Source organism: Nyctereutes procyonoides, unplaced genomic scaffold, assembly GCF_905146905.1.
Source record: "Nyctereutes procyonoides isolate TBG_1078 unplaced genomic scaffold, NYPRO_anot_genome, whole genome shotgun sequence".
NCBI lineage: Eukaryota > Metazoa > Chordata > Mammalia > Carnivora > Canidae > Nyctereutes > Nyctereutes procyonoides.
This window is the reverse complement of record NW_026575133.1, coordinates 31217998-31361494: the sequence shown is the minus strand read 5'-3', so window position 1 is coordinate 31361494 and position 143497 is coordinate 31217998. Positions and strand designations below refer to the sequence as shown.

The following is a 143497-nucleotide window of genomic DNA, read 5'->3' as shown; positions in this document are numbered from 1 at the left end:
ATTTATTTTCAGGACTGTTTACAACCTCCCTTCTTGAGGGGGACGATCTCCTAGACCTAGATGAAGTGACCAATAAGCCCACTGACCTGGCCCATGTAAACACGACATCCCCAGCCTCCAGGGAGCAAACTCAGCAGAGGGTCCCCCCGCCCCGCTCTCCACGTCGGGGCGCTCCCACCTTGGAAGCAGCAGTGAAGCATCATTGCCCGACCTAGAGACCGGGGCGGGGGGTCTATCTCGATCCCGGTTGGTAAATATTAATCCACTGTCTTACTTTAAACTGAAAATAATGATAACGCTTTGCCGATCTAAGATGCAGTAATCTGCGTTTTCTTTCTTCCCGGGCCCTGCCCTGCAGACCTCAGCCTTGGAGGGTGGACAGACTCAGAGGCAGAGGAGCAAAGAGGGTGAAAATGAGGCACCCCCGGTGGCAGGAGGAAGCCTGGCAGCTCAGCTGTTGCATTAACATTAAGGCGACTTTGTCTGGAGATATTCACGATACGCTCCTGGGACCACGGTGATGCACTGGGGTGTCGCCAGTCTGGCTCCTGATGACGAGCGTCAGGGAACCTCAGCTCCGGGTACCTTTGCAATTCTGCGCAGGACGTGCAGCCGTCCAAGCACTTTCACCTGCATTGTTTTATGCAACTCACCTTCCCGCAGCCATGGGAGGAAGGAGAATAAATATGACTTATTTGCAGATGAGCCTCCGGAGCAAGGAAGGAGCCAGGAGGAGGACCCGCCTCTTCGGCAGAGCTGCAGGACCTGCCAGGTGCTTGCTCAGTCTCCTCTCTTCTGCTGTCCACACGCACGTGCACACACACAGGCACACGCATGTGTGCACACACGCCATAGTCCCACCACTGCCAGGTCTCCAGCCTAGACGAGGGTAGCCCGGACTTCTCCATGAGAGCTCGGCAGCCCCCAGCTCCTGTCCTGTCCCCTCGTGGCTTCACACCTGACTCCCCTCCTGGCAGCAGCCGGCTGGAGGAAGCCAGGGAACCTTCGACCTCTATATGGTCCTTTACGCACCCACAGGCAGAGGTTTGCCTCTTGGAAAGGGCACACGCACCTCTTTGTTTTGTGCAACCTTCTATTTCGACAGAACCCCATTCTTGAAGCTAGAGGGGTGCCGAGTGCAGAGAAGGGAATCCTGCGGAGAACAAGCAGCCCTCAAGCAGAAAGCCCACGTTTTTCTGAGTACACCGCGTCACCCACCCTCATCAGAGGCCTGCCATCCGTCGTCACCGCCCCCAGCAACCTGGAGAGCATTTTAGAGAGAAAGCGCCAGCAAATGGCTGCATTTGGCTTCACCGTGAGCTCCATGAGCTCCACTTTGTGGCTGCCTGACAAGGGCACGCTCTGAACGGGAATCCTCTGGCTCCCGGGCTTCCATTGTGTGCCCAAGAGAACCAGAAAGATCCCTGGGAGACGCTGTGCTCTTAAGCTGTATTCATACTTAATTCCCTGGAACCTTCAGGGCCGATGTTAACAAAGCCAGAGGGCCTCCTAGCGGACGGAGCGGCCGCTGCTGCTGGCAGGAGCGAGGGATCCTGGGGCAGACACCGGGCCGCCTCCCGCAGCCTCACCCCAGGTGGAGCTGACCCCCGGCTTCAGAAAGGGGTGCAGCAGCCCCACCTCCTGCAGGCTGGGGTTTAACGTTCTTATTTTTGCTGATGTCACATCTAGAATAACTGGCTCTGTTCAGCTGTTCCCTGTGTGTCCTTCCTGGAAAACTGTCCCCAGGCCAGCAGCCTGGACCTGGGCGCCGCAGGCGGGGCTCAGAGGGCAGGGAGGCTCAGCCGGCCTCAACAGGACGAGGACGCCTCTTGGTGGTGGGAAGGCACCTCCGTGGGCTCCCTGGGGCAGCCCTGAGAAGCTAGCACAGGTGCACCCGGGGACCATCTGGAAAGTGAAGCGAGAGCTGGACCTTGCCTCCGGAAGGGGTTCCCGGAGGTGCTGACAGTCACGGACACACGGGGCCGTCCTTGGGCAGGGGAGTCACATGCTCCCTGGGCTTGCTCTCGGAGCTGCCACTTCATTTCTAGAAAGCTCAAGGAGACCTTGGGATGTTGGCAACGCCCTGTGCACAGGGACGCCACCGCACTGCGTGTGTAGGCTCAGAAGGACGCGCGGCCTCCCCGCATCTCAGCCCTGCGGTGGACCCTCCCCACGGAGCCCCTGCAGGCGTGGCGCCAGTTCTGGGGCCTGCAGGGAGGTGACTCGGGTGCGGTCCCAGTGGGCTCGTGGGGGCAGGACCTGTCCCAGCCCGCATCCCACTCTGCCCTGGAGAACCCGGCCGGAGCCGCTCATCCAGTCCCATCCAGGTTTGCTTCCGTCCCAGCGGTTTTTATTTCGAGTAGAAGTCGTATTATTAGGGGCTGCGTCGAGGTGAGTCCACACAGGCGTGGGGATCCCACCGCTACCCCCGGCGTGTGCCACAGCCGTGACCCCTGGTTTGGGAGGTGCAGGGGTGCTGGTGGGGAAGAGCCTGCTGGTCCACGCGTGGGGTCACGGGAAGGCCGGGCCTACGCCACACCTCAGTACAACAAGAGCGTTAACATAACCTCCGTGCGTGAGGATTTTTCCCCAAGTTTTCCAGGGTGATTAAAATCATAACATCTACAGGAAGGAGATAATTCCAGGGGCCGACGTTATCGAACTATGAACAGTAAGGCACACATCTGAAAAAAAAATCTCAGACAGTTGTTGACAAACTAAAGAGAACACCACTTTTTTTTTTTTTTCCGAAGAAAAACCAGTGGCGTTCAGTTAACCCACGGGGAAGGCCACGGGCCTGAAGGAATAATCCATCATTAAGATGCAAGGTGACTCCCGCCGCCGTCAGCAGAGAGGAAGGCGCCGTGGCAGGGCGGCCGCTGGGCTCCGCAGGCAGGCTCGAGGCCAGCAGATGCAGAGGGGCGCGGGGAGCGGCCGGGGCCACGGTCCCCCCCCCCAGCACCCCCTTCCCTCCCAGCACGCAGCCCCTCCCCAGCAGGTGGCTCGACCCCAGGTGGGGGGCCGCGGCGAGCCCTCCCCGCGTGGACACCCTCAGGCCGGGAGGAGACAGGTTAGCATATCTGCTGCCCCAAGAGAGAATCTTCCAAGTGTCTCTAGCGTCCACCCCCCAACACCCAGCCTTACTCCACCGCACCCCAGGCTGCTTCCCATGCCGTCTGCCAGTAACCCCATAGGGCTCGGGGGCTGCTGGGTTGTGGGTTCAGGGGCCGATCCTTGACCTAGTTCCAGCCCTGGGTTCCGGGACGCCCTCCTCTGGCCAGACCAGGACTGTTGGTCCTCCTACGTCTGGGTGGTCCCAGGGACCTCATGCCCCCCACCCCTGCTAAGGCACTGCATGTTCTCAGAGTCTTGAGTTCCTCTTCTTCCAGGACTGTGGGCAGGTTTCTTGGGTGGGGTCAGAATCTGGACACACCTGGGCCACGAGGAAATCGAGGAGCCTCCAAACCCACCCGGCTCCACCCTAGTTCGGGGAGGGTGGGCAGGGTTTCACTTAGCAACCGGATCAAGGGGAGAACGAGGCTCCCCTCAGTCGAACACAAAGCCTACAGCAGACGCCTGCCCCCGACACACACCTGCACACGTCCACAGTCACCTCACACCCCGGTACTCACACGCCCAGGACCGGCGCTAGGGCTGTGTCTGGCACAGGGAATGACTCCCAGACGGACCCTCGCCCAGGCATCCTGCGCTGGGGCTGGGCCGTGAGTCAGGCTTGAGCTCAGGTCCTTCCAGTCCCTGCCTCGTCAGGCTGGACACAACGACAGGCCCAGGGGAGCAGCCCTCAGGCTGGACTCTGCCTCCCTGGGAGGCTGGGAGCCTCACACTTACTGGATCCATCGAGCCCCAGCGGCCTGTGAGCAGCACCTGCAGGATCGTGCGAGGACGGCCTAAGAAGGGCTGCACGCTCTGGGCTTTGTGGCAGCCTGACCCGCTTCTTGACCTTGATTAGATCCAGCGGCCGCGCTGGGCCAGGACCAGGAGAGAGCCAATACGCCAAGCAGAGAGGTCAGCCGCCGAGCCCCTCGGCTCCCGAAGCTAACGAGAGGAAAACACCCGCACCGCGGCCAGGTCGGTGGGTCAGGTGCCGGCGCTGCAGCCAGGCGCCCCGACGACCACCGCTGACCCAGCAGTGTGACCTCTGTGACTCTTACCTGGGGAGCGGGGCTGCAAAGGGACGTGTGCACGCGCCAGGACATAGCACAGCGTGTCATTTTAGATGTCTTACGCCGGAAACAAGTATCCAAAAGCCAAAAGGAACTTCTGGGCTCTCTCACGGTACATCTGTAAGGTAAGACATCCTGCGCCCGCTAAAAACGACATCGGGGAGAGTTGATAAATTTGTGTGAAACGCCGCTGAGAGAATATTAAGAGAAAATACGTTCCAGTACAGAGTCCTCTGGCCACTATGGTAAAAAGCCGCGATCCCTGCCCACGCGGACACCGGGCTATCGGGAGGGCTGAAAACAATCACGAAATGGGTGACCGTTGCCGGGGGTGGGGGCAGCCACCGGCCGACCTCGAAGCCTGCTCCGGTCTCCCAGGGTGGTGAACGGTCGCATGTTGCAGGGAGCAAGTTAAGCGTGAATTAAAGTCATGCACACATCGCATCCCCTGTGCTCTTAGCTCAGCAACCCACGCAGAAAGTAGAAACGGAGCAGAAACACATGCAAGAAGTTCCGCCCAGGGTAGTCTGGAAGGTGGGACGAGACGAACCAGAGGCTGGTCCTGCCTCAAGCCTTGGAGAGCAGATAAGCGTCCATCAGAGCCTCAGAAAGCCTGGGTGTGATGATCTGGGAGGGCAGCGTGGGGGAGGTGGCCTTTGAGACAAGCCTCGAGGGAGGGGCATGAGAAGGCAAGGGATGGGGGGGGACGGGGGGGGGGGGCGGGACAGACAGGGCAATGGCTGAAGAAACCCCAGGAGGACAGGAGGAGGCTCTTTGCAGGGCGCAGAGCCGGGCTTAATTCTGTACAAACACAGAGCGCCCTCCGAGAACCACGACTCTGCTAGGGGTGATCTCATGAGCGTGGTCAGGGTCACAGTGGAAACACAACAGGCTGGATCCGCCTGAGATAAAATGCTGAAATCTGCATCAGTCGATTGGGTTAAAGCAATAGTGGCCGCTCAGGTCACCTTTGGCTTTGCTTATTTAAATCCGCATCCAGAGCCGCCTCCACCTCCATGGGAGACGCAGCAAAACAGCATCTTCCACTCCTGGAAATTCTGCACTGCATTGCCCAGGCTCACCGCTGTCATCACCAACCCCAGGGACAGAGAGAGAGAGAGGGAGAGGGAAAAGGAGAGGGAGGGGGAGGTGGGAGAGGAGGTGGGGGAGGAGGAAGAGGTGGGGGGAGGGGAGATGGGGGAGGAAGGGGAGGTGGGAAAGGAGGGGGAGGCAGGGGAAGGAGGTGGGGGAGGGGAGTGAGGTGGGGAAGGGAAATGAGTGGAAGGAGGGAAGGGGAGGGGGGCAGAGGGGGGAGGTGGGGAGAGGTGGGAGGAGGGGGAGGTGGGGGAAGGGAAGGGGAGGTGGGGAGGAGGAGGAGATGGGGGTAAGAGGAGGCAGGGGAGGGCAGGTGGGGGAGGGAAGGGGGAGGGAAGGGGGGAGGGAAGGAAGAGGAGGGAAGGAGGGGGAGGTGGGGGAGGAAGTGACATGGGGTAGGGAGGTGGGGGGAGGGGAGGGAGTGACATGGGGTAGGGAGGTGGGGGGAGGGGAGGTGGGGAAAGGGAAGGGGAGGTGGGGGAGGAGGAGGAGATGGGGGTAAGAGGAGGCAGGGGAGGGCAGGTGAGGGAGGGAAGGGGGGAGGGAAGGAGGAGGAGGGAAGGAGGGGGAGGTGGGGGAGGGAAGTGACATGGGGTAGGGAGGTGGGGGGAGGGGGTTGGGACGATGGCTACATTTCCTAAGTCACCAAGTTAATTCGACATTTCCTGAGCTCCTACTATGTGCCAGGGTACTCACAAAATTATTCCAGTTAAAGCTTGTATTAGTTCTCTCGGGCTGCCCTACAAGGCGCCGTAAACTGGATGGCTTAAAACAACAAAAAGCTATGGTCTCATGGTCCTCGAGTCAAGAAGTCTGACACCCAGGTGTCACCGCAGTTGGTTCAAAGGTGGTGGGGGAAGGATCTGTCCCAGGTGTCTCCCTAGCTCACGGACGGCCCCCTCACCTGCACACAGCTTTCCCCGTGTGGTCGCCGGTGTCCAAATCTCCCCTTTTATGAACACACAGTCACATGGGATGAGAGCCCACCCCAATGACCTCATTGTCACTTGACTCCCTCTGGGAAGATGCTAGGTCCTTATAAGGTGCTTGCGGAGAGCCGCAGCCCTATGAGCCAGGCCCCGATCTCCCGGGCTGCGAGCCATCAGTAGGTGAGGCCCACTGTGCACTGTTGTTCAAACGACCAATGGCCCAGCGGCAGGGGATCCTGAGCCGCGTGTGAAGGTACGAGGGAAGGCCTTTGACAGCTCCCCGGCCTGGGCACCTGCCAGGCCTTTTCCACTGACGTGCACCCTGCTGACACCTCCCCCTCATCTGCTCTGCTGCCGCCAAGCAGAAGACGGCTCAGTTCCCCAGGGGTCACGCATGAGAAGGGAGAGGGCAGAGGGTCCCCTGGATTTGCCTCGGGGGTGCCAAGGACTAGGGGGCCAGGCCTGTTCCAGGGGTGTCCTGGTGGGGTTCATCCTTCAGAATCTCCAGGGGGGTTAAAATCTTGGTTGTAGGGAGACTGCTGTCCATCTGCTGACTTCTTGAGAGGACAGAGTGGAGCCCCAACCCCCTTGAGTCCCGCCCATGCACCTCCCCTGGAAATCTAGAACACGGTGGCACCTTCCGTTGTACCCAGCACCCACCAGGGCTCAGGTGCTTGCTCGTGTGTGGTCTGAATGGGGACCCCGTGCAGATCCCCTCAGAGGGAGAGCGCGCTCGGCAAACTCTTGAGGGCCAGTCTCCAGCAGGACAGACCTCTGCTTGCCCGGACCTACGGCAGGACACAGCTGGCCAGAGAAGAGACAAACAGCAGAGAGGCAACGGGAGCGAGCAGGCCTTGGGGTTGTGCAGGTCCCTCTGCACCCATCAGGGCTGCAGCTGTGCCAGTGTGACCCACGTCCCCACGTGTGGTTGGCAGCCCTGGCCAGACACCCACCCTCCCGGGGGGTGTCCAGGCCCGCCTGTGGCCCTCTGCAGAGTCCCTCCATCTCCACTGATGTTAGGACACTTGGAAGAAGAGGATCCAAAGGAAGCAAACCCACCACCCAAGACTGAGGCTGGCACAGGAGCTGTCAGTCTGTGGGACCAGGGACTTCTCAGCACACAGGGAACTCACTACCGGCAAGGAAAGTTCTTTTTAAATTAAATGCCCTTCATTCTCTTATTCATGGCCTCCTTGCTCTCCTCGGGACTGAGAGATCATAAATCTTTTCCGCCCATTTATCATCACGATCCACTGCTGGCCATTCTTCATATTTCTTTGCACCATATTGCAGACACGCTCTTGACTGAAGAGGGACTGTTAATCACCCCATTTTCATTTCTGCAATGATTCCCAACATCTTGGTGTTGACAATTAAAGATCTCATCATTGTGGTTCTCTCTACACCTTCCCGCTGGGTGCCTGAGTCACCATCGGCGAGGCCTACGTTTCTGAATGGAGAGCCGTGAGTTTGCAATGAATGCCTTTCCTTTCTTCTGATAAAGGAATATCCTCTGTTCTACCTGTGACAGCCAGCAGGACAGAGGAGATAGGTTTAAAATCATGCAGAGAATAACATATGTTTCAAGGACTCAAGTGTAAAAACGAGTGAGATCGCTTCTCACCTATGAGTTGGGCAAATATTTAAGAGCGTGCGACTAGCAGGACTAGGAGTTTGACAAGTGCACCACAGGCCAGGGGAATAATAGGAATCCGAATCTAACTGTGTTCCCTTCAGCGCGGACATTCCTGTCCTGGGAATCTGTCCCAAGCAGATCATTATACAACAGTGCAAAATGTATGTATATTCGAATCACAGTGAACAACCCAGCACCCACGATCATGCTGCTGGTTACATAGTCTTGACATTGATTCAAGGGAAACTAATGCAACAGTTAACGGGAATGACCTACACCCACATTCCTTCATGGAGGTTCATGGTGCTGCTGAGTGAAGACAGGAGCTTATAATGTGTGCAACAGCGTCTTGTTTCTATAAAGCTGTGCATGTGTATCCACGTATGTGCACGTATGCATGTGCATGTGCATATGTGTGCATGTGTGTGCATTGCTGTGCATGTGTGTGCACCGTGCATGTATGTATATGTGAGCATGTGGGTATGTGTTTGCACGTGTGTGCACATGTGAGTGTGTGCACATGTGTGCTTGTGGGCACATGTTGCATGCATTTGCACGTGTATGCACCTGTGAGTGTGTGACTGTGTACATGTGTGCGTGTGGACACGTGTGCATATGTGAACGTGTGGGTGGGCATGCACGCAGTTGCTTAGGACAGATGTGAATAGCTGCTCCCCTGGAGGCAAAAATACAGGCGTGGCTTCTTGCTTCTCTGCCCTCTATTCTTTACTGTACTTCACGGTTCAAGACATGAGGGTCCATTATCTTGATGATCATAAAAAAAGAAGTTTTTGTTGAAATAATCACAAAGGTAACTTCCTCACTTTTTGGAACTCAAGCCGTAACTTGGAGATGACAGCACATTTGTAACCTGCTGTAATGGTTCACTTTCTGTGTCAACCTGGCGAGGCCACGGTACCCAGACATTTGGACGAATGCCAGTCGAGGTCGCTGTGAAGGTATTTTCTAGATGAGAGTCACATTTTAAATCAGTGGCCTTCAAATAAAGCAAATCGCCATCCACACCCGGCCTCATCCAACCGGGCCTTAAGAGAAGACGAGGAGGTGCCTGGAGCAGAGGGAGTCGGCCCGCAGACGCCGCGGACCCGAGCCGCAGCACCAGCCCCTCCGGGGTCTCAGCCCGCGGCCAGTCCCGTCCCCACGGTCGTGTGACACAGGTCCCGAAAATAAATCTCTCTCTCTTCCTTCATGTTTTCACCCTCTTGGTTCTGTGTCTCGCAGGAGTCTCCCTCATGCAACCGCTTTGAATTCTTTCCTGAAAGAGACTTTTTTAGGGCAGTTTTAGCGTCACAGCAAAGCCGAATGGAAGGTCCAGAGAGGCCCCCGGCCCCCACACCGCACAGCCTCCCCGGCCAGGCACATCCCCACCACAGTGTGCGCCTGTCACACCGACGAACCCACACGAACACACCACTGTCAGCCAAAGCACAGAGCTTACGGGAGGCTCACTCCCGGCGCTGGGCGATCTGTGGGTTTGGACAGATGTGCCCCAACAGCCCGTGTGCTCCCTCTCCTTCCCCCTCAATCCTTGGCAACTGCTGGTCTTTTTACTGTCTCCATGGTTTTGCCTTTTCCAGAACGCCACGTAGTTGGAATCGTACCATCGTGCAGCCTCTCAGATTGGCTCCTTTCACTTTACAATAATGCATTTAAGCCTCCCTACTCGTCTCTTCATAGCTCAAGAGCTCATTTCTTTTCAGAATGAGTCATATTCCATTGTCTGGATGGATCATGCTATATTTATCCTTTTACCCACTGAAGGACATCTTGGATGCATCTAAGTTTTGACAATTATGAGTAAAACTGCTACAAACATCCATGTTTTTACCATCTGGGTTGTGGGAGGCGCCTGGGTGGCTCAGTCGGTTAAGCATCCGACTCTCAGTTTCGGTTCAGGTCGTGAGCTCAGGGTCAGGAGATCGAGACTCACATTGGGCTCCATGCTTAGCAGGGGAGTCTGCTTGGGATTCTCTCTCCCTCTCCACCCCCCCACCCCTGCTCATGCTCTGTCACTGAATCAATCAATCAATCAATCAATCAAATCTTTAAAAAGAATAAAAACACATCCGGATTGTGTATGGATGCAAGTTTTCAATTCCTTTGGGTAAATACCAAAGAGTGTGGATCATATGCTAAGAGTAAGTCCATTTTTCCAAGTAAATGTGCCCTGGATGCTCAATTCCACAGTGTGTGGGGCCACAGCGGGTTCCCACAGCACCAGCAATTCTCTGACACCAGCTGGGTGTCCTACAATTTAACTCTGTTGTGACACTATCTACCTGGAGGAGCCATCAGACCCCGAGACTGCCCCTCCTCCACTTTAGATGCCGAGGGCAAGCCCGGGCTGTCCCCTGGGCTTCTGTCCCACCAGCTACAGATCAGAGGTTCTCGCGACCTCCCCCTTCCTCTGGTTTGATTACTTTGCTAACGCAGCTCACAGAACCCTGGACAACATTGCATTTACTAGATCACTGGTTTGTAATAAAAGGATATAACTCAGGAACACCAGACAGGAGAGACGCAGGGCGTGAGGCGTGGGGACTGGGTGAGGAGCTTCCACACCCTCTCCCGGGGGCCCCTTTCCACCAGGGTCCCTGTTCACCAACCCAGAGGCTCTCCGAATCCCATCCTCCTGGGGCTTAGGGAGGCTTCATTCCATAGAGGAGGTTGATACAATCATTAGCATTCACTGAACCCACTTCCAGCCGTCTCCGTCCCCACAGGTCCCGGGGTGGGAATGACAGTCCCAAGGCTGATTCTCTTGGCCATCTGCCCCAGCCTTCCAAAAGTCACCTTATTAACATAACAAAAGACACTTCTGTGGTGCTCAGCATTTGGAAGCTGTGCTCCAGAAGTGGGGCCAAGACCAAGCATTTATCCGTCATACACCACAACATCACAAGTCACCACCCAACTGTCTTCCCAAGCGGCTGCGCCATTTTGCGTCCCCACCAGCAGTGGACCAGCACCCCTTCTGCTCCACATCCCCGCCAGCATTCGGTGTTGCCAGTGTTCTAGATTTTGGCCGTTCTCAGAGGTGCGCAGTGGTATCTCTTTACTGTTTGCTTTTTATCTTTGTGGGCAAATGAAAGGCAGAGTAAGTCTGTGATTGCCGTTTCACAGACGGGCACACTGGGGCCCATAAGGTCAACGTGACCTGCTTAGAGGTGCAGCCAATTGGAAGGACCTGGCTCCCCTGGCTCTCAGGGTGGTGACTTTTCTCTAGAGAGTTCACCCAGGTCCCAGAAGCCCCCGAGAACAGGGGATGAGGCATGAACAAGTGGGGTCAGAGCAATCGCCTGACCCGGCCACGGCTCAATGCAAGATGCTGGGTGGGAGCGTGTGTGGGGGTGGGACTTGCGGGGGCTCCTCCCACCCCAACGCCTTCTCATGGGGCCTGGCCTCCTGCCTCCTGCGTGGTCCTGCTCGTGCCCCACTGCCACCCTCTTCCTGGGTCTTCTGATGGGGCCTGCGGATCCCACAAACAGGGGAGCCCCAGCACCTGCAGGGAAGGGCTGTCGGCCCCCAGTCCTCTCCAGCCACGTCCCTCCAGGTTACAACAGAGGGGATTCCCATCCCCAGCTCCCCAGCTTGGGCCTTCACGTCTTCATCACTCACAGCGTCCTCAGCCTCTTCCCTGAGCTTCTGCGCAGACCGAGGTGTCCCAGGCTGACCCGTAGGCGGGGCTCCGCGTAGGGTCACCAGATAAAATGCAGGACACCCACCTGAATCTGAATTTTAGATAAGCAACAAATAATTTTTAGTATAAGTGTGCCCCTTGCAAAAATGGACTCTTCAATTTTTATCCACTGAATCTGTCCCTCGAGCACGGAAACCACGTGACCCAGGGTGTCTGCCTGGGGTCCCCAGCTCCTGAACAAAAGAACAGGGCCTGCCTACGTGACCCTTTCAGGTGTGTGGAAAGCCCACGGCAGTCCTGTGGGCACAGACACCCCCAAACTCCTCTGACTAAATGCCAGTGACCGGCGTGCTGGTTGTTGCCGATGGCAATGGGGGCTGCGGCGGGAAGTCGGAGGGGTCCCCCGAGGGGTAGAGGGACGGGGCCACTACCACCTGCAGGCGGTGTGCGTGTGCACGTGCGGGCAGGGGAGGTGGCCAGAAAAGCCGCCCGGAACGTGAACCATGTGGAATGGGTAACAAGCAGGGCGCTTCCTCATGGAAAGGTCAGACACCCCGCATCTGGCAGTCGGGGGCCTGAAGTCCACACGGCAATTCTCCGTGAAAAGGTCTTCGTATCAGGGCCTCTTCATCCACTTCACTGGAATCCAGAGTTGCTCTCTGCAGCCCCTCGAGCGGCCTCCACCCGCCCCGCTGTCTCAGGACAGAATGTTTAATGCCCGGGGTCAGACCCGCTTTCCCTGCACGTCGTGTGCCTCAGTGGGAACCAATCTCTCATTCCCTCCCCCCCACCCGTCAGACGGCCAGCCCGGAGCACTGCTGCCTTGGAGGGTAATAAAGGTTATGGCAGCAAATTCTAGAACCAAAGGTCAAATCACCTGATTGCAAGTTTTTTAAAAGCCTCCATTTAAAGATCCTTTTGTTCCAAGTGCAGCAAACCTGGGGGGCAGGGGCGCCTGCCCACCACCTGCCCTGCTCAGGACCGGCCTCCCCCATTGGTCCCCTGGGACCTGGGTCAGCAGGGAGCAGCGTGGGAAGAAGTGGGCCTCACCCCCGGGGCCCTCGCAGGCAGGGGGCCGTGGTCTGCTGATGGGAGGAGCATGGAAGGCCCTGGGACCGAGGGAGCAGTGGCCACCCCGGTGCCCCCGTGCCTGAAGGACTGTGCCCAGGAGTCATCTTGGGGACAGTCACTGCCCCAAGGGCTCAGGCCCTGGAATCCTGAGCTGGGAGGGAGAGCGGGCTCAGGACCTGGCCCTGATGTGCCGGTGAAGACCACACCCTCTAATCTGCACAGCTCTGCCTCTTGCATACACTCCCTAAGTCAGTACTGAGCTCTTACTGTAGCAAACCCAGATGGGAGACAGCTTGGTCTCCACGCTCCCCGGAAGGAAGATTCAATCTGCGTCTCCACTGCCCAGAGTGCAGAGGAGCCGGGCACCACGGGGGGACGTGGTCTGCTCCCGAGCCTTGCCCAGCCTCGCAGCCCAGCCAGCAGTGGCGTCTCAGCCCGGGACGGTCACCCACCATTACCAGGCCTGCTGCCTGTGAAAGGACTTGCTCACACGCTATCAACCGTGCAAAGGACCTGTGGCAGGCAAATCATTTTTGGCCTTTTAGCCTAAAAAGACAATTTAGGTGAATTATTATTATTATTGTTCGATGATATTAAAAACAGGATGGCAGGTCCAAAGCTGAGCCGCAAACGCTAAGCCCCACACCTCCAAACCAAGACTTAACTTGGCTCCGGTTTCCGCTCTCCCAGAAACAGAACCATAATCACGTGATGGGGTCTCACGTGATCCTCCGTCCAGCCCCTGAAGGAAAGAGACCTTGCAGGAGCCGACCCACCTTCTGACCACTCCCTCCGGCCCCGGAAGGCCGTTCATTTTGTCCAGCTCCCCAGCTCCTCTCTATCTGCTAGACGGGATGCTGCTCGAACTGAACCGATCTTTGTTCAAATAGACTCAAAATGTTTAATACGCCTCAGTTTCTCTTTCCACAGAGGGTACAGCGTTTCTGTCTGGAAAGATGAGAAGCTTTGAAGATGAGCACAACACTGGGAGTATATTTAATGCCTGAATAGACAGTTAAAAATGATTAAAATGGTAAAATTTTGTGTTCCATATACGTTGCCAAGAAAAACATGTGCACCCACACACACACAAATAAAAAGATGACTCCCTTGAATCTTGGATCCCAGGACTAGTGAAGTGAGACCAACTCCAGACTCAAGTGTCTCTAAAATGCCAGCAGGACACACCAGCTGGGGAGCCAAAAAATTCTGGGTACCCAGGATGGCTTAGGAAGAAAAAATACATCTGGTTTTGAAACATGTAACAAACCATGTGATGTAAGATTTACTTTTTTTTCTTTTTTTTTTTTTTTTTAAGATTTTACCCATCCATTCATGAGAGACACACAGAAAGAGAGGCAGAGACACAGCAGGCTCCCTGCAGGGAGCCCTATGCAATAGCCCTATGCAATATGGGATCCCAGGACCCTGGGATCATGATCTGAGCCGGAGGCAGATGCTCAAGCACTAAGCCACCCAGGTGCCCAAGACTTACTCTTAAATCCAGAGGAGGCTCAAGGAGAAAGTGCGCATTCCTATAAGATATACTAGATTCATTTTTACTGATGATAAAAATGCTAATCAAGCACCTATTTACAAGCCAAATCTTTTTTTTTAATTTTTATTTATTTATGATAGTCACAGAGAGAGAGAGAGAGAGAGAGAGAGAGAGGCAGAGACACAGGCAGAGGGAGAAGCAGGCTCCATGCACCGGGAGCCCGACGTGGGACTCGATCCCGGGTCTCCAGGATCGCGCCCTGGGCCAAAGGCAGGCGCCAAACCGCTGCGCCACCCAGGGATCCCTACAAGCCAAATCTTGAACTCGGCGTGTGGATTCCATAATGCTAACAAAACTCAAAGAAGCACCACGTTGTGTTTTGTTGAACGTCACGGCGGCGATCGAGAAGCCAGGGTGTGTGTATGACATCATCGGTTCCCACGTTTTCCCCCGTTCTCTGTCCCACCTGCAGAACCCTACGGGGCAGGAGAGAGACACACCTGGAGCATCACACACACGAGACCCACGTGCTCGGTGGCTCTGCGGGGTGGCTCCAGACAACAGAGCCCTGAGACCCGCAGCGGGAACCAGAACAGGGAGGCAGTTTCGATGGGGAATATGACAGGCCAATTGGAAAATAAGACAAAAGACTCCGTGATGAGCTGTGGTTTAAGAGAAGCCTAACAAAAACAAGTATCATGTGATAGAAATGAAAAAGTTGTAGGGTTTTTTTAAAAGTAAATATATGAATATAAATATATTTAGCTATAAAATCCTACAATCTTGGCATGAGACTTGGCCAGCGGGGACTGGTGGATATGACCCAGCCAGCCTGGCACAGTCTGGGCTCCCACCACGACAGGAGGAAAGAATTGGTGGCCACTGATCCCGAAGTGATGACATACATGGGGCAGACCGGAGCCAGACCTCCGATGTGGCTGTACTTAGGGCACTCAGGTGATTACGGTACAGTGAGGCTATTAGGGTGGGCCCCGATGCAACGGGACCCGTGTCCCTACAAGAGGGAACAAGGACACGGCAAGAAGGTGCCGTCAGTAAGCCAAGGGGGGAGGCCTCAGGAGAAACACACACACACACACACACACACACACACACACGCATGCACAGACGCGCACATGCACACGCACGGTGCATGGATGGTGTATGGCGGGCTCCGGGCCTCTGGGCCCTGAGAGCACAGATGCTGGGGGTGAAGGCCCAGCCGGCGGTGATCTGCACGGAGGCTCCTATCCCCTTCCCTCTTTGTCACCTCCGCGGCCCCAGGCATCTGTGAGGCAGCTCGCAGCTGCAGCCCCCACACGGGAAGGCATGGGGCAGAGGCTCCTGCACTCGGGCTGGGGATGCACACACCCCAGGAGCTAGGGGACAGGTGGCACCCTGTGCTGTCGGCCTACACCCCCAAGGCTCCTGGACGTCTGGGCCCAGCTGCAGCCCATGGGCTGTGACGGGCCTCACCGCCCTGCTGCCCCAGCGGCACGGGGCCCCGATCGCCGGGGTCATGAGTCTCAGCGTCACAGAGAGGAACATGCGCCCAGCGTCAGAGATCATAGGGAGCCTGGGCCCAGGGGCGCCCCCAGGGCAGGAGGGAAGGACGCGGCGCCCCGAGGGAGGCGGTCTGCGGGGCTGTGTGCACTGGGATGGGCAACACCCTTGGGTCCCTCGGTCTCATCTCGGGGGCATCACTGGTCAGTGGCCATGAGACAGTCACAGGATGCCCTTGTCCACGGCCCACGGCCTTGAGGGCTCCGGGGAAACAGGGAGTGTGCAGGCCGGCTTTGCACCGTTACCTCCGGCTGTGCCCACACAGCCGCGGCCCCCTTCCAGCTGTTTCCTCCCACGGGTTTGTTTCCGCAGAAGGAGGTATCTGTCTCTCGGCAAACGGAAGCACTGACCGCCGCCTGGGACCAGCGGCTTTACAGGGGGACGTCCCTCTTGCTTTCCCTGTGCCATCGCATGAGTGCTCCTCCAAGGGCAGGGTCCCGAGACCCTCGGCTGCCCCCAGCCAAGGGCAACCCCATCAGCCTGCACGTGGCACAAGGTGGAGCCCCTGGCTTGTTCAGCTGCTGGAAGGATCTGGAAGGGCAGGCCGCGGAGTCCAGTCACGCTAGGGAGTGCAAGTCCAGGCCTCCGTTGCCGCTCTGGAAACCTCACGGGGTGAACAGACAAGTGCCAGGTGTTTTGTCGAGGCCACATGGCAGGTGCCCGCGGACGGGAGCTCACCCCCCACCTGGCCACAGTGGACCTCGAGCCGAGGCCTCTGGGAGGGGCCCGCCGCCCTCTCGGGAGCTCAGCCTGGCCGCCAAGCCGCTGTCCGCTGCCGGGGAGCCCCCCTTGGCCTGTGGGACACTCCTCACCCCTGGGTCAGGGCAGGAGGCCAGGGGTGCCGGGAGGGCGGCCGGGGGTGCCGCCGGCCTCGCACGGGGTGACGGGTCCCTCCCAGCAGCAGACGGGGGTCACCCCGAAGCGGCGGCCGGCGGCCGGGTTGTCTGAGCGCGGTCATTTTCTCATAAGCTCTGCTGCTGGCCTTCCTATTACTGCTTTTCAGAGGAGAGATTCAGGACGGCAGCAAACGCCGTGAACGAGGGTGTTAGGCTTACGTTGACCATCACAAAATTATCGTAAGAGCCGAGCTGCCCCTTTACACTGTATCATTAAGTGCGCGATCAGCCCACGCGCGGCTCAGAGCCCGGCGCGGCGAGGCCTCGCTGCACATCTCAACCTCCCTGAGCAATAAGCTCAGGGCTCTGCATGAAGAGATTGCACAAGACCTGGTCATGGTGATTCCCGCGCCTGTGGGACGGCAGCGAGCGGCAGCCGTGGGTTCCTCCTTGGGAGCCTCGAGCAAGGGGTCAGTCCTGCCGGTTCGAGTCTGCGCGGCGGACGCGGGCGCAGGGGGCGGCCAAGTGGAAATTTAGGCTCTGGAGGCGCCGACGCTGCCCCCCGCGTTTCCAACCGCTGTCACTTGGAATGGGCCTCGGAGGTCTTCTGCGTCTCGAATGTGACACCCTAACCAGCGGCCTCCCGAAGCATCAGAGGCCGCTGCGTCCGATGAGGGAGCGCCGGTGGGCGCCTCAAACCCAGATCCGGAGCCAGGAGGGGCCTCGAGCCTTTCTCCCTCCGAACCCCGTAGCTCCTCCGCCGGGGTCCCGGCCCCCCTCCCGGAGGCCCCCCAGTGCCCCCTGCACGTCCAGCCTCCGTATTCTCCAGGCCCGGCAGACACATGAGCCTCCCACGGCTGTGGTCACGAAATACCTCAAACCTGGCGGCTCAAAGCAACACACGTTTATTCTCCTACGGCTCCGGGGGTCAGAAGTCGTCCACGCGAGCCCAACGACTCGCAAGGCTGTGCTCCCCCTGGAGCGTTCAGGGACAAATCCATTTCCTGGCCGCCTGCCCCCGTGGCTGCTGGGCCGGTCCTGATAGCACCCTAACCTCCGCGTGTCACCAGCTCTGACCCTCCTGCCTCCCTCCTACAAGGACCCTTGCGATGGCACCGGATCCCACAGGCAACCCAGGGCCCTCCCCCATCTCCAGGTCCTTAATTTAATTGCATCTGCAAAGTTCCCTTTGCCGTCCCAGGTCACACATTTACAGCTTTGGGGACCGAGACTCGGGCATCTTCAGGGGCCATTATCAGGTCTAACACAAAACTCCGGTTTTCTCTATAATTCCACAATACAGGATGGTTTATGAACGCTCTTGCGTGTTTATCAAGTCACAACCTTTTATTTTAAATGTTTCGGCTGTGAGCACAAAGTAATCTTTCTTGGCTCAAGAGGGGATAGGGAAAGGGCGACCTACGGACAGTGTCCTCCACTGAGGCCACTCCAGGCTCGGTGTCACCTGGTAGCAGGGGGCCTGAGGTGAGGAGGCTCACAGCTGGACAGGCGGCGACGCCGGGCAGAGAGCATGGCCCCAGGCCCTGATAGCCACATCCAGAGATCCCACTAATATTTATGAGGCTGGGCCCCCAAGAGCCACCTCAGCTCTCTTAAAACTTAATTTCCTTTTACAGCCATGGACCTTCCACCCATCCAAGGCTTGAGACCATGAGACCCATTTTCCTAAAAACCACCTGTCATCATTCACTGCGTCATGTTTCTCTGAAATTAAAACCACACTCACTCCTCGGGGCGCCTGGGTGGCTCAGATGGTTAAGCATCTGCCTTCAGCTCAGGTCATGATCTCAGGGTCCTGGGATCAAGTCCTGCATCGGGCTCCCTGCTTGGCGGGGAATTTGCTTCTCCCTTGACTTCTGCACCTCCTTGAAGCTTGTGTTCTCTCCCTCACTCGCTATCTCAAATAAATAAAATCTTTTAAAACACATTTTATTTATTTATTTATTCATGAGAGACACACAGAGAGAGAGGCAGAGACACAGGCAGAGGGAGAAACAGGCTCCCTGCAGGGTGCCCTATGCAGGACTTGATCCCAGGACCCCTGACCCGAAGGCAGATGCTCAACTGCTGAGCCAGGCATGTGTCCCAATAAAATCTTTTAAAACAAAAGCAAGGGACGCCTGGGTGGCTCAGCAGTTGAGTGTCTGCCTTTGGCTCAGGACATGATCCTGGAGTCCCGGGATCGAGTCCTGCATTGGGCTCCCTGCATGGAGCCTGCTTCTCCCTCTGCCTGTGTCTCTGCCTCTCTCTCTGTCTCTCATGAATAAATAAATAAAATCTTTTTAAAAAAAAAGGCAAAAAGCAGCACTCCCCAACATGATGCGTCTTTTGTAAGATCTTCCAGTTCTTTCTGCTGGCTGTTCATGGAGGATGAGGGTCCGGGGGACAAGCCTGGCTCATAGGACAATCCAGCACCTGTCGGGGTGGGACTCTCTCAAACAAGAGTGAAAGAAGGTCTGTTTGCACAGAGATGTAATAAGCCTCTTGGAAGAACCAGAGCGAGAGCATGGAGCTGTGTGGTCTGGTGCTGGAGCATCCATAGTGGATTCCCAGGCAAAGCCGGGGCAATGATCCAGAGTCCCCTTGCAGCTCTATGTTTCTGGGGAGAAACACAGGGAGAAAGTACATTATAAGGACTTGGTTGCTAGAGATAGGAAATGTAGCTCCAAATGGCTTGAGCAAAAGAAAACATTCAGTCTTCACACCCTGAATAACTCAGGGGTCAGTGGCTTCAGGCACAGCTGGATCCAGGAGTCCCGACGGTGTCACGGGGAATTCTTGAAATCTCTGTCTCAGCTCCACTCTCAATGGTGTGTCCAGGGCCAATCTGTGCTTCACCACCCGGAGTGACAGCTCCTTAAATTCTGCACGCCTGGCTCAGTCGGTTGAGCATCTGGCTCTTGATTTCAGCTGCAGCGATGATTTCATGAGTCTCATGGGCCGTGGGATCAAGCCCTGGCCAGCCTCCCCGCCAAGACGCTCTCCCTCTGCCCGTCCCCGCCTCAAATAAGTAAATAAAATCTTTAAAAAAAGAATTCTGTGTCCCCTCTGCCCCACCGGTCTCTCCGTGCCCCAGTGTTGCCTCCATTCTCAGGCAGGCTTTCCCCTCATGGTGACAGATCGGCTGCACTGCTGCGGCCTCCGTACTCCCGGACTCGGTCCTTCGGGAACAGCCCTCACAGAAACGTCAGAACGTGTGCTCGTCGGCTGACTGCCACAACCTCACCCAGGGGCTGGGGACCTGCTAAGTGGCCTGGGGGCTGGGAAAGGCCCCTCCTCCCACAGAAAAACCGTGCACGGGATGCAGGGCAGCAAAAGCGACAAGTGTCCGCCCCAGCCAGGAACTCAGCAAAGGTGGAGAAAAGAGCCCGGGACTGACCCCACTCTGACATTCGCGAACCTGCAGGGGACAGCCAGACCTTTCACCGTGGACGCCCACCTCTTTCTGGCCCAAACCGCAGAGAAAGATCTGTCCCCAGCTCCTTAGGAGCAAAGGCTGCACAAAAAGCGACCGACGGCCGGACGCCTGGCAAAGCCTCAAAGCCCTGGCAGCAGCAACGTCCTCCCCATTTGTGGATATAAAGGAAACAGCAAAATAACTGGGCTACAGCCAAAAGGACCAGCCAGGGGGACACGACTGGTCCAGGTGACCAGGGGAGGGAAGCTGGCAGGAGGAGGGCTCACCGCCAAGGGCAGGCGGCTGCCGGGACCCGGCTGGCTGCTGGTGTCTGGAGAAGGGAGGGGTGCCCTGGAGCTGCGGAAACCACTGACCACAAACTGGGTGACTCTAAACAATGGGGACTCATTCTCTCATGGTCCCGGAGGCCAGAAGTCAGGACTCAAGGTGTCGCGGGGCCCAGCTCCCTCCAGGGCCCGCAGGAGAATCCTTCTTTGCCTCCTCCTGCTTCTGATGGCCCCAGGCATCCCCTGGCTTGAGACCACATCACCCCGATCTCTGTGTCTGTCCTCATGTGGCCTCTTCCTGTGTCCCCGTGTGTCCCCTCCGCTCCTGTCCCTCTGACATCTGTCATTGGGCATCGGCCACCCTAATCCAGGACGATCTCATCTCAAGATCTTTACCTTAATTTCATCTACAGATGAAAGACCCTGTTTCCAAATAAGGTCACATTCACGGGTAGCAGGCCTCAGGACCTGGACATATCTTTTGGGGATGCTCGTCGTCGTCATCCCACTGTGGTAAGCCTCGTCATCACCTTCAGAATCCTGTTTGTCTTTCCACGTGCCCGGGAAGAAGCTTCTGCTGCAGCCCCAGCACCCAAGCCTCACCTGGTTTAAAAATAAAAAAAGCCCGTGCCCCAACCGGATCATCCTAGTCCAGGCTCTGGCAGGAAAAGGTGGTCAAACACAGGGGAGGCCCCTAAAAAACCAGCTCGGGGTGCGGCCCTCCTGGAGGCCAGCCTGGGCTGAAAGGTCTCTGAAGATTGTCAAGAGCTTCTAACTGCACCTAAGCACTCCGCTGTCTCCCGACTTCCCCAGAAAGGAGCCGAGTCTTTATCACACCAGCATACAAGTCAGGAGAATTACGAGGGCCTCGGAGGTTCTCGGCTCCAATCTGATCACAAACTCTCACGTCGTAGGCTGTCAGCACCGGTATCTCCAGCCTGGAGAGGCAGGCCCGCAGGGCATCCCACCCCATCTGCTCCACGACACGGGCAATGATGCCCGGAGAGGGCAGGCCCATCCTGCAAGTCCATGTCGTCAGACTATTCTTGGTGAGATCAAAATGAAACTCAGAAGGGGATTCTAAAAACACTTCCTAATGCAGCATAGATGATTTGCAAAAATGCTTTATCTGAGCAAGGAATTCCTTCCCCCTCCCGTGAAGAAAAGTAATGCCAGCAAATGTGGGGTTCGCTCGTGAAGCTCAGATTCATCTACCTCCTGATTATTCCTAGCCGTGGTGCAGGCAGGAGGGCCTCCACGGGACGCAGACCCCGGACATGGGAGGGGTGCGCTGCTGGGTGTCCATGCCGGACAGTCTGCCAAGGTTGGTGAACAGGGGCTTACAGGTGGGCTTTAAATTAACTTAAATTAACCTAGAAAAATCAAGTAGTCTGGGACACCTGGGTGGCTCAGAGTGTGATCCCAGGTCCAGGGATCGAGTCCCACTTCAGGCTCCCTGAGTGGAGCCTGCTTCTCCCTCTGTGTCTCTGCCTCTCTCCCTCTCTCGTGAATAAATAAATAAATCTTTAAAAAAAATAATAAAAAGAAAAGTAAAGAAAATTCAAGTAGTGTGATGTTAGTGCTCCCCAATGTTATGAAGTAAATGCAGAGCCGTTCCAAGTGCAAGTTTTCTGGCTGGGAAAAGCTCTTCATCTTTGCTTCACCAGGTCGGCCTCTACCTTGGAGTGTTCCTTTCGGAAAGCCTGAGAGCATTTCTCAGGTGAGCGTCTTTGCATATAATGTGCCTTCCGAGATCAGGAGCTCCCTCGATGAAATCATTGGGGGTGGGGACCTTGTTAAAATGCAGCTCTGTAGCTCTGGGGTGGGACCAGCAAGTTGCCAGGTGATCCTGATGCTCCTGGGCCACGGATCACACTTTGGGTAGGTATTTCCCCACCCGCTGCCTCCCTTCCCTCCCCTCCCCCCGCCAAAACCACAAAGCAAAGCCCAGGTGCATTCCAGCAATAACAGTTCACCTAGGACTTTCTGAACCATCAGCCAGCCAGGGGAGCCCTCCTGAAACCAGGGCTGACATCGACATTCTCTCTCCACGGCTCCTCTGTCCTGTCTCTGGCAGTTCGATAGTTCGGAGCAGAACTGAGACTCCCTGTGTCCAGGGAGCGTCATAAAGCGGCCGAAGAGAAGATAAGACAAGGCAGCCGCGGTTGAGCCCCTGAGATTCCGACCCCGCGGTTACAGAAGAGGCGACCCGGGGTGCTGGGACGGGGCCAGGTCGATAGCATCATCAAGCTGCCGGCTTCTCCCCTGGTCAACCATGAAGCTGCTGGTTTATGTCTGCCTCTAAGAACCGACCTAACTACTACAGAGTCCCCAGGGTCGAGTCAAACACCACCTCACATAAGACCTTCTAACAGTTTCCTCTATGGCTCGCTGCTACCCTGATTCTCTAATTGGCTGGGAGTAATTTCATGATAAACCAGCAATCCTAACTTGGGGCAAGATGATTAGATGAGCAGAAGTAGAGATGGTAAAAATGTAAACCCAACCCCAGTGAGAATTTAACTATTCCCAAGGGTTTAGAGCTTTAGATCAGTCAAGAAAGTTAGGGATTTGTTTCTTGGGTTGGAAAAAGCCTTCCCTCTGGGTGTTCCCTCCAGTGACCCCCTGGTCCTGGCTGCAGCTCTGGGAGTAGCCCTGGGTCTCTCCCACCCTCAGAAAGAACAAAGAGAAGTAGGGGGGGTCCCTGCGGACCAGGTCCATTCCTGCTGGATGAGAAGCAAATGGATAAAAGCCACAACTTAAGACATGTCAACTTATCATAAGCTTTGAAAGCATTTATGCCCCTCAACCCAGAATTTTTTGGAAATAATTCAAAATAGAGAAAACACTCTGGATTTGGATTAAACATGGTAGCTTGAATCCTCGTGCGTACCTGCAAAAGGTACCTCATGCATACCTGCCGCTACCCACAAAAGCCCCAATGGAATAAAAGCAAAAGGATAAAATAACATAGGTTCAGAAGGACAGAATCACAGTATATATGTCAACAGCAACGACATCTTGGAAAACAAAAAGCAGATGGACCATTTCAGTTCTGGTGGTAGACAAATAGCTGCTGTTGGGCCAACCCTCCTACAGGTAACAACTACAATCTTCAAGCTGTCTTTTGTTGTTATTGTTGTTGTTGTTTTGTTTTTTGTTTTTGTTTTTGTTTTTAAGGCTAAAAGTGCTGGAGAGTGATCCACAGCAGACAGGTGCTGGAGGGGGGTGGACATTCGGAAAAAGGGAAGAGCGTGGGGTGGTTCTCCCATTGTCCCATCTTCAAGTTTAAGAGCAGACTCACACCTGAGACACCCAGATCAGCTAAGCTTCAGAAGCAAACCCTCAGCCCCTCTGGCTTCCAAAACCAGAGGAGAGAGCTCGGGGAAAGTACAACCACTGGAGAGTAGCCGGGGGACACTGGAGAGGAGACAGCCAGCACAGGAGGAGGGATTCTGCGTGCGAATTCAAACCAAGTATCTGGCCAGCCACTGAACAACATGTATGCAGGGCAGGCTCCACGCAGTCCGGAGGCTGAAAGAACTGAATTAGACATAAAATATTCACTGCAAGAGAGGGGATCTCAAGTTTGAATTCAAACCCACATATACTGCCCTGCTTAAAAAGAAAATAAGTAGTCTTTGGAGACATGGAACAGAATCCAGAGTCTCTACAACATGTCACTCATACAGTACAGAACACATGAAGAAATTAGAGTTGACCCAGAACAAGGCAGGGGCTGGGGCACCGGCTTCCAGTGCAGTCAAAATTCCACGTATAATGTGACTTCCCAAAAACACTAACTACAAAAAGCCTACTGTTGACCAGAAGCCCTACTGATAATATAAATAGTCGATTAATGCATATTTTGTATATGTATTACATATTGTATTCTTAAAGTAAGCTAGAGAAAAGAAAATGCTAGTAAGGACATCGTAAAGAAAATACTAGGAAGGAAATCGTAAAGAAAATACATTTACAGCACTGTGCTGTATTTTTCTAAAAATATAATCCTCATAAGCCGACCATGCAATTCAACCCACGTTGTTCGAGGGGCACCTGTGCATGACAGATGAACAAACAGCAAAACTAAACAATCCTATATGTGCATACACTTAATAGAACCTCAACCTCTATAAAGCAAAATTGAATTAAAAGGATAGACAAGGGCACCTGGGTGACTCAGCCAGTGAAGTACCTGCCTTTGGCTCAGGTCAGGATCCCAGTGGAGCCCCGATTCGGGCTCCCTGCTCAGCGAGGAGCCTGCTTCTCCCTCTCCCTCAGCCGCCTGCTGCTCCCCCTGTTTGTGCGCTCTCTCTCTCTCAAATAAATACAATTTTTAAAGAAATAAGTAAATAAAAATAAAAGGATAGCCCATCCTACAAGCACTGTTAAAGATTTCAATTTCCATCCCTCAAAAATTAACAGAACAAACAGATTTAAAGTGAGAAGCTATAGATTTGCTTTTACTCCACCCTAAAGCTGCATAATACATATTCCTGTCAAGTCCACAACGCATGTTCACCAAGATATGCCATATACAGGCCAATAAAATAAGACTTATTAAATATAAAACATTAAAACCATACAAAGTATATTCTCCAACCAAAGTGGAATTAAATTAGAAATTAGCAATACAATATATCGAAACACTGTTAATGTGTGAAAATTAAACCACCTACTTGTAAATAATCCATGTCTCATAAAAGAAAACACAAGGGAAATTTAGAAAATATTCTAATTGAATGATAATGAAAATACAACTAATATCACTTTGGGATTTGCTTCGAGTGAAATTTACGACTTTAAATATTTATATTAGAAAAAAAGCAGTTCAAAAATTAATGAGCTAGTGTGTAACTCAAAAACCCAGTAAAAGAGCAAAGTAAACCTAAATTAAACAAAGGAAGGAAATGATGAAGATCAGACCTAAATTAATGAAATGGGGGAAAAAATAGGCACAAAATATATAAGCCCCTAGTTGTATTGGTAAAGAAAAAAAAAAAGAGAAAGAAGATAATTATCAGTATCAGAAATGAAGGAGGGAGATCACTACAGGACCTACAGACTATTTAAAAGGAAAATAAAGGAGTATTTAAATAACTACTCACCAACAAATACAGCAACTTATGTGAAATGAACAAATTTTGGGGCACCTGGGGGGCTCAGTCGGTGAAGTGTCTACCTTCGGCTCAGGTCATGATCTCAGGGTCCAGGGATGGAGCCCGTGTCCGGCTCCCTGCTTAGTGGGGAGCTTGCTTCTCCCTCTCCCTCTGCACCTCCCCCCTGTTTGTGCTCTCTCTCTCTCCGTGTGCCAAATAAATAAATAAATAAATAAATAAATAAATGATAAATAAAACCTTAAAAAAAGAGAGAAATGGACATATTTCATGAAAAACACACAGCCTACCAAAATTGACACAAAATGAAACAGAAACTCTGAAGAGCCCTGCAATCCCTTAAAGAAGAAAACAGCACCCCTCTTATATAAACTCTTTCGGAAAATAATGGAGGAGGGAACCCTTGCCCGTCCAGCATGAGTCCAGCATAATTCTTACACAATAACCTGAAAATTACAGACAAATACACCTCATGGACACAGATGCAAGTTTCCTTAGCCAACCTGAGCAAATATCCGGTCACACTGAAAGAGAATAATAAAAAAATAAAAAATAAAAAATAAAATGAAAGAGGATAATATAACATGAGCATGTGAGAATTATCCCAGGAACACCAGGAGGGCTTAACATTCAAAACGCAGCAAATATAAGTTGTGCTGTTAACAGAATACAAGAAAACCAATACAGTAACAATATGATTGTGTCGACAGTCACCAAAAAAGCACTCGACCATTTGACACGATTTCAACAATCATTCATGACGTTTAAGATTTTGGCAAACCAGGATTAGGAAGAAACGTCTTCAATCTGCTAAAGGAATCCACGCAAAAGCCTACGCTAAAGTTGCGTATCCTGAACGTGGAAAAAGATTGCCGTCTCCCCTTTCCTGTTAAGCCTGACGTGCTGATGTCTGTTCTCCTCACTTGTACTTCGTGTCGTACTGGAAGCCCTCACCATTGTAATACGGCAAGAAAGCAACAACAGAACAGAGATTGGAAAAGGAGCAGTAATATTATCCTGTGCAGATAATCCCACTGTTTACATAGAAAATCCTAAGGAATTTATGAAACAGCTATTAGAACTAGTAAGGTCACAGGACACATGTTTGGAATACAACCGCGGATTGAAATTTTATATCCCAGCAACAGACAACGGGAAAATGAAATTTTTAGAATTCCTCTCGCGGTAGAATCAAAAAAAAAAATACTTAGTCAAAATGCAATAAACACATGCAATACCTGTTCACTGGAAGCCATAACATATTACTGAGAGACGCTAAATCAGCCCTAAATATATGAAGAGACATCCCTCGCTCCTGGCTTTGAAGACTCGATATTGTTAAGATGTCAATTCCCCCAAAATTTCTCTATAAATTTAACATAATCCCAATCAAAAGCACAGCTGGCTTTTATGTGGAAATTCACAAGCTGGTTCTAAAATTTGTATGGAAATGCAAACTACCTAAAACTGCCAAAACAATTTTAGAAAAGAAGAATAACGCGGAAGACTACAGTAGCTGACTGCAAGCCGTACTACGAAGCTGCGGTAATCACGGCGGCGTGACGCCGGCATGAAGTGCCAGCAGGTATGTCAGGGCAGCAGAACACACAGAGCAAAACAGATTCAACAGAGGCACAGAGGCAAGCCCCCACGAGAAGGGGTCTCGACGAGAAACTGTGTTGGGGACAGCCCGGGGGGCTCAGCGGTTTAGCACCGCCGGCCCAGGGCGTGACCCCGGGGTCCTGGGTTTGAGTCTCACATCGGGCTCCCTGCATGGGGCCTGCTTCTCCCTGTGCCTGTCTCTGCCTCTCTCTGTGTGTGTCTCTCATTCATGAATAAATAAAATCTTAAAAAAAAAAAAAGGAAAGAAACTGTGTTGGCACAACTGGATGTCCGCACGGCAATGAAGCCCAGGGCCCTGCATGCAAGACGCAGCCAAGTCAGGCGCTGGACTTGGCCACGGAAAGACGGTCACCGGAATGAAGGGTCACGTCCGGAAAGTGTCAGCACGGTTGTCGGCACTAACGGCATCTTTAAAAGAAAACGATGCCATAAAAATTGCGGTTTCCACACAGAACCCTCAAGTCTAAACCAGACGTGGGCTTCGGCGCCCGCCCCCCCCCTTCCGGTACCCTCAGACCCAGAGCCTTCCAGGCTCCCGGAGCAGCGGCCGCCCTGTCCTCAGCTCGGGGACCGGCCAGGAGCCCACAGGCCCCCTCGGCCCCCGCCGCCCGGCTGTCCCAGGGCCCAAGGCCAGGGCTGCACCGCACTCGACGGCAGACGTGTCCCCCGGGCCTCCCCACAGCCCCCGTGGACACGGTCACGCAGGAATCTCTGCCGAGGCGCCCAGGCCTCCCTTCCGAGCAGGCGGAGTGGCCCAGGAAGGGACCCCAGGGCTCCTGCCTCCCATCACTAATCTGTGGTCACTGCGGGCGTCCCCGCCAGGTGGCCCTGCCAGGGCCTCGCTCCAGCAGCTGTCCGTCCCCCGTGGACGGGCAATGGGGCCACCGGTGGCCTGGCCTGTCACCAGGAGAGAGCCCCAGGCCTCAGGCGGGCCCCAGAGGCGCGGCCTTCGGAAGAGCCAGCCAGGTTCCCTCTGTCTCTGTCGCCTTTCCTTTCAACTCCGGCCAGCCCTCCCCGCTGGCAGCGCCGCAGGAAATCTGGGGACAGTTTGGGAAGGCGGCCAGCCTTTGCGGCGCGGGCATCCGAGCCACCCCGAGTCCCAGGGAACCGAGCTCCGAGGGGTGCACAGCCCCCAAGGGGTGCACAGCCCGGCCGAGCAGGCGCCCCCCTCCCGGCCCCCAGGTACAGCCTGTGCTAAATGAGCCAGGCAGTGCATCCCGCTGGATATTTATTTGCTTTTAAAAGGTTTTAATCCAGGCGGCTTGTGTTCCCAGCAATTCACGTGTTAATTTACCAAGCTCTCCTGCCGTGGAATTGCATTCCTTTTTAATGAGGTTAAACTGGGAGATTCTCTGAATTTAAATTAGATTGTCTTTCAAGGCGATCAATCCAACCCCGCATCCAGAGCCCCCATCCTGGCCACCCTCTCCTCTCCCGGGATGTCTCCAGGCAGGGGGTGCAACAGCCCACTCGCCACTGGGCAGCTGGGGGTGGGGGGTAAGCCCTGCCTCCAAGCACACCGCCCCACTGCCTAAGCCCGAATCCGAATCCCACTGGTTGCTCCCTACATGGCTCTCTGCTTCCATAAAGGATTTCCCGGCCACCGGCTCCCCTCCCAGCTCCCAGCTCCCACGCCTTCCTATCTGCTGCCCCTCGGCCAGAATAACCCCCTTTCCTCTGGGAATCCCTGCTCGTCCTTCAGAAATCAGCCCCAACGGGACATCTTCCGGGGGTCCTCCAGGCCCGACGCCAGGCCAGGCCCCACGGGGCGGCCGTACCACCCTCTCTGGCTCTCACCACACTTGTGACCAAGTGATTAAATTATGTGCCTTGTGCGATTCCAGCTCCTTCTTCCAGGAGGCACCATGTCTGTGACTTCACTGACCGGCTTGCTCCCCGCTGCCACGGCCTGCCCAGTGGATATTTGTTCAATCAGCGAAGGAGTGAAAGGATGCGAAGTGGAACAGTAAAATCAAGCCCTTGATTGAACAAATGATTCATAAGACCACCTGAAATCCCAAGCTCTTCCAACAAATGTGTTAACACCGGCACACATCGCAGCGGGCCCAAATCGAAAAATTAGGATCCTCGTCTGCACACTGTTCCACGCCACGTCTGAGTCACTTCAGGGCACGTCCTACATGATGGCTGATCCTCAAGAGTTCTTCCCTGCCCAAGCTCCCTGTTCTGAGCACCCTGCCTTCGTGAACTCATGGAATCCTCACGTAACCCTAGGAGGCAAGCTCTGTCATCGTCCCACTTCACAGAGGAGAAAGCAGAGCCCAGAGCACTTGGCGATTCACCCAAGGCCACAGGCCGTAAGTGACAGAGCTCAGCTGGGAGTGATAGAGACAGTCTTTCAAAATCCAGCTCCACCCTCCCAAGGGCTGTGCACCTCTTCTCCGTACGCATGCGCGCCGACTTACATAACCACCGTCCTGCTGAGGGACATCCAGATTCCTGCAAATGAATAACTTTGTACATACGTCTATATGCTTTCTCTAAATATAAATATTCCTTAGGATGAATTCCTGGGAGTAGGATTATTGCCTTAAAAATCCCCCTTAAACGCAGTAAAATACGAGAGCGTCCCAGACGCTCAAATACGTGCGGGTTGTTCTAAAGGGAAGCTCCGGGGAGGAGTGAGTCACTGCTCCCAGCTGATTCAGGGAGGCAGAGCTGACCACGGCGTGTGCAAGACCAGGGAGCACAGACACAGCCTCACACCCTTCATCTCTGCCCAGAGCTCTCCACCTTGGAGGACGCCGCTCACCAGAAGGTGGAGGGCATGGTGACTGGAAATGGGTGCATCTCTTAGACACTGGCTGGAGGTCTGCAAGGACTGGCCCGACCGGGTCAGGGGGTGGCCTCTCAAGCAGCGGTGAGTTACTGCAGAAGAAAGCAGCCTCTGTTAGGATCACGAAATTAGTGCCGTTGAATAAACATGCCCCAAAAGGAGAAGGCTGATCCCCAACCTCTCTTCAAGCATGAGCAAACATATTACATGGTTATCCCATCCTTATAATTTAAGGTAAATATTAGCCTAATATCTGTGAAAGGAGCTTTAGCTCAATATCCAAACCCATGTTTCCAGTTCTCATCCAGATGCTTTCTAGCTGTTTTTGTTTCTCTGCTCCAATATTGGCAAGGTCAGCTAGCACCTGTCAGGGAGACGCAGCGTGCTCACTAGCAGCCATGCATTCATGTGGCTGTTACTTTCTAGTTTGGAGAAGGTCTATTTTAGAAAGGAAATAGGCCCATTAAACGACGGGAGATTTAAAGTCTCTTGATGAAATGGAAGCAAGAACTTGAGCAGAGGGCATGGTAGCCCTGGAAACCCGGGCAACGTGAGGACCTGGAAAGGCAGGAACAGCAGCTACAGACAAAGGAAGCTCCAGGGTCGTACCTTCTGATGACAAAACACAATGGACATCTACCAGGCTGAATGGTGGCCCCAAGAAGACGTGCCCATGTCCTAACCCCAGAACCCGTGAATGTGACCTTATTTAGAAAAAGGATCTTTGCGGATATAAACAATTAAAGATCTCAAGATGAGATCATCCTGGATTTAGAGGCCCTGAGGCCAATGACAAATGTCCCTACAAGAGACAGAAGAGGAGAAGACACAGACACGGAGAGGAAGGTCACGTAAAGACAGAGGCCAAGGTTGGAGTGACATGTCTACAAGCCAAGAGAAGCCGAGGATTGCCTGGAACTACCAGAAGTAGAAGAGGCAATGAAGCGTCTCCCATTAGAGCCTCTGGAAGGGGTACAGCCATACAGACACCTTGATTTTGGACTCTGGCCTCCAGAATTGTAAGAGAACATATTCCTGTGGCTTCAGCCACCCAGTACGTAGTTATTTGTTACAGCAGCCCTTGGAAACCAATACAGGTAATATAGCCCCAACATTCAATTTCTGGGAAAATGCTGCAAAGGAATGCCTTTAAATAATTATTCCAATAATGATTCCCTTTGGGACTCTGGAAAACCCGATATATATGGATTTTGTTATTGACTAAAAGATGGAGTTGCATGGCTCAGTGATTGACCTCTTTCTTCAGGAGCTGACAAAGTTATAAACAAGGAGCTATTAAATTGAAAGCCCCAGGATTTAAAGAAAAAAAAAAAAAAGCATGTTTGGCAAAATCCTTTCCCTATCAGCTAAAGACCTTGAAGGCTCGAGGGGCAGAGTTTTGATTTCAGAAAACAGCTGGGCCCAGGGATCCCGTGGCAGTGGGAATCAATCTTTGAGACGCCTCTAACCCAACTCCTAGCATGGAGATCATTTGAAAATGTGAAGCCTCCCTCTTGAAGAGCAAGAAGGCGTGAGGGATGTGTTCTTCTGTGCAAAGGAATATATTTTTGTTCCAGGGAAAGAGGACATGGTGATGGCACATGGAACCCACAAGTGGACCAACAGGCACGGCAAGTAAGGATGGCAGGCACACAACAGAGTCACAACCAGTCCCATGATCGTGAAGCCAGGGACAGCATGGCCCATCTGGAGGCCGGGGCTCCTATGGGTACCAGATGCCACACTGGGAAAACCATTCTTAAGAGTCCAAACTTTGGTCCCTGCTGGCCAGCGCATCTACAAAGACCAAGGACTTCCTTGAACCCTTCAAGGGAATGGAAAACAGATAAATAAAGCACTTTGAACATGAGTTCCCAAAGGCTCAAGTTCACCAGCATCTCTTCATAAAAGTCATGTTTTGCTGAATTTGATCTAAAAATAACACTATATCCCCCCATGAACACATGTATCTTTCAGATGATAGTCCAAATTATCCATAAAATGAAATAATCACAAAGAAATATACTTGAGCCCAAACCACTCTTTCCGAGTAAAAATCAAAGTGAAAATAATTAAACTCGATGTGCTTCTTGGGGGTTGGCACGTGGTCACACTCTCTGTGGCTGGAAGGGAGAACATGTCTGGGACTTTTGGTTAAAGGGTCACAGACATCACAAAAAGCCAGGCAAGGATGTGCAAGGATGTGCAAGTGTTCCTCCTTGGCGTGTTCACAGGCAGGCTCCCTTTCATTCAGGCCAAGTCAGTTCTCATCAAAGGATTTCTGCTCCCACAGGACACGGGTAATTATGCTGCATTGACAGCACTCACTTGCCATATTATACATTTTCAGAAAACTATTGATTTCACCACATTTGCATTTAAAAGTTCAACGCACTCTTGCAGATCCATGTGTGGAGAATGTTTTTCCTGGAATTCTGATTTCATGAGTTCAGCGCTTTCTCCAGAGGTTCTGTGGCTTTTTCTTTCCTCCATGAAGACAGGTGGATTTTTTTTTTCCACATACAAAAGACAAGCTCTTGTGACGAAAAAAAATCCTATTTCTTATGAAAACTCAATGTGATTCCCAGAAGTTGCCTTTGGAAGACAAAGGTCACATATGACGCATAATTTTAGACCTTGTGACTGGTATTTCACCAAATGGGTCAAATCTGCACATCCTAAAAAGAACCTGTTTTTATTTCATTATTGGAAAAAAATCTCTTTGCCAGCTGCTTTCGAGATGGCAAATCATTCTAAACTGATGGAAAACTCTTCAAATCCGCAGGATGACCTGGAAGTTGGAGAACAGGTATCATCATTCGTGGCAGGAGGTGATGAGCCAGGACGGCGAAGGAACGGAACGAACAGTGTTGTTGCCAACGGTAGAACTGGTTTGGGTCTAGCAGGTTGTGGGGAAAGAGCAGTGACATCACAGCTTTAGGACATGGGGGGGGGGTCTTGACACCGAATGTCACCACTGATAAGTTCAACATGTGTCCCCTCGTGCTGACCCCTGGAGGACACTCAGCACTTGCCATCTCTACCATGACGGAGAAGGACTGTCCCAGTAAATGGACAAATGCAGCTCCCGTGTCCCCAGGAGGGCATGGTGACCAGGGTGCAGACCCTGGGGACTGAGGTCTGGCCGTGCACCACGCAGGCCTGGAAGCAAGCACACATGCCAGCTGAGGGCCGGGACACTCCAGAATGGGTGCTCAACAAGAGAGACGATAGCTTGTCATGGCCCTGAGACCAAGGGCAATGTGGACACTGTTGCTTATCCCACCCACCTCCCTCTTCCAAGTTTCCTCTCAAGAAAAAAGGCTCCCTGGAGTGCCTAGGTAGCCGCTCCCCGAGACCTGTGGAGAAGCGCCCCGGACGCACTCAAGGGGTAGAACCTGCTTCCCCTGCGTGCACGTTCCACTGTCTTGGCACCTGTGTCAGGAGCACACGACCCTCCACATGGCCCCTCACGGATCGCGCGCCCCACTCGAAGTGCACCCTCACACAGGGTTCGTTCCCATCACTGAAGGATTCGATTCACAGCTTCTTCTTGAGCTGGCCAGCAACACATATTCAGCAATTTCTAGGTGACAGACACTGGGCCAGACACAGCATCCAAGACTGGGCCCCACCGACACGTAGCAGGTAACCTTGAGGACTCAAGCAGGGCTGGGGAGGTGGCAGTCCTCCATCAAACTGTGCAGTGGGCTCCTATTAAATTTGCTTTAAATTAACACAGCCATCACCTTTCTAATTAATATAAAAGTATAAAATGTGTAACGGCGTCAAATAGGTTCAGAACACCACATCTATTATAAAATGAGATTTAGTGTATTCAGCGTTTAGGAAAACAGACATCTTCTGCTTTTGCCTAAAGTGGAGTTAATGTTAAATGAAAGTCCGAATTTGCGTGTTTTGTTAATGAACACAGACTATCAAGCAATTGGCTTTAAAAACAGAACCCGTTCCAAGCATTTCCTAAGCGCTTACCTGGCCAGGCACTGTCGGACGAGGTGTCGGGATGATACGAGGCAAGTACAGAGAAGAACCCCTGTGCCGTGGTCCTGCTTCCCCCTCAGAGTGCCCTCAGACCTCTCTGCAGCCGCCCGGACACACCTATGGAGCCGGCACGATGCTCCCCACCACCTTACAGCCGAGGAGACCAAGGCTCAGAGGTTGAGGAGCCAGCCCAGCAGAATCAGAGGAAGCTACACTGTTCGATGTCACTTCTATGCAGAATCTTAAAAAGCTGGGATCATAGAAAGAGCGAGTAGAGTGGTGCTTATCAGGGGTTGGCGGTGGGGGGATGTTGGTACAACTTCCAGCTATAAGATGCAAAAGCGCTGGGGATCTCATGTACAGTATCGTGATTATAATTTAAAATATTATATGATACGCTTGAAGTTGCTAAGAGAGTAGATGTGAAGTGTTCTCACAACGAAAGAAAATGGTACCTACGTGATCTGACACGGGCGTCAGCTACAGCTAAGCAGCGATTGTTTTGTGATATGTGTGTGTCAATGAATACACTCGTTGCACACCTTAAATTTACAGTGTTGCATGTCAATTATATCCCAATAAAGCTGGGACATGAACAGGTGCCATGTTCAATATCAAGTGGCAGTCGCTCACCCTTCCAGACTCAAACGATCAAACAAACTGCATTAAAAATAGCCAACACTGGTCTTTTCTAAAAATAAACCATCTTGACATTAGGATTCCTATTTTTCCAGGGATGACCCCGAGGGTCAAGCACCCTGATATCTGAGGCCACGAGCACAAGTGCATTGCCTGTCACTCTTTGTAAAGACATGGCAAAACCACGGATTTGGGGGATTTGGGGAAAGCATTTGTATTTCCAAGTATTTCTCTTGGAAACCATTGAGCCCAGATGTCACAGAAATAAAAGTGATTTAAGGTTGTCAAGAAGTACTTTCAGCCTTTCTCGAGGAAGCCCTTGAGGGTCAGGGGAGAGACGTCAAGAGAAGGGAGATGTTTCTGCTCAGCAATACATCGGGGTCTGGAGCAAACTGAATCCATGGGCAATTCCAAAATATGGGGTGTTTCTGCAACAGCAGCTTTACCAGCTACAAAACCATTAAATTAAAATCAGCTTCAGAAATACTATTTTGAAAACACTTAGTGGTTGGGAAATTAAAGTCGTACTGTTGCTCTCACATCAGTTTCATGTGTTTTCATCTACTTTTCCCTGAGTTTCAAGACAATAGGATTCCACCTCCTACCCCCACCCCCCCACCCCAAAAAAAGCTCTCTTTATTTTGGATATTTCATCTGAGTAACTTAATGCTAAATTAAAGTTCATAAACCTTCATGATTCACAAGGATTTTATTCTCATTTAAACTCTGGGCAGCTTCCAACTTTGTAACACCCCCCCCTCCTGTTTTTACCTGGCAGCTGCTTACACAAGAATAAAAAGTCAAGTCTTCTAACTCTTTAACTAAGCCTGACTCTATGCATTTCCATTTTACATGTCAACATGAAAAGTAATCACTTTTAATAAATAATGGTTAAAGCCACTTTCAAATTTGCTGTTAAAATCACTCTAATTCTACTCTGAAGCACAAAGGACACAATTAGATTTCATTTTAAAGACAAAGTACGCTCACACCTTTATAGAGCTGCACAAACTCACTTAAACTGCTCTGTGCACGAATCTCCCTTCGCTTCTGCTTGCGGCTGGATTGCAGGAAGATTTCAGGTTGAAGGCTGCCTGAGTTCAGAGTCTGGTGTGCCCTCGCCCATCACAAGGAGATGGGACAGAGAGCTGTGGCACCATCTGACAAAAAACAGCCCCCATGGTGACCACAGATAAAATATTAACTGCTAATCTTATCACAACAATTACCTAGGAGATAACAGCCAACCATGCTCCTAGAATCTGGCTGTGCATCCTGAACACACCATCTCACACAATCCTCACAACACCTCTACTGTACACGTCGAATACCCTGTTTAATGATGACATGGAGCCTCAGAGAGGACAGGTAACCTGCCCGCAGTCACACACCAAGGAACTGGAAGCTACACCCTCTAGTCCCAATATCCAAAGTAGCAGGTTGATTGAATTAATGGTTCTAATTAAGGGACTCCCTGTACCCTCCCCTCTGCCCCATAACTTTGTAGTCTCGTCCATTCTGATTCTGGGCCAAGTGACTTGCTCGAACCACTGAGACGGTAACAAACTTGACATCAGGAAGGAGGTCACAGATAGCGCATGGGACTCTGCTCCATCTCTTGCTTCCCTACAATCACCATGAGACCCAAGGCCACGTCAGCCTGAGGATATGTGGGCCAGCGATCTGGAGGGATGCAAGCTATAATCACAGGGGTGGGCCGTCCCAGTCAAGGCTGTGCTCGTCCCACCAACCCTTCAGCTGACCACAGACACACAAGCAAGCCCAGCCAAGACCAGCTAAACCTGGCCCCGCACAAGCAAAACCACCTGGCTGACCTAGAGACCCATGAGAAAGAAAAAAAATGGTTTTTTTCAGCTGCCACGTTTGGGGTGGTTTGTTAGACAGCAATAGAGCTCCTACCCACCACTCTGAACTGCCCACTAGGGAGCTCTTTTGTAGACCTGTGGTCAGCTGAATAATTGTCCCTGAAGATGTTCAGGTCTTATTCTCCAGAGCCCATGAATGTTTCTTCATCCAGCAAAAGAGACTCCGCAGACATGATTAAGTTACAGACCTTGACAGAGAGTGATCACCCAGGTGGGCCATAAATACAATCACAACGGTCCTTACAAGCAGGTAGCTGAGGAGACCTGACACGTGTCACGTGAAGCCAAACAGTATGCTGCTGGTTTGGAAGAGGAAGGAAGGGCCATGCTCCAAGGCCTTGTAAGGAGCACAGTTCTATGAGCTGGAAAGCCTCCTCCCCTAGAGTCTCTGGGGACAGTGAGGCCCTGCCAATACCTTGTTTCCATCCAGTAAAGCCGATTTCAGACTTCTGGCCCCCAGAACGACAAGACAATAAATACGTGCTGCTTTGAGCCACCAAGTCCGTGGTCATGTTACAGCAGCAGCCAGAGGAAACTCACACACACATCCATTTTAGGAAAACGGAAATACTAACTCCACTTTTATTGGTGTTGGACTCCATTTCATGAAAACAAAGTTTAATCACTCTCTAGTCTACAAGGGAATGACCCAAGGCCTGGAGGCTAAGGTGAGCACGGGGGTAAACAGACGGTATGCAGCTGGTGCCCATCGACCCATGGGAAGGACATGGGGTAAAAGTCACGGCCAGCACAGGGCAGAGGCCTCAGGAAGCTTCGGGCACTGAGAGTTGACCCAGTCCATGCCGCTCAGACATCCCCGGCCAACTTCTTTTTAAAAACCGCCCTCTCTAAGAATGAAAGAGTCTTTAGAAACCCACAGACTCATTTAAGATAATGGCATCAGTTAGTCTAGTGCCTCCTGGTACAACTTTCTGCACCGTCCCAAATGGCAGCTGCTGGCCATATGTGGTTTTAATCACATGAGAAGTGGCTACCATGACTAAGGCACTGGATTTTTATATTTTACTCAATTTTATTCATTTACATTTGAACGGTGTGATGGTTAATCTTGCGTCAACTCAACTGGGCTCTGGGACACCCCGACTGCTGGTCAAACATCCCTTCTGGTTGTGTCTGCAAGGGCATCTCTGCCTGAGATTAGCATTGAATTCAGTCACCTAGCAGAGCGACCGGACCTCATCAATGTGGACTGCATCGTCCCATCTGGCGAGGGCCCCCACAGAACAGGAAGGCAGAGGAAGGATGAATTCGCACTCTCTTCTTGAGCTGGACATCCATCTTCTGCCCTCGGACGTCGGTGCTCCTGGTTTCCGACCTTCCAACTCCGAGTCCCACCACCAGCTTTCCTAGGGCTCCGTCCTGCAGATGGCAGAGAGAGACAGTGAGACTGGGACTGTTTCTGGAGAACTCTTGCAGAAAGACGTGGTCGCATGGGCCTGGCAGCCTCCACAATGGGCAGGACGGGTTAGTCGGTAGAAGAAGTTCAGGCTCACAGAACCGGGGGACGTCTGTCTGTCCGGTGCGGTCCCCGGTGAGCTGTCGAGGTGGAGCAGATGAGTGGTGTACGGCGGCTCTGCCCTTTACTGCAGGTGGAGCCATCACGAATGAGGGCTCTCGGTCTCCTCATCCACTGGGACCAACATGATCTTCCTCAAGCCGTGAGGATTACAGATAATCTCCATAAGATTCTAAGCACGGCGCTTAAAAATCCAATACAACCAAACATGGAAGCTACCCTGAGTAGAACCAACTTTCCTTTCCATGATTCAAAAGTCACTACCTCAGTTCAGGCAACTACAACAAACTACCCCAGACTGGGGGGCTTTGTAAGCAACAGACATTCATGTCTCACGTTTCTGGAGGTTGGAAATCCAAGATCCAGGAGCCAGCACGGTCAGGCTCTGAGGAGCCTTTCTGGGTTGCTGATGACCGTCGTCTCCCTACTGTAGCCTCGAATGGCAGAGGGAAGCTGAGGGAGCTCTCTCTCACAAGGGCAGGGACCCCACTCACGAGGGCTGCACCCTCAGGACCTAATCGCCTCCCAAAGGCCCCACCTCCTAACAGTGTCACGTCGTGAGTTAGGATTTCCACACAGGAAGGTGAGGGGAGCACTGTCGGACTTGCAAGGCCCCCAAGTAACAGTATCCAGTCAAATGCACCTATCAGCACCGTGCTAGGCTGCAAATGCCCAGAGACTCAAGAATCTGTCTTGAAAACCTGGGCAAGGGTGCATGGGCGGCTCAAAGATTGAGCGTCTGCCTTCAGCTCAGGGCGTGATCCTGGGGTTCTAGGATCAAGTCCCGCATCGGGCTCCCCGCATGGAGCCTGCTTCTCCCTCTGCCTGTGTCTCTGCCTCTCTCTGTGTGTCTCATGAATAAATAAAAAAATATTCTAAAAAAAAGAAGAGAAAGAAAAGGAAAGGAAAGAGAAAAGAAAGAAAAGAAAAAAAGAAAGGAAAAGAAAAGAAAAGAAAAGAAAAAAGAAAGGAGAAAAGAAAAGAAAAGAAAAGAAAAGAAAAGAAAAAAAAGAAAAGAAAAGAAAAGAAAGAAAAGAAAAAAGAGAAGAAAACCTGGGCAAGCCAGCTTTGCTGTGCATGGCCTTTGCTCTGCCTCAGCCCGCCCTACTGTGGGGGCACAGGACCACTCAGGCCCAGACCAGATCACGAGGGCAGGGAGTGGCTACCACACCACGGTGACCACAAGGCTCAGGATAAAGGGCTGGTGCCTGATGCTCAGGAGCTGCGGCCAGTGTCTGACACAAACCGGGGGCTGCAGGGGTGGCTGAGCTGCCTCTGCAGTCCCCAGCTGGGGCCCCGAAGCCCAAGGCCTGGCTGCAGCTTCCTCTTCTCAGCATTTCTCCTCCCAAAGCACTCTGGCTGAGGCACCCTCGACGGAGAGGCCCTCTGGGTCTCTGCTCTGGAGGTGGGACCACGGGCACCTGCTATGCATCCGAGAGCTGGGTACAGAGGGTGTGTTCACCTGTGGCTGCTGACTCACCGGTCACTGACTCCTGCACAGATGTGTCCACAGCACGGCCCTGGCTGTCACCACAGAGAAGATTCCGGGCTGTGCCCACCACCCTCCCCCGCCCAGAATCAGTAACTATGTGGCAGCGTTTGCCTTCCATGGGGATGTGTTACATCGGAGACCTCAAAGCTCTTTCCAAACCCTTTCTCTTTAACCTTCCCCAACAGCTTGGGAGAGGGTGACGATGATGCTTCTTTAGTCTCCTCTCAGGTCCCAGAAACCTGAAGACGTATCAGTGTCAACGTTGCCCAAACTCACAGAGCAAAGTCAAGTTCACAGTTACGGCGCAATCCCAATGTTAAAACCAACAATAATCAGGGCAGCAAATAACTACTGGGAGCTGGCATGTGTCAGGCATGTGCCATGTGTCACCCTGTTTGACTGTGACCACAGCGCAGGGGGCAAATATCACCACGACCTCCACCCGACAGGTGACCTGAGGATCAGGGAGGCAGAGGGACTGGCCCAAGCTCTCGGCGCTGCTAAGGACGGGAGCCAGGCCTCAAACTGCCATCAGTGAACGCACCCAGCCTGTGCCTTCCTCCCCACGCGGCTGTGGCCGAGCAGCAGCCCCCGGCTCTGCCTGCCTTCAAGCCGAAGGCCACTGACCTGGGCCAGGACGCCAACCAGGCAATGCAGTGCTGGTGCTGGAGGGGAGGGAGCTCCCAGGATGACAGCAGCCCTGCTGAGACTCTGAGTCTGGGGCCCAGGAGGACGACCAAGTTGGGGGCTGGTCATGAAGCAGGGCTCTGCTCTGGAGCCCAGTGGGAGCGGAGGCCCCGGAGGGACGCTGGGAAGAGGCAGGCCAAGGAGAAAGCGGGGCCCACAGAGAGGAGAGGGAGGCAGGGGGTGAAGGCACAGAGGAGGTGCGTGCACAGCCTGGGAGGCACTCATGGTGCCCAGGGTGGGAATCAGAGGGATCGGCGTCTCCCCGAGGACGCGTCCCTGCCATCTCCAGATGGTCACTCAGCCTGCCTGGGGGCTGCTCCCTCACAGGGAAGCTCACACAGCCAGAAACAGGCTCCTGAGGTGAGGTGGCATCAGGGTCCACCAGAGCCCTCGGCCTCCCGGAGCACAAAGCACGCTTCTCCACCCTCCCCAGGCGCCACATCTGCCACCTATTGCCCCAGACGATGCATGATCCTCCTTTCCCTCTTTTACTCAGTTCTGAGTCATCCCTACCCTGTGGTCTAACACTGGTTCCCCCGAGCATGGTCATTCACCCATCTGGCCTGCCCCCCCCACGTCCCCACGGCCACGTGGCGAGCTACCCCCCTGGCATCCCTGTGTCTGGCTTCCAGGCAGGGGCTAAGCATTTAAGAGGGTGAGAGCGAGACACACACCAGGGGCAAGTGGAGAGCCACAAATCTACGGATTATTATCCTGGTAAGAAAAGGAAGGGGCTGGGAATTGATAAGAAAGCGTTCCCCAAACAGTAACCATGACAACCAACAGCACGAGAGGGATTTTATGCCTCCTCCAAGTTTTATGAGGCACACAACACAGCTCTTTTATGGACTCTGGCATTAATTATGCTCATCATAGGACAGAGCACACTGAAACGGCGAAGGTTCCTCACCCATGGGGCTTCCCTAAATTCATGTACGTTGCCCATAAAAGTTTAAGGAAGTAATTAGGAAGATTCCCACTTGGGCCGCTTTATTATTTAAAAATTGATAAGACAAGGTATTAAGGTCAAAATATCAGTTTAAACAACAGACGGGAACAGGAAGAGGAGGGGGACTGTGGAATTTTAGGCAGAACAGAATATCGACTCAAAGCAATGATGAATTTCCTATCAGATAATGACACACACTTAGAAATACTTATGAGGAGGGGGAAATATTTTGACTTGAGACTCAAAACGACAGCAGATGGTGATGCGAGCGCCGAGCGATGTGTCCGGGGTGCACTCGCTCAGAAACAGGGTGGAAGGCCCGCGGTCCCCCTGAGGCTCCCTACCTCCCGGCAGCGCTCATTTCCACGGTCTTCCCCGGGCTCCGCTCTGATGAAATCAGCCGCCGACGCTGCTGGAACAACACCTCTTGTCCTAAGAGCCCAACGTTCAGGGTTTTCTGCAAGAAGAAAGGCATACACAGTTGCACCCCCTGAACTTTGTGCTGTGATGAAGTCACACTAAGGCCATTCCACCCTCTCAGGGCGTAGAGATTAAAACAGAGACGTGCTCCATGTCCACAGGCCTGCCTTTGGGCGAGCTTGCCACGAGCCCCACGCATACAGAGTCACTTCTCGGGTACACAGGACTTCTGCCTGGACACAGCAGATCAAACACTCGCTGCTTCCTCTGTTCCTGCCCCAAGCCCATGAAGATGACAGTGAAAGAATCAAAAGGAACAGCCCCCACGAGGACAAAGACAAGATAGATGGGGAGGCCGGCAGCACTGAGGGGCCAAAAGACAGGCTGGCGAGAGCTACTGACTTTGCAGAGGGGAGGAGGCTGAAGTCAAAGCCTTTCTGGGGAGAGGTGGGGGTGCAGTCAGGAATCCCAAAGTATGGGACCGGGAAGCCCCACTATTCTGAGGAGCACAGATGGACCTTCAGATTGGAGGTGTCATGAAAGGTCTCTTGAGGAGCAGCTCCGGACCCTCCGGGCCCAGGTCTAACAAACCCCTGCCCCCACCCTCCAGGAGAACACAAGAGATGCCTTCTGAGGAGAAGAATCACAGAGGCTTTAGATTCCAGGATTTGTGGCCCACCTGGAAATAGGGGCAAAATAAGGCACAAAAACAAGAGCATTAAGTAAAAGCCAATGTTCAGCCTGAGGCCTCTGGCACCTCCACCCTGGGCTCACAGAGTGCGGAGAGCCAGCTTATATCCCACGTTATAGACTTAACTGTGTCCCCCCAAATCCATACACAGAAGACTTGACCTCCTATTTGATATTTGTTTTTTTGTCTTAATTTTTTTTTTCCCTATTTGATATTTGGAGAGGGACTGTGACAGAGGTGGTTATGGGTAAATGTGCTCCTGAGGGTGGAGCTCTGACACCACAGGACTCATGTACTCATAACAGGAGGCAGAGACACCAGTGATGTGGGCCCAGAGAGAAAAGACCACATGAGGACACAGCACAAGGTGGCTGTCCATGAGCCGAGGAGGGAGCCCCTGGGAGAAACCAACCTGCTGGTACCTTGATCTTGGACTTCCAGCCTCTAGGATGGCAAGGAAGTAAGCATCTGTTGTTATGCTACCCCATCTGCAATGTTTTGTTATACCAGCTCTAGCAAACTCATACGCCCCGTGAGCAGGAGATGAAGTGTTCCTTTCTAGGAAACACCTGCTCAGGAGGGAAAACTCACAAACAGGCACAACTGCAGATTCCCAATAAAGCAAGCAGATTCCAGCAATGGTCCACAGGGAACCACCAGTCAGAGAGTGCCACCTGCACAAAGCTCCAACCAGCTTCTTGGGGCCTCTCTCTTCAAAACCAGTGGGCAGTCACGAACCACCAGGCCAACGAGAAAAGGCTATGGGCATGAAACCAGCCCAATGAAAGAAAAGTAAGCTCAGAGGCAGCAGGCACAATGCAGGGATCCAAAGAGACATACTGTGGGGTAAAACCAATAATCTGTATCCTCAGAAGGGAGAGGGAGATGGTGCATCCACAAAAGAAGAACAGGTATGCATAAAACAAGAACATTTAGGTCACGAGAGAGCACTCTAACAACTTATAAGCATAAGAGCAGAATTAAGGGAAAATCCCTAAAGTTTTGAAAGATAAAATTAAGGATGTATTCCCAAAGGGTGTACCACAACAAAACACAGTGATAGAAAATGGGAGTTAAGAAATCGGATGATTCATCCAAGAGGCCCAATATTTGAATGATAGGAATTCCTGAAAGAGAGGACAGGAAAAAAAAAAAAAACAAGAAGAAATTATCAAATAGCATAAGTCAATGGAAAGTCAAAAACAACCCAAAAATGTAAGTAGTCATATATGCCATTGTTTAGATACATCGGCTTAAATTTCAGAAGAAAGAGCTAAAAGGTGACGGTTTTCTGTAGGGACAAGAATCTAAAGAGAGAGAAGGGGTAGTGCTATTGACTTTCACACTGCATATATTCACTACCTTGGCTAAAAAGTCAAAAATTATTGAAAAAATGAAACATTACAAATCAATCTAAAGTTCCTTTCCTAAGAAAAGTCTTTTTCTGGTTTCATGCTTTTACATGAGCACCTACAGAAACCATCTGTTATTATTTTTATTTAACTTGTACACAATTGATGCATCAATTTTTAACTTCCTTTTTAATTTTATTATTTATTTATTTATTTAGTTAGTTAGTTAGTTATTTTAAAGATTTTATTTATTTATTCATGAGAGACACACAGAGAGACACAGGCAGAGGGAGAAGCAGGCTCTCTGGGGGAGCCCGATGTGGGACTTGATCCCAGGACCCCGGGATCATGACCTGAGCCAAAGGCGGACACTCAACCACTGGGCCACCCAGGCACCCCCTCATTTTTTAATTTCCAGTGGAGCTCCATGATACTGGATCGTTCTCACTCGTGGACCCCTGAAGCAAAGCCTCCCCAGACACTTGGGTTCTTTGGGAGCTTTGCATGACAGCTGGAAATGAGAGCGGCCCAGCCACAGACTGGGGACAACTCACCGACACAGCCCTGCCTCCAGGAGGGAAGAGAGTGTGAGTCCAGAGAGGAGCTTTGAGGACTCCTGCAGGCCATCGCTTTCAGGGCCACACTCACCGAATCCATCCCTTCTGTGCTCTCCCTGCTCTGATGACAAAGCTTTAAACCCGAGCCAGCTTCCTGCCCACCTGTCTTCATAAACATGGCTTTTATTTTTATAGTCTTTGGGGCATGTGCTATTTCATATTATTCACACCATCATAATTCTGTATTAAACTCTGGTTGAAGAAAGGCCCAGCTGGTGATAAAGACAAACAAATAAAATAATATTGAGAACCACAATGAAAGAGAAACAGAAAAAAGAATCCTCGACTCTGGACTTTGAGGATTAAATACGGATAATAATAGTCTGTATCCCTACGACACACTTCTGTTCACACACCCCAAAAGTACGGAGAGCTGTGATTCAGGGGCCTGTAGGAGCGGGGCTGGGGGCTCCATGAGAGCTGAGCCCAGGAGCTGAAGGTCTGCACCCAACTGACTCCACCACCAGACCCCAGGCTGTTAGAAACTCTGTTCCCTGTTAGGGACTCAACAGTTGCAATGGACTCAAATGGGTCATGCTTGAAACTTATGAAAACCAATCAAAAACATAAGGTAAGGAAAAAGTCAATATGGAGCCAAGGCCTAAATATTATGTCCAATGGCATAAAGTCCTGGCAGCCTCTAAGGACCAGAGAATTTGGGAATTTATAGGACTCCACGCTTATAACCACCCTCCTCATTTGCATGTATTTGCTGGAGTTGGGTGGCAATACCCTAGTTAGGCCGTAGGTCCCCATTCAACATATTGAACTTCTTTATTTCAAGGAGTTTTGCATATATTTTCCTAGTTAATCCATCTTTAGGTTAAATATTCTATTTTCTGAGTGTAGTAGATTGAAAAATGTCACCCCTCAAAAAAAAAAATCTATGTCCCCCGGAACCAAAGAATGTGATATTATCTGGAAATAGGGTCTTTGTAGGTATTTAGTTAAGACGAGGCCAGACCGGATTATAAGAGAAGAGGACACACACACAGGGAAGATGGCCATGTGACAACAGAGGCAGGGAAGGGGTGATGTGGCCACAAGTCAAGAAACATCAGAAGCTACCAGAAGCTGGAAGGGTCAGGAAGGCTCCTCCCCTAGAGCTTCTGGAGGGAGTGCAGCCCTGCTGACACTTGACTTTGGACTTCTGGCCTCCAGACTGTGACAGGATAAAGTTGGTGTTTTAAGCATCCCCCTCATTTGTGGTGTTTTACAGCAGCCCCAGAAAGAGAAGATGTATAATTTCATGAAAACATAAAAGGGAAGAATCGGGCTTCTATAAACTCGCCACATGATCTATGTTAAGCAAGCAGACCATCAACTGCTTTCTACTAGCACAACCATCTTTAGGAACAGACAGCCGGCACGTCCCTCACCTGTGCGTGGGACAGCAGGTGTGAAGGCGACTGTGAACTGGCCTTCATCCTCCGGAGGATGCGGACCAACCTGCCGCCCCAACACCAGCCCTCCCGTCCGTCCTGCGTGGCACATAGGGCACGGCCGAAGCTGTCACTCAAGTGCTCCCCACGCTGCTGGGAACGCTCACAAGAAAAATACTTTACTCTTCAGGAAGATGTCCACTTAATAATGGGAAACTACAGGTTGGTGCCTGTCAAAATTATTTCCTTTGGGCTTCATTATATATTTCTCTGCTTCATTTGAAGGCTCAGGGAACTTGGTGTAAGATGACCCTACTTCCCCTCTAAAATCTATGTGGCCACATCAAAGTTAGAATTACTTTTCCAAAGATCTCACTGCATTTCTGGCTTCCCTCGGCTTTATTAATAATGCATCAGGCAAGCACATGACTTCCCTCCCGGTTTTATTTCCTAACTTGAATAATTTGGAAATAACACCGGGACCTTTCGGCTGGACACTCCAAAAGTGATGTGTAAGTAGAGGCTTACAGCAAAGCCATGCACACATCTCCCAGGGTCCCCACGGGGCGGATTTTGAACTCGGCAGTTGTACAAGCACCATATAGATACACGTACACACACGTGTACGGACACACATGCGTGCACATGTAAAAGAAGAGGCTTCCAAACACGCTGCTACACACCCTCACTTCAAATAAAAGGGCGCTGCTCCTGAGTTGATTTTGACAGTTGATGGAGTAGGATAAAGCCTCCACCACTTAGGCTTAGCAGCCTAAGCTCCTTGTGCTGCTCAAGGACCATGTGACCTTGAGAAAGTACTTTGACCTCTCTGGGCCCCTGCTGCTCATCTGTAAATACAGGTAACATCACCCCCCTCAACATGTTGCTGGAAAAGTCGACCTGGACCCGGGACGTGGCGCCCCCACCAAGTAGGGCTCAGCCAGAGCTACACCCTATCCCTCTTCCCAACACCTCCTCAGTCAAATTTTTCCTTTTTTCTGGAAAACAGCCACAGACAATTATCCTTCAAGGGGACAAGAAGCAACACTTCCTGAATACTTATTATGTACTAGTCAGCAGAGCCGTGGGATTTACCTGCTAGTTCATTTGAAATGTCACATAACACACGCAAAACAACAGCCGTTGGAGGTAATTTGAATTTCCAGAGACAACCTGCTTTTAAAACTCGCTTTTCAAAACATCATGAAAAGCACTAACTAATTACCAAGTCCTGCAGTGAGGCCACGGTGAACTTGCCAGAAGCGGGCAGCCGGCCTGGGGAAGGTGGCGGAGTTGGTGGGGGCAGGAGAGTCCAGAGGAGTGAACACCAGCACCCACACCCCACGCTGCTCTCTGCGCCTGGCACTCTGGCCGCACCATTCAATAGTTTAAGCGCATCTGCCCCTTGACTCAGAAACTTCTATTCTAGGACCGAATGTCACAGAAATGCTGGCGTATGGGTGCCACGATGTATGTCCCATCGTGTTGACTTTGAGGTGGTTTAAAACAGCAAGCAACTAGAAATCACCGCCGCGGGACTCATTAAACAAATTACAGGCCTTCCGTCTACTGCGATTCCAAGCAGGCTGTTAATAGAACGGGGTGGATCTCCAAGCACTAATGTGCAACGATTTCCAAGACACACTGGGGGAACAGTCCAAGTGGCAGCACAGGACACACATGCCCCTGTATTCGGTGAGCTCTGCACACGTGCACGTGGGTGTGCATTTACCCGCTGGCTCCCTTCAACCCAAGGCTGTGCTTGCCTCTGAGCAGGGCACTCGGGGTCTGCGATGGGAGGGAGGGAGGGAAGTGCACTTTATGTTCTACTCCTAAATTGACGGCTGTGGGATTGTTTACCAATCTGGAGAAAATACATAAAAAAGCCATTAATTTGTTTTAACAGGCAGTACTGAGTGCTTATGATGCACAAAATGTGAACTAGAGTCGGGAGCTAAAGTCGGGGACCTGGTGTGAGATCCAATGGCATGTAGCCCCTTGTCCACAGAAAGGGTCTGGGAAGTTGCTATTTTGTAGTAGTTGGTGATGCTCACTTCTTGTGGGGATTGCCGTGCTGGGAGGCAGGGAGTGGTCGGGAGACTCACCACCCAGGAAAGGTCACCCTGCAGGCCTCTACCAAATTCTACCAAATTTTGTGCTTCAAACAGTACCTGTGCTAAAGACATCAGGGCTTGGAGCTGCCCATCCCCTTGCAGGGGACATGTTTCATCTGTGATGTTATTCCCCATTTCCAAAGTTCTAAGAAGCTTACTGCTATGTGGTGAGTGGGAACGAGGCCCCCACCAACACAGCCCCCTCCCCAGACAGCCCCACGTGCTGGAGGCACAGCCAGCTGAGAGGCACAGATCCAGTCCCGAAAATGAATAAATACAAATTCCAGACAATTCCATTCTTCTCTCACTAGCAAGGGGGAAAATAGTGCATGTGGCTTTGTGAAGTAATGCATATTCAGAGAAAAAAGTTTAAATCTGCCATTCACGGGATGTTATGATGTGTAAGAAGACGTGCACAGCTCGCGACAATTATCTCACGGCAACTCTGTAGTTTTGTTGCCTTGAGCTTTCAAGAGTTTGACTTTTCTCCCACTGGAAGGGGTGGGTGAGTCTACCTGGCAAGCTCTCTGCCTCCGGTCCCACCAGTCCTGCAGGATCCGTCCGCGCTGCCCTCCCCACGAAGCCCCAGGACCCCCGCCAGCCACCCAGGGCTCTCCATCTCACCCCCTCCCTCATGGAAACCGTGCCCCTGACTTCTGTTGAATGAGGACCCAGAGACCATCACCAGATGGTCCCTCGACGCAGGGGTTGAGGGGCTCACCTTCATTCATTGCCCCATTACAGTCCTGAGCCGCGGGAGGCAAAAAAGGAGGGAGATCAAATGTCTACCTCATCCCTCTTGGAGAATGTGGCTCAGGTGTCCGCACCTCCAGCCGGCTGACCCCACGCACCACAAGCCGGCGCCTCCCACCCAGGCCACGCTGCCTGGTCAACCACAGCCTCCGCTGAGGGCAGGCCTCAAGCTATTACTTTTATTTCTATTATTATTAACATCGCCATCACCTCCCATCAATAACCAGCCTGAGGCCGACCAGTCTCACCAGAAATTGCACTTGACACAAATTGGGAGGCTCTGGGCAAGAAAACATCCTTCCGCGGGGGGGGGGGGGGGGGGGAAGCAAACATTTAGACTGGGATTGGGGGGGGATCGATTGAAAACTGAAACCTAAAAGATGGAGCCAGTTTCCATCCTAAACTCCTGCTGCCCCCAGGTGGGGAAATCGTTGCTGTTCCAACTGTCGGAGGACAAACACGGGGCTGGGAGAGGAGCCAAGGGGGAGGGTTCACGGTCAGGATGAGTTCATCCTCCTCAAATGACAAACCCACTCCTGCCTTAGGGCTCTCAGGAAGGAAAAAAAAATCCTTTTAATATCCCTTTTCAACCCCTAACTATTTTTCTAAATTGGTGCAGAAAAATGAGAAGCTGGAAAGGCGGTCCCATCGGGCTGCGCCATGGCACGCTGGAGGACCCCAGGGTGACGGTGCTGGACATACCGGGGGGCTCCAGCCAGGGGGGTGTCCCAGACCATGGACGCAACCCCAGCCACTGACGGGAGGGTTCTCTTTCAAAAGGCAGCACGTGACCCCTTCAAAGAGAGCCGCCTCTACCTGCGCAGCCCGGACCTGCAGCCTGGGCCCCAGAGGCGTCAGCACGTGGACAGCTCCCAGAGCCGCAGGGGGACTTCCCCGCCACCTTGTTTACCACTGCGAGGCCCCCGACCAGTCACAAGGGAAGATAAGATGCAGCACGTGCCTGTTATGTTGAGGATGAGACAAAGCACAAAATTCGGGCTGCAAAGGAAACTTGGTGTTTGCTGAGAGCAGAAGAAGTGACAGTTTATTAAAAAATATGGGCTGTGCCGGGGAAAAAGTAATATTGGATTTTATGATTATTTCATACTGGGAATTGTTACATAGTTCCACGCCTGTTTATTGTATAACTACAGATTGCAATAATACATTTTGTAGCCTGTAAAGTTCTGAACAAGCAATTTTTACATAGCTACATTTAGTCGGTTGGGGTTGTATTTTTTGTTTTTTGTTTTTTTTTTTTTTCTTAAAAAAAAAAGGAGGAGAAAAAGCTCATGTTAAGAAGAGAAAATAAGCTTTTGGGAGAATAAAAGCTACAATAATTTTCCCCATAATTTCCTTAGAGTCTGACAGAGCCTGCTTTAACAGTTTTTCTCTGATGCTCACCTGCACCAAGCAGCTTGGCAGGTCACTTGGTCATTTGCTAGAATGAGTCCTTCATGGAGCTTTTGAAAAACCAACAAATGGTCAGCTCTCTGGACTACAGAACTGTGGGCAAACTTTTTTATTTATTCACAGAAGTTCTTCAGCATCTTCCACGGCCGGGCAGTAGGGTGGACACTGGGTGCAGGATTCTGAGTGAAAACCACACGTGACTTCTGTCCTTGAAGAATTTACAGACGAGGAAGAAACAGCGATCATCTGAGTAAGTCACACAGTATCCTGCAAAGGCACAGCTAGGATCATTCTACAGAGGCAAGTGCATGGGCCACTGGGACCCAGAAGAGGCTGCCAGTCAGTGACCAACCAATTCCAAATTCTGATCAGAATCCATCCTTGCCAGAGGGGAGTCTGAGTCTCCAAATACAAAACAGTATTTCCATGGACAGCAACGTTTTAGTACAAAATGGTTTAGTGTCCAAAGTAGCTAATTCTCTCATTGCAAACACCTAAGCCTCTTTAGGACAGCGCCAATGAAAGAGATAAGAACCATATTAAATCTTCCAACAGAGCCATGAGGCTCTTATCTCGGAGCACCTCGTAAGCCTGCAAACCCTTCCACCTCCAATGTACTGCCATTTCCAGGAAGCCCTTTCATTATAGGTTAAAATAAATTACTGCCTTGGTTTCAGGAAAGAGCATGACACAAACGAGATAATATCAGGTAATACTTCGCCCTGAGTTTTAATAAGAAAGTCAGCTCTGTTTGTTGGAATGCCCATGTTGAGACCCATGAACTCACACGGAAAGACGCCACATATGCTGCCTTTCAACACATCCTGACTGTCGAGGTCTTCCTTCTACACAGAGACATTTCCTTCAGGGAGAACAAACGCTCGATTACCCAGGCAGCTCCTGGATGAGGCCCAGAAGGGACAGAAGGGGAGGGGTGGCCCCTGAAACCAACTCCTGTAACAAGCACTTTATTAGGACAAGGTCTGAGCATGATGAACTATTTTACCAACATCAGTGCTCTCTCGGAGCTGGGGGTGCACCAAGCTCCAAACCCACTCTTGAGTGCTGTAAACACATGTGATTTGGTCTCAGAGAATCAGAGCTCTTGGGGCTCCTCCAGCCCTGGCAGTAAGAGGACAGGTGGCCACTTACAGAGTGAATGTGTACCTGCCCTACAGTCCTAGAGGAACACACTGGGAAGGGCAAGGAAACACAAGCCTGAGCCCTAACACAACTGGAGTGAGAGAGCAGCCTGTGTGTCCCTGTACCCATCGTGTTCCAGGTAGGACCTCAGGGCCACACATTCAGGAGGCTCTATTTCTGATTACTGGCCCTACCTACATCATCTCCTTCCCCTCAAACCAAATGCTGCCCCAAAGCAGATGCAAGAGAGAGAGAGGGTCACCAGGAGACTGGTGACAAGGTGCTTCCCAGACCTGGTTGAAAGGCAGTCAGACTCCAATCATTGCAGGAATGGAAAGAGGCCACACATCTCAGAGAAACTCAGAAATTTCACTGTCTGAAAGTGATGACTGGTGGGGGCCAGGGCACCTCCTCCAAGCTGGGGTTCCCACCTTATTGTATAAAATATAGGTGCATATTTACATGTATATATTTTTTAAAGATTTTATTTATTTATTCATGAGACACACACAGATTGAGAGAGAAAGGCAGAGACACAGGCAGAGAGAGGAACAGGCTCCATGCAGGGAGCCCGACGTGGGACTCGATCCGGGGTCCCCAGGATCACACCCCGGACTTCAGGTGGCGCCAAACCGCTGCACCACCGGGGCTGCCCTTACATGTATATTTTTAAAACAATAGCATAGGAATGCTAAATCAAATCATCTTAATAACTGCATTATAAATTATAAATACATTATAAATTTTAAATTATGAATAATTTTACTACTAATAAAAAACATTAGCTCTAGGGTAGAGATAGGAAGACAGAGGCGGGGACAGGGAGGCAAGGTGGGTTTGTTTTCTCAATACACCCCATTTTATATTTGAATTGGGAACCACATACATATTTTCTAAAAAAAAAAAAACATGAATACATAACAGGATGAAAATTTAAAACAGCAGTCACTAAGAATCAAATAAACTGAAACAAATAAACTTCCCAGCAAATCAAGTTGGTGGCATGACCATGCAGAGGAAAAATCACTTTGAATGAATCTGAAGCATATTATTTTGGATGTTCAGTCTTTGGCTAGATATGTAGGGTATGGACATAAAGGAATCTTACACTGCATTCAGTAATCATGTTTCAGTGATGGTATTCATGGTGGATTACCCTCTTCCTGCAGCCAAGTTTCACCCTCCCGCCTCCCTGACTTCAGGCCTGGCCATGTGATTTGCAGGGTGTCACCTGCTGAACTCAGCACAGGCCACATCACTTGAATCACAGCCCAAAGAATGTGGGTGGGAATGCTGTTGTGTCCACAACGTCTGGGTCTCTCCATCATGACGACTGACCAAGCTCCAGAAAGAAGCCGCCTCAGCCTGGGCCCCTGAGTGAAGACACAGGAACGGAACCACAGCCAACCACGTGGACGTGCGGTAAACCTCTGTCGTGGCAAACCACTGAGATCTGGGGGTGCTTCACAGTGTGACCCAGATTCCCTCCACTTATATTGCCTAGGTAATAAGTAGCATAATTCTACACAACAAGGAACATAGTAACTGTGCTGTTAGGAACCAAGATTTCCAGTGCAGAAGCGAAAAATATATATAATTAGCTTTGAGTAATTGAGTTAAAAACCTTGTAATGTCTCATTTGAATTGCAGATTAGTGTGAACTTATAGTTCTTTCCTTATCTAAAAAGCATATATTTCTTAACTCTGCTCTTTGAAAAGACCTAAAATCAATGACAATCCAGTAGCAATGAGCACCACTGATACTCAGGTTATGATTCTAAATACCATTTCTCATGGAAAAGAACTAAGGTTCTTTGGAAAAATACCTCATTCCAGGTCTGGAGCAAGAAATGTTCCAAATGAGTTTGAGAACATTTTATTGGCCTGGACACACACAAACACAGGTCACTGAGATTTAATCTAAAGGACAGAAGCCAAATGATGGGGCTCTCACTAGGCCAAGAAGGAGGGGGAAAAAATGAACATCAAGAAGATTACTGCCAGTTGCAATGTGGTATCTTCAGATTCTACAGAAAAAGTATGATGGTGGAAACGCTATAGAAACTCCAATAAAATCTGGAGTTAGTTAATATAATTATGTACCAATGTTGCTTTCTTAAGTTTGACAAATACACCATAGTAGCGTAAGGGAAACCGTGTGAAGGGTATATAGGGACTCTCTATGTACTATCTTGGCAACTTATCTGTAAGCCTAAAATTATTCCAAAATTTTAAAAAATTATTTTTAAAAATATAAATGACTATGATGGATTTAATTACAATAGATATAAATCTGTGGGTTCATAAAGACACTGAAAAAACTCACTGTCTGCCTCTGAAGATTGCTAGGGAAACCAACTCATCTGTATGAATTTTAACAAATAAAGGGAAAGAATAAAGCATTTATCTTGCCTTTTTGGTAAAGAGTGTATTCCAGGTGAATCAAATAGTTAATGAGGGCAAGCCTACCTTTGTTGGCAGCCCACAGTTAGTAAGTACAAAGGAAATGATAGAATTTTCAAATTACCATGCTGTTATGATAACCATTATAGAGGGTATGGAAATATGGTAACATCTAGAAAAGTTACTGATGGGATTTTCCTCTGATCCAACAACTGCATCTGTAGAAATCTATGCTGGTTCATATTAGACATATGTGCCAAGCTATTTAGTGAAGTATAATTAGTAACAGGAAAAGATTAGACTTAACTCAAATGGAAGCGATAGTATATTCACAAAGTGGGATACCACATGGCTGTAAAGTAGAAAAGAGGAATTTCCCTATACATGTATATAGAATGATCTCCAGGATAACATTTGTCGAAAAAAAGCGAGGTAAACAAAAACAGATGGTATGTTCTTTTAAGAAAGGTGGGGACATTTTAAAGACATGGAAAATAGATTTGAATATACATATAACAGGAAAGCAAATAATAAATTAATTTACCTGGCAAATAAATGTATCAAGTTAATATTAAACGAACTTGTGATGGTTACTTTCCAAGGGGGACAGAACAGAGGCAATAAGGAGAGAAGCTCAATTTTTATTAATACACCTTGTTTTATGGATTCGACTTCAGAAACTGGTAAATATTTTATATGTCTTTGAAACAAAATCGTATTAAAAATCAATCCCCAGAATCCAAAGTAAGTTGAAGCATATGAACATAACTGTGTTTTGAGTTAATGGCATAACCTCTTAGGAATTATTTCAAGTAATTTTAAATCACAGCAAGATAACTCTGCGTCCCTAATGGGATATGGTCCAAAACAGAAAGAACTGCAAGGAAGTGTTCACTGAATTCGGGAGGCCTGCTGTCTGCCGCGGCAGCGGTGTTGGCGGGGAAGAGTGAACGCGGTGCCTTACTCTGAGGATGCTGTGCGTGCCCGCATGGTGTGAGGTGAAGCAAGTCCATAATTTCTTGGTATAATTAGGAAATGGAATTCTTAACCTTAGACAAAGAGAGATACAACTATAAAACCAAAGAGGTTAAGCAAAAATTCTATGCTCTTTAATTTTAATGGAAACTGCTAGTGTGAATCTATAATTTCTTCATTACTAAAATCATACGTGTGTTTCCTAACCTGGCAATTGAAAAGGTCTAAAAACAATGACCAATCCAGTGGTAACAAGCATCCCCACCCACCCTATTTCCTATGATGCTGTGTCCCACTAAAACTAAACAACCCTTCTTAGAAACCCGTCTGATTCAGCAGGAGAAAAAAAACGTACAAGATGTGCCAGGAACATTTTGTCTTGGCAGAAAGCAAAGAGGCAACCAAAGATTGAGGTCACGTCACAAGGACACAGAATCCAACGTGAAGATGCTCCCATAAGCCCAAGATGGGATAATTTCAGAATCAATCAAGGGAAGGACAGCAACCATTTAAGCCCATCAAACTGCTCAAAGTCATGAGTTCCTAATGATAATCTGAGACTCACTGGTCACCGCTGGAGCCGCCAGAGGCCGCGTCATTATTTGGAAGTTGGTAAATAAAACATGCAACTCGAGCATTTATCCTGCCTTTCCTGTATAGACCTCATCTTACGATAACGAACACTCCTTTTTTGTAGAAGTAGCGCATCTAATAAAGGAAGAATTTTAATATCACCAGTTTGCAGCCAATCCCTAATAAAGTAATGACTTTGGGCAATGGTCACCACTGGGCTAGGACACCTAAAAGGAGAATCAGAGGGGGAGGAGTGCAACATGCACCCTATGGCCACAATCACAACAACGAACCCACAACCCTGAATGTGCACGAAGCTCGAGATCTAATTACCGATTTAGAGGAGTTACAAGGGAGACGTCACACAGGCGTGCACACAGCACGCAGGCAGCGACAGGCAGCGGCAGGAGGCCCTCCAGGGCCGATGAGGAGGTGTGAGCGGCTCAAGGAGGGGCTGGAGGAGTGAGGGAAGCGAAGACAGACGAGATGGAGAAGGCAGACGAGAAGGAAGGTGTGGACTGAAGCTCCTCTACACACCGCCCCCAGGACGGCTCCTTTTCATAAAGAACAAAAGATGAAGCTGAATCCAGGTAGGCTCTGGGTCTCCCTTCCAATTTACAGGAAAAAAGCTGTTGTAACAAAACCACAGAACACAACCCGCAAATGGGGAGCGTGAGAACTGCTCCTGGACACTTGCAACCTGGGGCCTCCAACAAGCCAGTGGCTGGGGTGGGGGACAGCAATGAGGGGGGGAGGGACCTCCACGGACCAAGTCACTCAGCAGACCTGTCAGGTGACTGCAACGTGGGGACCGTGTTTGGCTCCTGATTAAAAACAAACCAACTGTAAAACGACATTTTCTTAGGGAATTTGGGGAAATTGGACATAGTCTGGGTACATACTATATTAAGAAATCTTTGTTAATCCTGTTGAACGTGATCATGGAATTGTGCTTATGGTTTTCTCATGTCCTTCCTTATCTGTTAGAATTAGGTAGTCATATGATGCCTGGCATGTGCTCTAAAATACTCCAGGGCAAATACCCACCATTTGCTTCGACATGGATGGAACTGGAGGGTATTATGCTGAGTGAAGTAAGTCAATCGGAGAAGGACAAACATTATATGGTCTCATTCATCTGGGGAATATAAAAAATAGTGAAAGGGAATAAAGGGGAAAGGAGAAAAAACGAGTGGGAAATATCAGAGAGGGAGACAGAACATGAGAGACTCCTAACTCCGGGAAACGAACAAGGGGTGGTGGAGGGGAGGAGGGCGGGGGGGTGGGGGTGACGGGCACTGAGGGGGACACTTGATGGGACGAGCACTGGGTGTTATGCTATATGTTGGCAAATTGAACACCAATAAAAAATAAATTTATAAAAAAATAAATAAATAATAAAATAAAATACTCCAGGAGAAAAGCTAGGGAGGGTGAGCGAAGGAATGGGGAGCAGGAGGGGAGTGCTGCCTGGCGCTGACACTGGGATGGGGGTCGGAACGTTCCTCCCCCTTTCTCTCCATCCAGTGAGCTGGGCAGCGCCTTCAGGGAACTTCCATCGAGCCTGCCGCTCCTCACTTGGCGAGTTCAAAGAGGCATCGCTCAGAACAGGACGGATCGGACCCCTTCATGTTGTGGTTTCCAGAGCACCAGGTACCACGTTGTAGCCAAGATGCTATTCCCACCCCACCCAAATCCCACCACTGGGCCACATCTTTCCTTGGGAATTGCAAGTCTCTTCTAGAGGTTGTCCTCAAAGTGGTTAAAATCTGGGGCAGCCTGGGAGCAAACTGGACAAAGGACCTCCACCGAGAAGCACGCCCGTGAGGGCTCCTGGCGGAGAGTGACACAACCCCAAGCACTGCAGCTAAGGCAAAGTCAACCAGAAGGACAGGGCATTCCTCAGAAGGACGCGGTGTCACAGAACACAGCAGCAGGCGCAGGGCCCTGCGGGGCTGGGCGCCAGGAGGGGGCGAGCTCCGGCCAACCAAGGGGACACCCAACTCCGGAGAGGGAAGCCCAGCCCCGCCACCACTTCCACTTCCTCCTCCTGGTGGGTCTGCTCCACCCCCCTCTACCTGGACCCCAACCAAGCCGCTGCCAACACTGCATCTTCTGTCCAAGCAAGTGCACCCTGGGAGTGCGGGGCCACGGCTACCAGAACAAGGCCCAATGCCCACTTCTGGGTGAATATACTGACCCCTAAACACTAATGCAGAGGTCTGGTCTCCTTACTAGACGATGTGGCCTCCAGCAGAAGACAAGGTCGACAGGGGAAGGAGAGAACAGACGCGTAGTGAGGCAGGGGGAGAGACGATGTACAGGGGGTAGGGGAGGAGGGAGATGACATGCAGGGGGAAGGGAAGGAGGGAAATGATGTGCAGGGGTGTTCAGGGCCTGGTCCCCTCCTTTCCTGCTGGTTGGAAGGACCATCCCCAGGGACTGCCACTCACCCCCCCAGTGTCCAGGTGACTGCAGCCGGCAAGGACAGCCCCGGTGCAGCAGGACAAGTGAAGCGCAGCCTGTCTCTCCCCGGGGCAGAGCTGGTCTGGCACCTGCTCCACCTCTGAGCCGCGGGGGTCACAGGTCAGCCGGGAAGCCAGGCCCAGCCACAGGGAAACCCAGCTGCAGGCGTCCCCAGCAAGGAGGCGGCTAGGTCAGGGTCAGGGTCAGGGTCATGGTGGGGCTGGAGGCAGTGCCGGGTCTCCAGGAGGGAAGGAGCGCACCTGGCCCAGCACAGGTGATCCCCGGAGGGCGACGCAGCTGGACTCCCCCTGAAGCCGGGCTGTGTGGTGCGTGGGACCCAGGACATCAGGACCAGCCGTGAAGGACAGGCCAGAGGAGGCCACGCACGCGAGCTCCCCGGCATGTGGGTTTCTGCCTCTGGTGAGGTGGCTGCTCTGGCAAGAGTGGTCCCCAGCTGTCCTTACTCAGCGAACGCACCCTTCCTCCACTGGCACCTGGGGACACATTGGAGCTCCTGGATAGGCAATGCACAGGCTCCTAGTTACTAGTCAAGTGAAGTCCAGCTGCCAGGGGTCAGATGAGGTCAGGTGGGGGCCCCCTCCCTGAGTGGCTGGGTCACCCAGTGGCCAGCCTGGACAACTGGCCTGGGGAAACCAGGTCGCCCTGATGCCGTACTCAGGGCAGCCAACACTGCTCACCGTCCTCCCGGCTCAGCAAGCAGAGCCCTGTGGCTCTCCCCGGGCTGTCCTCACTCTCACAGGCCTTCCCTTCATCCCCTAAATGCACACCGATTTCAGAACTTCCTAAGAATTCAGATAAACTGCAGCAACATAGTCACTTGTAACTCGCCCTGTCACCCAGAGACAGCCACAGTCCCTATTGTGCTGGAGAACCTTCCAGAATTTCAAAATTTCATATCGATTTACATCATACGAGTTGGATCCTATTGACTGCATGTCTACTGAGCATTTACTAATTACGAGCCTCTTTCCCTGCACTGAATACACACCCTTTCCCATCTGGACTCTCCAGGAGCTCCGACTGCCTGGGTCCTTGTGCAGAGTCTAGATCCCATTTTCCCAAGCTTAACTTATAGGGAAGATTCCAGATCTTGCCTCTGTAAACCCTCTGCCCCACAGGAAGTCTAAACCTGCAGAGAAATACAACTCATTCATTTTCAAAAAAAAGTCCTACCGGACACCCAGGCTGCCCAGCGGCGTCTGGGAACCTGCCGGGTCCGTGCTGGAGATGGGCGGGTTCCACCCGTGGGCGGGGGGTGGGACGGGGCAAGCATGTCATCCCCAGGAGGAGGCAGGCACCAAAGTCCTCACACAAGCTGCACCGTGGGGTCAAGTGCAGTATCCCCTGGAGACAGTGGCCGAGAAGCTCCTGTTCCGAGCAGGGCCACCCTGAGCCCTGCCCTGCTCGACTTCGTGGGACGCGCACGTCTTACAGGCTGACCGCGGCTCAGTATGCACGCGTTACTATACGATGCCTTCTTCAACCCTGATTTCCACTTGTCTGGAATGGCCTACAATAAAGTGGAAATGTGCACTGTGAAGTCCCCGCATAGCTCACCCTGTGGTGTCTGGGGCAGCTCCAAATATCTGCAGACCTCATTACCTGAAACCTAGAGCCAGTGCTCCGTACAAGTGCCCATAAAATGTAAGTGACACACAAGAGCGCCTGCGGGGGTGTCAGGGAAAGAACACAGCGTCCAGTGGTGCCAGAAACGTTTTCCCTGAATCTGTGATGTGGCTGCACCTGACAGCCCCCAGGACCCACAGACGGTGCGGTCTGCAGAGCCCCGGCCAGGTCAGGTTCACAAAGGCCCAGCGTCCCTCCACCGGCCGCATCTGCCTGCTGATACGACCACAGTCTCCGGCACCCGTGTGCCTTCTGCACCGATGTCGTGCCTACCTGCTGGAGCCTGTTGCAGGTGGTGATACGTGGCACCATCATCCTTGCCCAGGCACATCGGGCAGGACCTGCGCCATCGGAGAGGCCAGAGATGAGCGCACAACAAACCCTCGGTGAAACCCCGGTTGTCACTGTCACTGCTGCAGACGCTGCCGGCACCCGGCCGCCCTCGCCGCAGCCCCTGCGCCGCTCACCGAGGATGCTCGACCTCTCGCCAGCCTGGCTCCGAGCCTGCCCTTCCCTGCGAGGCTTCTCCCCTGTCCCCCGGAAGATGAACCCTGGCACCGACCGCTCTGAACTCCCACCGGACCCCGCGAGCGAGAGTGGGTACCCGCCGGGCTCCGTGCCCGCCGCCGCCGAAGCACTTCAAAGACTCTCACCAAACCCGGAGCCCGGGCATTGATATGCACAGACCGTGTTCCTGGAGAAATTGTACAACAAACCTAAGTCTCTGATGTCCTGTTAATTTTAAAAGCTCTTCTGTTTGTGTTACGAAGACATGCCAGCGCGGGAAGAGGTTCCTGCTCCAGCATGAGCAGCGTATTACAATGACGGAAGAAAGCGTGGTTTGGGGCCACGAGGAAAACAAACCGTACAAACGCCAAGAGAAGATGTGCTGACATTTCAAATGCGGCACTAGCACGGAGAGAGTAAATAAGTAGCGCATGCGGGAAAACGGACTCACGCCTACTGCACATCGATGAGAGCTCCGATCGGGCGGGATCCCGCACAGAGTGAACGCAGCCGCCACCCCACGGCACACCTGCCGGCTTGCCCGCGCCGGCGCCAGGGGACACGCTGTGGGCCGCGGCTCGGGGACTCGGGGTTTCCGTGCATCTTTTATGTCACTTGTTTCCACTTTCAGGGTATAAGCTTTCGGGGTGGGGGCACTCAGTGGGCACCGAAACCTCGGTAAGCCTCAACAACCCTGCCCGGTGGGACCACTGCCCCGCGGGACAAATCAGAAAGCGGGGACGCCAGATGTTAATGAGATGGTCTGCATCAGTCACCACTCGGCAGAGCAAACCCCAGGGGCCACGGCGGGCGCTCCAGCGTCAGCCTGCAGACCCCGCTCCGCCCGCCCCCATGCCGGACAGTCCCCGGAGGGGTCGGCCAGGAAGCTGCTAGGCCCGGGTGCAGGGACTCTGGCCCCCGGGATGGCGGGGACGGCGGAGTGGGGCGGGGCCCCTCGGTTCCACCCCCATGGCAAGGCGTCCTCCGGGGGTAAGGACCAGGGCCTCCCTCCGTGTCTTCCAAAACTACCCCTAAAATCTCAACAATCCAAACGGCTCTGTACCCTGCCTTGTGGGGAGCACCCCACGGCAGCCGCCCTGCCTTCTGCCCACAGAGTGGCAAGGGCCCCGGCTCCTTTCCTGCACACGGGCAACAAGTTCCGGGGAAGCTGCAGCACAAGCTCACCTTCCCGGGGCAGTGAGCGTGGTCGCAGCTCCGCCTGGCCCTCCCGCCGCCTCTCTGGGGAACAAAGCCCCCCCCCACCCCCTCACCTCGTCCTACCCATGTCGCCCATCTTCGGGCAGCCCCTGGGGTGGGCGGTCAGTTCCTCCCTCGGCTGGCGGGGAGCAGGTCCTGTGGGTGGGGCACAGACCCCCGGCCCTGCCCACAGGCCTCCCTTCTCTGCAGAGCTGCAGGGAGTCCCGCACTGGCACAGGCTGGCTGGCGGCTCACCCCAAGTGGGGCCGGCGATCACTGGGCCCCGTTCTTCCAGCTGCGGCTCCATCAGACCCCAGCAAGCACGGAAGCCCAGCCAGGCCCCTCGAGGATGGGGAGGGCAGGGCCTGCAGCCCCGCTCACGGTCACCCTCGTGCTCTGGGCCCACGGCCCCTGCCCGGCGTGCCCAGGGCCCCCTCACCTGTCCTGCCCTCCTGTCTCAGGCCTGGTCAGTGGTCACTTCTGCAAACATGCTTAACGGTGGTGGATTAGCCCTAAGGGGTGAAATCAGAGGCTCGAGGCCTTCCGTGGCTGAGAAAACCAACTTTTCCAGACTTTTAGACGAGAAGTCTAGACAGCGAGCCAGGGCGGGATGGTCGTGGTAACAACAGGGTGATGCTGCCGGGGGAGGGCTGATGGCCGGTCCCGACCCCAGGGGTGCACCCACCGACTTCCTGGGAGCTCGGTCCCCCTCCCCAGCCATAGCCACCGATGCCTCCCAGGACGGCCACTGAGCAGCGGCGACGGCAGGTGATTTGGGAGCCGCTGCCCCAGGGACACTCAGGTCCCCAAGTAGCAGAAGCCCCAACAGAAATGCAATCACAGGTGCTTAAACCTAACAAGAGCCAGGGCTGGACACGGGGCCAGACGGCTTCCCTGTGGGTCCCTCCAGCTGTCACATCACCCTGGAGGTCGATGGGAAGGAGGGAGAAGAAGCAAGAAGGAAAGCCCAGTGCCCCCCCCCATCTCAGGGAAAATTAGGAGCCCTCCCAGAAGCCCCACGGACATCCCACATGTCACTGGCCCGACAGTGTCCCAGCTGCTAGGGAACCAGGGGAGCCCATAAGGCAGCCAAAGGAATGGCTGTTGGGGGAACAAGGGGACCTCCCACATCCCCTGCTTTCCCAAACCCCTTTGCACCTGGGGGCTGGAGGGGGGTCTCTCCCCTGATACCAGAGCACCTGCCAGGACCTGCCGAGGACTCTCGGCCTGTGTCCATCCCAATGGCAGTGAGTTCAGCCCCAAATAAAACTAACATGTGCACTTTCTGATTGGCAGCCTGTGCACCGAAAATCAATTTCAGATTAATTGAAAGGAAGAACTTAATGAGCAGACATCTCTCTCCGTCCCTCACTCACCGGGTCTGATGGTGCCAACTTACAAAAACCAGGCAGCCAGGACGCAAGGGGATCAGGGCGTCCGGGGCACACACCCTGCCAACATCACACCGCAGGCCTCAGGGGCCCGGGGAGGGGGAGCCCCACCCCCTCCTCCTGCCCTCAGCCCTAACCCAAGGTTCCTGAGACCCCGAGCTCATGCTAAGGGTGAGACCATCCAAAGCCCTGGCTTCTGCATGAGGCTGACAAGTGTATTTAATTTGAAAACCAGAATGAATTACTCCTGGTGAAAATTTCAGGTTAATCCATCTTTGATGATTAAGAATCAAACACTGATAGATAAATAATGCAGCACTTCACTGACACAAAACCAACACGAGAACGTCGGACCATCATGTTCTGGGAGAAAGAGAACACGGTTCCTGAGTGCGTCCCGTCCTCTTTAATCAAGCCTTGCCACCTGCCAGAGCGCATGCCGCTGGGGCTGGGGCTGCCACCGCAGGCAGCTGAGAGCTCACGGGGATGGGACCCCAGGGCCACGAGCCCGGGCAGGGAGGACACGGCTGGCCCCACCTGGACCCCACGTCCCAGAGGGACCCCGCAACTGGCCAGCCGCCCGGAGCACCGACTCTCCTCTCCCCAAAAGGCAGGTGAAGGCTGGAAGCTTCTGAGCATCAGCACATCTCTTTTTAAGAATTTCAGCTTCTCCAGCCACACTTCTGCCCAAACCCCTGAAATGCAATTAGGAGAGGCAGCCAGTTGGGGGCTGCTCGCAGGCCAGCGGGCAGTGGTTGGACAGCGGGCCAGGTCACCACACAGCCCCGGGGGCCAGGCCAGGGCCCCACCGCAGAGCCCACACAGCAAGGGAGTCCCGGGCCGACTCCTAATTTCGGCTCGGGTCATGATCCCCGGGTCCTGAGATCGAGCCCCGCGTCAGGCTCTGTGCTCAGCGTGGAGCCTGTTTTGAGGTCCTCTCTCTGCATCTCCCTGGAATCAGGGCTAAAGGGGGGGGAGGGGGCCAGGGAGAGGCCACAGGTGCAGACTGAGCACAGGGGAAGCCGAGGGTGGGGTCCAGCAAGCCTGGCGGGGAGTCAGGGGCTCGCACCAGCTAGAGGGTGTGCAGAACAGTGGCCCCGCAAGGACGCCCATGGCTTGGGTATGTGTGACCCCGTCTGGCACAGGGACTTGGCAGATGTGACTAAGTGAATGATGCTGAGATGGGGTGGCCCTGGATTAGCGGGGGTCTGAGTCAGAGGAGGTGTGGGTCCGTGGGCCAGGGAGGGCAGGCGTCCCCGGAAGCTGGTAACAGCAGGGAACGGACCCTTCCCAGAGCCCCCGGAGGGAAGGCAGCCCCGCAGACCTATGTGGGAGCCCAAACAGAATAATTTGTGTTGTTTTTCAGTGCTCAGTTTATGGTAATTTGTCACCACGACCACGGGAAGCTGAAATGACTAATCAGCGCCCTGGCTGGCTTTGCTCAGTGGGCAGGGAACACACGGCGGGCACCTCCGAGGGACGGGAGACGAGGGACGCTGGCCCCGCATCCTCCATACCCACCCCATCCGGAGGTCCAGAGCCGGAGCCTCCAGGGAGGACACGGGGCTGACGGGGCGGGAGCAAGGGATGGCCCCCTCGCTCAGGGTCACCCTGGCTCCAGGTTACGTGGAAGGAGCAGGTGGGGATCCCGGAGGAGGCTAAGGAGGGGACGGCTCTGTCCACAGCCAGGCCACTGCAGGACCCCAGAGGAGGCAGGAGGGGCCTCCGGGACCCCGGACGGCACCAGCAGCCAGGTGGTTAGGAGCTAAAGCAAATATGATTCATTTAGAGAAAGTGACCTGTCGCAGCTGCAGGGGTCCTGGGAAAGCCTCACCGTTACACACGTGCCGAATACCCAGAAAATTACAACTTGTTCACAATTTCAAACTCCCCCCAGTTTCTGGAAACTTCCTCAGTTTCCACTGTGGAGAGGGGGGCGGGGGGCTAGCAGGCACCCAGCTCCCCCACGCCCCGAGCATCACCACCCCCAGGATAAAGCAGTTTTGCTGGTCTCCGCCTTGTTTATGCTTCCAAGCAAAGCTCCCTTTAAAGGAAAGTTTCCAGAGGAAGATCAATGGGAAGTCGCCCACAGCTGTGAGCTCCAGCTGGAGGGCAGATGTGTCAGCATACGGAGCAGAGCCCAGAGCCGGGAGGTCTGCGGGTGGTGAGGACGGGGCAGGCCTGCCCCCCCCACCCTGACCTACCCGTGACTCCTCCCCCGCCCCAGGAGCCAAGGCGCCTCTCCAGGGCCTGGGTGCCAGCCTGTGCGGCAGGGGCAGGACACAGGACAGGGCTGGGGTGGGAAGGCACAGGAGGACCCCGGTGATGCTCACATACCGGGGGTTCGGCTGCTGGGCGTCGGGGAAGGGCCAGGGGGTTGCTCCCCAGCTGGAGCAGGGCAGAGCTCTGGGCCCTGGAATCCCCGTGGGGACACAGCTTCCCTGGAGATGCACCCACAGTGGCTCAAGACACACAGGTTCAAGGTGGCAGGAGGGGCTCCTGGCCTGGGTGCCCTGCCCCACCCAGCCTCCCCCAGGCCACTGAGGGAGGGGGGTGCAAAGCCTCCTTCCATGCTCTGAGGTACCTTCATCTGAGTCCCCGCCCCAGCCTTGGAGACCATGTCATGTGCTCCCTTCTAAGCTTGACTGGTGTCCTTTCCAATTAAGAGAATTCAGCAAGGCAGGACACGGGGGTAGGGCTCCAATGCCCAGAGCCATGCTCCCAAAGGTGACTCTGAAACTTTCTGACCCGGGGTTTCAGGGACAGTGAGTGGGAAGGGTCTGGGGTGGTGGGTCAGAACAGGGCATCATGGGACCCCAGCCAGGGCCTCCCCCCACCCCACCTGGGACAGGTGAGTCAGGCACAGCCGTGGGCATCTGTCCCTGGGTGAGCGTGGTATGCTCTGCCTCCCACCCTCCCTCCAGGACCTCAGACCCCTAGGCTGCCTCCCAGCCAGCAGCACTTCTACTCTCCCCACTCCAGGCCCACACAAAGGCACCTACTCTTCTTTGGTGAGAGAGGAAAATTTGCATTTTAAAGACCCCCCCCCCAACACACACACACACACACACACACACACACCCAGGAAGATGTTGACCAAGCCTCAAGAAGGAATCTCCCACAGCAGAAGGTCAGGTGCTGGTCTGAGGGAGGACTTTGGGCCAGGAGGGCCTCCTCTGCCTCAATTTACCCTCTGCTCACATACCACCTCCCTCCCTTCTTCTAGAATGCCCCCGCTCCCCCTGGAGGACCCAAATGCCTTCGACAGAGCCCCCCATGCCTGGCCCTGCCCCAGTGTGGCCTAGCGCACAGGCCAAGTCAGCCCCACGCGGGGTCCCCATAACCGGGACCTGAGAGCACCACCGCAGCCTTCAAGAACAGAAACGTCCAACGGTAATTTGCTTTGGAGGTTTCTTTCAAAACAGAAAGAACGAAATGAGCTCCTTAGTGAGGCAATACCAGTTCAGCACCAAACAAACGGAAAATCACCAGCAGCCTTCAAATGAGGCTCTCCTCTCCTGGCCGCCTTCCTGTCTGGGTCTAAATAAATAATGAGGGCGTTAATAGAAAACACAGCTATTTACCTAAAAGAATGGAATTCCAAATCCCGCAAAAACAGTTGCTTGTGTCTCCAGCTTTGATGAGAAAAGAATAGGTCTACACCAAATTGTATTTTCAGTATGTTAATTAAACCAATAAAGAGTAACTATTTGAGTTTTCTAAGCTAATAATAAAAAAAGATATGTCTGGCCGACTAAAGTGCTTGATGGAATATTTTCTATGCTTTATTTGCATATCAAATAGATGCAAGACTAACATTTCAAGTTTTAGTAAACTGCTCAGAATTCCGTGGATGAAGAGTTCTGTGCAAGAGCAAACATCCCGCTGTAATTAACTTTCGTTGTTTAGAAAACCAAAGCTATAAAAGTCTATTTAATCAAACTTCCCTCCGTGAGCTTTTTCGCTAAAAAAAAAAAAAATTAAGAATCTATACACTGAAAAGAAAAAAAAAAATCTATACACTGAGGGCCTCATTTCAACCACAGGCGGTGAGACCATCTGACCACCGTCCGGAGGAGAATCACAACTTGAAAAGAAGACAACGAGCAAAACTGAATTCTGAAAGTCACATAGAAACATCAGGGACCCTCGGGTTTGGTTGAGGAGCATGACTGTTTGGTCCCCGGTTTGCAGGTGGGGCTAGTGTTGGCTCCCCGCGGCCCATAAAGGGACAGACCGTGAGGGCCACGCAGCACCCGCCGCGCCTCGCTCCCTCGGCCCCTGAGCCTACCCTGGAAAGCACCCCCGATCCCTGCGATCCCATCCCTTGAAGCTGGAGGGAAAGCAGCGGTTCTAGTGATAACAAATCACCCCCGAAACGTAAGGGTTCAAGACAACGAGAAAGTCTCACGATTACCCCCGAGGTCTGGAGGCCAGCGGGGCGCAGCTGACGTCAACCCCCAGGTCCTGGCTGTCGCTCAGCCACGCGCGGCCTCCCCGTGACCACGCAGCACGAGTGGCCCAAGAGAACCCAGGAAGCTGTGCTGCTCTTGATGACGCGGCCCGGCCTCACAGAGGGTCACCGCTCCCACTGCACAGCCCCCCCCCCCCAGGGTGGCAGGGAGCCGACCCAGGCTCCGCCTCCCGATGGGAACACCCTGCGCTCCACGGACAGCGTGCCGGGTGGGGAGCGTGCTGTGGCCACGCCGGGAAACACAAGCTGCCCCAAAGCTCCGTCCCCTTCTCGCCATAAACTGCCCGTGCCCAAGTGCCAGCCAGCACCTGTGCCCTCAACCTCAGACCTGTCCAGCCACTGTCCGTGTCTGCTCGCGTGTCCCACCGGCTGCCCAAAGCCCATTCCTGGTGCCAGCAGCTGAGCCATGCCCCCCAAACTCCCCTGTTGACGTCCTGACCCCCAGCCTCAGAGGCTGCCTGCCTTTGGAGACGGGGCCTTTAAAGAGGTGATGAGGGTAAAATGTGGTCATAGGGTGGACCCTGATCCGATACGGCCGGTAAACACCTCAGAAGGTATCTTCTAAGAGGAGATTTGGACACAGACACACACACAGGGTGACCATGTGAGGACACAGAGAGAAGACAGCGTCCACACACCTAGGGTGAAATCCCAAAAGAAGCCAGCCCTGGGGACACCTTGATCTCAGATGTCCAGCCTCCAGGCCTGGGACACGATGAACTTCTGCTCCTCAAACCATCTCTCCGGTCTGTGCTGTTTGTCCTGGCACCCAAGCAAATTCCCACCACAGACTTGACCGCCCACACTGCAACCCTAGAAAGTGGCAGTCATCCAGGGGACGCCTCCTCGGCCCCACGCCAGTTAGCACCCGCCCCCATGATACTCTGCCCACAGTGTGCCCTACGCAGGCCTGCGGCCACAGCTCTGACACTGGACCGTGGCGCAGCCCCTGTGCCAGGCCCTGGCCCACCGCCTCCTTCCCACCAGCACCAGCGTGGCCCTTCTGAAAGACAAGGTGGTCGTGCCCCCCTCTGATTCACACTTCACCCCACCACCTTGGGAAACCCCCAGTCTCCCAAGGCCGGGCCGGAGGCCAGGAGGCAGCAGGATGCCACTGGGGGAGGGGGGTGACCACTGGCACCAAGTCACCTGCTCAGTCCCAGCCCCATCATGGAATAGCAGCGGGCCCTCGGTGAGTGGCTAACACGGGCCCCACCGCCCAGTGCCCCCTCCTCCTCCCAGGGTGGGCCCCTGAGGACTGAGCCCCTACAGCCCATCACAAGCCTGCGCTCACCTCACACTCCCCGGCGTCTGAGGGGGGACAGCAAGGGGCAGGGGGCCCCCCATGGTGCCTTTCATTCTGCCTCAGAATGTCCCCCAGTGCCATCAGGGTGCCCTGGTCCCCAAGAGCCACAGCCCAGAACTGGACTTCTGGGCCTTTATCCCAAAGAGCTGAAGGCCTGTTTTTACCCAGAAACCTGTGGAGAGTGCTTCTAGTAGCTCCATCATAATCGCCAAAACCTGGCAGCACCAGGATGTCCTTCCACACATGATGGATAAACCAACAGTGGTCCATCCATGGCTCGGAAAACTAGTCCAGGGTAAAAGAATGAGCTATTATTTCGAGCAACACCATGGACCCAAGTGAGAGAAGCCAGGCCGAACAGGCTACGTACGCTATGGTTCTATGGGTACGGCTCGGGAACGGGTAACGCACAGGGACGGCAAACAGACCAGCGTTGTCAGGTGCTGGGAAGTGGCCACTATGAAGGGATTACATGGTCAAACTGTGAGGGGGATGGAACTATTCTAGATGGAGAGTGAACTTTGATGTATGCAACTTTTTTTAAAAAATCCGCTGAGGGTAGCCCCGGTGGCTCAGTGGTTTAGCTCTGCCTTCAGCCCAGGGCGTGATCCCGGAGACCCGGGATCGAGTCCTACGTCGGGCTCCCTGCATGGAGCCTGCTTCTCCCTCTGTGTCTCTGCCTCTCTGTCTCTCTCTCTTGTGTGTGTCTCTCATGAATAAATAAAATATTTAAAAAAAAATAAAAAATCAGCCGAAAGGATAGAGGATTCCAGGGTGGAATGCCACCTGTAATGAATGAATCGAGCTACTATAAATGCAGGCACACCTCGGGTTCCTGCACGTCACTGCGACTCACAGACACTGTGTCTTGTACAAATCGGAGGTTTGTGGCGCCCCTGCATCTGGCCGAGTCTATCAGCACCATTTTTCCCAGCAGCATTTGCTCACTTGGCATCTCTGCATCACCTTGTGGTGATTCTCCCACTATTTCAAACTTTATCATTGCTACTACGTTTGTTATGGTGACCCAGGATCAGTGATCTTTGATGTGACCATGGTCCTTGTTGGGGCACCTCTGTCTGTACCCATGTAAGCCCTCAAACGAAATAAACATCGTGTATGTTCTGACTACTCAGGCAGCTGGCTGCTCCCCATCGCTCCCTGTCCTTGGGCTTCCCTAATCCCTGATAACACTGAAATTAGGCCACTTTTAATAGCCTTACAATGGCCTCAAAGTGTTCAGGTGAAAGGAAGAGTCACACATCCCTCAATTTAAATCTAAAGCTAGACATGATTGAGCTTAGTGAGGAAGGCACGCTGAGAGCGAAGACAGACTGAAAGCCACGCTTCTTGCACCAAACCATGAGCCAAGTGGTGAGCACAAAGGAAAAGTTCTTGAAGGAAATTAAACGTGCTATTCCAGTAAGCACACTAATGATAAGAAAGTGCAACAGCCTCATTGCTGATGTGGAGAAAGTTTTAATGGTCGGGATAGAAGATCAGACACCCACAACCTTCCCTTGAGCCAAAGCCTAATCCAGAGCAAGGTCTTGACCCTCTTCACGCCTATGGAGGCTGAGACAGGTGAGGAAGCTGCAGGAGAAGAGTCTGAAGCTAGCAGAGGTGGGTTCATGAGGCTTGAGGAGAGAAGCCATCTCCCTAACATCAAAGTGCAAGGTGATGTAGAAGCTGCAGCAAGTTCTCCAGAAGGTCTCGCAAGATGATTCATGAAGGCGGCTACACTAAGCCACAAATGTTCAGTGCAGATGCAACAGCCTTCTACTGGAAGTAGATGCCAACAGCCAGAAAGAGGTCCATGCCAGGCTTCAAAGCTTCGAAGAATAGGCTGACTCTCTTGTTAGGAGCTAACACAGCTGGTGACTTGAAGTTGAAGCCAATGCTCATCGAGCATTCTGAAAATCCTAGAGTCCTTAAGAATTATGCTTAAATCTACCCTGCCTGTTTCTATCAGTGGAACAACAAAGCCTGGGTGACATCACATCTGTTTACAACATGGCTTACTGAATATTTTAAGCCCACTGTTGAGTCCTACTGCACAGAAAAAAGGATTTCTTCCAAAACATTACTGCTCGTCGACAATGTACCTGGTCACACCCAACACTCTGAGGGAGATGTGCGAGATTTATGTGCTCATGCCTGCTAACACGTGTGTCCTGCAGCCCGTGGATCAAGGAGTCATTTTGACTTTCAAGTCTTATTGTTTAAAAAATATATTTCATAAGGCTACAGCTGCCATAAGATGATGAGTGCTCTGATGGATGGATGGGCATTGGAAGTTGAAGGATTCACCATTCTAGAGGACATTAAGAGCATTTGTGATTCATGGGAAGAGGTCAAAATATCAACATCAGAGGGAGTTTGGAAGGAGTTGATTCCAACCCTCCCGGATGCCTCTGAGGGATTAAGACTACAGTGAAGGAAGCCAGTGCAGAAGTGGTGGAAATAGCCAAAGAACTAGAATCAGAAGTGTAGCCTGAAGATGGGACTGAATTGCTACAATGTCATGATAAAACTTGAGTGGATGAAGAGTAGCTTCTTAAGGGTGAGCAAAGAAAGTGGTTTCTTGAGATGGAAACTTCTCCTGATGAGGACGTTGTGAAAATTGTCCAAATGACAACAAAGCGTTTACACTATTATGTAAACTTAGTTGATAAAGCAGAGTAGCAGGGTTTGAGAGGACTGACTCCAATTTTGAAAGAAGTTCTACTGTGAGTAAAATGCTATCAAGCAGCATCGCCTGCTATAGAGAACTCGTTCGTGAAAGGAAGAGATTAATAATCAGTGCAGCAAATTTCATTGCCGTCTTATTTTTAAGAAGTTGCCACCCCAACTTTTAGCAACCACCGCCTCGATCAGTCAGGAGCCATCAACATCGAGGCAGAAAGATGATCTATCAGTAGAAAGATTCTGACTCACTGAAAGTTCAGATGATGGTTAGCATTGTTTAGCAATTAAGTACTTTTTTCTTTTAAGATTTTTTTTTTTATTCATTCATGAGAGACACAGAGAGAGGGGCAGAGGCACAGGCAGAGGGAGGAGAAGCAGGCTCAAGGGAGGGAGCCTAATGTGGAAATCGATCCTGGGACTCCAGGATCATGCCCTCAGCCCAAGGCAGGCGCTAAACTGCTGAGCCACCCAGGGATCCCCAATTAAGTACTTTTTTTTAAAATTTTTTTAATTATTTATTTATGATAGTCATACAGAGAGAGAGAGGCAGAGACAAGGCAGAGGCATAGGCAGAGGGAGAAGCAGGCTCCATGCACCGGGAGCCCGACATGGGATTCGATCCCGGGTCTCCAGGATCGCGCCCTGGGCCAAAGGCAGGCACCAAACCGCTGCGCCACTCAGGGATCCCCCAATTAAGTACTTTTAATTAAGGCATGTGCATTGTTTTTTTAGACATAATATTACCACGACTTTATAGACCACAGTATAACGTAAATTTATATATGCACTGGGGAAATCTAAAAACTTATTTGACTCGCCTTATTGTGAAACTTGCTTTACTGTGGTGTTCTGGAACTGACCCTGCATATCTCCGAGGTGTGACTGTACCTGCTATGATCTCCAAAGGGAAGGCAGGGCTGACCTAAGCAGCTCTGGAAAGCAGTGTTTTGACTGGAAACTATCAGGCTCAGGACAAAAGGAACCATACACACCCTGCTCTGCAAAGTTGTTCCTCTCAGGAATTTTGAATTCTGAAATGGCTTTTCATGTACCCTGGAGTGGAACACATAGGACAGTGGTGTAGACAGAAGCAACCAGGGCCCTCCAGGGAAGAGAGGAAAGTGAGAGATAAGCAAGGAGAAAGACCAGAATGGACCATGCGCTCCTGGACTGGAGTCTGAAACATCAGTATGGACTTGTGTCTAGGATGATACAGACACAAACGGATAAGAACTAGTTAGAGGTATTTGGATATGCATGGGGTAGGACAGACACACATATCCCCTAGCACTGTCATCTGAGGGCCGCAGAAGCAACACCACCCAGTAGCGATGAGCACACTCAGGGCTCAGATCTTGGCTTCTAAATGCCATCCCCCAGAAGCAGCAGCTAGCACTACCTGAAGAAATGTCTGATTCTAGGGTTAGGGCAGGACAAACATAAAAGGAGCACGGAGCATCTTACAGTGCCAGGAAGTAAGGAAGTGCTCAAGAAGCAAAACGATAAGAACATGTCCAAGCAGTCCCAACGGCCAAATAGGAACAATGTGAACAAAAAAAATAACATAGGATGGAATTACAACCAAAAGTATAAAATAAATATGCAGGAGCCTCTACTGATGTAAATTCTTGAATAAACAAATGGGGAGAAGAGGTAAGTCCTCCTTACAGAAAAATTTCAAATGATTTAGGTAGCAATTTGCCCCCCCCCAAGGAAATGGAGCTTAATTCCCCTCCTGACTAAAGCTGGACTTAGTCACTTGCTTCCAAAGAACAGAGTCTGGACAGGGGGACAGTGACCTGACAGTGGAGAAACCTGGCACAGAGTACCCTGAAGTGTCAACATTAACATCACCAAAGGGAAGCCAGGTTGAAAGCATGTACCCTCTGCTCCGACGGGATGAGACGGGCGTTTCACCTGCATGGTGTTTCCTGCTCATGAAAAACCGAGGGAGATTCTAGAAAACACCAAATATTCTCAAAATTGCTAAGGTCATTAAAAAAACGAGGAAAATCTGAGAAACTGCGACAGACCAGAGTGAAGGAGGTGTGACAACCAAATGCAATATCACTGTTATTTCCTGAACTGGCTTCCAGAGGAGAAGAGGGACCAGTGCAAAAATCTAGAGAATCTAGATAAAGTTGGAGCTGAGGGAATGGTGGCGTGCCGGCGCTCATCTCTTAGAGTTGACAAGTGTCTATACTGCAGCGATGTAAGAGGTTGGCATCAAGGGAGATTGGGTGAAGGGTGCAAGGAAAGTCTCTGCACTATCTTTGCAACTTTTCTGTAAATCTAAAATTACTCCAAAATGAAGTTGTTGTTTTTTTTTTTAAAGCACAGGGGCGCCTAGCTGCTTTGGCCAGTACAGCATGCATCTCTTGATCTCGGCGTTGTGAGTTCAAGCCCCACACTGGGCATAGAGCTTACTTTAAAAAATGGAAAAAAAAACAACTAAAGGTATTATAAATGAATAAATGAATTAATGAACGAAGCAAGCAAACACAAGAGTGTGGGCATACCTGGGACTCCTTCCAAGGCTAGTTTTGATGAGAACCATTCCTATTTCTTTCCCTAATCAAAAGATAATTAGCAGATTCCCCACCAAGCCCCTCCTGGCCTCATCCGGTCTCCTCTTCTAGGTTTGTTGTCCCTTACTAAGCAGTCTTCACGCAAGACACTAGTTCTGCCATAATCCAATTATGCAACCAGTAAACCTTTTTTTTTTTTTAAGATTCTAATAATTAAATCAACTGTTGAAAATCAGTAGGTTGTGACAGCACATTGGACTAGACCATTCCTCTAGATCTTTGTAAATGGATGGCCAAGGTGGTTTCTGGGAAGATAGGTGCCTTACTCTGTTCAGGCTGTGCAAAGAAAATATCACAGGCTAGGTGGCTCATAAGCAACATTCATTCATTCATTCATCTATCTATCTATCTATCTATCTATCTATCTATCTATCTATTTATTTTAGCAACAGACATTTATTTCACATGGTTCTGGAGGCTGGAAGTCCAGAATGAGGGTGACAGCAGAGTCATGTCCTGGTGAGGGCCTCTTCTTGCTGCGTCCTCACATGATGGGAGGGCCATGCTAGCTCTCTGTGTCTCTTCTGTAAGGGCACTAACCGCATTCCCAGGGCCCACAACCTAATCACCTCCCGAAGGCCTACCTCCTAATACGTCCCCTTGAGGGCTAGGTTTCAACACATGAATCCAGGGGAGGGGGAGGGGCGCACACGTTGAGACCACGGCACTGGGGGCCAGTCCCCTCGTGATGCTTCACTGTCACACTGTGAGATCTCTGGCGATTTTGCTGGCACATCAAAATTTTGATGGATGCGAGAATTTTGATTTTGCTGGATGAGAGACCCAGGGGACAAATGAAGACAATTATATAACTGGCATTGTAGAATATTTTTTGAAAGACATAAAATGAAAACAAAAATTAAAAAAATCATTATAATAAGACATAAAATGTAAACTGCCTGATTGATTGCAAAGCCACACTTGGGCTATTTCTAGGGATGCCTGGGGGCTCAGTGGTTGAGTGTCTGCTTTTGGCTCAGGGCGTGATCTGGGGGTCCTGGGATCAAGTCCTGCATTGGGCTCCCTGCAGGGAGCCTGCTTCTCCCTCTGCCTGTGCCTTTGCCTCTTTCTGTGTGTCTCCCATGAATAAATAAATAAAATCTTTAAAAATAGATAGATGATAGATAGATAGATAGATAGATAGATAGATAGATAGCATAAAATACAAACCGCCTGATTGCAAATCACACTTGGGCTATTTCTAAAATGTGTGACTTTGAGCAAGTCACTTGAAGTCGAGCGTCCATTTCCTTGTTTGTGAAATGAGAGCATCAAACACCTGCTGAAAGCATATACCCAGGTCAGACCAATGGGTCTGGGTTTATAGAGAAAGGCCAGAGCTGTCCTCCGCAGGCAAGAGGATTCCAAGAACTCACTGCAGACATACACCCCTTTGTACGACATACAGAGGTCAGCCACCTAAGAATCATGGTCTTTCTTTCCTTAGGTGGGGAGGGGCAGAGGCAGAGGAAGGGAAGCTTAAGCAGACTCCGTACCTGACACGGGGCTCACTCTCACCACCATGACATCATGACCTGAGCTGAAATCAAGAGTCAGACACAACTGCCTGAGCCCCCAGGTACCTCGTAAGGGTAAAAATCCATACAAACCCTTCCAGATTTCTGTACCTGATGCTGCAGTTCTGGCTTCCAGACCACTTGCCGACTCTTGAACTTGGCTGTGCAAGACCCTTGTCTTGTAACAGCAGGTGAACACAACACAACAGCAGGCAATGTCCAGGACCCTGCATCACTGGGCCGTGATGCCTGAACGGGCGAGTGTCTGTACCAGCACTGCAGCAATGGAGGGAAGAGGTTTCTCCTGAGAAGGTTCAGATGGAGAGTCTTTGATGGAACTACTGCCTGGAGAGCCAAACAGCCACACAGAGGGTGCAGAGACACCCAGAGACTGGCCACTGCCACCGTTCTGCGTGAATGATCACCCCGAGGGCCAGGCCAAGAGCCAAGGGGAAGGAAGACACAGTCCCTGGACTGTGCTGGGGCGGATTCTTCCGGAGAACTGACACCAAAGCCAAGTGGGAGCAGGAAAAGACACCCCAGCCACTCTTTCCACCCAGCCCCAGTCTCCTGCTGGCCTGTCCTTGGTGGAACCCAACTGGAAAGCAGCCAGTGAGGGAAGGGGTCCCAGGAGATGCCCTCTGCAGGGGCCAACCTGTGGCCAGCGAGGGCAGAAAAAGGAGGAGGACCGCAGGCTGCCAGGGGTTCACGAGCCGTGGCCAGTGGAGGCCCCCCTGTGATGTTATCAGAGCAAATGGGTACAATGTGCACGTCAGAAGACAAGAGGGCTCCTCGCAGTGTGCTGCGGTCTCAGGAGAAACTTTATTTGCTTCTTCAAATGTTTCTCTACTTTCCAACCTCTCATACATTTATCATATTGTACAGCCAGAGGAAATAGAGAACCTCAGATGTATTAGAAAAGACACATTTACAGAGACTTTGATAGAACCCCATGAAATTCAACATGGCTGAATGTCCATTCAACTGACACATCCACACACCCACACCCACACCCACACGGACACACACGCCTCCCAAGCGCCGGACAACCAAGGCGAGGAGACCGCGATCGCCCACTGGGGCCTGCGGCCTGGGGAGCTGTGCTCTAACTCAGATGCTTGGCCACCCCGCAAACATTAGCACCGACGGGTCCATCGCAAAGCTTGAACTGCACGTGACTGGCCTGGCTCATGACCTTCTTCCACTTTTCACATGTGAGATGATTCATGAAATAAAATCTGAGCAAAAATACCATCCTCCTCTATCGCGGAAACGTGTTTTCCTTCCGCCTTCATCACTGGCCGAAGGACGGCGTTTTCCTCCAACGCTTACCTGGTTAACACGAGCGAGGACCACCTGCTCGCTGGTGCGGGTGGGAAGGGCAGCCACGAGCGGAGCCGCCTCCCGTGCCCCGGGCCCACCGGCGCAGTCACAGCTGCGGAGGGCCAGCCAGGAGTCACAGAGTCACTGGAACCATCACATTATTAAAAAGATATACATCGTGACGCTAAGTTTATAACATCCCCATAATTTTGGCGGAAGTTTATGACACGAACACTCTCTAAGCCCTGAACAAATGTCTCCCTGGTTACACATTGTCAGGGAGTGCACAGTTGCTCCGCTTGAAGATAGATATTTGCTTCAGAAAGTTCCCTACAGAGGTGATAGATGACCAAGGTCCCCATCACCCTCGCCACAGGGAATGCGTCCTAAATCAAAGCCCTCAACTCGGCCTGCCCACACGCTCCTCCCTGGCCCCGTTCCATCAGGAAGGCTCTCGAAGACCTATAAATGCTCCCGCTGAGCGGTGATGGCCACCAATCCCAGCCGGGGGGAAACACTCTGCCCTCGTTTGCATGGACAGCTCTTCAACCAACGACACACAGCCCTACCTCACAGCCCTCACACCAGGTGCTGAAGTCCCAACTGACCACAGATGACCCCCCAGGGCCCCAGGCCGACAGGTCAGCAGGAGCCACGCGCGTGTGCAACGGACACCCGTCCCTTCTCGGTTGGGCTGTCTGCATCGTACGGCGTTCGTTTCCTATCTCGCTCCAGACTCCACTGCGGCACATCTTGCTCTCCGGGACTCTTGTTAAGGATGCAAACCGACATGAGGCCCCAAGAGTGACCTGTGGGTCATGCTTCAAGCAATCAACTGTATTTTGTCCCATTGGCCGGGATGGATTCATCACGTCCCAGCTGTGTGACCTCTAGCAAGTAACAGCACTTCCCCCTGCCTCAGTGTCCTCACCTGTGGAGAGCGGCTCCTGCCAGAGCCCCTCCATGGGCAGTCGTGAGGCTGAGCCCAGCACCCAGTGCCCAGCGAGTCCTGGGAACCACCAGCTCTCACTGCTGCTGCTTCCAGCCTCAGGCTCAGGCATGACCCAAGCCCCCCCACGAGGCAGGCAGGTGCCTAGAGGCCCGAGACTGTCACGGGAGCTGCCCCAACTCTATTGACACTGCCTGGTGACCTGGGACAAGCCGCCTACCCCATATGGGCCTCTGATCCCTCATCTCCCCCAAATTGGGCATTTGGATCCAATTATTTCTGAGGTTCCCTTCAGCTTCCACATTTTGATGATAGATAGATAGAGCAGGTCTTCTGTTTTTGTCTCCAAATCCACCTTATTTAGGAAAAATAAAACTTTTCTGCAAAGAAGGGTGAAATCCAGGTGCCACAACTCTTCTGCAGGCAACGTCATGGGCTCAGGGTCAGAAGGAGACCCCAGCACACCAGGGCTGGCCACTGCTTCCCCACCCGTGAGGGGCCTGCGGGTCACACGGAAGTCCTGGTGCAGGGAAGGCACAAACCTTCGCGAGTGACTGTGGTTTTGGCCACTTTCCTACAAAACACCAGGACGCTCACCCAGGGAAGGACCCTCCAAGAAGGCTCTCAGAGCAAAGAAGCTCCAAGTCCAAGACGGTCAGGGCACTAGAACCTGGCCGGGTGTTCAAGGAGACAGGAGCACAGGGCAGGGGCCACCGTGCAGCAGTGTCCTGTTGGGTCCCAGGGAGCCACCGGAGGAGCCAGTGAAGACTGCTGTGGCCCCGGGTGAGCTGAGAGCAGCAGTGCTGAAGGGTCACGCACCTGGCCGCCGGACTCGTTGTCCGCTTGCTGGCTCCGGACAAGCACGGTGAGGCATGCGGGCTCCTGGGGCCCTGGGGACTGCGGGGCGTCGTGACCGTCCGTGGTGGCTCCACACCATGAAACACAGCGGAAGCCCCTTCCCGGGGGCCGAGCGCCCTGGCAGCGTGAGTGGCCTCCGCAGTAACGGCCACGTCCGGTGGCAGGTGACCGGAGGGGACAGCCTCTGGGGCCTGAGCAGTCGGCAGACGCCCCCCACTTGGGGGGACAGAGCCTGCACCTCCGCGCGGGGAGCCCGCCGGGGCCACGGGAGCACAGCTCACACTCCACAGTCCGACCCAGGTGGCCCGGCCGTCCCACGCCCAGTCCTTCCCAGGTACCAGCTGGGTGCACTGCGGTTTAACTCTGCTCTGACCCGATCCTGTCTCCCTGGGGACACCCACAGGTCAAGGGCTCGGTCCCACGGGGCCGGCCCTCCCCACCCAGGCGCCCCGGGCTTCTCCTGGCGCCTGCAGGCCACAGCTTCCCACGACCCCCTCCTCAGCTCCCACGATTTGTTGGAGCCGGTCACCACCTCAGGGAAACACTGTACCTACTAGATTACTGGTTTATTATGATAAAGGACACAACTCAGGAGGAACGAAAGGACGGCCCGGCCACCTGACCCATTCTGGCCACTTCCTCCGAAGCCCCGACACGGGAGACGAGGCTCTGCGGGCCGTGAAGACGACCCCAACACTGGGTTTAATGCTCTGTCTTGAACTTGTTTCACGCCGTCATCTTGCACTGGGCCCCACAAATTACAGAACCAGTCCTGACTTAATAACGGTACCGCCTGGTGGGCAGGGCGGCAGGGCGGGCGGTGTCCCGGCGGGGGCACCCAAAGTCCCTGCAGGTTTCTGCTTGGTTTCTGGTCCTTGAGGTCAGAGATCCTACATCGAGAAAGAACATAACCAGGTCCCGCCTATCCCTGGCGCCACGTCTAACTCAGGCCCACACGAAGGTCTGCTCTGTGTCCCTCAGAGCAAACCGAAGGCAAACATGGCTCCTCAGAAACCCAGAATGACCCCATGACCCCGCAATTCCACCCTTCGGTATCTGCCCCAAAGGACAGAAAGCAGGGACTCGAAGGGATGTGTGCACACCCAGGTTCAGAGCAGCGTTATTCACGGGAGTCAAAAGGTGGAAGCAACCCCGGTGTCGGCGGACAGACGAGGAGATGAACCGTGGTCCTTCTGCACAGGCAATTCTGTTCAGCGTTAACCAGGAAGCAAAGTCTGACACCTGCTGCAAAACGATGTAGAGTCGTCGAAATGCAGGAGGATGCGGGGTGGGGCGCAGGGGGAGGGGACGAGGGCTTAGGGTCTCGTGGGGCAGGTGACACGATTCTGGAGACAGATGGTGGTGGCAGGTGCACACGCTGTGAATGCATCGCAGGCCACTGAATGGCACACCACGAAACAGTTGAATTTGTTTGTTAGTGGTTGAATTTTACATCATACGTGTTTTACCAAATTTTACTTTAAAAGAAAGAACCAGGGATCCCTGGGTGGCGCAGCGGTTTAGCGCCTGCCTTTGGCCCAGGGCGTGATCCTGGGGACCTGGGATCGAGTCCCACATCGGGCTCCCGGTGCATGGAGCCTGCTTCTCCCTCCTCCTGTGTCTCTGTCTCTCTCCCTCTCTCTGTGACTATCATAAATAAATAAATAAATCTTAAAAGAAAAAAATAAAAATAAAAATAAAAGAAAGAACCACAAAACACAGAAGGCAGGCCAGTGGGAGGAGGAAAAGCAGGCGACGTCAGGGAACGTGCAGACCACAGAGAAGCACCAGGTTCCCACAGGGGTCCCCAGGCAGCCAAAGGGAGATCTGGGCAATGGGCACCCCCAGGGAACCGCAGGAGCCCCCCGAGGGTAGCGCTGGTGCTGGACAACAGCCACGCAAGAAAGCTCAAGGCCAGGCACAACCGCATCAGTCCCAAGGTGACGGGCTCGGAACAGCCACCAGCAAGGGTCTAGAGCCAGATGGTCACTCCGGGAGCAGGGGTCTCTGTCCGCCTCCCTGCCACCTGCAGAAAGCACCTCCACGGCGACAGTCCTCACCTGGTTCCCAGCACCCTGCACCCCACAGCTCTCCACAACACGCCAGAAAACAGCCCCTACTGTGGCTATGTTTGCACAAGTTTTAAAACTTGCAACTTCATTACGGAAAATTGTGAAGCATGCAGGAAACTGGAAGTTATTAGCAGCCTCGCCACCCAGAAACGAGCACTCCCACACATCCTGGCGCCTAACTCACACTTCCAGACTGAAGGAGACCAGAGCAGGCCCCCCCGGCACAGGCCCCTGTGCAAAAAGGACGCCGACCCTCCGGGCTGCTCCCTGAAAACAGGAGGTGACGCTCCCACCCGTGGACGGTGCCCTCCCTGGAGCAGGAATGAAGCTGCTCTTACCACAGAGACAGGAAACGCGGGTAGGAAATCCGTACAAACGAACCCGTCCCTCGTCGCGACGCCCTTCACACAGACCCCTCTTTGCGGCCCACTCGTCACCCACTCACGGCTTCTCTGTCTAAAAGGCATGAAAGCAAAAAAAAATAAAAATAAAAATAAATAAAAGGCATGAAAGCTTCCCGCTCTGGTCCCTCTGGGGGCTTGCTCTCCTGGGGAGCCTCCCACGTCCACGCGGCGGTCCCGTCCGTGCTTCTCCCATGCATCTGCCCGTCTCACTTTATGTCGGGCTCAGCCCGAGGCTCAAAGGCTAGAGAAGGGTTCCTCCTCCACCTCAGACACACACGCGTCCGGAGAAGCATCCACACGTGTGCGCGGACACACACACATGCACCTGTCCACACACACAGGTGTGTTGCACTTCTCATCTTTAACAAAAATAAAAATCTCTCGGGCACCTGGGTGGCTGGGTCGGTTACGCCGTCTGGTCCGGGGTCCCGGGATCCAGTCCTGCATCGGGCTCCCTGCTCAGCGAGGCGCCTGCTTCTTCCTCTGCCTCTGCCCCGACTCCTGCTTGCGTTCTCTCTAACAAGTAAATAGAACCCTTAAAAAAAAAAAAAAAGTCAAAAAATTAAAGTTACCGTGTCTGCTCTTTCCATGCCTTTAAAAACCTCACCCGTTAGCAGCATCTCCCGTATGACTCACTCTTCCTTTGAATGATGTATCGTGGCGAGTGGAGAAGAGGCCCTTGTGTGGCTCAAGAGCGCTTCATTTGGACTGATCCGTCCGGCGGCGCTGTGGACGCTGCAGGCCGTGGGCGCCCGGGGCTGGGCAAGGCGCATGCTCAGCACCTTCCCACCTGGCCAATCCCTAGACCCAGGGGTTGCACAAGCTCCTCGGCGCCCGTGGCTAAAGGGTGCTCCGGTTTACACTCTACAGGGGTCAAGCGACAACCCCTACCGGGAAATCAACTTTGACTTGATTAAATTTGCTAAACAAATGGTATGATTTTGCTACAAACGTGGAGCCGATGTTTAGTACAAACGCCCCTGGGGAGGTGCCTCTGCACCTGCAAACACGCCCCACGGCTGCACCCAGGCCAGGCCGGGGAGGACACAGGGTGCCGTCCGCCTCCCCGGCCCCCTCCGCCCACTGAGGACCGCAGCTGGTTTGCAGGGAGCAGCTGCGAGCAGGGCAGGCCCGGGGCCCCGGCCCTCGGGGGCACATCAAAGGCCCCACCCCTGGCCTGCCCCTGCTGGTGTGGATGGCACTGATTTTGTGTCAGAAGTTAGCTGACCCCGGGAACACATCATTAAGGAGCTTCGCCTGCAGCGTCCACTCACGGTCCTCGCGGGGCTGTGAGCACCTCGGGGCAGCAGGAGAGCGGGGCTCCCAGCGCCACGGCCCCCGCCAAACCGTCATCCTCGGGGGCCTCGGGATCGCCCCGCGGCTGACTTGCTCGGGCCAGCCGCCCTCTGCCCGCTGCGCGTGGGCCTAACCTCCGTGGCCCTCCTGGCGTGAGCATGGCCGGGGGAAGGACACGAGCACAGGAGTGGCGGGAGGCGACGGCCGTACCCCACAGGGACGCGGCGGCCACCGCCCAGCACTGGGGACACGCCGGGAACGCGGCTGCCACCTGCTGCAGGCCCCGGCTCCGTGCACGTCCTGCTGTGTCCGAGGACCCGCTCCAGGCCTGCCACAGAGCCGGAGCCGCGTGCCCTCCCCGGGCACCCACCCCCCTGCGGACCCAAGTCCAGCTAGGAGTGAGCAGGTGACAGAGCCCCTCCTCCCCCAGCTGCTGCCAGGGGTCCCCTCCCGCGTCCCACGGGGCACATGCAGGAAGCCGCCCGTGCCCGCCGCTCCTGGGGGCCCCTGTTCCACCTGAGCCCCATTCGAGTCTGTGGGAACCACTCCGGACGCTGACTCCCTGACCCCAGAGGATGTCACCCCCTGGCACACCAGAGGAGGTGCATCCAGGGAAACGGGCTCCCACTGCAGCCTCCCCGGCTTTGGGGCAAATTTTCAGACAGAAAGATCGACTGTTCCAGAAGCCCCGGCAGGACTGGCTCATTTACTCCGCTGGTGAATATTCACTCTGAGTCCTTAAGCATGTGTCTGCGACTTGGGCAGCTAGGTTCCCAGCCGCGAGGCGGGGGGCAGAGGCCCAGGGCAGCCGTGAGCCCCGACGGCGCGGCCGGGCCTGCAGGTCAGGGGCACCAAGCCATTGCCCTGTTCACCAGTGCGGGGCTCCCGTGGCCCGGCTGGAACCGGGGGGGCAGGGTGGCCGCAGCTGCCACACCCCTGAGCGCCCCGTCCCTGAAGGCCGGCCCGGCTCTTCTCTGCGAGTAGGAAAGTGACGTGACCATGAGGAAACCACGGGGGCCGGAGGGGCTGCGGGAGGCGTGGGTCCCCAGGTGGGGAGCAGGCACAGCAGGCCCGGGGCCAGGGCCCGAGCAAACATTTCATTTCTCACCATAAGCAAGGTTCAGGACTTCTGCATTCTGCTCATCTGTACACCACACAGTCATAAAATACTATTTTTAATATGTTTTTATGGAGGAAGGCCCATGAAGGCCAAAACGCCCTGGACGGGGGAGGTCATAACCTGCCCCCCAGAAGGGCCGGAGGACCTGGGGCGAAAGGCAGGGCAGGGGCGGGGAGGGGCCTCGGGCAGAGGGAGAGGCCACAGCCAAGATGAGCAGGGGCGGGGGCTCAGCACAGACTGGGTAGGCCCCAGGACCAGATGCCTCCTCGGGTGGCAGGTGGCACCCGGCGTGGGAGGCACAGGGTGAAGGGGAAATGAGCCCCCCAGGGGCAGAAGTGCCAGCGCCAGGCAGGCAGGGACAGGTCAGAGCAGCCCACCAATGTGGGGTAGGGGGTGAGCTCCACCCTCCTCCCACCTCACCGAGGGTCCCCAGGGACCCCGTGCAGCAAACCCACCAACCTTGCCCTCACATCGGCCCCACAACTGATTTACTCACACACACCGGCTAGCCAGCTCTGCACTGCCACCAGGGCCATCTCCCCGAGAGCCCCCATCCTGCCCCCACCCCGCCAGCCCTGCCAGGCCCCACGCTGCCTCAGCAGCCACCTCCCAGGGAGATGTCTCCGCAGTAAAGCCCCTCAGCTCAGCCCCTCGCAGCCAGATGGGGCAAATACCTCTGGGGGGGGCCCCGACCCTGCCACACCCAAGGTCAAACCTGCCCCAGTGACAGGAAGCAGGGCACAGGCGTGGACCTGCCTCTGTGGGCGTCTGGGGTCCTCACTGCTGATGGACGCCCTCAAACAGTGGCCCCCAGAGTCAGGCCTCTCCCGCCCCTGCACTCGCATGCACAGCCCCAGTGACCTTCCAGACTCTGCTGAAGCCCGTCTCCTTTCTATGTTTCAACCATAAAGCCACCGCCGGCCCCCACCCCACACGCCGGGTGTCCACTCAGAGCCCACGATTCCACATGCATCTTGGGTGACGTGGTGGGTTGTGTGCTGCCCTCAAAAGAGGTGTCCACACCCCAGCGCCCAGGACCTGGGAATGTGACCTCATTTGGAAATAGGCTCTTTGCAGATGTAAGGTAAGGACATCATCCTGGGTTATCTGCGTGGTCCTTGAATCCAACGACAAGTGTCCTTTACAGACATAGAGAGGATGTCCACATGTAGATAGAGGCACGTGACACTGCCAAGGAGCTCAGGGGCCACAGTCTCCCCCAACCCCTGAAGCTGGAAGAGGCAGGAAGGATCCCTGGCAGCTTCTAGAGGGAGCACGGCCCTGCCTCACCTTGACTTCCAACGTCTGGCCTCCGGAATGCGAGAGGATCTATCCGGGTTGAGCAGTTTGTGGTCCCTCGTGGCGACTACCCCGGGCAGCTGACACAGCTGGCAACCACGCAGCGTGACTCGTGGGCTGCAAAGAGCTGCTCCTACTCCTGCCCTGACGAGCACGTCCGGGGAAAGAAATACACACGAGGCGGGGGGGGGGGGGGGAAACTGTACTGAGCCACGAGGGGAAGTGTTGGCAGTTCCGGGAGCAACCGTGGCGTAAGTCAGGGAAAAGGGGGGGGGGGGCATAAAAGCAAAGGGATTTGAAATCTCAACCGCTATGGAGTAAAGGACCAGAGCCTCCCCCGGAGAGGCTGGCGCGGAGTATTCAGAATTGCTCATTCCGAGGAAGGGCTTCCAGAGCACTGGGACAGGGTTTTAGTACAGCTTTGCCGACCAGCCAGCACTGGGCAGACGGCCCCAAATCACCCAGGGTGCACAGGCCCGTTGTGGGGAATCCAGGAGGGGCTGGGGGAGGAGAGGCAGGGGCCCCAGGGCGCAGTGGCTCTGTTCCCTGGAGTGACCTCCGCTGGCCAGAGACCAGGGGCGGCGCCTTGACCTGAACACTCCCCTCTGGGACACACACAGTCCTCGGGGACTCTGGTTGGTGTCCGGCTCTTTTGCCTTTTCACAGCAACACAGTTTCTGGTGCGGTGTTTTGTTTTGTTTTTTTTTTTTAATGTGAATGATTTCAAACAAAAGCAACGATGAAATATACATGAACGTTACCATGCATGGCTTTTTAGCTAGAAAAATTTCCTCATAGTTAGAATAACTGCTTCAAAGGGTTGTATAGCTGGGAGCCATTTGATTAGGTTAACACGGGAGAAACAACATTTGCAGAAAGCACAAATCCGATAACCACGTCTGGACCAGGGAAAGCAATGTATTAATCAACAAACAAATGAGACGCCATATTCCTGGACGCCTACCTGAAGTTACAGACGTGTGCACAAAACGAGGCGGTGGCCGCAGTGTGCCGGAACCAGGCCCTTGGCCCCAAGCCCGGCTGAACACGGCTGCGCCCAGGGGTACGGATGCCCCCCGCCTCCCGCACACAGTTCTGAGGGACGGGATGCTCTGAGGCCTCTGGTGTGGCTGCATCTCTGCCTGGCACCTCCCTGAGCCCTGGCCCGCCCTCCGGCACTACGGACGGACGTCCTTCCAAGAGCCACAGATGAAAATCCCCTGCACAAAAGCCTTTGTCTCGGAGTCTGCTTCCTGGGAACTGGCCCGGTCCTGGCTTAACACCCTCCTGTCCCCATTTCAAGAATTACATTTCCTCTTCAGTCTCCTCGAGAAATCTGAACTCTCCCATCTTATTTTCAGACTGTGCTACTTCTACTTCCTTGGGTGTGCCTTTTCCCATGTGGGTTCTCCTGACTTTCTCAGGGTTATGAGTTTGGGATTTTTTTAAGATTTTTTTTAAGCTAATTTCTACACCCAACGTGGGGCTCGCTCTCACAACCCGAGATCAAGAGTCATGCGCTCTACCTGCTGAGCCAGCCAGGTACCCCTGGGCTATGGGTTTCTTACGGTGATTTGTCATTTTTGTTTGCAACTTTTCCCATGGACATTATCAGATTTTGCAATTGCCTCAGCCTGGCCCTACACGCTGCAGGGTTAAAGCAGATTTTGCAATAAGGATTTGGGGCTGGAAAAGCCTTGTTCTCACCACTCCATCTGGTCCCCACCTCTCCTGGACCTCCCTCCAGTCTCCTCACCTCCTCCCCCTGGCCTTTCCTCCAGTCCTGGGCCTGGGAGCTTTCCTCTTGAACGTGGCCTCTTCTGTTCATGTATTTATGCATTTGCAATTTGCTTATCAGGGTATTATGCTGAGTGAAATAAGTCAATCGGAGAAGGACAAACATTATATGGTCTCATTCATTTGGGGAATATAAAAAATAGTGAAAGGGAATAAAGGGGAAAGGAGGAAAAATTAGTGGGAAATATCAGAAAGGGAGACAGAACATGAGAGACTCCTAACTCTGGGAAACGAACTAGGGGTGGTGGAAGGGGAGGAGGGCGGGGGGTGGGGGTGACTGGGGGATGGGCACTGAGGGGGGCACTTGACGGGATGAGCACTGGGTGTTATTCTGTATGTTGGCAAATTGAACACCGATAAAAAATAAATTTATAAAAAAAGAAAGAAAAATAAACTATATTTTAGGTTTGAAAAATAAATAAATACAATAAATCTGCCTTCTCTACATTGTTTTTATTAGTCTACGTCCACCCTCTGAAGCCACCTAGAAAAGATGCCTTTCTTCTGATATCTTACCAATCAATAGGTGGTCACTGATGGTGGTTCCCGTGCTTTTTCAGCCTGAACATCCCTGTGCTGCCCAAAACACAGTTCTGGGAACTTCTACTCCCTAGAAATCCTTCCCTGGATGCACTCCCATGTGCCAATTAATATTTAATTCTCTTAATAAAATTTTCTTAATATAACTCTCCCCATTTTATTTTGCCATTGACGAGTCTACTTAGATTCCTAATTTCACGCCAGAATCCTTCTGTGCCCAAAGAGTTATGCACCCACAGCCCAGCAATCCTCCCCAGGACATCCCTGATAGATGGCCAGCCTGCCCTTCCCGGAATATTCTAGACACGGAGAACACAGAGTCACCAGCCAGTTCTCAGACCGCTGGGCAGACACTGGACATGTCGGTTCTTTCACTGAGTCCAAATCTCCCTTCAAAAAAGATGAATGTACAAGGACGGCAGCGGCAAGGCTGAGAACGGGGGCAGGCCAGACACCGGAACACCCACGACGTCAGGGAGGGATTAGAGACGAAACCTGTAAATGCTGACTTTGTGTGTCTAGTGGCACAGACTGTCCAGGACACACTGCTGTGGTGGGGCTGCGGGAGGGGGCAGGGTCATGAGCATTAACTGGCTTTAACACGTAGATAAATAAAAGCGTATACGTGCGTCCACATATGTAAATATGTAGGCGAAAACACCCGGATGGTTGCTGCCAGCAGCTGCCAGTGGCTCCCCGTCGGGAGGAGACTAGAAAGGCACAGGGCAGAGCACGAAGCAGGTTTTCTGTTTGTCTTATGACTAAATACTTCTAGATTGTTCGAACTTGTCCCGCGAACATACACAACTCGCGTTATTTACAAAGAAAAAGGAAAACCTATTTTCCAAGGCCGGGTGCAAATGAAAAATAGTTCTCCCCGCCCACGTGAGTATTTGCTGTCTGCAGACCCACGCTAAGAGCACCACGGGCCCGTGCTCGCCGCGCTTCAAAGTAAGCCTGTCACCACCTCCTTTAACCGAAGAAAAGGCAGATGCAGAGAGAGGTCAAGTAATTTTCTCAGGCCGCACAGCAAGGACAGCGCCGGCCGGGGTGATCACCTTGGGGTCCAACCCAGAGCCCGCGCACCCACCCCCTGCCCTGCCAAGGGCTTCTTCAGCCTGAACTTGAGCAGACGATGCTTGAGCACAGGAGGCAGTGTCCAGCAGCTGCCCCCTCCTTCATGGGGTGGCCCCAACACCCTGGCTGGTGAGCCATGAAGGCCAAGGTGACGAGCTCTCACTCGCCTTTGCTCATGAAATCGGCAGAAAAGACTCAATAAACTCACGTTCTAGAATGTTCTAAAGAGCATTCCATATACACAGTCGTATATCTTATGTGTTAAAGCCCAGTATCGGGAATCCTTGCTGTTCCTGAGTCTGGGATGTGTAAGTTCCGTGGCTTGGATCAAGATCCTTAAATTCTCTGTGTCCGTTTCCTTTACCTTTCAGACAAAAATACCTCACGGGCTGCTCTGAGGATTAAGTGAGAATCACAAGGACGGGAAGACGTAGCAGCGTTGGCCACACGTAAACGCTGAAGGCCTCAGCCTAGGTGTTCACGCTCTATCATAGTTGCGCCTCGACTGCCTGGCTGGGGGGCAGGTGTCTATGCCTCAGGGATGGGGCCGCTGCTGAGCGACACACCGGGACCTGACACCCCCAGCCCTGAGAGCAGCCCCCGCCTGCCCCACGGCCTCCACTGGCTCTGAATGTTCCATCGAGAAGCTTCCTCCTGTTGGTAAACACCTGCCATGTCTGCTGTGCCCGCCCACCTGCCCTGGGAAGATCAACCCTGCGGGACACCAGATCCCCGGCCCAGTCCTTGCGGAGGCGAGGCGCAGGGAGCAGCCGTGTGGGGTCCTGCAGAGCCACGCAGCATCCACGAGGCTCCTCCTCAGGTGAGCGGGTCTGCGTAGAACACGCCTGATGACCCTTACAAATGCCGGCGAGCTGAGTTAATGAACAGAATGAAAGGAACGGTGGAAACAAAACGAGCTCACGCCACTCTCCACGGCAGCAGCCAGAGGAAAACAAAGCCCTTCAAAATTCTAAGACGCGAGCAGACCTATTTATCCGTGTCTCATTAAATACCCTGTTCCTTTGGAAAATAAATTCCCGTAATTCTTTCCCCGATTAGACCAATAAGCTACTACTTTAGTGTTTTTTTGTTTGTTTGTTTGTTTGTTGCTAAAAAGTTTTCCCAATCCCTCCGCACTCGCAGCTCTGAAACCAAACACCTACAGTTAGAAGCTTAACTAGGCAGGGACGAGGGTCTTAATTCCTTGGTCCTCTGTCCTTTCCCTTGGCCTCCATCCGGCCGCCTCCTTGCCCGGTCCTCGTCCAGCACCATGGACGGGGGTGGACCCGACCTGGGGTGAGGCCACGCTCTGACCAGCGGGTGGCCAGGGACAGCCCTGGAACAGGAGTGAGTCCCACTGGGAAGATGGGACAAACACATTTCGCCCAAAGGGACCCCCTTCTTGTCAATGCACAGGCTGCCTCACCACACCCCACTCCCACCCATGGGCCCCACAGACTCAGGGAAGCCCATGGTTGAGGGGAAAAGTTGGGGCCTTGGGCTCAGACCCACAGACCTGGGCTCAAATCATCCCACACATCCTGTACCCGTCCTTACCTCTCTGAACCCGTGTCCTGCCTGCAAATGGGGTCTCAGTCGCTAGTCAGCTTTGCTGTGAGGCTCTGGTGCAGGGAAAGAGCCTGGCTCGGTGCCCTGAGCGCTCCAGGCCTGAGGCAGCCCTTTACCGAGGCTGTGTGCCGCCGGAGGAGGCAGACGAGAAGGGTCCCGCGTGCAGACCTGAGCCCCATCCTGGATGCGTCCTTACCCTGGGCCGTCAACAGAGAAAAATGGATTAACCTGTGTTTGATGAGGATGCTTTCTTACTTGCCAACTGTGATGCATCTTTCCAATATACTAACGCCCCTAATGAAGATGTGCACAAGATTAACACACGCAATTAGAAAAGAGAGCCTTTTTGTCTCCTTCGATACAGAATCAGCTTTTTATTGCACAATCTATAATATCTTCACATTTTCAAAGTCAAGGAACACAGAAAGGGGAACTCAGCATGCCAGAGTGTATCACGTATAATTATCTTTGGAGGAAAATGAAAACAAACACATGAGATAAATCTCACTGCCCATTGAATAGTGAAAGCCCACAAGAAACGGAAAAACGTCCATAAGTTTGGGTTCACAACAAGCACCCTTGTAAATCGGCTTCATGCACCCTTTGTGACCTTCAAGAATGTGGTGAAGTATCCTGGGCAGTATTTTTGACATGAAATAACAGCATTTAAGGAATCCGTAATATCAGATTCTCAACGGGTTTTCATAGGCTTGGCTGCCAAGGTCAGAAGACAGGCAGCGGGGAACACTGCACTCGGCCGGCCGCAGTCCTGTGGGTGGGGAGGGGTCGGAGGGCACCGGACACCAGCCAGGAGCCGCAGGCTGCCCAACAGGCTGTGCCCATGACCACCCAGCTTCAAAGAGAGGACGCCTCCCGCCTGTGCATTGCCCACCGTGGCCAGAGGATGGAGGACACTGCCTCCCTGACCACGAAGGAGGCCATCGTCCACCCGAACCGTGGGCCGAACCGACGATGCTGGGCTTTCTGGCCCCTGCAGCCGGACAGAGATCCTTTGCCAGCCACCATCTCCAAGACAGCTTGGCGCAGAGAGCTGCTGCCCAAGCACGGGGGTGCCCCTGGGCCTCGTGGGGGACACAAGAGGGCACAGCACCCACCAGCCAACTCAAGGGTCACAGTGGGCACTTAGGGACCCCCCAGCCCCTCAGAGCACCAGGCATGAAACACAGGGCCACACCTGCAAGAGTTACTGTGTTATCAGCCTGACACCTGCAAGTCCCCCACCACCACCACCACCTACAGGGAAGGGAGGAGGTAGAGTGGGGAGGGCAGGGGGAGGGGGAAAGAGAAGGGAGAGTGGAGGGTGGGAGGGGGTGAGAGATCAGAGGTAGAAGGGAGAGGGCAAGGGAGGAGAAAAGAGGGAGGGAGGGGGAGGGAGGGGGAGGGAGGGAGGGCGGGCAGGTCGGGCCTTCGGGCACTGGGGCTTACAGAGAGAAACTATTCCTTGTGCAATTCTTAGAACAAGAGCATTAAAAATAACCTGTGGGAATTATTCTGACTTCAGGAAGCTCTCTTAAAAGGCTACTTCCTCTCTTGGGAGGGTAAGATCCTTTCTTATGTTAAAATCTGGAGAAGACAAGAAAGCAGGTCTGTGGGTTCTCGAGGGAAGGAGGCGGATTGTAGACACTGGGAGAAGCCCGGAGGCCGTGTCCCTGGATCATTAGCCACCAGCAGAAGGGGATCATGTGTTAGCTTTGGGGGCGGGGGGGGGGGGGGCGGGGGCGCTCAGGCCCTGGGGCGCCCCCTCCCCAGCCACAGGGACCCCGGAGCAGCAGCCAACTGTACACTTAGGAGGGGAAGACAGTAAATTTCATGAGGTGTTCATTTTGCCATAAGAACGTAGATAAATAGGTCTTTGAAAGCTTTAGGGGTGAGTGGAGCCCCGGCCACCCCGCTGCGGGCCCCAAGGAGGCGCTCACTCCTCCTGCCTCACGGGACTTCCCTCTGTGGCTTCCCTAGGTCGGGCCCTCACCTCCACGTCTTCTCTCTCGGGGACACTGGTGTCTCCCACTAAAAGGCAAAGGTGGCCCCCAGGCCCCGTGGTCCTCTCCTCTCCCCGGGGACCCCACCCGGCCTGCAGCCAGACGGAGCAGGTGCCGCGGCGGCGACAGGACCCAAAAATACAGCTCAGCAAGGAGGCTTGGGAGACCAGTCTTTCCTCCCCCATCCCCCCACCCCACCCCACCCCATGCCCCCGATCCCCCGCCGGGACCTGTCAGCGGGCCCCCACCCCGTCCTTCCTCCAGGACACCAGGCCGCCCTCGCTCAGGGCTCCGGGTGGGAAGAGGGCCCTGTCCCGGGCAGCCCCCAGCCTCTGGGCCCCCTGGCTGCCCCCAAACAGCCCAGGGCCGACCTAGCTCTCCATGTCCGACACCTGCTCCGTACTCCGGGGCTGCTCGCAGTCAGCCTCCCTCTGCGTGGGGTCCCCTCCCCGGGTGCTAGAGCCCCATATGGTGTGCCCGGTACCTCCAGGCCCTCCTTGGGGACACAGGGGGGCTTCCAGCACGTCCCCCTCCCTCAGCTGCCCCAGAGCTTGCAGGGCCCCCACTCCCCAGGGTCTCATCCCGAGGAAGAGCTCCCACGTCACATGTGCCCTGTTCTGCCCCGACGTGGGAAACGAGGCAGAGGGACACGGAGCTGCAATTCCATGTCCTTACAACGCACGGCCTGGCGGGCACCAGGGGGCGGAGGGGGCATCCTGGGAGGCTCCCAGCGTCCTAACACAGGTGCCTCGCTGGGCGGACGCACCGCCTTGGCTGGACAACGGCCGGCCCAGGTCCAGTGGGCCTCCTGCAGCTCAGGGACGTCCTGCCGGGACGCCGCCCACCCCAAGGCCCTGATGGGCCGCTCCTCCCAATCCCGGCAGCTCCCCCGGCCCAGGGGTCCCGCCTCCCGCTTTACAAAACCACTTTGTGCACCAAGAAGACTCCAGAACTCTTCCCCGCCGCCGGCCCCGGGCCCCACCAGCAACACTACCCCCGGCACCACGTCCAGCCCTACGTGTCCTGTCCCGGCCCTCACTGCACGGCCGCGTCCATGACCTGCGGCCCAGAGGGGAGGCCCGGCCTGAGGGGCAGAAGCCGGGTTCTCTGCCCCAGAATCAGAGGCCCCACATCCTCAAGGACCCCATCCCGAATCTCAGGTCCTCTGCCCCTGCCCCCGGGGCCCGGGGCTCCAGCTGCTGCCAAGGTCGTCCCTGGGGACCACCTGCCCTCAAGTCCTCACATCCCCACATTCCCCCAGCGCCACCTGCTGCCGCCTCCTCCATCCACCAGGGCAGCATGACCTGGGTCAGGCCAGGCTCCTCCAGAGCCAGAGGCGGGTCCTCATGGCCCACCCCACATCTCACTTCAGAGGCCACCCCCGGGGACGTGGAGAGTCCGTCCTGACCCGGACACCAGTGTGTAGGAGGTTTCCTAGGGACCCTCTGAGCAGGACCCCCCAGGGGAGGGGAGCAGAACAGGGGTGGGGGGCAAGGTTAGGCCCCCCTGGGGAGCTCTGACACTGGGATGCCCTCCAGGGGGGCACCCGGGCCTGATGCTCCCACCTGACCCCCGGGGAAGGGCATGACCTGGGGCGTGCGGAGGGCAACTCTCCGGTTGGCTGCTGAGGGGCTGCCGTCAGCCCAGCCCTCCCACGGCTGAAGCCCTCCTCCCCCAGCAGGAGCTGGGCTCACCATGCATCTCCTAGGAGGGGTGGCCCTAGGACATGTCACCCACACAAGGAGCCACCTTGGGGAGCGGACAGGAGGCCTTAGTAATGGTGCAGGGGGGTGACGTGAGATGAGCCAGGGGACACGTGGCCACCCCATCACAGTGACCTCACCCCGGGGCTCCATCAGAGCAACCACACTCAGTGCCCAGAGCCCTTCCTCAGTGTCTGTCTTTACCTCCCAGCCTCGCAGCCTCACTCCGAGAAACAGGGGCAGAGGTCACGCTCAGAGGTCACGCCCAGAGGTCACGCCAGCAGCCAGGATGCCTTTGCCCCAGGAGCCCCCCCACCCCTGACCCCGCACGTCCCCCGGCACCGGACAGGCAGCCTCGCCTCCTACCTGGGGCTGATGAGCAAGTTCACTGAGGGCTCACGTGCAAAGCTGACCAGGGTCCCCTCAAAAAATAATTTTTCTATTTTTTAAATTGTAAAATATGCATAACATAAAAGGTACCGTTTTGGCCAATTTTGCAGGACACAGTTCAGTGGCACCAGATACGTCACACTGCTGTGCAGCCATCAGCACCGTCCACCCGCAGGACGGGCTCACCTTCCCAACCGAAGCTCTGTCCCCGTTAACCACGAGCGCCCGTCACCCCGACGCCACCGTCCACTCCCTGTCTACGTGGCGACGATGGAATCCTGCCGCACTTGCCCTGGGACCGGCTGATTTCCGCCTCGTGTCCCCCGTGGTGGGGCCCGTGTCCCCCGTCCCTCCCGACACTAGACAATCCTGCACTGCACGTGGGCACGGGGGGCTCAAAAACAGAAGCCGGGCCTCGGCCGGTCTGCGGGTCACGGTCTCCGGGGAGGGGTCTCCTCCTCCCGTCTTGCGAGCCACCGTGTCCTCCAGGCCACTCTGCCAGCAGCTTCCAAACTAATAAAAGCAAAGGGAGTTTTAGATTGCTCCTAATGAAATTACGGGACTTGTGATGCTCGCTTGCAGGAAGAGTTAATTCTGAAATACGGCGCTAATCTGTGCTCTTCCTTTCCAGGGGAACGGCATGGCTCCGGCCCGGCTGGGCTCACATGCCCCTCCTGCCCCCGCCAGGGTCCCTCCCGCAGGGGACCAGCTGCCCGGCTGCAGGGGGTGGCAAACGCTCTTCCTCTCAAGTGGAAGAAGCCCCCGTGCCCCCCGCCCCCTGGCACCCAGCTCCACCGTAGCCCTGGGAGCATCCTGGGACCCTGAGGCCGCGGCGCAGGGCAGGGGAGGGCCCTGTCCCCAGGGACACAGAGGCTGTGAGGGGCCTCAACCCCAGGACACCTGCTCCTTGCGGCCCCGAACATCCTGCCTGCGCCTCAGTTGCTCAGCACATTACATGCTTTTGGCTCATCCCCCTAACTCATTTTCAGGGGTCCCCCCACACGGGCTGCCCGCACCGCACTGCGCAGGCCCGAGCAGCCCCTCTGGGCTCAGTATGTGCAGGGGCCACTGAAGAGCGAGGCTGGCCTTATCCGGCGACCCCTGCCCAGCAGCCGAGCCCCTGGCTCCCTCGCCCCCTCACCAGGACCCCCACCCAACACCACCCTCTGCCCACTGCCCTCAGGGACCTGGGCACCGCACCACTGCCCTTCCACCCTGGGCCCAGAGCCCCATTCCGTCCCTGCCGCGCTTGTCTCTGCCTGGGACCACCCCCACCCCGCCCCAAGCCCTGGTCTGCCCACCCCCACCCCCCCACCCCCCCTACCCCCCACCCCCGTGCTCCTGCTCAGCCTGCACCCCCTTCACTCCAGCGCACAGCTCTCCTCCCACAGCCCGGACTCTCCCCCAGCACACTGCCTCCCTGTGGGTGACTCCAAAGCCTGGGCCGGGGACGGGGGGAGCAGGGAAGGGGGCCTCCTCCACACCCCTTCCTGCCAGAGGCAGGGAGCAGGACATCCCCACCCTTTCCCTGGGGAGCCTCATGCCCGGGGTTCAGGGGGCGACCTCCCTCTACCCCCATCCCAGTGTCGGCCCCTCCTGCAGTCCCACCACCACCTGGGGAGACCGTGGGGCTCTATGCACCCCCCCAGCCGGGGAGGAACCCATTGGGGGGCAGTGGTCTCATCTCCCTCTCCCAGTCCACCTTCCAACTCCCCACCCACTTCCCCACCACCCCCAGTCCCCCAAACCAGGCTTTGTTCTGACCGGAACCCCATCTACCCTCCAGCTGGCGGGCTCCGCCCAGGGAGCAGAGGAGGCTGCTGTCCCCAGCACAGGAGTCCCCGGGAGGCGGGAGGGGGCCACTGAAGTCAGACACCTCTGGAAGGCAGGAGGGAGGTGCTGGGAGAGGTAAACAGGATTAACACCCCAGAACGGCTGCGTGCTGATATGCAAATATCTCGGAAGCTGACAGGCCTGGAGGCCACAGCAACTAAAACCTGATTAAAGTCCCTGATTCCACCCTCCGGCCGTCCCTGTAAATCCTCGGAGCCCAGCCTCTGACTTCTAACAGCTCTACGGTCTGAGTCCGGGGAAAGGCAGGGGCGCTGTAGAGAGCCAGCTTCGAGAACGCGGCCCCCCTTGCTCTGGACGAAGCCCTCGGAGCTGGGCAGGGAGGCCAGGACCCAACCCGGACGCGGGTCCCACAGCCGGGACGCCTCCCGTCACCCAGGCTGCCGGAAACACGGAGTAAAAGTTAGAGGGTGTGTTGAGCAGCGACCGGGTGACCACGTGAAGGTTCACGCCAGGTCCAGGGAGGTGCGTCCCTACCCAGTGGGCGTGGCCGCTCATGGCCCGATGCCTTTTAGCTCCGCCGCGTGTGTCATGCACGTACCTGGACGTCAGGACACCCAGTCGCTCTCTCCGCGTCCTGCGGCCCGGACCGCCCGAGAGCCGCAGCAAGCCCGGGAGGGAGGAGAGACGTTGCTAGGACCATCCAGGTGTCCCAGAAAACCTGCAGGTGAGACTCCCCCACCCCACGTGCAGCCCGAGGACAAAACGGGACACGCTTCTCCGGGGATCCACGGCCGCAGGAGGCACAATCGCGACCGGCCACCCAACCGCTGTCCTTCTTCCAATAGGTCTTGATCCACGTTTGGAATCAGGTATTCCCGTGTTTGCACAGGAAGCCAAACGTGCTCCCCGGGAACCTGTCAGCGAGCAGCTGGCGTCGATCTGTGTGGGGCCGCTGGTGCTTCCGAGAAGGACGTCCCGCGCCCGGGCTCCGAGGGCGGCCGAGCACCTGGCACCTTCTCCGCGGCGTCCGCTCGGCGCGACAGACGCAAACGTCAGGTCATCAGTGTTCATGGAGGAACTGGAGGCGTCACCATCTCTTTCCCTACAGAATTGTCTTCCGGGTCGAGGGTCTCAGCCATAAACCCTAAAAAGAAATCAGTTTTTACCTCCTAATAAAAGACGCTTGGTCCCTAGAGAAGAAAGCTCCATCGAATGTGACCGGGTCCCGCCGACAGAGGGAGTTTGGAGCAGACAGGGAATGTGGGGGGCTGGGGAGCTTCTTCTCCACTTCAGGGCCCATGAGGCCCCCCGGCCTGGGGAGGGGCAGCCTGATGAGCATCAGCGGGAGCCGTTGCCCCCAGGAGGGCAGGCCCAGATGCCCCAAAGGCCTCCCTCAGTCTGGAGCCTCCAGGGGGATGGGTGGGGCCAGCTACTCACGGAGCTTGGCCAAGTCCACGGAGTGGGGACCGGGTGCCCCATCGTGGCCCACATGCCCGCGGGTCCTCATAGGATCCTGTCACAGAGAACAGTCACTCCAGAGCAGGGGACGGACGCAGCATTCTGCAAGGTCACGCGCCAGCATCTCAGGGTCTCTCCTGGACCACACTCTGCTGGCGGCTGCAGACTCCGGGCGGGAGCTCCTGCCCCAACTCCCATGCGTGCTCAGGTGCTGGCCGTCGCAAGGCATGCCGGGGGTGTTGACAGGAACACAAACGAGACACGTTGGAAACGGGCTTGTATCTGCACGCACACGCACGCACATGCCTGTCCTCCCAGACGCTGATGGGGACACCAGCACCTGCTCTGTCTCTGTCGCTCAGCTGCTACCCTAGGTCGGGAGGGCAGGTCCCACCTCTCCCCCCTGCAACCTGGCTCCTGTCAATGCACCTTTGCAGCCCCTTAAGGGACACAGTCTGTCTCTGCCCCTGGAACTGGGGCGGCTTTGCGGAGTAAAGGTCAGGCCACCAGCCTCCGCCTGGGCTCCAGAGGTGCCCACTTCCTCTCTTGGACGCTGCGACATGGCGAGAACAAGCCCAGGCTGGCCAGGGGGAGGATGAGAGGCCCCACAGAGCCCAGCCGGGTCAGCCAGCCCCCAGCCCAGCCCACGCACCCCATGTATGTGAGACCCCTCCCGTGGGTAGCAGACACACGAGGGCGCAGACAGCCAGACAGAGGGAGTCAAGGGACAGGGTGCTGTTATTGTGGCCACAGACAGTTGATACAAGGGGTGACAAGAAACTTGTCCTATAGGGCAGCCTCAGTGGCTCAGCGGTTTAGCGCTGCCTGCAGCCCATGGTGTGATCCTGGAGACCCGGGATCGTGTCCCATGTCGGGCTCCCGGCATGGAGCCTGCTTCTCCCTCTGCCTGGGTCTCTGCCTCTCTCTTTCTCTGTGTCGCTCATGAATAAATAAATAAAACCTTTAAAAAAAAAAAAGAAAGGAAGAAACTTGTCCTATTTACATAAAAGCATAACTAACAGCACTCCCAGAAAGAAGTGAGTCCTATTAAATCGCCAGGCTGCACAGGGTGGTGTGGGCCTGGCTCCCCCACGTTGGAAACCGGAATCCTGCTGTGATCACCAGGTAAGTGCACCTGTCGGGGCGCAGCCTTGAAACGGAACCAGAACCGGTGAGATGGGATCAAGGTTGGTGGGTCACAATGGCACTGACACGCTGTCCCCAAACTGCATGATGCCCCTCACGGGGAACAAGCTGAGGGCACCAGCATTCTTCTATGTTGTTTCTTACAGCTGCGTGGGAACCTACGACCAAGTTGCCCCACTGCCCAGCATGTGCACAACAGGCTGGAGCAGCCCCAACGGCACGCGGAGCCCGGGCAGCTCCTGCAGGAGGCCAAACCCTGGGGACACAGAGGCCAGAAGAGTCAGAGGGCACGTGTGGACCCATGGGGGCCTCTGGGGACGGCAGGAGGTGGACAGCCTGAAGAAGCGAGGATCCGGAGGGCGGTTGGGCTTTGGAAGCAGGGAAGAGGGAGGATGCCCAGTGTCTGCGCCGGGTGCCAGGGTGGACTGCCCGCAAAGCAGCAGAATCTTGTACAGAAATACACCAAACTTTTAACTTTGATAGGTCATTTGAGTTTGGGAACAAGTCTACTTTGCCAAAATGAGTCTTCCCTCTTTAATTAAAATCCTTTATTAACTGCCAAGCTAATACCGTCCCCCAAAACAGACAAGATAATGAGCCCACATCCATCAGCCCAGGCGGGATGCAGTCCAAGCAGGGGGGGGTGGTGAGGGATGAGAGCTGGTGGGGGTGCTCGAGAGAGGGGGCCGGGCCCCCAAGGACACGCCTCCCCTCGGCTGTGAGTGTGGCTCCAAACCAAGGACGGCAGTCCCATTTGGGGCACAAACTGTGGATGTGTCTGAAGATCCCTGAGGGACACATGGGGCCCAGGTGTCCTCCCGCCCATAACTTTGCAAAGTCACATTTTCCTGGATGGCCCCCATACTGCTGGCCAGTGGAAGACTGTGTGCATGCCCGATGGAGGCCTTCTGGGAACACAGGGCCCTGGTCCAGCAGGTCTGAGACTTGCTTTTGGTCTGGGCCAGGCTGAGCAAGAGCACTGAATATGGCAGGTTTGTGCTGCTGGCGGGAGCTGGGCCTGCGCCCCAGGAGCCCTGGATGTAACCCCAGACAGGGAGCGAGGTCAGAGAGAAGGGGTAGAAACACCCGGGGTGGCCACCCGTACAGGCTTGGTCCTCCCCAGCACAGGGCCATGGGGCCAGTGACTGCCCACCTGCCTGCTCCGGGCCCCCAGTGATGGCCCTAACCCCATTTCTTTCACTTCATTTGAAATAGTCCAAACAGGGGATCCCTGGGTGGCGCAGCGGTTTGGTGCCTGCCTTTGGCCCAGGGCGCGGTCCTGGAGACCCGGGATGGAATCCCACGTCGGGCTCCCGGTGCATGAAGCCTGCTTCTCCCTCTACCTGTGTCTCTGCCTTTCTCTCTCTCTCTCTCTGTGACTATCATAAATAAATAAAAATTAAAAAAAAATAGTCCAAACAGACAAGAACAGAGACCCATATAACAAAAGCCATGTCTACACCACCAGCCTTACCCAACCTTAAAACCGTATCTCTCCTACCTTTATGTCTAAACTAAATACCCATAAGTCCACACTGACAATACACCAGTGACTGGACAAATAGACAAATGGAAAGAAGGGGAAAATGTCCCAAAATTTCCATGTAGAAGAATTCTAAGCAATGCATTAAATACTCCCCCTGAAGATGCCCCCTTAAGTGTGGGTGCGTGGTGACTCCCTTCCAAAGACCACAGTGGGACTCACGAGGGCTGGACTCAGCATCTCCACACCTGATGCAAACGTGACCTGAGCCAGGTGATCAAGGTGAAGGTCAGCAGCGGCGAGCCACGTTGACAGTATGGATCCTCTGCTAGGATGTGAGGAGGAGCACACTTTACCTCCGGGACTTCCTCCCCCAAACCCACCGCCCCAACCTAATCACGACAAGCCCTCAGACAAACCCCGATTTCGGAGCGACATCTTCCGAAATACCTGGCCAGACTCTGGAGACGGTCGAGGTCATGAGAACAAAGCCAGCCTGAGAGGTCGCCGGGGACATGACAAGCAAGCGCTGTATGGGATCTGGGGGCAGAAGAGGACAGGAGGTAAGACCTAAGGGACTCTGAGAAAGTGTGGGCTTCAGCTGATGATGCTGTAGCGATACGAGCTCATTGGTGATTCGAAATGGACCCCAGGGAGGCCGGATGCTCCAACAGGGGACACCTGCCGTCCACCTGCTCAGTGTTTCCCTAAATCTGAACCTAGTCTAGGAAACAAATCTTGATTTTAAAATCTAAGCTCAGGGGGATCCCTGGGTGGCGCAGCGGTTTGGTGCCTGCCTTCGGCCCAGGGCGCGATCCTGGAGTCCTGGGATCGAGTCCCACGTCGGGCTCCCGGTGCATGGAGCCTGCTTCTTCCTCTGCCTGTGTCTCTGCCTCTCTCTCTCTCTCTCTCTCTCTGTGTGACTATCATAAATAAATTAAAAAAAATAAAAAATAAATAAATAAATAAATAAAATAAAATAAAATAAAAATAAAATAAAATAAAATCTAAGCTCAAACGGTGCCCACCTCCCCAGGGCCCCTCCGCGCCCTCTGAGGGGACGCTGAAGGTCTGCTGGGCCCACCTCAAGGTGGCCGGGGCGGAGACAGCTGCGGGGCTGGGGGAAGAGCTGTCCTGTGAGTCCTGAGCACCCACACCATCCCCTCCGCCCCTCCAGGAGAGACGGGCCCTTAGTGGGCCGGGGCGGGGACGGGCGCGGGTCGCCGAGGACCCTGCGCAGCCCAGGCCCCCAGGTGCCGCACCTGCACGCGCCCCACCCCCACCCCAAGGACGGTGGCGCCTTGCAGCAGCAGCAGCAGCAGCAGCAGGAGGTCTGGGCCCGCCCGCCCAGCGGGGGTCCCTGCCCGCCCTGACCCCCGAGGCCCCAGGGCCCGGGAGGGAAGACGAGGCCGCCGGGGTGTGAGGACGCAGCCCCAGGGCAGGGAGGCCCGGCCGGACCCCGCGAGCACAGACACCTCCGCACAGGTGCGCCGGGCGCGTTCTCGGGACGCGAGGGGGGCGCCGGCCCCGTCCCCCAGGCGCGCTCACGGCTCTGCGCGCTCACGGCCCGGAGCTCACGGCTCTGCGCGCTCACGGCTCTGCGCGCTCACGACTCTGCGCGCTCACGGCTCTGCGCGCTCACGGCTCTGCGCGCTCACGGCTCTGCGCGCTCACGACTCTGCGCGCTCACGGCTCTGCGCGCTCACGGCTCTGCCCGCTCACGGCTCTGCCCGCTCACGGCTCTGCGCGCTCACGGCCCTGCGCGCTCCGGGCCCGGCCGGCCAGCTCCCGTGCGCTCCCGGTCCTCGCGCGCCCCCTGGTGCCCGGAGGCCTTCCTGCGGGCGGCGCGGGCCGACCCGGAGCGCGGTGTGCAGCGCCCCCGCGTGGACGCGTGCCGCGCCGCCCGCCCGGGGCCCCTGGGGTCCGAGCTCGCGCCGACCGCTCCGAGGGGCAGCGCCGGGGGCGGGAGCAGCTCGCGGGGCCGGAGGCTGGAGACGCCGTGGAGGGACCGTCTCCGGACGTGGCAGCGCGCGCCCCACCCCGCCCGGCCCCTCCGAGGTCCCCCGGCCCTGCCGCCGCGGGGGCGGGAAAGCTCAGCAGCTGAGCCCGCCGTCACCCGCCCGGGGCTGGAGGCCGCGGCGCCCCCGAGACCCTGCGGCCGCGGACGGGCCCACCCGGGACCCGCCAGGAGGGGGCGCAGGGCCTTACCTCGCGGAGGGGCTCGCGCCGGGCCGGGCCCCCGCAAAGTTGGCGCTTCTGGCCCCCGCTGGGGGGGGGGCGGGAGCCCGGAGCCTGCGCACTCCCTCCCCGCGCGCCCGAGCCTGCGCACCAGCTGCTCCTGGGCCTGGGGCGCGCACCTGTGCGGGGGACACCTTGCGGGGGGGGGGGGGTGCACCTGTGCGGAGGGCACCTGTGCGGGGGACACCTGTGCGGGGGGCACCTGTGCGGGGGACACCTTGCGGGGGGGGGCACCTGTGCGGGGGACACCTTGCGGGGAGGGCACCTTGCGGAGGGGGCACCTTGCGGAGGGCACCTGTGCGGAGGGCACCTGTGCGGGGGACACCTTGCGGGGGGGGCACCTGTGCGGGGGGCACCTGTGCGGGGGACACCTTGCGGGGGGGGCACCTGTGCGGAGGGCACCTTGCGGGGGGGGGCACCTTGCGGAGGGCACCTGTGCGGAGGGCACCTGTGCGGGGGGGGCACCTGTGCAGGGGGCACCTATGCAGGGGGCACCTGTGCGGGGGGCACCTGTGCGGGGGGCACCTGAGGCCGGAGCGGGAGGCGGACCCCGCGGCCAGCCCCACCCTGACCGGACTCAGCTCAAACGCTGTCCCCCAGGTGGCCAGCTGGCTGCATCCATCAAGATCAGGGGACAGCGTCATTGCACCGTTTCTTCCACTTTATTTAGAGCTTTTTTTTTCTTTAATTGGAGATCAATTTGCCAACATATAGCATATCACCCAGTGCTCATCCTCAGTGCCCGTCACCCAGTCACCTCACCACCCGCCCACCTCACCCTCCACTGCCCCTTGTTTGTTTCCCAGAGTGAGGGGTCGCTCATGGTTTGTCTCCCTCCCTGATATTTTCACTCATTTTCTCTCCTTTCCCCTTTATTCCCTTTCACTATTTTTTTATATTCCCCAAATGAATGAGACCATGTGATGTTTGTCCTTCTCCGACTGACTTGCTTCACTCAGCATCACACCCTCCAGGTCCATCCACGTCGAAGCACATGAGGGGCATTCGTCATGTCTAATGGCTGAGGAATATCCCAGTGTCCACATAGACCACAGCTTCTTTTTTTTTTTTTAATTTATTTATGACAGTCACAGCGAGAGAGAGAGAGAGGCAGAGACACAGGCAGAGGGAGAAGCAGGCTCCATGCATCAGGGGCCTGATGTGGGATTCGATCCCGGGTCGCCAGGATCGCGCCCTGGGCCAAAGGCAGGCACCAAACCGCTGCGCCCCCCAGGGATCCCAGACCACAGCTTCTTGATCCATCATCTGTCGATGGACACCGAGGCTCCTTCCCCAGTGTGGCTACTGTGGACATGGCTGCTAGAAACATCGGGGTGCAGGTGTCCCGGCGTTTCACTGCGTCTGCATCTTTGGGGTAAATCCCCAGCAGCGCAGTTGCCGGGTCGTAGGGCAGGTCTATTTTTACCTCTTTGAGGAACCTCCCCCCAGTTTCCCAGCGTGGCTGCGCCAGGTCACATTCCCACCAGCAGTGCAGGAGGGTCCCCTTTGCCCGCATCCTCGCCAACATGTGTGGGTTCCCGTCTTGTTAATTGTCCCCATTCTCACTGGGGTGAGGTGGGATCTCATCGTGGTTTTGACTGTATTTCCCTGGTGCACATGGCACGTTCCCATGTGCTCGGTGGCCGTGTCTGTGTCTTCCTCGGTGAAATGTCTGTTCGTGTCTTCTGCCCATTTCATGACTGGACTGTTTGTTTCTTGGCTGTTGAGCTTAATAAGTTCCTTGATCTGATGTGTCATTTGCAAATCTCTTCCCCCATTCTGCAGGTTGTCTTGTAGTTTTGTGGACTGTTTCTTTCGCTGTGCAGAAGCTTCTTATCTTGCTTGCACACAGGATTAGAGGGTCACTGCAGAGTCTGGCTGTTCCCGGGCGGCCCCAGGGCATGACCCCCGTGACCCATCCCGGGACCTAGCAGCTCCCGCAGGAGGCAGGAAAGCCTTGTCCTGAGCAGCGGGGCTCCCTCTGACCACACCCGGGGAGCCCTGTGCCAAAGCCACCCCGAGGCCCAGGACCCCATCTCCGCCCTGAGCCCGCCACTAGCTGGAGGATGACCACTCGCTGTGCCCCAGGCGGGCGTGGGCACGGCGCCTCGGCTGAACCCCGGCTCCCCCACTCTGCTTTCCCACCCTGCTTCCCCGGGACCTGGGTCCTCGCAGCGCCCGGCCTTCCGGGGGGGGGCAATCCCGTGCTAACCAGCGGTGGGAGCAGCAGCCGGCCCTTGCCCCGACCTCCGATGCCAGCTCCGCACGCATCCCAACCGGCCGCGCACAGGCTGCCCTCTGCCCTGCCCGGCGCCCCCGGCCCCCAGCTCAGGGAGGACGGAGCCGTTCAGAGTCGGGCGGGCGGTAGGCTGGACTGTGGAAGCAGAGGCCCCGGGGCCACATGCAGGGCCGCCTGGTACCGTGCGACCCGGGCCAGCGTCCGCGTCTGTAACACAGGGTTGACGGGGCCACCACGCAGCGTGGGTGTGAGACCTCGTGGTTTATCGTGTCCGGTATTTCGGGCAGTGCCTGACACTCACAGCCTAAGTGTTGCGCTGAATCGCCGACACAGGAATGCACGCGGAGGACGGACGGGGGTTACGCGTCCGCTTCTCTAGTGAACAGTGTGGACGGAGTTCGGGGAGGAGGATCCTTGGCAGGGCGGCGGTTGCGCTAAGCGGCCGAGAGCAGCTCTAGGGAAGGGCACCGGCCTCAGGGACCCATCCCCACGCCTGTCACTCCGCAGGTCCACGGCCCTGCAGTCAGCGCCCAGCCCTGCTCTCCCGCCCACGCTGGCCTCGTGCTCTGCCGCCTTGAAATCCTTTCCCACTCTGTCCTTGCACCTGGGTTGCGTAGCAGGAGCATCGTGGGGTAATGGGGTGTGCGCGTGAAGACACGTGTAACACGCAGGGCCACTGTCCTCCCCGCCACCCCCCACAGCATTCCTGACGCCCCGATGCCTAGGAGGGAGGCCAGGGGGACTCGGAGCGAGCCCAGGTGAGCAGGTCACCCTACCGTCGAGCAGCAGCACGTGGCCCCGAGCAACCGTGTTTTCCCTTCAAACCAGAACTCGCTCCGTGCACAGAGGGAAGCAAGGGAAACCTGTCCCTGGAACTACCACCCATTCCAGTGAATGAGGCATCAGTTATTTCAACTTCTATCCATTCCCAGAACCCAACATCTGAAACACACATATAAAGAAGTTTGTCTGCAAAGAACCAAGTTACTATTTTTTTTTTAGATTTTAATTTATTCATGAGAGAGAGAGGCAGAGACACAGGCAGAGGGAGAAGCAGGCTCCATGCAGGGAGCCCAACGCAGGACTCGATCCCAGGACCCCAGGGTCACACCCTGAGCCGAAGACAGATGCTCAACTACTGAGCCACCCAGGTGCCCAGAACCAAATTACTTTTATTTAGGAAAAAGAAGTTTGGATTTTGGTAACAAGTACCAATTGTCAAATTTAAGAAAACAGATTTCAATTAAAAATTAAATCAGAAATTGTTTCCATATTTCAATTTTAAGCCTTTAACGTCTCCATCTGTATGATGCTTTCCAAGGAGATGAGGGATGATGACCTAAGTCAGGCGCTTCCAATGGACTGCAGTTGTTTTACTGATCAATTAAACTTCATATGACTAGTATAACTAGTTTTAAGTTATTAAAATGAGATTTTCAAGTTATGAAAGCATACTATTTTTTAAAAATCAATCTCAAAAAACAAAAAAAAAACATTTAAAAAATCTATCTCAATTTCCAACTCAATATGATTTTTGCGGATTGAAAATGGAAAATCATGGTTTTCATCCTTTTTGAGCTCATCAGCCATCAGTCAAGACGGATGGGACCAGGAGTTCCTGGCAGAGGCCAGCACCTCGTGGCTCCACACGCCTCAGCTGGCCCATGGGCCATGGAACCGTCTAAGCTGTCACATGGGCAGAGCCAACCCTCCATCCTGTTCTCTTCGCGAGGCCTCCTTCAACCAACCCTCGGACCTGGAGTCACTTGGTGCAGCGGGAGGGAGGGTCACCTGTCCTGACGCCGGCAGAGGGGCAGCCCCGGTGAGAGCAGCCCGCGCTCCTCACCACGCACGGAAGGCGTGAGACTGTGCACTCTCACTGGGGAGGCCTCACGGCAGCAGGGGGCCTCGGCCTTGAGACACACAATCCTGGATGGGGACCCCAGCTCCAACCCTACAGCTGCACCCTTGAGCTGGTCTTGACATATCCTGAGTTCCTTGTTGCACGAATTCCCAACTCCTCTCATTGGTTTGGGTTTTTTTTTTCCCATTTTTGGTGAGGAAACAAAATCAGAGCTTAAAAGGGAGCAGGGGAGGTGTCCATTCCTAGAGGCTTATCTCCCTAGGTAGATGCCAAATCCCTAAGAACACTTCCCTGGGAAGAAATTTAACTCTAGCCTGGACACACAAGTGAAGAGGAGTTACTGCCTTCCTCTGGGCCTTTCTGGAAGGGCAGTCTTGATGATGCGGCTCAAGAGGCCAGTCACAAGGCCAGCTGTCCCCTGCACCTTGCAGATGTAACCGGCTGCCAAGGTCCCTTGGGGCCCCACGATAAGCTCCATTTTACAGAGAGACAAAAGCACAGGGAGGCAGCTAACAGGCAGAGCTGGGGTTGCAGAGGGCCCTGCTCCGCAGAAGCTTATCAGCGCGCCTCCAACTGCAGTGCAGCTCAGCCCTGCGACCCACACACATACCCCTCCTCCCTCTGAAACATCCAAATTCACTAAAACCCTCCCAACAGCACCTGCCTGGAGTGTCTCCCAACAAAGCAAAGCCTGGACAGGGCAACATCCCAATGACACGGTCACTTACCTTGTGGGCTCAACCATCTCTCAAGCACTGGGAGTAACCTTCCCTAGGATCTATAGATCGGAGAGAGGATTTCGATTTTGACAAAACTGGGACGCCTGGGTGGCTCAGTGGTTTAGCAACTGCCTTTGGCCCAGGGCGTGACCCTGGAGTCCTGGGATCAAGTCCCACATCGGGCTCCCTGCATGGAGCCTGCTACTCCCTCTGCCTGTGTCTCTGCCTCTCTTACACTCTGTGTCTCTCATGAATAAATAAATAAAAATCTTTTTTTAAAAATGACATAACATTACTATAAGGGTAGTCTCCATTTTTATTAGAAAATAAGACCTGGGACTGCCTACAGAACTTGAAGTTCAGTGGGGCCCAAGAATCGCTTGCCTTGCTCATAAAGTATACCTTAATAAAATCAGGTTAGGAATACCTAAACCAGTTTGTAGGAACGAGATCCCTGACCTTCCCAGTGTCGAGCTGGAAACACCTATTAGAAATATGCACACTGCCACTCCAACATTCCTGGAGCCGATGAAGCCAACCATTTACAGAATTTAACCAAGTGACAACTCCCCAAATACTGAACACTCACCCTAACTCAAACTGTGACGCTCAACCAAGGATGACACCACTGAGGTCTTGCATCATGCAAGTTCACCTGCAGGAAGGGAAGGTCATCCTACAATGTGTGAGCATTTACGTTATCAGAGCCACCATCCTAGGCCAGAACGGTGGTTCCCAAATTGGAGATGGGCATTTGCTAAAATGTATGCATTGTATTTATTTAAATATGCATTAGGAAAAAATGAGCTTATCAAATCTGTGATAACAAAGATATTCTTGCTTAGGGTAAGGTGAAGCTAAAAGCTGACCTGTTGGCAGGTGGCGCTTGCAGACAGAACGAAAGTCACAAAAGCACTATGTGATGCTTTCAGCATGGGACACAAGATACGAGAAAATTATGCACTGTTGTTCTTCCGTGGTTCATGGCATCCCCAACACCAACGGCTTAATAGTTTGTTACAATTCCATTTCCATCTATATTTTAAAGGTTTCACTTATGCAATGATTTGTTTTACATGGAAAAAAAGAAATTCATGGGCCAGTGCCCAAAGACGCCCCCTCTAATTACACACGCTGGCAAGGAAAGCCATCGTGACGGCATCCTCCTCTGACAGGATGTGAGAAGGCCATATCCACCTTTGGGATTTTGTGCAGACTCCCCTTTGTAACATACAACAGAAGTCAGCTCTCTCCTCCACACAGTCCAACGGAACACAGGGACACCAGGTGCTCGTGCCCCGGTGAGAGGCTAACTTCACTCTGGTTTCTTCTCATGGAATCCGCTGACTTTTGCACCTCTTTCCTTACCAACACCAGACATTTCTGTGGAGCCTCAACCACCCAAACCGGCAGACTGGGGAAATCTAATAAAGGGAACATGTGTCATGGACACTGAAAAACGTCTAAGAGCCGTGGAGGCAAATCCAGCCACTACCTTGATTCATGCCCAAAGGTCTAATGGGCAACTATTCTATAAATATGTGAGATTCAGGATCAAAACTCCTACTGAAATTTTCATGGACCTCAGGATGCTCTCAGCCTATTTAAGAGCTAAATCAGTGCTTTCAATATAATGATTAAAATAAATTGTGGTGCTTAACCCAAACTGACAGCCTCTCATGCCTCTGCCCCAGCCTCCAGATCTTCTCCCTGTTGTGAAGCACATGAGGGTAGGAAGACACTCATGAGAACCCATCTTCCTCTGAGCTGCCGCTTGCCACCATGCCCCTGCTACCTTCTGAAATGAGTCTCCGAATCTGCAGAGCCCTATGTCGCTTCTGCAATCTCACCAGGGCCATGTGCAGGGATGCTTTCAGAAACAAATTTTCAGATGAATTTTTCCAAGCTGTAAGGAGATCTTTGGCCATTGAGGGGAGCCACTGGTTTGGTCTATGAGCTGTTCTAACTACGATTATGCATTTCAGACGCCATCACCCTCCTTCTGCATCTTCTGAAGCCTGCCTATTTCTCAGCTTGCTTCATTCCCACATAGTATGAAAAGAAATTTAAAGTAGATTAATTACCATATATTTAACATCACTGTAAAAAAATGCAGTTTTACACAAGTATTTTTAATCGGATTTGAAGATGTTTATTGCATTGTGTTTGGTGAAAAAACAAAACATACATGAATTTAGCACGAGCTTGTGGAATACACCGACTCTAACTGGGTGAGCAGCAGTCTCTGAGAACAGAGTCGTGAGCGTCCCCACCGTGACGAAGTGTTTCCTGTAACAGTTGGGCACCGAGCATAACAGTCCCTAGTTCTCCCCTTTCAGCACCGGCAGCAGCTCACCATTGTCTTTCAGTTCCTAACAACAAAAACAGAAAGCAAAAATAACACGTATAGGTAAAGTCAAAAAAATGGAAGCGTCCAAACCATCTCAGATTGCATCGAAATCCGAGAGCCTGTGTGTTGGATTGAAACTCCAGTCTACCAACACACGGAAACCAAATAGCACACCATAAAAACTGAGTATGCCATCAGATTACAAAATTGAAGGTAGAAGGCACTCGAAAACCAACAGATCGTTCAGCATTAACGCACAAGGCAATCCAAGCAACCCAATGACGCCTTCTATTTAAACAACAGCAGTTGTTTAGGAGGGACAATGGTGAGTGGTGTGCAAACACAAATGTGGAAGAAAGCAGCAATGGGATGTTCAAGTCCACTCAAGTGCAATACACGTGACACCTACAGGCCCAAGGGTGGCACACAGGCATCACGATGCCAACCCAAGCTGGAAAGGCTACAGTACTAGTACAAAGTGTATGTGAAAAGGCCAAAAACTACTTAAAAAAGATATAAAAATCCAGAAATATTTTCTGCTATCTTTCAGATTCAGAATTTGGAACATAGCTATCCAATTTAAAATGTGACAATAAATGGAAAATGAGACTTTCTAGCTTGAGATAAACGTTTCATTTGATGCAAATTTTCAGGTCATTAGTAAGCAGCATGAATATCAATCTTTACAATAAAGCCACTAAAATCCATTTGGCTCCTCTCTGGTTAAACCCTAACAGGTGTGATTCTGTCACACAAATCCAGACAACACCCGGCGAGGTCTAGAGCTCTCCTACCATCACCCATTAGCAAGCAGACATCCTACTGCACTAAAGGAGTAGACAGGGTGTTTCTGAGCCCATGACCCGGAGTGCAGGTGGCCAGGAGAGGCCCGCCGCCCACAGGCAGAACCTGGACTCCACAGCTGTGACACCACTTCTCTAGCTCAGGGTCCCCTCATCTCAGGGCTGGGCGGACGGCCTAAGCACAAAGGCACACGGCGGGAACGCCGTGGGACCCTCCTAACCGGCACTGCAGCTAATGAGAGCTCACCTGATCCAAACATCCTCACTCTGCACAAATACTCTGCACCAGTGAACTGGGCACGGAGTACTATTCATCAGCCGCTTTTTCTCACGACACTAGATTGGCAGAGTTGTTGAATACTGGGTGACTCCTTTATTCAACTGTTCAACAAAAAATACCCTCAATGCTCCTAAAGGCCAGCCAGATGTTCATTCAAGTAGAACATCACTGATGTTTCCAGGGAACGAAAGATGAAGAGCTCAGTTCTGCAAGAAACAGCCCAAAGGGGCAAAACCGAAGAACTGTCCCCAGCTATCCTCTCAGGGGAAGATGTTACCAGTATCGCGAATTTCCACATGTGTGTTTAGCAGGTGAACAGCAAGAGTCCTGTAACATCCTGTTACAGACCTAAAGAAGTGGCCCATGAAGCTCAGCTTTAGAATTAAATGAGATTTATTGATCGTTATCTTCCCAAGAGTTAGCAATGGCTAAGGTACAGGCGATAAAACACTCAGACAACAACAGGCTCGGGAGTATCTGGGGTTTGAAGACTGTCTGTGTCTTAAACAAATAAAAAGTATATATAACATAACAAATGCAGACGTGTTTCTGTTGCTTCAGGGCTATTCGAGAGCTACTATGTTAAACCTATTTTTCTCCTCCAAGAATGAGGCCAGTTTACTAGGAAAAATGCCTCACTCACTGTGTTACAAAGTGTGATGTCAAGTGGGGAACACAGGCAGCAGGAGTTACCACCACAGGCTGCGCAGCCTGTGCTGACAAAGCGTCCTGGCGCACAGGGCTGATGTCACTCACCCTTGGGCTGGAGTCCTCTCTCATTACAAAAACAGGAATTAAAACTTCTTTTAAAACAGAACTAGAAGCAGTTACCTACTACTTATTTTCCACTTATAACGTCAGACATCTGACCTCAGAGAAAAGTTCTCTAACCAGTACTACAGACACAGAAATGGTAACACGGGGTCAGAAGTGATAGGAGGCCAGGAAGGAAAAGTATCAAGGAAGCCCCACAGTCACTGTTCAATACAAAATTATAATTTCTTTTTTTTTTTTAAGATTTTATTTACCTGACAGAGAGAGAAAGCACATAAGCGGGGGGTAGAAGTACAGAGGGAGAGAGAGAAGCAGAATCCCCTCAGAGCAGGGAGCCTGAGACAGGACTCGAACCCAGGACCCTGAGGTCATGACCTGAGCCAAAGGCAGACACTTCACCAACTGAGTCCCAGGTTCCCCTAAAATTATAATTTTTGAACATACCAATATTTTCCATCGTTAAGGTACCCGATAAACTCCAACCTTACCTTAACAATATCCAGACCTCCAACAAGCTCCCCTTTCACATACAGCTGAGGGTACGTGGGCCAATTGGAGTAAGTTTTTAATCCCTGCCGGACCTACGGAAACAACAGGAACTCTGAAACCTTACTATTGGACCCTAATGAGTAAACTAAAGACAAAGGACAAGAAACATAAAACACAGAACTTACTTCTTCATCCTCCAAAATATCGAATGTCTCATATTCGACACTATAAAAAGGAGAAAACATTTTAATAGGAAATGGTTTTATTAAATAAAAATTGTAAAACCTACTTGGTGTTTTAAAAATTGTCAAGAAAAATAAACTGGTTGCTATTGACATTTACTGTGGAAAATGGACATGACTTTACTTCTCAATCTGCTGGTACCACACAGAACAACTCAGCCCAAGACACAAATATATCTGGATTTTTCTCTACAACACTGGGTTAGACAGGGACTAGCAAACTTCTTCTGAACAGGCAAGACAGTAAACATGTAGACTCTGTAGGCCACAGTCTGCTGCAGCTGCTCTACTGGGCTACATAGCACAGCAGCAGCCTGACAAGGAAGAAGGTGGGTGAGGCCATGTGCCAGTAAAACTTTACTGACAGAAGTAGGTGGCAGCTGCAGTGTGCCAACCCCCAGGTTAGACTTGTACCCAAAGTTTACACAAGTCTATCCTTAACACGGCATTTCCAGCCCTCATCCCTGGGGCTGCTGCTTCTGACCTAGTGGAAGCTGCTCAGGGAGCAGAAGGGAACAGCTCTGATGCCCAAGGACACCCATGGCTGGCCCAGAGGCTCACCAGGCAGGACAACTGCACTGCCAACAAATGCTACCTTATGGAGGTGTGCTTTCTCACATGAAAACAAACTTATTTCAGAACACACATGCTGTTGTCGATAAGCGTACACAGGGAGAGTGGTACGGCCTGAGGCTGAATAATCAATACCACTTGTATAATGAATGCAAAATCATTCACTGCTGCACGGAAACCCAACCATATCTGCTGGGAAGGATGCCACTATCAGGTGGTCAAGGAAGGAGTATGAATGTAGGACTCCCACAGGGACACTGGATGTATGTGCGGTCCCAAAAACTGGCCAAAGAGAATGCCACATATAAAAAATAAATTTTGGTTTCTATAAAACCAAAACCACTGTCGTAGGGAAATCTTCACTTAGTAGACAAGTTTCCAAGAAAACTGTCCATGCTACAGAAAACAGTCAAAAAAAAAAAAAATGACAGGATAATTCAGCACCAAGTACCAAAACAGGAATATCTGAAAGAGCAAAAGAAGATTAAAACAAAAAGATCCAATGGAACTCTCCCTTCAGACTGAAGTAAAGGAGGCAGATCCCAACCTGAACAGTGTGATGAAAACAATGAGTTACAGAACTACCTCCGAGGGGGTTCCAAAGGGGGCCCAGGCCCACACGTCCATAGATGTGTGAATGTCATCATGATCGCCAAGGCATCTCCTAAGAGTTCCTTGTAAAAAAGGTTCCTTCAAACCTCAATGCACAATCCATACACAGCCCCTCCAGGCACGAGTCACAGGGCCAGGAAGGAAAAGTAAGTGTAAGAGTGCTGGGATCCCTGGGTGGCGCAGCGGTTTGGCGCCTGCCTTTGGCCCAGGGCGCGATCCTGGAGACCCGGGATTGAATCCCACATCGGGCTCCCGGTGCATGGAGCCTGCTTCTCCCTCTGCCTGTGTCTCTCTCTCTCTCTCTCTCTCTCTCTCTGTGACTATCATAAAAAAAAAAAAAAAAAAAAAGAGTGCAGGGGGCAGGAATAAAAAGCCAGGAGCTTCTTCTCCACAGACTGATAGCTCTTAGCAAGATGACGTTCTGTTCAAGCTAAAGAGGCACAGAGGTTCCCACGGCCCTGCTCATGGCAGAGCCGACTGTGAAGGAAGCCTGCAGCTGGGAGCACTCCATCTGTCCCCAAAGCCGCCTCTCTGCTCTGGGATAACCAGGACTTGCAAATCCAAATAGCAGCAGACAGATACGGGGTAGAGGCAAAGTTACGGAGACTTTCCACCAAACACATGAGCTGAAATGAAATGGCCCGATGCTGTCGTACCATCACAACCTTGCGGAGGGACACGCCAAGGGGACACACTGTCACTAGGGACAGGTGAACTATGTGTATCATGCCGGGGAGCTGTCACAGAGAGAAGACGGAGAAAGGGGGCTGTAATAACTGATGGCCAGAAACCAGCCATCTCCCATATGTCCTCGGGCACAGTGAGGAAGGGGCAGCCTAGAGGCCAAACGACAAAAGACTCTCTAGACTCTCTCTCTGTAAAATGTCACAAGCTTCTTTTGAAGAAATCAATCATTTTGCTTTTTATGTCCCTAGAGTGATATTTAACATGTACTACTCAACTGACTACTTTCAACCCTGCCTATGAATATCTAAATATTTCAAAATATTACCTTTCCCATAACTTCATAGGTTTAGTTAATCTATTTCAAACTATGGCTAAAATACTTACAATATTAAAAAAAAAAAAAAGCTATCATGAGATAATAAGGGGAAAAAAGCCAAAACATTTGATAAATTCTATACAATATGGAGTTTTGAGGAAAAAAAAAAAGTTTTTGTTTTTACTCAGAAAAATCAACGCAATTTTCTTAGCTGGCAGCGTCATCACTGACAAGATTAAAACCATGAACACAGCAATTTAATTCACCCCACTTCTCAGATGCACATAACGCCCTTCACATGTGCTCTATCCATCTCATAAACTATTTAGAATCAAAAAAAATTTTTAAGGAAAATTAAAAACCTGTGATATACCTTCCCTAAAATATCTTTGTGTGTGTTAAGGACTTTTCTCTGGGAAAGCAGACAAATAGTTATTTCAATGATCCCCTTTTAAGAAGCTTCTTTATGTTACCAATCCGTTGACACTGACCAGAAAATCCTATTACCATCAAAGTTAAAGCATTCACAAAAAACCTGTAGCAAAAGTAAATAAAAACATGGATACAGTGGTAACAACTGAGAGGCATCAATGGCAATACTGAAAAGTCAAATTTCTTACCCTATTTGAAAACAAGATTTACGTACCCGGTACTATTGAGTATTTCCAGAATTTGTTTGCTGAATCCACATTTTGCTTCCTAAATTTAGGGGAAAAAAATGCAGTAATGAGTGAAGATGTATTATATTTTCCACTCAGCCTACTGGCAAGGTCCCATGGAATGTTTGTCACGGGAACAGCACACTTTAGGCTCTAACCACCAGAGAGGGCATGAGCCCTGGAACCTTAGTCTCTGGTCAGAGGTTCCCCTGGTGGAACCCTGATGCTTTACAGAGTTCGGGCCTTGATCTCCATTTCACTCCTACAGATGACCTCACCTCACTTAACCTTTTTGCAGTGATTAGGATCATCATCTTCCTGTTGCCAACTAGGCAGTCACTCCCATTTTAAAAAATTTATCTTTACATTACAGAGTACCAGACTTTTTTTTAATTTTTTTGAGGCGATGACACTGTTAGACGTTTCTATCAGGCCCCAAATCCCAGCAATCCAGTGGAAAAGACTAGGTACCACACAAACTTAACAGCACAAATGATTCTGCTCCCAAGACATATATAAACTGGCTGGGCTCCTAGAAAAATTTGTGTTTTAAAAATAAAAATCTGTTTTAAATAATCACCAACAAAATATAAATAGAAACTATATCACAACTGGGAAGTATTCATTTCCTCTATTTTAATAAAACTGGTGAACTAGTCAAGGAATTTAGGTCCTAACCTAGTGATCCCAGTATGCAGATACCTTTATTACCAGTTTCCTAGTCATTACCTTCACTGTAACAGTTACACTGACCAGTTATGTTAACTAGTTAGTTTCAGCATATCACTTATATTAACTCTCACACTAGTTAGTTATTCTCAACCTCATTCTCAAGGTGACTCTGTGAAGCACCCCATCCATTCATACATGGGCCAGTGAAGCCCGGGGAGGTTACGCAGGGGGCCCAAATGCCTGCACAGTGCCAGGGCAACAGGGAATGTAAACGCGAGTTTCTCTGCCCCCTCAGTCTCGCCTCTCAGGGCTGTAGCCTCTGCTCTTCCAAAACAGGCCATGCTGTCCCACCTTGCCCGCCTCCACAGCTGGATGAGAATAAAGGCAGGTAAGAGAACCTGGTGTCTGGAGATCTCCGTTCCAGTCCAAATACAAATGATCATCAGTTTTGCTCAAACTTGGTAGGAGTGATTTATCAAACCTGCTACTCAAAATGATGCACAACCAATATGTACCATCATCCAAAAAGCTACAGGAACCATCTCATTATAAATAAGAACTGCCAAACTGTTTCACTCATTCATCAAACTCATGCTGAACACACACGATGCCATGGGGTTTATTTCTCCATCGCTGACTTCTTAAAGGATGATCTAAGGCTGTGCACCCTGAGAGCTCTGGGGCTTCCTCTACTCAGGAAGTATTGGGACCAAACTGCCCATTACATGAGCCCACGGCCTCAGTCGGAGGGTGACAGGATAGCAACTAACAGAACCAGGACAGAGTGAACAGTGTTGACCAAGTTTGGCAGCAGAAAGAAATGCACCCCACTGAGATGTTGATGATAAAGTCAAGCAAAATGTAGATTACTTTGTTTGATCTCCATAAGCACCAATTAAGGCCTGGATAACTTCCTGATGCCACCACAGCTTCATTAGCCACAGCTAGGAAGAAAGATTTAAGTGTCCCCTTGTTGAAGATGTTAACATCAAAAGAAATTACAAATAAAACCATATTTGAGTTCTTTACCTGTTTGTTTCCTTTCATAAAGAGCATCACAGAAGCTTTATTTGTCAGTACTTTGAGCCTAAAGAGAGAAAATTGATATGAAATGGCTCAGCTCAATTATTAAACACCACTTTTGCTCCGCTTCAGGAGTAACATGCATATTTGAGGGATAGCAGGATGATAGTTCACAGCTCTGAGTGGCATTAAACAAGCAAATGCATTGACATTTTCCTTTATTTCATTCTCTCCCTGAGCCACCATAAAACACAATATGGCTTTTAAGGCAACGAATGTTCCTTCGAGTTGCAATTCAAGCCCATCAACTCACAGCACTAAAAAAATAATAATAACCAACTCAATAAGGAATTGTTCAAGAAGGGCCTGTATACAGAGCCCACCCACAACTTCCAAAACCAGATCTTGTGTGCTGTCTTCTTTACCATGAGGTCGCACACAGCTCCACACTCCCTGATATCCATGAGGTCACGACCGGAAGGGGAACTGTCAAGTGCTGGAACACCAACCAACACCAGCTATTCAAATCAATTGCTCCCATCCTAACTCTGTGCTTCCCATTTTCTACAAGCCTTCAAACCCCGTGCTCTAACTTGCTGTCAGGAGCGTCTGCATAAAGCCTGAAGTTCAGTCACCCATCTCAGGACAGTCCCCATCGGGACACGGGCTACCCAAGACCCTCTGAGCCCCATGGTGGTCAGTCACCCCATCTTCCTCCCACTGGTGCTGTGGGTCACTCTCACAGCTCAAAACCTCCTCAGAGAACAAAGTTATCACAAATGAAACCAACAACTCACACTCACAGCTATGTCACATCCACTTTGGAGAGAGTACGCTGGGTTGATTCTCAGAAAAAGAAAAGAATATGGTGCTAATTGTCATCAGTCACCTAAAGTAACCCAACAATCTGGACCCAGAAAACCGAAACCAGTCCCTCTGTCCCACCCACAGAGACAATCACCAGACCCAGGAACTCCAGCTCTGGCTCTATGCACTCTGGCAGCACTTTAAATGATTACACAAAACACAATGAATATATCTCTCTACAAGATCTCTCTGTAACTCTAGCCAGTTATCTTTGGTGTCTGAGGCCACAAGGAAATAGACACAGCACATTAGGAAAAGAGAGAGATCTGATGAAGACAGAGACACAAACAACAGCAAGTGTAGTCAAGACAGAAAACTGGATTGAAAGCAGATGTAAGCACACACAAAGTCCAGCGAACTCCTGAGGCTGTACAATCTCCACAAGCCACTCAGGTTATACTGCAAAGAATGCAACTGGGGGCACACCTGGGTGGCTCAGTCGGTGAGCATCCAACTCTTGGTCTCTCTCAGGTCATGATCTCAGGGTCACAAAATCAAGCCCCGCATCAGGCTCTGCACTGGGCGTGGAGTGGGCTTGAGATCCTCTCCCCTCTACCCCTCCCCCAACCCTAAAAAAACACAACTGGGGACCTAGAGTCAACAAAGGGACTAGAAGCATCACTGTCCTATCAAAAAGGCAGGAAAGGATATAAATCTTTTGAGAAAATGTGGAACTTACAAGTCAGTATGACATATATGGGATACTATTTACTAATCAAGGATAAATAAATGAGCTATTTATTATTAAACACTTCAAGAGATTCTCAAAATGCTGAATGGTGATAAAATTACAAGAGGAAATTTCACCTCACAGACTCAAACTATGAATGGCTGATATGCTGATGTATTTCAAAATAAATTCTTTAAACCTCTACATTAATTCAAATTTATTACAATAAAAATCCCTTTAAGCCTCCCTACAGGCCAAAGTCCAAAATTTCCATAAGACAAAATCTTTAAAAGCTGATTGAGATCCTTCATAAAACAAAGACCAATTTCACAGCTCCAAAATCTCCTTGAATTCTAAGTTATCATGGTTAAAAAGACAGCGTGAAACCCTGAAGTGTTTACACATGTAACACACACATAGCCTGCACTCCTCACACTAGGCACCCCTCACACTCCGTACTCTGATGATGTCACGAACAGCGACTGCTTCTGAAACCTGAGGACCAGGACCACTGGATCCGGGCTCCGAAACAGAGAAAGAAGTAAACTTGAGTTGTTCCACTGACACAATGACTTTTCTATAAATAACAAAGAATATCCTCCACCTAATCTTTAATTTGGTGTAAAAATTTCTCCAGTGCAAATGAGACCTTCCCAAGTTTTCATGGCTAGTCTGACTGCAAACAACCTATTTATGACCTTGACATACAAAAACAAATCCCCGACTTCTATATGGAAAAAGCAATGCAAAAACCAAGAATTAAGAGATATACTTAAAGTAATAAATGGCACACTATTTGAAACTTTGAAAACACTTACCTTTCCTCTAATTTGGGAGCTTTAGGGCAAATTGTATCTAGTTCGTCAGATGCTTCCAGCTCCTGAAATAAACACATGTGTAAGTTTAAGAAAACATTCACAACAGAAATCTCCAGAATCATACAGTAATACAGAATATCAACAACCTCATCAGAAATAATTGGATCTATTCCAGGTTCATATTCATAAATACAAATATTCTTAAGGAATTTACACTCTAGATTCATTACTGCACTTAGAAAAGTGTGCTGTAAATGAAAATGCTTTACCAGATACAGACTTCTCAGTTCTAACCTTAATTATATCAAGTCCTCCTATAAGCTCTCCAGAAACGTAGAGCTGGGGATAGGTGGGCCAGTTGGAATAGGTTTTGAGGCCCTGGCGAACTTCTTCATCTGAGAAGATATCAAAACTGCTAAACTGAATATTATGTTTGTTAAGGATTTCCACCATCTGCTTGCTGAAACCTGCGTAATAAAAAGAAAATCAAGAATTTAGCTTCTCTCTCTCATACCCATGATTTCAAATTCCTACACAGCGCACACTAGCTGCTGACCACAGGGTCTGCCTTTGTTTCACCCGTTAATTTGCACGCCGACACAGTATGTAAAGAGAAAAAATTCCAAGAACCCCTTATGTGACCTTGAACTATACCATGTGTTCAAGTATGGCTTAGTGTTTAACACACTTGTGAGTTTTTAAAAGTCTATGTATATTTATCAATGTACTTCTTAATATTCAGGCATACTTTTTATCGTAGGAGCAATAATGCTGGCCCAAAAACCCTGGCACCTACTCCACCCACCAGGGAGACCAAGAGCTGAGCCCTGAACTACCACCTCCCCTCCCTGCACTTCCCCATCCATCAGGGGACTGACCTGGATGCCCCAGAGAGCCCCTCCCCAGTTATGCTGACTGTGACTCTCTAAGCATCACCACACCAGTTGTCAATAACCGCTCCTTGCACACACTGGAAACCCGACTGTTTGGTTTCTGTTGCCCTTGTACTACTAAGTCCTGTGTGCCTGTTTCAGTACTTCCCAATCTTTTACCATCTTTAATAGAATACGTTAAATGTCAAGGAGGAATGTGTTCTTGCAGTTGAAACTGGTACATTGAATTTCAAAGCTGTCTTGTCTGTTGTTATATAGGCACTATCAACAGACCACCAGCGTTCTTTCTCATCTGGTACCATAACTTGACAGTCTCTTTTTAAAAACTATTTACATTCCCCAAAGTATGTAATGTGATTTTTTTTTTTACTGCACTGTAGTGACACTCTTATGTTCCATGATTTTATTATACTGTTGTGACACATTTTTGTCCTGTACTTTTTTGACATCATTTTCTTATTATCACATTAGTACTGAAGAATAAGTGTATCAGTCTTTTATAAATCTATTAGTCTTGTCTGAAAAGAGGATATTTTTCTTTCCATAAGCTAATTCTTCCCAACTGTTTTTCAATACTTTGTACCAATCCACTCGTTCACGTTCCATCCTTCTATTTAAAGGTAGTCAATAATTCACTGGAAAATTACCTATTCTTTAGGTGCAAAATTCCTATAGGATTTCACAGCATCAGCAAGTATTTTGAAATAAAATCAAATCATAAAATTTAGTATAAGATTAATTGCAAGAATAGTCTTCACTTTGATGTCATGCAAAAGCACTTTTACTATTAAAACCTGGATGTATTACTGAGCTGCAGACATTTTTCAGATCCACAGTTTATTGAGATGAAGCATTGGTATTTATTTGTACAGCATATAAGTTGCTTTTCCTACAACTCAAGTGTTAAGTTCATGTACAGCCTGAAGTAAAACACTGATTCTGAAATTTTTTTCATTCATCTGGGAGTTCATTAGTAAACAGCTAACGGCTGATTGCTGATGGTTATTCTGTTGCCAATATATTAACTCATTTCTACTGTAACTGGCTGAGGAAAAGCTTTCTCTTAGCTTTAGGCAATTACATGCAGACTAGAAAGATTGATGGGTAATGTTTCGTTTTTAAGGGTTAAAGTGGCAGACTGGAAATGTTATGCTTAAGGATAAAAGAGTGAAAAGGCTTCCTTCCAATAACACAGTATTTACACACTTTTTTAAAGAAAAATGCACGCATGCAATAAAAATATGTACAAGTGGAAAAATCATGTTTAGCTGCCAGAGAACCAGTACTTCAGTCTGCAGTTGTCTGTATTCATGACAGGAGGCGTGAATAGTACACCTAACTGGGCCATTTCATCACTATCTAGTCACAATAAAACCCTGAAGCCCACTTTTGAACCTACAATGCTTGTGTCTGATCTAAAAAAGAAAACCCCATTCAGATGATTTTTACTGCAGAAGAAAGGTCTGTCCCATGGTTCAAATACCCTTTGCTTTGCTAAAAGCTTTGTTAACTGAAGTGGATACAAGAATTCCCAAATAACTTAATTAACCTGCATGTTCAAGGATTTAACATTCTGTTTAAAAAGATGTACATTTCGGTCCTTCTTGAAAATCTGCCTAAAACATGAGAGCCCTCTCTTTCCTGTCCTCCTGAGGAACATAGAAAAGGAATAATCTAATTCTTTGACGATTAACACCATATCAACGTGTCAGGCTCATAATACACGACACATTTCTGCTGGTAGAACCCAAAAGTAAAAGCAATGAAGACGGGGTTTGAGGCATGGAGAGTCAGGCTGAGACCCAGCCAGCTCCACAGCAGATCCTGATAGGGCTTTCAAGGTTTCCTTAAGGGAAAATTTAAATGTCATTCATTCATGGTTTTTGATTAACTGAAAACAAGGTGGGGCCAGCTAACCAAAAATCACCATAGCCCTACTCCACAACGGTAGCCCAGCAGGGGTACTGGGTGCTCCTGACAGAAGGGCCTTCCAAAGGAATTCTGCACAAAATATGGAAACACCGGCCAGCCGTGTTCGTGAGCACCGACGGTCGCTGCTTTCTTTTATTAAGGAGACTTTGCCTACATCTCATCTCTAATGTGCCAACACAAGAACAAAACCTATTTTCCAATAAGCAGGCTCAGAAAGGACAAGGGTGAAAGTCAAGTATGTTCCTATATAAGAGAACAGTTTAGAGATGAAAAGAGTGTGTAGCAGGGCACAGAGAAGGGGGAAAACAGAGCCGGAGGTGCTCTGAAGGAAGTGGCAGGGTATAATCACAAGAAAAATATCTCCTACTTGATCCTTAGATATTTTTTTAAAGAATACTTACATTCTAAAATGATCTATTTACCAAATGTCACATATTTACTGTATTTGACAGAAAAACATGTTATAGAAAACAAGGTATCAGGAAACAGAAAAGCCTGTTAAAATTATGAAGAATGGGGGCAGCCTGCGTGGCTCAGTCAGTTTAGTGTCCAACTTATGATTTCGGCTCTGGTCATTATCTGAAGCTCCTGGGATCAGGTCCTATGTTGGGCTCTGTGCTTAGTAGGGGAGTCTGCTTGATATTAGGCCTGCCCACCGCCCCCCCCCCACAATCTCTTTAATAGATAAAATCTTAAAAAAAAAAAACTATAAAGCAAGTACTTGTTTGGAATGAAACTATAACTTAAATAATATATATCTAAAAATCTCTTTTGAATTCCCTAATTATGTCTTTTATTATCTAAAAGTCTATAATACTCTGTTTTTCAGATTGTTCTGACATATTGTAAAGCTTTTTTTTTTATTCTACCTTGTTATTTATAGTCTTCTAAATGGCAGATAGTTAACATACAAATTGCTAGAAATATACCACAAATTAAGTCTAATGAAATAAAGGGTAAGCAGAAAAATGACTATTTCTAAGTGCAATTCTAAGTTATTTGAATAATCATACAACATCTGATCTGAAAAGGATTTCCAAGACTGGCTCCAACCACACCACCACCGAAGGGAGGACTGCAGGTACAGGGAGGGCTCCTGACCTGGATCTAAGCCACTGGGGCAGGTAGCATAAGGTGGTGTCAGGATCTGACTCACTGGCCGTGACATCTGGCCACCCTGCTTCCCAGTGCGCTGCCTACCCTTCTGCCTTAGCACATTTTCCAAAACTATACTTTTGTCACCTGCCAGTCTATTGTTAGGTTATCATTCAGGAAGGAGTAAGAGAATGCTCCTGTTCAGTTCCAAAGGAGAGAATATTCTGTTGGTTTTACCATAGGTTTACTGTGTATAACCCATCATACAGGTTCATCCACGTGACAGTAGGTCAGCTGCATTTCAGATGTCAAGGAAGACACTGAATAAAACCCATCAGATTCATGTCGTCAGTCCCTGTTATCAGGTCACCACATAAAGTACCAGAAATTATTTTCCTGCCTGATAGGAGAAAGTAAACCAGTTGCAACTCCTATTAAAAACAACCACCACAGAGACCACTTTTGCTATCTGGAGTCAACTCTAGTAGAGACTAAGTTAGGTTTTTGACATATAAATAGCAGGCATTATCTGATACACAAATACTAGCAAGGACATTTTTCAAGTAGAACTGAGAGAAAAAAGGAACCATTTCTTAATCTTTTTAAGATAGGACTCAACATGAAATCATACAATTTTTTAAAGATTTTATTTATTCGACTGAGAGAGAGAGAGAGAGAGAGAGCACGTGTGTGTGCATGAGCAGAGGGAGAGTGAGAGAGAGAGGGAGAAGCAGGCTTGGAGCAAGGAGCCCCACCAACAGGGGGCTCCATCCCAGGACCCTAGGATCATGGCCTGAGCCGAAGGCAGATGCTTAACTGCCTAAGCCACCCAGGCACCCAAAACTATTTTTAAAACTAGACTCTCATAATCTAATATGTAATTTGCTAACCACACATGGAAGAATTTACAATTAAATCTACACTGGAAGCTAAGTTATTTTTATAAAGTCACACTGGACATGCAGTAATCATATCAATAGCACACTGAATTTTACTGCCACCTATCTTAATAAACTCCCTACTGTACAGTTGAAACAAATACTCTCAGATTCTCAACAGCATCATCAAAAAGCATTTAAATGCTCAATTATGAAGCATAATAATGTTGTACTAGGCATAGTAAAAAGAAAATAACCATAAACCCAATACCAGAGGGGTCAAATAAACTCTAAAACTCACTTAAGGACAAAATTACAAGCATATATGTATAGAAAATAAGAGTGACTATAAAGCCACAGAATTCAGAATCTTTCAATTATTAGCACCAATAAACAATAGAACAAAATGGAAGGCAAAAGTGCAGGGGAGACACAGGAATGCCACCAAACGTCTGTCAATTTTTAAACTGCTGAATCTGGACTACATGAACAAAGAGAGACTGCCAAGACAGACAGGAAACTGTTAATAGCAAAGGGAACTGAGGAAACAAAAGCCCATTCGGGTGACAACACATGGTGGCTGGAATCTAAACCCAACTCCGCTTCGAGGTGACCTGAGCAGCCTCCCCATCTTTGGGTACTTATGTATATAAAGCAAAAACCTCCAATCACGTATTTCTGTGATGCCTCTGGGTTCCAACCTTCTCTGTGTCTGTGGTGTAAACTAATTCTCATCACCTCACTACAGAATGCCAGTGGGAATTGCGACCTTCCTGATTTTCTAGTTATCTCAACACAAGCATAAGATGAACAGTACAGCGGGAACAGACAGGCACTGGGCCGCACCCTGCGCTGGTGGAAGCACCCATTTTGTGTGTCTTTGTGAAAGCAGCTTCTTACCGCAGCGCGGCTCCTGAGGAGTTCCTTTCATAAACAACATGCAAGGGGCAGCATGAGTTAATTTCTTCAGGCGAACGTGGAGATCTTCCTTAGGATGCTCGTTAGTACTGGGTGGGAAGGAGCCGCTAGATGCATGTCGCTGAACTTTTTTGGTCAACTCTGGGGCATGTGCACCATCTAATCGGTCAATTTTCTGAGAATTCTGAAGTTAAAAAAGTCATTTATAATATGTGTAGCAGCTTTTCATCATCTCTTTTAAGCTCCCAAATTATAACAAATATGAACTCATAGCATAAGCCAATTTTTAAAGGGGTCAATGCTATTATTAGATATTTTTTTAAAAGCTTGATTACCAATTGCCAGATGCATCTCAATTTTAAATACATAATTGTCTTTCTTCCCCCCTTTTGGGAAACATACAAGGAAAACATCACTATACCTCAAACTCAAACCAAATCAGAGTCTAACCTAAAACAGAAAAGATTTCCCTACCCTCACAGGGATGAATCTATTACTAAGTATAAATGCGGCACTGGGGGGGGAACCGTGGTAACACTCTGGGGTGCCCTGAAGCACAGATTTGCACCTGCTTCCTAAGAGAGTCATTAATCAAAGCAGGACCAGCCACATGTTCCATTATGTCCAGGCACTGGCCCTAAGCAACCAACTTTTACCCAACTCAGGGAACATTTTGGGTCTACAGACAAATATCTAGACTGTTCTCTACAAGTTTCAACTCTGATTGCTGGACCTCCAGAGCACACGTCACTTCTGCAGGATCCCCAGGCCAACCTTTGGCATCAGTGCAAACAAGGAGACTACATGAAGGCAGCGCAAGGCCAGGAACAACCAAGTGCCAAATGTTTAGGGATCAGGGGAGAGGGTAAAGGAACCAAGACAGAGCCCCACGGCCCATGACAGATGCAGGATCTCTTGTGCCATCTTTATCCTTACCTTGAACAACAGAAAGGTGGGAACAGAACTAATTTCATATTTTTCAGATACTTCAGGAACGGCTTCAGCTTCCAACTTTAAAATAAAAGAATTTAAAGCTTGATTATAAAAAGGTCCTATTTTACTACTTCAACATGTAAATCAGCTTCACATACATCATCCCTTCAAGTAGCTGATGTTTTTAAAGAGTATGGTACAAAAGTTTATGACACATTTACATTTAAATGAGACTCACTGGGCTGGCGTGTCATCCACTGAGTCTGCAGTGTCAAAACAGGTTCAGAGGTTTTTATTTTGTTGCACATTTCAAAAGATGCCTGGAGGCTGTGAATAAAATTTTTGGTGCACTAGTGACCTAGTAAATTTTCAATCATATGCAGCTACTACTATATTGAAATCCATAAATCACTGACCCCAGTTATGTCATGATTACAGTGCTTATTTTCTGCCCACAGCAATTCTTGCTGTTTGCTCTATTGACTAATTCCAAGAGGCAGTACATCATGAGTGACAGTTGTAGCCTTCTGCAAATTATGAAGCAAAAAGGAGTATTTCTTCAATAAACTATTGATGTCTGATAAATTTTACCGTTAACTCCTGCAAGGCTGCTGGACACTAAGCAGATATCTTGCTAGGTTATTTGCTTCTGGGTCTATTCATACATTTAAATGCATTTTAAATAAGATGACTGCATTCTGCTTGATCATTTCCTTAAGGCCCCTCAACAAGATATGATGGCTAGCTAACATACAAATTTTAAATGTATTTAGTGGCTCAATTTCTTAATAATTAGAACACAATTCCTGTAAGCTACTTATACTGTAAGACTCTGTAAACCATACACTTTGAGAAAAACCAAGACATAATATTATATCCTTCCCTCATAGGACTGTCAATTTAATATAAACTTTTTAAAACCAATAAAAATCTGTATTCACATTATACCTGTAGGAAATAAAATTTATTGATAAATTATATTGTTAAAAGATTTTTAAAAATATATCCTGTATTTTTCCAGGAATGAAAGATTTCCACTGGGCTTGAAGCACTATTTTTATCCAGCACTTTCCCCGATCCAGTATATATCTATCCAAATGAACCTTGACTGTAAATAGGAGGCAGCATCATTTGTCTTTGGTTTGTATCTTCCATCTCATATATTCTTGGGTGCTCTTTTACTACTACTTTTTTCTTTAAAACACCCTTTTGAAACAATATTTTCAATTACATTCATTTTTCAAAACGTATTAAGGTGAAAATTACATACATTTTAAATCAACAACTATCCAATAAAACTGAAAAAAATGAACAAAGAGAAAAAGCATTTGAAGACAGCTATTTAGAACACACTGTCTAAAAGTTTTTTAAACTTTCGTGCTTTTTTTCTTTCATACAATTACACACTCAGACCAAAGAGGAACAGAAAAGGCAATGACTGAGGCAGTTCATTATTTTCTCTCAAATAACATCTTTCAAGTGACCACCACATGTTGGCACTGGGTTAGGCTCAGCTACGATCCCTATCTTTGGTACTACTGGATTCTAACAGCAAAATGAGACAAATTTTAAAAAGACAAAATACTAGGCAAAAACTCTCAAAAGATAATATAGCTTTAAACCAAACCAAACCAAACCAGGCAGCATCTGGACCCAGAAATACAGTCCTCCGTGTGGCTAAAAGTTGGAACGCTTCTCACGTTCCTACTAGTTTCTAATGGTCTCCTTAGTGACAACTCTTCTAGGAAGAAAATAATCCTTTTGAAATTCCTAAAGCCAGGAGGATCGCCACATGTGCCTCTCACAAAGCAGCTCCCAGGAAGAGATCTTAGTAAGACCAAGGCAGTGGTGACAGAAAAATCCCACCCCCCACCCCCAGCACAGACCAGGAATGCTACTAAAGGCAAACCCATTCCTCAGAGCATCAAGGGTATCTGAGGTCCTAAAACCTTTGCAGCACTGAAATTCTTTGGAAGCATTTTTAGTGGATATAAAACAACATGACAGTTCTATCAATGAAAATAGAAAATATTGAAATATGATCTGCAGTGATCTTTCATGGAAAGTTACCTTTCATGGAAAGCCTACCCTATGCCACAAACAATGACAGACCCTTTGCATACAATTGCCTAAACTATTTAAAACCTGGAGAAGTGTGTAGTACATAATCAACTTAACCTTACAGGTGGCTAGGTGAAGATATAACTTGTCCAAAGACACAGTTAATAACTAGCAGAGCTGAGAAACAAAACCAAGTTTGTTTGACTATAAAACCTATGCTATACTGCGGTAATCTTTTTCTTCTGATCAAAAAAAAAAAAAAAAGATTAAATTTCAAAGGTAGGATTTATATATGACCTTAGCATTCACCAAACATGAACATTTCCAGAATGTAATGTCAGAGCGTCTTTGGTGGGAACCATGCCTCTCAAAGTCAGACCCTTCCCCTGAAATGTGCTCTATGTCTGTGGAGTGGGGTGAGGAGAGGCAGGGAGGCGTTTCCACAGCAAGGTAAATCCGACATAGGAATTCCCTCTCTACAGGGCCACCAAAGACCACTTTAACAGTAATGGCTAACAGCTATGATTAATGCAGGTCAGACATGGATCTAAGTGCATTTTGTGTACTGACTTGTTTAATCTGCAGGATAATGGATGCTGTAATTACATCTAACTTCCAGAAGAAACTAGAACTTAACAAAGTTAGGTAAATCAGCAAGATTACAACACTGTAGAATGGTGGAGCAGAACACTGTGGCTCAAGGGCCAAGCTCCACCCTCCACTGCCTTGCTGTCATCTCACCAAATCCAATGGTTACCCTTCTCCTCATCTGACCTTTCAATATCATCAGTGTGACCACACCCACCCTCTCCAGATACCATCTTCTCACTAAGCCTCATTTGACTTTCCATTTTTTCTTCTTCCCAAACTCTGAGACTCAGTCTCTCTGCCTTCTTTCTTCATATCTGGCCAACCTCTACATGGCTGGCACATCCCAAGGGACTTGGTTCTGAGTGTACTTCTCTCATTTATGCTCATTCTCCCTGAATGGTCTCATCCAACCCTGGGGTTAAGTAACACCAATATGGTAACAACGCCCAAGTTGTATCCAGGCTAGACCTCCCCCACCACCACCTCCAAGCTAAACACTCGGACATCTTCAATCAGATCTCTACTAGGTATCTCCCACTAAACCTGTTCCTCCTCAAGGCATCTCCATCTCTTTAATTCATCCAGATGATCAAATCAAAAAGGAAACAATTTTGATTAATCCATTTCACTCATCTGAAATCCACTCCATCAACAGGTCTTCCCGGTTCCCCCTCCAAAATATAAGCCAAATCAGACCATGACTTCATTTCAACGCTCTCTTCACTCATGTCCATGAAGTCTTTTACCTGGCCTGTGAGATAGCCTCCTAATAGGTATACTTGCTTCTAGTCTGCATCCTTCCCCCATTTCAAACCACAAACCCACAGGTCAAAGGAATCAACAACAGAAATCCCATTGCGTGTCACTTCCGCTGCACTCAAAATAAAACCCAAACTCTTCCAGTGTCAACCTCTTGCCATACCCTCTCCTCCTTCGGCTAGATCCACTAGCCTTCTGGCAGCCTTCCAACAGTGTTCATTTGCTGATCCACAGCCCAATCCCTGGCTCTCCCAATGAAAACTCTTTTATCTCTTTCTAGCTTTCCCAACCCCAATAAAGTACCTACCCACCCCCAAATAGGCCCTCACGGCCTATTTCTTCTTAGAACTTACCACTATCTGAAATTACCTTAATAATATGTTAACCAATGGCCCTACTGACCAGCATAATGGTGGCATATAATAAGTGTTAGATAAATAAAATCTGACATGATACGAAGCACATGTTGGTCATACTGCTAAGCCTACGATAGGAGTGACCGCTGGCCAGGGTGGCCTTGAACCCAGAGGCTGAGGAGAGAACAAATTAAACCTGACATTCAGAAACATTTGTTAAACTTCATAAAGAGGCTTCTAACTCTGTGATGTGATATAAAAAGAAAATTTTTCAAAAACAAATCCTTTGTCCAAATAAATATTTAAATTAATGTTTTTGGTACCTTTTTAAAAGAACTTTACCAAACTTAGCCCAAGAATAGCTAATAAATATTGTCAATTGTTAGTATATCTTTTATTACCAAGACAGCCTAAATAAGAACTAGGATACTTTTAAGATTTAGTAATTCTCCTTGAATTATCTGAGCATTTTGAGAGTTCCCCAAAAATGTAATCCTACATATATTCTCAAAGAAGCCATGATGATGATGACAGAGAATGATTATGTCAGTAATCTCTAGTACTGAAATATAGGAATTCAGCTAACTGGTACCTAGCTATACAGCTGATTGGTGCCCTTCTGGAGATTGTCCTGCATTGTGTGTGTACAGAAGCTAATTGTACAGACATTTAGAACTAAACATTTCTGTAACTATATAGAAATTTTATACTGATTTTATAGACCCTCAGAAATTAAATAGGGTGAGCTTAAAAAAGCTTGCACACTCAAGAATAAATCAAATTAAAACAATTCTTATTTTCTAAGAATCAAAAAAATGCAAACTTAAGTATATAACTCCTCCTATACCTTTGGTTTCATACCTGAAGTTATAATGGTCATAATAAAATGCAAGTGCAGCAGGTACTGTACAAACAAGGTCACCACTAAATGAAACACAGTAGTACAAACCTCACCAACCAGGTGGCCAGTAAGCTTGCCTTTGAGGGTTTATGTACCAAAGTGCATCATATGGTAAAATGTGAATACCATGGCCTAACTGGATCAGAATTATCAAGCTGGAAGAGGGGTGGGGAGGTGACCAAGAAGATGGGAACCACTTACACAAAGGAAAACAAGGTTAAAGGGCCCTATATTAAGTATACCACCACCTAGCCAAGGAGCTAATGATGGGGCACCACCAACAGGTGGTTGGGTGTCCCACTCTTGATTCTGGCTCAGGGCATGATCTCAGGGTCATGAGGTCTAGCTCCATGTTGGGCTATGGAGTCTGCTTGAGATTCTCTACCCCCTTGCCCCTCCCCACCAAGTGCTCTCTGTGTTAAAAAAAAAAAAAAAAGCCAATCAAAACAGGAATTAAATGACAGAACAACAAAAATACAAGATATTCTCTAACCAATATTTGAACCAATGGCACAGACTAAGTTTGGAGATGGGGGGGAAAAAAAAGCCACAGGGGTGCACAGGATACTTCACATAAAATGGATTTGGATTTGAGTACCTTAACAATATACAATTTTTTCATGTGAAGAAAAATCAATAATAAATTTAATGATTTAAAAACTGGATAAAATTTCAAAAATGTAAATCATAATAAAATCAAATGTAAAATAAGAATGAATGGCCGCTCCTATAAAAGATGAATTTGATCTGGACCTCGAACAGAACCGGTTGTACCCAACTTCCCATCACAAGGAGCTTTGTGCTTCTCCTCCTCCTTCCTACCTCATCATCAGACACTAGATCTTGAAAGATTCTATCCCCATTTTAAAGATAAAGTGCTAACAAACTGACAGTATGTAATTTGAAAAGCAAGGGCATGTCACACTTTAATTAGCCATTTAATTTTATTCTGAACCAACATCAAGTTTTCAGTAAGACTTTAAGCAGTAAGAGTAACTCGAGTATCTCCTGTAATCCCTGGGAGGCGTGCAAACCTCAGTGCCCAGTGCTCAGGGCCCAGAGTCTCCGGTTGGTCTGGATGAGGTGGCCAGCGCAGGCACAAACACAGACGTGGTTTGCCCAGGAGCACATGAGCACATTGTCACTACAGGGTGAGTACAGGCACAAGGGTGTTCATCCAGATGCAATCAAAACATAAGAGTCCTGCCGTTAAGCAACCTACTCCAATGAGCATGAACTACTTAAGCCAAAATGTACACTAGCTTTTCTCAGGTATGGCTTTCCCATCATTTACAAAATAAACAATTGTTTATGGCAACAAAACTCTACACTCAAATTCTTAAAAACATCATTTACAACATCACCTACATAATAATTTTGTAAATTTAAGTTATGGGATCAACTGATCTCTGTAATTCACAAGTCAAAAATGCCAGATCAGGGGTGCCTAGGTGGCTCAGGCTGTGATCACAGGGTCCATGATCAGCCCCACGTCAGGCGCCCTGCTCAGCAGGGGTCCGCTTCTCCTCTCCCCTGTTCATGCTCTCTCTTGAGCTCTCTCTCTCAAGTAAATAAAATCTTAAAAAAAAAAAAAAAAAAAAAAAGACCTCAAGTTAAAAGACACAGAGGTAAAAGCACCAGTTCCCTACTGCAGGCGGTGAGGGGGAAGCTCTCACTGACAATAAAGTGCTCTTTAAATAATATGCATCCTCTCCTACTGGGGAATGCCAACAGATCTCTCAGATATTTTACTTATTTGCTCACCATTTAAATTACCTTCCTTACCAACTCCATGCAAATGATCTTTGCCATTTAAAAGAAACACTACAGGGGTGCCTGGGTGACTCAGTCGCTTAAGCATCTGACTCCTGATTTCACCTGAGGTCATGATCTCAGAGACCTTAGATCGAGCCCCACATTGGGCTCTGCACTCAGTGCAGAGTCTGCTTGAGATTTTGAGATTCTTTCCCTCTCCCCCTCTCTCTCCCCAACTGCAACTCCCCTCCACTCACACTCTCACTAAAATAAAAAAATAAAATCTAAAGAGAAAGAAAAGAAAAGAAAAGAAAAGAAAAGAAAAGAAAAGAAAAGAAAACAAACTACTCCACAGAATGAATTTCCAGAAAGTAACGCCTCTGGGAGAACCACCCATCTAGTGCTGTCAGCCTTCCCATGAGCAGCAGGTACACTCAGGTTCAGGTGTCCCCGAGAGATAAGGACTTCCCAACCCCTGGCTTACTGAGACACTTAAGCACTTGAACAACTTAAAATCTCACTGCCAAGCGTGGTACCAATGTGAGAAGTAATTCTACAGTTGCTTTAAATAAATCATTCATATGGCAGCTAAGAACAATGTGTTACCTAAACTAGTAACATTATACACATAAAAGCAGACTTGCAACAATTACCATCATCTTGATTAATCTTATGATTGAAATGTTTAATCATTCATTTTGCTGGTAATCATTATCTTTTATCGCTGACCATACATGCAGTTTTAATGTCTCCTTCTATTATTTATATTGGACATTTTAGGGTTATATTCTAAGGTTACATTACACATTTCATTGGAATTTTAAATAAGTCCTTAAATTTTAAAAAGCGAACTACTACATCTATATTTGTTCTATCTTCATAAAAAAAAAAAACACACTGAAAAGATTCATGCAAAATTAATATAATCAGTCCCTTCTTTATAGGGTGGGACACCACAGCTGGCAGGGAAGGTGTGGGAGAGCATTCTCACTGTATACCTTCTACGCTGTTCTGATTTTGAGACATCTAACTGCAGTACCTATTCAAAGCACACTTCTCTGTACACAAATTACCTGAAAATTACATTGCCTGTTATACAGATGAATTAGCCTGTCAAAATTCTATTTTCAGTTTATGTAAGTGGAAAATACAGAAGATGTTACTTTTAACCTCATATATGGGTATATTTGAACTAATTCTGGTTTTAATAAGGATTTGGTCCTTTTTGTTTCTTTAAATCCTAAGGATTCAAGCTTTTGAATACAGGTGCGCCTCCCTTCCCAAAAATTCATTTCTAAGATTCTTGACTCCTATTTTGGCTTTGTTGCCTCAATCAAGGCTAAGTCGTGAATGACAACATTAAATGTGCTAAGCCAAGCAAGCTAATCCACAGCCTTGACTACCACGTTCCTAGTTCGTACCCACCCCCAAGAGAAAACTAGGAATGTGCAGTGTGCAAAGCTGGGTGGAAACAAGGCAAGGCAGGGAGACACTGGATTCTTCTCCTCTGCTTCCACACAGGCCAGGAAAAGCTCTCAGTTTTTCCCAGTAGGTCTTCATTTACCCAACCCAGACAACAGCTTCCTCCTGTGCCCCTGGCTCCCAGCGACCTTCACACAGCCTTCCTTCACTCACTTTCCACGTCACACTTTGCTCTTCAATGAAGCAGGCTTTGTTAATATTCTTACTATATTAAAATCACGGTGAGCCAGAGTGAATGATCTAGGCGCTTCTGCTGGCAAATATCCCCAATGCCCATCCTGCAGTTTGCTAATTCTGTCCGCCCACCACACACGTTAGGGAAAGTGTGGCAATTGCCACAGTGTTTGGTACTTGAGAAATGCAAAACAACTGTAAGATTTTTAAGAATCTACTGCAAAAATAACAAACACTAACACCAATTATAAACATGGAATTCCACATCCATCCTCCCTTATGTCAATAAAACAGTCTGCCTCATAAATGAGGTGACACCCAAGGTGTACTACCTTCACAAACGAAACTTGAGGGTGTTCCTTGGCTAATTCTGCCATCACATCGTTCATCTGGACACACTGTGGAGCCCATGGCGCCCAAAAGTGGACCACAAGGAGAGACCTGGAAATCAACAAAATGCAATGTTTTAAAGTCACAGTATCTTTAGACATAAGGGAATACTGACGTCGATTAAATTCTATTACCAAAACAACTTTCACAAGAACTGCCTGAACTGTTTTTGTCCTGCTAGAATTCCATCATATTAAACATCGACTGAAATATAAGGCTTGCAAGGTCTTGATAATCTTTTGGATGAATTTTCAAGTTAATGGTATTCCTTGAATGAAGACTTAGCTCATATGAAGTGGTTTTAAATATTCATCCCTCTCAACCAATAGTCCTATAAATCAATTATGTCTTCAGACCCTCTGGAAAGGTGGAAACTGGATTTCTGCAGCCACAGCAAGCATCAGTGACAAACGGCTGCAGATGCGTAGGTACCAGTGTTCACTCTGCAGCCACAGTACTGTGATGCCAGGGTATAGCTGGGACCATAGGAACAGGAATAACATGTTGAAAATGGAAGGCACACAGAAAGAAGACAAGAGGAAAATTGATGGTATAAACAGAACAGTGGATTAACAAGTTATTGACTAAGTTCTCAGGCATGTCAGTATGTATTTATCAACTATTTCCTTTTTTTTTTATCAATTATTTCCATATAGGGAACCCTGGGTGGCGCAGCGGTTTGGCGCCTGCCTTTGGCCCAGGGCGCGATCCTGGAGACCCGGGATCGAATCCCACATCGGGCTCCCGGTGCATGGAGCCTGCTTCTCCCTCTGCCTGTGTCTCTGCCTCTCTCTCTCTGTGTGTGTGACTATCATAAATAAATACAAAAAAAAAAAAAAAAAACTATTTCCATATAAAATGGTCTTGCCCAAGATATTTTTTAAGTCTATGCTCATATTGAACTAAAAAACTCTTCCATAGGATTCTAAGTACAAATATAACCATCCCCAACCAAAAACATCTGAGAAATCAGGAAGAAAACAGACTGAAAAATATGTTACATAGAAAAAGGAACTAAGGACAGCTAACCTGTGGGCAAGGAAAGGAGTGGCCAACTATAAAACCAGGGAAACAGTACAGCTGGGAGTATGGCCTCCCCATCCAGTGTCAGCGAGCAGAAGCAAAGGGAGGCACTGCAGGACTTCAGAGGTAGGAGGGGTAGAATTTGGCGACTTTGGAAACAGTCTGGAGCAGACTCCCAAGTTTCTGGCTCAGTGACTGATGGATGACTAGTGGTGGCACAAGCCACACATCAGGTATAGAAGCTGCTAACCTGAGAGGAAAGGAGGTCTGGGGGGTTGTTAGTGATGGTCTGGAGCTCAGGAAAGAAGTCTTTGCTTCATCTGCAGATAGACTCGGTAATCAAGAAACTGAGCTAGCACCAAGCTCTCCCACACTAGAGGATTAAAGACAAAGGTCAGAGCCCCTGGACTCATCGACAGTTAGTTAGGAGGAAATGGAACCCAGGCAGTAGATCCACTGCTTCCTAAGATGGAGCCTAAAAAGCCCAGCAAGGGTAAAGGACCTCACAGAAGAGAAGGATGTCAAGAAGGAAGGAGTGAGAATCCTCCAATGCAGCTGGAAGGGCCCCAGCAAGGCTGCAGGGCAAAATCGCAAGTCACACTGCTGCATAAGGGCAATGAACCTAAGAGGAGGCTGCAGAGAGTGCTAGAAATCTACACTTTTAAGAGACCTGCTTATAAACAGAGAGAGTCCTAGGCAGAGGGGCAGACAGGAACAAGGGATTTGCTTTTAATAGAAGAAAATTCTCATGTTTGTTTCATAAGGGGGAGTGCAAGTGGAGAGGGAAAGGATGAAGACACAAGACAAGTTGAGGGTGCAAGGTCTCGGGGGCAGCAGGAGAGAGGAAATCCCAGAGCAGAGAATTCACCTTGAGAGAAGGGACAGCTTCCTCCAGGTCAGGGGTGAAGGAATCAAGAGTGGGTAAAGCTACAAATCAGTGTCAGATGTTGAGGGAAGGCAGAGTAAGAGAGTGGGGAAGAAGTTATTGGAAATCCCTTTTCCCAGGCAGGAAGCAAGGTCATTTCCTGAAACAAAGGAAAACAAGGACTGGGATCACAGTCAGTACTGAGGAAAAAGGGAGAGCTGCCCAGGGGCATGCAGGAGGAAAGCAGGAGGTCCTCAAGGAAGACCCACCCAAAGCTGGAAAGGATATATTGTGGGTCAATGGGTTCTCATCTGTGTCCCACAGAACTCCAAGGCTCAATGTGTGTGGATAGGTGGGCCTCAGGGTCTATGGCAGAGACGATGAGGTGCCCCTCTCCTCCTGGGCACACAACCTGACCACAATGCTCACTCTTCCTTGCAGCTGAGCTCTGGCCAATGAGCCTCTGCAGAGGCTGCTGGGGACGCCCCAAGGCCTACAGGATGGGGAGAAAAAAATGAGGCCCACAAAAGGACCTGCACAAGAATGTTCACAGCAGCCACAGACACACAGCCAAAAACTGGAAATAACCCAAATGTCCACAAAGTGGAGAAACTATTGTCCATTTATACAATAGACTACTATTTGGCAATAAAAAGGAACCAACTATAGATCCTTGCAACAACACGCATCTTGAAAACATAGGGGAAAACAACCTAGACATAAAAGACCACGAGCCAGGTAACTCCGTTTACATAAAGTACCAAGAACCGGCTGAACTAACCTATAGTGACAGACAGTGGATCAGTGGTGGGGACTATGGGAAGGAGCTAAAGAACATTCTGGGGCTCTATATTGTGTTGAATAGTGGTTACTCGTCTATGTACAACTGTCAAAACTCAACACACCTAACTACTAAGATCCATGCATTTTATTATGGTATATAAGTAATACCTCATTTCTTAAAATGCTGGGATACCACTTTTTACTAAACTGAAAGAAGATTTTTTTTAATAAAATAGTCCATGTTAAAAAAAAAAAAAAGAAGCAGTCAAGTATTTCTGTATCTTACTGGTAAAAATTAAACTGGAACCTTTCAGAAAATTCTTACACACTGTCAAGTATCTATCCTAAGAAAGTTATTAAAGAAACAAAGATTTATGTATATTTATGTATAATACTTTCCCATTTTCTCACATAGCAAATAACTGGAAGAATCAATTTTTCAATAACACTGTATCTTTGTTAATGGTCAAATAGCAGAATATTAGCAAGCTGTTAAAAATCATATTTCAAAGAATTCTAATAGCATGTAAAAATACCCAAAATATGAATATTTTTAAAAATTTAAATGTTCCCAAATTTTATAACAGTATGTATGAACTGGCCTATGCAAAATATATATATATGTGTGTATATGTATGTATATATGTATATATACATATATATACCTGAAACTAATATACTATTGTGCATAAATTACACTAATAGTTAAAAAAAAGATAAACCCACACAACTTAAAATTCCATGACTACTAAAATGACTTTGAAGAGTAATTTCAATCTTAATGTAAATGTAGATCTTAACTTCCATACTGTAAAACAGCAATAACTAATACCCTGAGATGTTGGGAAGATCAAACAAAAATATAAAAACACTTTAAAAATATAAAAGCATGAGATTAATAGTTGTTTTACATCATCTACAATAATCTCCTATTTAGATGCTCAACTTTCTAATTAAGGACATAGTACCTAGGAGCATTAGGCTATAAACCTGAAACAAATATAAATGCTGCCACCCTCTCTTGGGTTACATATGAGTACCCTCTGTCTGCATGGAATAACCCTACATGCATGGTGCACTGCTTGAAGAACTTTAAAGACCAGGTTCAAATCCTGACTAGCATATTTTTAGACAATGTAATGAACATTGGCTCTGCATCAGCAAAATGGGTGCTCAATGCATAGCTGTTTCTCTATTATTATTAGGTGTTCAGCTCCTGCAGTTACTTATCTGCAGATAATACCAGCTGCCGTGTATTAAATACTATCATATACTGGACTTAAGTATTTTAGAAATGGGTAAAATCTTGATTCCTCTGCAATTGGGGATATCCCCACTGTACAGAGCAACTGAGGTTTCAGTGATACACAAACACCCGAGGTGAGTTAAACAAAGAAAAAATTTCAATTCACATCAAATTTTAAAACTGGGGGCAGCCCGGGTGGCTCAGCAGTTTAGCACCGCCTTTGCCAGGGGCGTGATCCTGGAGACCCGGGATTGAGTCCCACATTGGGCTCCCTGCATGGAGCCTGCTTCTCCCTCTGCCTGTGCCTTCTCCCTCTCTGTTTCTTATGAATGAATAAGTAAAATATTCAAAGAAAAAAAATTTTAATTGAAGATTAAATTTAGGATGTTTAGGATGAAGATTAAATTTAGATTAAGTTTAGGATGTAGATTTCTAAATTACCATAACAAATACTGTATAAGATCTTAGAATGCTTCCATTATCACAAAAATGGGCAGAGATGGGGATCCCTGGGTGGTGCAGCGGTTTGGCGCCTGCCTTTGGCCCAGGGCGCGATCCTGGAGACCCGGGATCGAATCCCACGTCGGGCTCCTGGTGCATGGAGCCTGCTTTTCCCTCTGCCTATGTCTCTGCCTCTCTCTCTCTCTCTCTCTGTGACTATCATAAGTAAAAATCAAAAAAAAAAAAAATGGGCAGAGATGTACTCCTTCTCCTATGCCAGCCATCATTTCCCAGGTGCCTGCTGAAGCTAATCCCTAGGGGAAAGGTGTGCTGCTTTCTGCATCACCTGGAGCACAGACCACTGGCAGGAAAACACCCAAATGGCGTGTGTGGGCTGTGTTCTTTTAAGGATGTTTACGATTAACAAAAAAAAAAAAAAAAAAAACGACACGTGAAAACCGAAATGTGCAACACGCGAGGCAGAGTGAGCTCAAGTATTTAGGAAAGCAGGTGCACCTAAGTAGTCCTGCCCCTTCCGAGAGCCCACCTCGGGCGCCGTCCACAGTCGGGTATGTCAGTGCGGGATGAGTCACAACCCACCTCTCATCAGTGAGTAACGCTCATTTCCCTCTTTTTTTTTTTTTTTTTTTTTCCTGTAAACAGTTTTCCAAGGAAACCTGAAACGTGTGAAGCGCTGATCCGGTTACACGTCTACCTTCGGCAGGGCCAGCACGCGTGACCCCCAGAAGCAAGGCAGTAGCTCCGGCCCTGGAGGGCCCTGCTCCGCCTCCAGGCCCGCTCGCCCCCGCCCCTGCCCCCGCTCACCCGCTCTCCCAGGCACGCTCCTACCTGCTCCTACTGCTCCTACTGCTCCTACCTGCCTGTAGCCGGTACATCGGGCACCACCGGCCTTCGCGGGCCGCGGCGTCCACACCGCAGGGGGCACGGCAGGTGCCCCGCACACCCCCGCCCCCCGCCCGCGACTCTAACGCGTTAGGAAGGCGGGGTTAGGAAGCCTGCCCGCGGGGCTCCCTTCCGGCCCCGGCACCGCCGACCCGCCGACCCGCCGAGCGGCCCGCACACCGGGGACCCTCGGGGGCGGCGGGGCGCGGCCCAGGGAGCAGCGCGACGCCGGGGCACCGGGGCTGAGAGGCCGGGCGGCGGGGCGGGGCCCGGGGGCCGGGGGGTCGGGGGGTCGGGGCGGGGTCGCCCCGCTCCTCTCCCGGGGGTGGGGGGGTCATTGGGACGGGGTCGGACCCCCCTCCGCTCCCCTGCCGGGCCCGGGGGATCATGGGGTCAGGGCGGGGCGGCCCCCCCCCACCTGCGCTCCCCTCCCGGGCCCGGCGGGTCATGAGGTCATGGGGTCAGGTCGGGCCCCCCTTCCGCTCCCCTCCCGGGCCCGGAGGGGTCATGGGGTCATGGGGTCATGGGTCGGGTCCGTCCCCCTCCCCCGCTCCCCTCCCGGGCCGGGAGAGCCGAGGGGCCGAGCTCGGGAGCCGGCCGCCCCGCCAGGCCCCGCCGGCCGGACGCGAAGGAGCCGGGCCGCCCCCCGCCAGGCCCCGCCGCCGCCGCCGCCGCCGCCGCCACCGCCGCCGCCGCCCGCCGCCCGGCTCACTTGGCTCGGAGGCGCAGCAGCTCCTCAAACTGCGGGGCTGAGCCGACCTCCACCACGGCCGCCACCTCGGCCGCCCCCGCCGCCATGCTGCCGCCGCCGCCAGACAGGAGCAATCGAGCGCGGGCGGCCGGGGGGCGGGGCCTCCGGGGTCTGCGCGCGGAAGCCCCGCCCCCGCGGCTGGCGCAGGCCCGAGGCTGGGCCGGGGGCGGGGCTTCCGGGGGGCGGGGCCGCGCTGCTCCGGGCTCCGCCCCCCGCTCCGCACCCTCCCGGGAGCTCCAGCTGCAGCTGCGGGGGAGCCCGTGCGCGCGTGCGAGTGGGTGGAGGTGAAAGCCGCCAGGTCTGCACGTTTCCACCTCGAATGAAATTAAGTGGAAGGCGGACTTGTTACCGAAAACGGGAAATCACATTATTTGAGATGATGCAGGAAGAGCCACGAGGTCGTTGGTATCCTAACTGCGGTGGTACCTGTGCAAACCCGAACATAGCATTGCACGGGACAAAACACACGCAGACACGCGGATTCAACTAACACCGGGAAGAAGAGGGGCCGACGGTGTGAATGTGGTCGTCCTGGCTGGGGTTTTGCAGGATGGCTGTGCGAGATGTCATCTTTGAGGGGGGAAGGTACACAGGATCTCTCTGTGGACTATTGTAAAATTTGAAACAAACTTTTTTTCAATAAATAAAACCCAGAGGCCCTGGGTGGCTCAGCGGTTGAGCGTCTGCCTTCAGCTCAGGGCCCAATCCCAAGATCCCCAGTGGAGTCCCACATGGGGCTCCCTGCAGGGAGCCTGCTTCTCCCTCTGCCTGTGTCTCTGCCTCTCTCTCTCTGTGTGTCTCTCATGAATGAATAAATAAAATCCATGAATAAATAAATAAATCTTTAAAAAAAAAATAAAACCCAGAGATTGCAATGCAAAGATGCAATAGGAAGTGGAGGGAACAGCGCCTTGCAAAAGAGGATGCATACTCCAACGGCTGTTTTAAACAGAATTATATGCAAATAAAATAGCATAACTATATATAGCTGAACAGTAGCATTTAAAAAAAAAAGTCTTCAGAAGGATATGCCCCAAAGTGTGAGGAGAGCTTGCCCCCAGAAAAGAGGGGAGTAAAAGGGAGGACCTTCCCTTTTACATCTTATACTTCTTAATGTCATTTGCATTTTTTCAAAGACATGGACTGGCTTTGTGATTTAAAAAATAATGAAATTGTAATGCACTAGGGAAATGGGCTATAGTGATTCTTTTTCAAAAAGCAGCAGTAATCAGCCCCTCTAACGTGGCTGTTTTAAAAATCCCGACTTTCCCTTTAAATGGAATTTGCTGAGAGCAGCACACACCAGCTACAGAGCACTTCTCCACTTTAGAAAAAAAGCATGTCAGGGAAACTCCAAGATTACATTTCTACTCTTTTTTTTTTTTTAATTTATTTACTAGAGACAGGCAGAGAGAAGCATACAAGGATCCCAATGTGGGACTCGATCCCAGATCTCCAGGATCAGGTCCTGGGCTGAAGACAGCGCTAAACTGCTGAGCCACCCACTCTGCCTCGTATTCCCACTTCTACCTCCTGCTCTTTCTGCAGCTCTCACTATTGACATCAACAGGCCTAATGGTTAGAAGCTGACCTCTGAGCTTCAAAATGCTCTGACCTTGGCAACAGAGACCTCTGGGCTGGGCCCTAGCCCAAGCAGTATTTGGCTGTCGCATTTGGCTCTCCCAGGTCTGCATGTATATGTACATGTACATGGTGCTCTTCAGCCTGCCAAGGCCTTCAAGCACGTGTCTGTATTTACCACTCAATGCTTCCCTTCAGCCGCTAATGTAAAAACATCACCGCCTACCTACACTTTATAGCTAAGGAAACACCCCGACCCACCACAGCAGGGAAGGGGTAGTACCAAAGCTCACCCTAGGCTTTCTCTGATCACCTCAATCCCACTTGGAGCCCCACCACTGTACCCCGTCTCACCTATGGGCTGTTAAAACCCTGTCCTCTCTCTAAGCATGTTAAGGGAACACTAAAGGAAAAAACTCCTCCTCATGTTAAACTGGCTTGGCCTGTTACAGAATACTCTGGACTTGGCTCTCCCAAGGGCCCCCTCCTCCACCCTATTAGTGCACAAAAGCTCAAAAACTCAGGAAAGCAAGGTATCGGGGCTGATTTTGGCCTATGCCTTCAATGTGTGTTCATTTCAAGCACTAATCTACTGACCCCATATGTAAGCATCATTTAGCAGTGTCCTGTTCCCTGAGGACGTCCCCTTTGGGAACCCAGTTAAAATTTACCTTACATGTCCCCTGGGCAGGGTCCTCGAACATGGGGACTGGGAAGCTGAAGTCCTGGCCTGGGAGAGCCAAAGCTCAGACCTGAAGGGGCCTTCCTGGCAGCAAAGTAGCTCTACCCTACGTCTGTGAATTGACCCCGTTTTAAACGGTATGTGTGGGGGATGCCTGGGTGGCTCAGGGGTTGGACGCCTACCTTTGGCTCAGGTTGTGATCCTGGAGTCCCGGGATCGAGTCCCACATCAGGCTCCCTGCGGGGAGCCTGCCTCTCCCTCCACCCATGTCTTTGCCCCTCTCTCTCCCTCTCTCTCTAATGAATAAATTAATCTTTTTTTAAAAAAAAAGAGTGTGTGTGATAGAGAGAATGAGGTGTGATTATTTTCCCAGTTAAGAACATTACCTCCTAAGTAGACAAGGAAATATTTTAGCCATGCATTTTTTTAAAATATCTTATTATTTATGTATTTAACAGAGAGATAGAGCCAGAGAGCACAAGCAGGGGTAACATTGGAGGGAGAAGGAGAAGCACACTCCCCAGCAAGCAGGGACCCTGATGATGCAGGGTTCGATCTCAGGACCCTCAGATTATGACTTGAGCCGAAAGCAGACGCCTAACCAACTGAGCCACCCAGGTGCCCCTAGCCATGCATTTTTAATGACACATCATTCCTTCCCAGGGCCAGGTGATATTCCCTGGCAGGCACAGGGCTGAGTGCTAGGCGGAAACAATAAGCCATGGTGGAGAGGAGTACCTGGTCACTGTAGAGGAGAATGAGGAATTAAACCTTTGCAAACCTCACCCCATGGAGCTGAGAGACACAGGAGCACTGAGAGGGCGAGAGCGAGCCAGCATTTTTAATGGGCAAAGCATGGCATTAAAAAGTGTTGTTATTCAAGTAAAACGGCCAATGTTTCCTTTCTTTTAAGAGAGACTCTTAAATTCCAATTACTCCGCCCCCAAAGACCAGTTGAGAATAACCCCAACTGGAGGGAATTAATTTCCTTAGGAATTTCACTGTTACAAGATTAATGGAGCCCCCCTGCAGAGAAACAGTAAAACTGTAAGTACAGTAGATTTGCACCTGAAGGATACATATTTTAATTTCTGTTCTCAAGCTGGGATAACATCTTCTGGAGCTACTATAAAAAGCATAAATGAGCACCCGCTTGTCTGCTGAGAACCTGCTAACACGGAGCTCCCCAGGAGGAGTCGGCACCCGGCTGGGGAGGCCCCGGAGCCCCCACCTGCGGCCTCACACTCTGTCCATACGCACTGGCGGCCAGGGCTCCCAACCAGGGGCACGGTGACCCACTGCAGGGCGCAGGGCTGGGAAGGGCCCCAACAACGTGCCTTCCAGAGAGCCCTGACGGGTGGGGACTGGAGGTGACCAAAGTCCAGAGCGAAATCCCTGGAAGATTCCGCTAAATCCACCCAAATCCCCAAGCCCCAGCCCTGCCACTCACCCTGGCACCGCCCTCTCGGGAGACCCCAAAATAGAGAGAACCCTGTCCTCCAGAGCCCTCCCAAGAACTTCATCCCACCACCCATCAGCGTTGCTGGCCCCTTCCAGAATGGGCTCTGGGGAGGGTGCCTCACCAGCCGTGTTGGAATACGCCGGCAGTTGGGATGCTCCAACCGTCCCTGACAGCCGGGGACTACCCTGATGGGAAAGTGGGAACAGGCTGCGTGTGTGAGGGTTTGTCTGTCAACCCTTAGGAGTCAAGACTTTGATCTCAAGCACCCGTCGGCCAATTTTCTGTATTCCTTTCCTTACCAGAAACTGCTTTTATTGGAAGAACTCTATGTATATGCTGGCTATAAAGGTTGTTTATGCTGTCATAGCTAGATTTTTATTGGTTGTATTTTTGCTGCACTTGCTTGAAAAATAATTATTTTCAAAGAAAAGAAGAATTATATATCCAGTAAACTAAATAAGACTCATGTTTATTAGGGACCTCTGACAGCTCCTCAAACGTGAAAAAAGATTTCAGAGCAGTGAATGGACAATTTATGTGCAAGTTTATTTGTAAAACAGATTTCAAGACATACTTCATCTTGGCTGTGCCAATAAAAATACATTCCATTTCTTTTTAGAAGTGTGTGTTATCTGATGGTTCCACAGCAATCTGGTTTCTCCTAAGATACAACTACGTGGATAAGCATGTATCCACTAACCTAATCTAGAATTGGGTTGAATGTTTTGGGCTTGCTACACACGAAAAAAAAAAAAAAGACACAGGCATATCTGATAAGGTGCTCTCACGTATTTATGAGAAATGTAGCTCACAAATCGTAATCCAATTACTGCAATCTCCAAAAACACTTTAGTCGGATAATTTTTAAACTCGGGTTTAATTACTTACATTTTATCAGGGAAAAAAAAATTCATCCTGAGAGTTGACTGCCCATTCTCCATC

The 143497-nt window shown here is 51.3% G+C and overlaps 2 protein-coding genes and 1 long non-coding RNA gene across 3 annotated transcripts; all 3 read right to left on the bottom strand.

The window, feature by feature from the left end:
* Window positions 1-41167: 41167 nt before the first annotated feature.
* Window positions 41168-97382, bottom strand: LOC129493969 (uncharacterized). The gene is made up of 6 exons (XR_008661252.1): window positions 96156-97382; window positions 95317-95862; window positions 88820-89028; window positions 80523-80668; window positions 80068-80185; window positions 41168-41367 (listed from the first exon to the last, which is right to left on the bottom strand). It is a non-coding gene; the product is annotated as an uncharacterized LOC129493969 (long non-coding RNA).
* Window positions 97383-97389: 7 nt separating this feature from the next.
* Window positions 97390-101687, bottom strand: LOC129523134 (uncharacterized). The gene is made up of 6 exons (XM_055345755.1): window positions 101569-101687; window positions 101309-101430; window positions 101014-101162; window positions 99256-99334; window positions 99054-99133; window positions 97390-97768 (listed from the first exon to the last, which is right to left on the bottom strand). The coding sequence occupies exons 1-6, from the start codon at window positions 101685-101687 to the stop codon at window positions 97481-97483; spliced, it is 837 nt and encodes a 278-aa protein (XP_055201730.1). The 3' UTR covers window positions 97390-97480.
* Window positions 101688-107994: 6307 nt separating this feature from the next.
* On the bottom strand, window positions 107995-138919 carry GLRX3 (glutaredoxin 3). The gene is made up of 11 exons (XM_055300127.1): window positions 138792-138919; window positions 132761-132869; window positions 124353-124427; window positions 123399-123600; window positions 117995-118167; window positions 117701-117762; window positions 115352-115409; window positions 113638-113690; window positions 110747-110786; window positions 110561-110653; window positions 107995-108237 (listed from the first exon to the last, which is right to left on the bottom strand). Exons 1-11 carry the CDS (start codon window positions 138875-138877, stop codon window positions 108187-108189), a joined length of 1002 nt encoding a protein of 333 aa, XP_055156102.1. The 5' UTR covers window positions 138878-138919; the 3' UTR covers window positions 107995-108186.
* Between the last annotated feature and the right edge of the window lie 4578 nt (window positions 138920-143497).

Coding starts and splice junctions, on each gene's coding strand:
- LOC129523134 (XM_055345755.1), bottom strand. CDS start 101,687: ATGACGCTGTCCCCTGATCTTGATGGATGCAGCCAGCTGGCCACCTGG. Junction 101,163..101,308: donor CAAGGTGCCCCCTCCGCAAG/GTGCCCTCCCCG, acceptor TCCCCCGCACAG/GTGCGCGCCCCAGGCCCAGG. Junction 99,134..99,255: donor CGTCTCCAGAGTCTGGCCAG/GTATTTCGGAAG, acceptor CTCACATCCTAG/CAGAGGATCCATACTGTCAA.
- GLRX3 (XM_055300127.1), bottom strand. CDS start 138,877: ATGGCGGCGGGGGCGGCCGAGGTGGCGGCCGTGGTGGAGGTCGGCTCA. Junction 124,428..132,760: donor CTCAAGTTTCGTTTGTGAAG/GTAGTACACCTT, acceptor TTTATTTTAAAG/TTGGAAGCTGAAGCCGTTCC. Junction 115,410..117,700: donor GCTCCCAAATTAGAGGAAAG/GTAAGTGTTTTC, acceptor TTCTCTCTTTAG/GCTCAAAGTACTGACAAATA.